Here is a 121,896-nt window from a genome sequence, read left to right as displayed (position 1 = left end):
GCAGATGTAATCAAGTTAGGGATGAGATGAGATAATCCTGGATTACGTGATTGTGCCCTAAATCCAAAAACAAGTGTCCTTATAAAAGACAGAAGAAAAGACACACAGAGGAGAAAGCAATGTGAAGATGGAAGCAGAGATTAAAGTGATGTGGCCATAAGTCAAGGAAACTGGCATCCACAAGAAGCTGGAAGAGGCAAAGAATGGATTCTCCCCTAATATCCTTTGTAGGGAGCGCAGTCCTGACAATATCTTGATTTTGGACTTCTGGCCTGCAGACTGTGAGAGAACACATTTCTGTTGTTTTAAGCCACTAACTTTGTGATAATTTGTTATCGCAGCCACAGGACACTAATACAGGTGGGGTGAGGCTAGAATGTAATATTGTGGAATTTTACCCTATTTTGCACTTCCTCATCTCTGATACCTCAGTTTCCATCCATCCAACGTTTGCCTTTAGCTGAAACGATTTAAAAAAAGATCCCTGTACCTCCTTAACGAAGCATCCACTTAATTAAGGGAACCTCCTCCCGAATTCCCATTTGAAACAATAATAGGATTGAAAGCACTGTTTTTGGCAGCAGACTTCCATCTGCCACATCAGAGACCTAAAGGTACTTACGCTTGGGAGTCACTATCCCTAATTGCACTCTGCCTTAAAGACCCTTGTAAAATGGAAATGTAATGGAAAGTCAGATCCATAACAACTATTAGATTGTTCTTGGATGCACAGCTCCGTAAAGCCATCAGGGAAAAAAGTCTTGTGTTATAAATAATGACTAAGGTACACTGGCAATGGTAGTACTACTATATATACGTGTAGTGTTGTGTTAATACAGCAGTAATGCAGAGTAGGAGTTTCTACTCCGGATTTGAAAGGCCACGGAAACCTTTTTTCGCTGTTGCGGGTCCCATCTCCCCCTGGCTCTTGGAGGAGCTGCTAACTCCCCCTCAGGGTCCGCATCGCGCTCTAGAGGGAGCCCGCGGGCCGCGCGCCGCCTGGTCCGCGGGCTTCTTTCTAACACCTGCACTGCCCAGGGCGAAAGCCAATGGGGGCGACTCCGCAAACATGGCTCGATGTGCTCCCGGTATTCGTGAGACCCTGCCCCTTACAAACACTTAAGCCAGATACACCTCGCAGCCCTCCCATCTCGTCCCTGTGTGACCCAGCCGGGACACCCCCGGCCTGGGGAAGCCTGGTTGCCGGGCTCCCGCAGCTCCCCGCCCAGACTCCGTCCCGCCCGCTGGCTCGGGCCGGGGACGCCTGCCGTCCCCGCTGCCGCCCCCGCCCTGCCGGGTTCCAGGCAAAACCCGGAGCGCCGGCCGCTCGGCGGCTCCCGGGAAGCGGCGCGGCGCGGCGGACTGAGCATGCGCAGTGGGCAGGGCCGGCTCCCGGCGCCAGAAGGAAGCGTCCGCGGTGCTCCCGGCGGCTGCGCTGGGGTATGCGGTACCGGTTAGCGTGGCTGCTGCACTCCGCGCGGCCCAGCACCTTCCGCTCCGTCGTCGGCGCCCGCCTGCCGCCCCCGGAGCGCCTCTGTGGGTAAGCGGAGCGGAGCGACCGGGCCCCCGGGGCCCGCGGGTCACGGTGGTTTGGAGCTCGGGTTGCAAAGTGGTGATTCAGCACTTAAAGCCGCCGCCGCCGCCCCTCACGCCGCCAGTCCCGCCGGCCTGGGGCCCGGACGCCCGCGCAGAGGCCGCTCCGGGGCCCGGAAGGGCGGCCGGCCGGGCGGGAGCGAGGGGCCTTGCCGGGAGAGGAGGGCGCCCCTGGGGCGGGTGAGGGCGGACGGGGGCTGTGACCCGGGGTCACGGGGCGTGTGTCACAAGTGCGGGGGGCGCGGGGCGCGGACGGAGTCACCCCGGCCCGCTCCCGGAGCCGTGCGGTGCCGCGCCACTCTCCGGGGAGTCTGCCTGTGAGAGGCAGGAAGCCGAGTCCGACTGCCCCTGGCCATGGGGTAAAGGAATCCGAGTCCAGGGAGACCGCTTCTTACCCTCCTCTCAGCCCTGCTTTTTTTCCGTGAGAACGGAGTTTCCACTACTATATGGAAATGCCTGCGTCGGGCACCGTAAAAGTTTGCCTGCCTGCGCCTTAGTGAGTAGATGGGTGTTGGATTTTCAGTCCCGGGGAATTCGGGAGCCGAAGGATACCTAGGGATCCATCAAAACAGCTCCATTGTTTTACACCTGAGACAACCGAGGCCCAGAGAGATTGTGTGATTTCCCAATTGCAGGGCTTGTGGCAAAAACCAGGATGGGGACGCGGGTGTTTTTTTGCCATCCGGTGGCGTGCTCTCTCCACTTCGCTGCTCCGTGTATACTAGAAATACATAGCCCTGTCGCGAACGCTGAATCCCTTTTACTGTGAACAGAGGGGAATCGGCAAAGATGGGCAGTATTGTCTTGCCCTACTTAGATGTATCATTTGAGCTCCTCTGTTTTTTTTTTTTTTAATATCTAGGACCTACTAAGTGCGAGGCACTGTGATAGACCTGTGTAAGTATGTAGTCTGCTTTCCAAGGAACTTTGACTTCGTTTGAGCGGATTGAGATGCCAAGAGAATATATAGCCAGCTAAAAAGCATATGTTTGGCTAGGGTCAGAAGATGGGCAATACGGACAGTGCGTGCTTTGGGAGCGTAGTGCAGGGCAGAGATAGAGGAGGGGGTCTGGCCTTTGAAGGAAAAGCAGAAAGTGTGGAGGGTGGACGGTGGTGGGTGTAATCAGCCTAGGCGTGCAGGGGTTAGGGGTGGGGGATGGACAGTGAGCAGATTAGGCTAGTTGGAGCCTCAGAGAATTTCTGTGGGGCAATTAGGAGACAAGTCTTGTATTATAAAAGTGGGATAATGCTAGCCTGGGCTTTGAATTTTAGTTGGGCTTTTTCAGTGCATAGTTTAGGGAGCCGCTAAGAGTTTTTGAGGTGGGGAGTGATCTAATGAAACTGCTAATTTAGGAAATTAGTTTGGTGGCTGTGTGCAGGCTGTAAGTGAGTGGAGACACCTGAAGCAGAGAAACTGGTTGGGACTTAGTCTTTCCCTACTGAAGTAGGATGGTAGTAATGGTGCCTGATGCAAATGAAAAATCTGTGAAATCTGTTTTCCCTCCTCTTTTCCCCCACTATTTGCAAAATCCACTACAACAAGCATAAATTAGATCCCTGAGTTTAGAGAAAGAAGTGGGAGTGGTGAACAGTGGCAGAGTACTTCCACAGGCTTTCTTCAGGTCAGGATTTTTTTTTTTTTTTTTATTTTTTTTTATTTTTTTTTTTTTTTTTTTTTTTTTTTAAATTTTTTTTTCAACGCTTATTTATTTTTGGGACAGAGAGAGACAGAGCATGAACGGGGGAGGGGCAGAGAGAGAGGGAGACACAGAATCGGAAACAGGCTCCAGGCTCCGAGCCATCAGCCCAGAGCCTGATGCGGGGCTCGAACCCACGGACCGCGAGATCGTGACCTGGCTGAAGTCGGACGCTTAGCCGACTGCGCCACCCAGGCGCCCCCCATTGATCTGTGTGTCTGTTTTGTGCTGGTACCATGCTGTTTGGATTACAATAGCTTTGTAGTATATCTTAAAACCTGGAATTGTGATAACTCCAGCTTTGTTCTTCTTTCTCAAGATTGCTTTGGCTGTTTGGGGTCTTCTGTGCTTCCATACAAATTTTAATATTATTTGTTCTGATTCTGTGAAAAATACCATTGATATTTTCATAGGGACTGCATCATTGAATTTATGGATTGTTTCTCTTTGTTATTTCATTATTAATGTTGCTGTGGCTAGGTCTTCCAGTACTATGTTGGATAAAAGAGGCAAGAGTGGACACCTTAGTCTTGTTCCTGCCCTTAGAAGAAACGCTTTCAGTTTTTCACCATTGTGTATGATGTTAACTGTGGGTTTTTCATATATGACCTTTATTATGTTGATGTATATTCCTGCTAAACCCACTTTGTTGAGAGTTTTTATCATAAACAGGTGTTGGATCTTTGTCCAGTGCTTTTTCTGCATCTGTTGATTGCGATGATTGTATGGTTTTTATTCTTTGCTTTGTTGATGTGTATCACGGTGATTGATTTGCAAATATCAAACCATCCTTGCATTCCTGGAATAAATCCCACTTGATCATGGTGAATGATCCTTTTAATGTATTGTTGAAAGCAATTTGCTAAAATTTTGTTGAAGATTTTTCATCTGTATACATCAGGGATATTGGCCTGTAAGTTGCTTTTTTTTTTTTTGTAGTGTCTTTGGGTTTGGTATCAGGGTAACCTCTGGCTTCATAGAATGTATTTTGAGGCTTTTCTTTCTCTTCTATTCTTTGGAATAGTTTGAGGAGAATAGGTATTAACCCTTTTATTTTATTTTTAAGTTTATTTAGTGCACATATACGACTGGGGGAAGGACCGAGACGGAGGGAGAACCTCAAGGAGGCTCCCTGCTGTCAGAGCAGAGCCCAATGTAGGGCTTGATCTCACCAACTGTGATATCATGACCTGAGCCAAAATCAAGAGTCAGACACTCAACCAACTGAGCCACCCAGGTGCCCCTTCTTTAAATGTTTGGTAGAATTCACCTGTGAATCCATCTGGTCCTGGACTTTTGTTTGCTGGGAGTCTTTTGATTACTGGTTCAGATTGATCACTAGTAACTGGTCTGTTCAGATTTTCTATTTCTTTCTGATTCAGTTTTGGAAGATTGTATGTTTTTAGGAATCTGTCTATTTATTCCAGGTTGTCAGATTTGTTGGCATGTAATTTTTCATGGAATTCTTTCTAAATCCTTTATAGTTTTGTGGTGTTGGTTGTTATTTCTTCCCTTTTGTTTTTGTCTTGGTTTTGCTGTTAGTTGTGGGTGCTGGGCCTGATCATCTTTAAATTTTCTACTACCTCCATGAATCTGAGACTTTGTTTTTAAAAACTCTAATTTCTTTTGGAACCGCAAAAGGAATTTCACCTTGTTCTTAGTTGTGTCGTGGCTTCGAAAATAGGCAGTTTCTTGTAATCAGTTAAGGTCATGATACTAGTATAATTGAGTTTCTGACAATAGAGATCATTTAATTGTTTTGTGAAATGATGTATAATAAAGAATATTCTTTTGATTGCTCATCTAATACATGTCAGTGTTTATAAATCAGTTGGTGCTCTTAACAGTTTTAATTTTTTAAATAGTGTAGTTTCTTTTGTAGTGTAACAACAGTCTCAGTCAAGATAAGTTTATGAAGATGATAATACTGCTTATTGTGGAGCTTTTTGTCATGAAGGATCCAAATTCTTGCAATAATAACTGGTTAAAAAATACCTAACGATTCAGTGACTAACAGAATGAACCTTGCAACTCATAATTTTTTTCCCCTTCTATCTGCAAAAGAAAATGGTTGTGGGGCAAACTTAAGTCATAATTGACTTTCTTAAGGAATGAGATTCTGAATTCAGTAATTGTGCTCTTTAATTTTTTTTTGGAAGAAAAAATAACTTATCACATATTCACTAGAAATCAAACATCCTGCCCCTTAAGGAAACTGAAATGAATTTATTTAATATATGCTTGATTTTTAAAATTAATTTTTAATATCAAAGTAATACAGGGAGGGTTTTAAGAGTCAAATAGTACTAAAAGGTTTATAGCAAAAAAAATAGCAGTTCCCTACCCTTACTCCATCCTTACTTCCTGCTCCATAGAGGCAAGCACATTTGAGTCTTTAAGCTATTTATTTTGAAATTTATTTTAATATTTCCAAGTAATATACTGCTATTCCTTGATTTCTTAATTTTTGGAGTTTTCATGCTGACTTGCTTTTATAGTAGGTAAAGATGTAACTCTTTCCTTATCCTTCCTTCTTTCCCCATCTTACCAAAATAGTTGTGTCATATTTTTTTCTTAGAGACATTTTTTCTGGACAATTGCCCTCCCCACCCCAGCTGTAGTCTGGACTTGTTTTGCTCCAGGTCTGCTGCAAAGTGGTTGCCTGGAATTTCTCTTTACTTCTCTACTGGATCTATATCCTGGATCTCATATTTTGTTCTGTCTGGGTTTGTCCCTTCATTCAAGAGATACATGTCCTCCAGTAGCTTCTTGAGAAAGAACACATGAGAAATAACTTTTTTTTTTTTAAGTTTATTTTATATATATTTGAGAAAGAGAGCATTCTAGGCAGGCTCTGCACTGTCAGCACAGAGCCCAGTGCTGGGCTCGAACTCATGAATCAGGAGATCATAACCTGAGCTGAAGTCAAGAGTTGGACACTTAACCAACTGAGCCACCCAGGCGCCCTGGGAGATAGCTTTTTAAACTTTTTAAAAGATCTTATAATGATTTCCTAAACAGAAAAGTATAGATCTGAGTTTTAGTGTGAATCTACACATTTGTAGAATAAGTCTACAGAATTGAGAGAGATGACCTACATGGCTTCCAATCTTCCATCCAGCTATAGAATTCTAGGGTTCTGAATGCTTGAGAATTAAATGATTTTACAGATAATCCAGCAAATGGTTAAAGCCACAGACTTTCAAAGGGACTCTTTGTAGGACTTTGACAAAAAAAAAAACAAACAAAAAAACACAAGACCTATGGCCTCTCTTTTCTTTCTTTCCTTTGTTCTTAATTGTGTCTAAAGATTTGCTTTTATGGAAGAAGTCTATTTGAAAATGAAGAGAAACATTAGCTCTGTTTTCTTCCTTCTTTCTTCAGTTGGTGAAAATTCCTATCTTCCCTTTTTCCCTTAGGCTACTCTGTTTTTGTGTGCTCTGCTGATGCCTAATACAAATCGCCATGTATAAATCATTAGCCACCATCTGAAGAGGTTGGGAATATCATGCATCATGGAGTCCCAGGGTGACATTCGCAAGCTCAGAATCTGTCCTGGGAAGGACAGTCAGGATCAGTGAGCTTGACTCCTGGTTCGGAGTTTGTATTCCATCCTGCCATCCGGTGACAGAATGTCTTATTTGCTCTATAATTCTGTTCTCTTGGGAGCTAGTGTGATGTAGTGGAAAAGTCACTCTGTCTGGTGGTCAAAAGATTTGAGTTCAAGCCCTCTTTGGCACACACTGGCTTTGTTATCTTGAATGGGTTACTTTGCATGGGCTTCTTTTTACTAGACATCAAATTAAGTAGCTTCAAAATCCCTGTTCTAATAAGTTTTGATTTCTGAGCAACATTGACTTCTACTAGTGTACAGTTCCTTTTCTTTCCTTGTGCTAAAATGTCAATACCTTCTCACTTTGTGTTGTTTTTATTGTAGAGTCTGGTCACCTCACCTGCAAAGCAGGTGTCTTTGGATCAGTAGGCTGAGATGTGGCATGCACATATTTTTGCAGTTGTCTTTTAAATGTGTATCAACACTTAAAAATCCTGAGAGTTCAGTTCCTTTAGGGAAAATGAGGAGACCTGGTGACACTTGGGCCCACATTGCTGCCTGGCAGCACTTGGCCTGAGCTGAGATTTGCTTCCTTTCTGATGGGGCTAGTATTCCTTCTCATCACAATTCCACTTCTCTTGCTTTGCTCACTTATGTTACCTTTTTGGCCTTGTAAGCATTTAAATTTGTGACTCTTGCTATAAAGTGACTGGAGGAAATCAGTCTTATTAGTTTTTAGTCATACTGGAGGTTTTTGGTTGTAGTGGAAATGAGGAGGGGAAAAATATATATACATACACACACACACACACACATATATATACATATGGGGTGAGAGTGGGTGGGTATAGAAGAGCATGTTAAATTTGCTTCTAGGAAAGTGAAAACTGTTGGCCTGAACTAGGTGGACACGCGTAAGAGATGTAGCAGGTCACTTCTCCCGCCTTTGAGGTGTCTCTACAGATGCCCAACAAGAAGAGAGCAGGAAAGGAGAAAAATTAGTGTACAGTCTTTCAAGAAGATGATGAGTTTAACAGTGCGAGGAAGACTGAGAAGCAAGAAGACGGCATTATATGCATATACTTATTATATATGTACATATGTGTATATATGTATATATATGTATTATATGTATATGTGTGTGTATATATATACATATACATATATATATATATATATATATTTTTTTTTTTTTATATTACCTGTAGGTCAGGTCATATAAATAAGGCAGATGGGGACCCTTACACTGGGAAGATTCCATTCCTAGAAGCTGAATAGATAAGACTATCTGGCCAGTTAGATACATGGTTAAAACAGACTTTTTTTTTAAGGTAAAATGAATATTTGTGCTTAAAACCAGCAGGCCAAACTAGTGTTAACATTATCACGATTCAGCAAAATAGAAAACATCTTTCTGTGAATATTAGAGTAATGAATAAGCCAGGGGTTGTAGTAACGTATATAATATTTTATATATATATATATATATATATATACATACAAATGTGTATATACGTAAATGTTTTTTATATATATATGCATATAATATGTGAATACCACACATACATACACACACACATAATTTGTAACAGCTTTATTGATACTGAACAATTCATCCTCTTAAAGTACGCCATTCAGGAGTGTGGTAGGGTCACACACACACAAAAAATAATAAAGTATACCACTTGGTGGTTTTCACTATATTCAAAAATCTGTGCAGCTGTCACCACAAACAATTTTAAACATTTTCATCACCTCAGAAAGAAATCTTGTATCCCTTAGCAGGGACTCCCTATTTTCCTCTTTTTCCAGCCCCAAGCAACCATCTTTTTGTCTCTATGGATTTACATACTTTTTGTCTCTATGGATTTACATATTCTGGATATTTCATATAAATAGAATGATACTGGGGCGTCTGGGTGGCTCAGTCAGTTAAATGTCCAGCTTCAGCTCAGGTCATGATCTCGTGGTTCATGAGTTTGAGCCCTGCGTCGGGCTCTGTGCTGACAGCTTGGAGCCTGGAGCCTGCTTCAGGTTCTGTGTCTCCCTCTCTCTCCGCCCCTCCCCAGCTTGCACTCCGTCTCTCTCTCAAAAATAAATAAACATTAAAAAAAATTTTTTTAATAAAAAATTTTAAAAATAAATATAATGATACAGTATGTGTTCTTTGGTCTGCTTTTGCTTGGTATAGTGTTTTCAGAGTTTATCCATGTTGTAGCATATACCATTGCTTATTTGTCCGTATCTTAGGAAAACCTTTAATAAACATTTAGTTTTTTTCTAGCTTTGGCCTTCTAGTAGCATAGAATCCTGGCTCTAACATCTTCTCTAATCTAATGTAGAAATCCTTCTGCATTAATTTTTTTTTGAGGAGGTAGTGGGTAGGTGCAGATATATCTGGATACAGATATATTTTTATTAATTTAAAAAAACTTTAAATTTTGAACTAATTTAGACTTACAGAAAAGTTGCAAAAATAATACACTTACCCTATATATCATCATAGTATAATTATCAAGAATAAGAAAATAGTGTCTTTACCTTTGTAGTTAATAAATATCTTGAGGGAGATACTTTGGGACTATGCAAATCCTTTTTTACCTCAAACCTTTTAGCATCCACTTGTAGGTAGATCTTGTCTGTGCATTTATTACTGCACCTACTGATTATTTCCCTCTTTCCTTCTTTATTACTAATTGAAATTCTGTGAGGTAGACTTTTTCTGTCTCGTTTATTATTTGTAGCAATACGGACTCAGTATTTATTTTATTCTGTGGATTAAAATTCATTGCTGTCATTTTATCACTCAAAGTGTTCTAGCTTTGGTCATTAGGAGCTCCTTTGGGTGAGCCCCCTCTTTTTTAGAGAATATCTTTACTTTTGACATTATATGGTGTTTCAGGCTTAACTTGTATTTTCTTTGCCCTAGCTCTAGAGTCAACCACTTGATTCCTCTTATTGGAAAATGATGTTTAGGGACCGAGATCTGGGCCCTAGATGTACTCACTGTGACTGAGGTGTCATTGCTTTTAGTGGGCAGTGTAGCTACTCGTACACATACACATATTTATATTTCTGTATCTGTATATATTCACAGTCAGGAGTTTGTATTAATACTGCTGATTGAAATTTGGTACTACAAAATTTATTTGAGTCTTTTTCCTTTAAAACTTTTTTCTCTAACCATGAGTACACTGGATTTCATCACCCATAATTTATTTGATTGATTCTAGCATACATACACATATTTATTAATTCTAATTTCATGATTGTTAACCTAAACCTCTGTAAGGAACACTTTTGATAACTAAATTATAACATTTATGTACAGTTCTTTTTGTCCTTAGCCTAGAAACTGTATCCATTCAGAATACTATTTTCCACAGTTAGGTTAGTTCATTTCTTTCTTAGCTCCTTTAGTATGATTATATTCGTTTATAATACAGTTAGGTTTGTTTGTTAGTGTTTTTGTTTTTGAGAGAGAAAGAGGCAGTGGGGGGAGAGGGGCAGAAGGGAGAGGGAGAGAGAATCTTAAGCAGGCTCCACACCCAGCACAGAGCCCAACATGGGGGCTCAGTCTCACGACCATGAGATTATGACCTGAGCCGACCTTAAGAATCGATGCTTAACTGACTGAGCCACCCAGGTGCCCCTCTCAGTGTTTTTATTTTATTTTGCACACTCCTCATCCTGATTGATTTTAAATGTATAGTTCAGTGGTACTGAGTACATCACATTTTGGGGCAGCTATCACCACCATCCATCTCCAGAACTTTATTATTTTCCGAAACTGAAACTCTGTACCCAGCAAACAGTAACTCCCCAGTCTCCTCTCTCAGCCCCTGGCAACTATCGTTTTACTTTGTCTCTGAATCTGACTACTAAGGTACCACATATAAGTGGACTTTACAGTCTTTGTCCCCTTGTTATTGGCTTAGTGTAATGTCTTCATGGTTAATCCATATTGTAGCATGTATCAGAATTTCCTTTTTAAAGCTGAATAATATTCCATTGTATGTACCACATTTTGTTTTCATCCATCAATAGATTCTTGGGCTTCTTCCATCTTTTGGCTATTATAAATAATGCTGCCGTTAACATGGTACAGATATCTGTTTGAGTCCTTTCATTTCTCGGGGCATATACCCAGAAGTGGAGTTGCTGGATTATATAGTAGTTTTAATTTTCTGAGGCACTGCCATACTGTTTTCCATATTGCTGCAGCATTTTACATTCTAAAAGTGCACAAGGGTTTCATTTCTTCCACATTCTTTTTCTAATATATATATATATATTTTTAATTTTTTTTAACGTTTATTTATTTTTGAGACAGAAAGAGACAGAGCACGAACGGGGGAGGGGCAGAGAGAGAGGGAGACACAGAATTGGAAGCAGGCTCCAGGCTCTGAGCCATCAGCCCAGAGCCCGACGCGGGGCTCGAACTCGCAGACCGCGAGATCGTGACCTGAGCCAAAGTCGGACGCCCAACCGACTGAGCCACCCAGGCGCCCTCTAATATATATATTTTTAAATTATTCTTTTAGGTAATCTCTACACCCAGTGTGGGACTCACACCCACAACCTTGAGATCAGGAGTTGCACACCTTACTGGCTCAGCCAGCCAAGCACTCCCATTTGTTCTACATTCTTGCCAATACTTAAATTCTGATAATAGTCATCCATTGGTAATTCTTTGTGGTTTTGATTTGTGTATCTCTAATGATGAGCGATGTTGTTACGTATATTTTCTTTGGAGAAATGTTCATTTAACTCCTTTTGCCCTCCCCCCCCTTTTAAGTTTATTCATTCTGAGAGAGAGAGAGAGAGAGAGAGGAAGGCAGCACAAGTGGGGGAGGGGCAGGGGGGAAGAAGAAAGAGAGAATCCCAAAGGGAGAGAGAGAGAGAGAGAGAGCGAGCGAGCATCCCAAGCTGGCTCCACACTGTCAGCACAGAGCCCTGTGTAGGGCTCGAACTCACAAACTGTGAGATTGTGATCTGAGCTGAAACCAAGAGTCAGAAGCTCAACCGACTAAGCCACTCAGGTGCTCCCCCACCTCTCTCTTTCTTTTAAGATTTTATTTTTTAGTAATCTCTACACCCAATGTGGGGCTCAAACCCACCACACTGAGCTCAAGAGTCCCACGATTCACCAACTGAGCCAGCCAGATGCCTCAACCTTTGCCCAGTTGTTGCATTATAGGAGTTCTTTGTATATTCTGGATATTAACTCTTATCAATATGATTTGCAAATATTTTTTTTTTCCCATCCACAGGTTGCCTTTTGCTCTGTTGCTTATGGTTGGTACTTTTTTTTTTTTTTTGATGGCCATTTTTTTCTTTTATTGCCTGTGCTTTTGGTATATCCAGAGAATCATTGCCAGATCCAGTGTTGTGAAGCTCTGTGTTCTCTTCAGAGTTTTTAGTTTTATCTATGAGATCTTTAGTTTATATCTGTTTTTTTTAATGTTTATTTTTGAGAGACAGAGAGAGACAGAGCATGAATGGGGGAGGGGCAGAGAGGGAGGAAGACACCGAATCCAGACTCTGAACTCACAGACCTTGATATCATGACCTGAGCCAAAGTCAGATGCTTAACTGACTGAGCCACCCAGGCACCCCTCTGTAGTTTATATCTTTAATTCATACCCTTGGAATTTTTTAATCAGAAAGTTAGAAGGCCTTGGGGCGCCTGGGGGGTTCAGTTGGTAAGGCCTTAGACCCTTGATTTCGTGTCGGGTCATGATCTCATGGGTTTGTGAGTTCAAGCCCTGCTCCCGGCTCTGCAATGTTGGTGCAGAGCCTGCTTGGGATTCTCTCTCTCTCTGCCTCTCCCCTGCTCCTGCTCTATCTCAAAAAAAAAAAAAAAGAAAAAAAAAGAGAAAGCCTTTCCCTATACCAAGGTTAAAGAAGAATTCCACTATTTTTTCTCCTAGTACTTAAACAGTTTCATTTTTTGTATTTAGTTTCCTTATCCATTGGGAATTTAATTTTGAGTGGTGTTAGATATGGATCTTTTATTTTTTTCCAAAGGCTACTCAGTGTTCTAAACACCATTTGTTAAAGAGTTTGTTTTTTTACCCACTTGAAATGCTACTTTTGTCAAATACTAAATTTCTATATATATTTGGGCCTACTTCTGTTCTTTCTAGTCTTTGCTACTAATTTGTCTTTGTGATGAGCCAGTACCGTACTGTTTTCATAGAGACTTTATAGTATATTTTAATGTCTGGAAAGTCTAGTATCCCACTTAAAGTTATTCTTCTCAGTGTTTTCCTAGCTATTCTTCTTCTTCTTCAGTGTTTATTTTTGAGAGAGAGAGAGAGACAGAGTGTGAACCAGGGAGGGGCAGAAAGGGAGACAGAATCTGAACCAGGCTCAGGCTCTGAGCTGTCAGCATGAGCCAGATGTGGGGCTCAAACCCACGAACTGCAAGGTCATGATCTGAGCTGAAGTGGGACACTTAACTGACTGAACCACCCAGACGCCCCTTATTATTATTATTTTTAATGTTTGTTTATTTTTGAGAGAGAGAAAGAGAGAGAGAGAACGCGGAGGGGGGGGCAGAGAGAGAGGGAGACACAGAATCCAAAGTAGCTCTAGGCTCTGAGTTGTCAGCACAGGGCCCCATTCGGGGGCTTGAACCCACCAGCCGTGAGATCACGACCTGAGCTAAAGTCGGATGCTTACCTGACTGAGCCACCCAGGTGGTATTCTTAATATTTGTTTTCTGTATAAAGTTTAGGGGCGCCTGGGTGGCGTAGTCGGTTGAGCGTCCGACATCAGCCAGGTCACGATCTCGCGGTCCGTGGTTTCGAGCCCCGCGTCGGGCTCTGGGCTGATGGCTCAGAGCCTGGAGCCTGTTCCCGATTCTGTGTCTCCCTCTCTCTCTGCCCCTCCCCCATTCACGCTCTGTCTCTCTCTGTCCCAAAAATAAATAAAAATATAAAAAAAAAAAAAATAAAGTTTAATGTTGGGGGACACCTGGGTGGCTCAGTGGGTTAAATGTCCAACTTCAGCCCAGGTCATGATCTTGCAGTTCGTGGGTTCAAGTCCTGCATCATGCTCTCTGCCATCAGCACAGAGATGGTTGGGATCCTCTGTCTCCCTCTCTCCCTGCTCCTCCCACATGTATTCTCTCTCTCTCTCTCTCTCTCTCTCTCTCTAAAAAATAAATGAACATTAAAATTTTTTTTTAAAAGTTTAATATCAGGGCGCCTGGGTGGCTAAGTCAGTTAAGCATTAGACTCTTGGTTTCGGCTCAGGTCATGATCTCATTATTTGTGGGATTGAGCCCCTTGTTGGGCTCTGTGCTGACAGCACAGAGTCTATTTACTTTTGAGAGAGAGAGAGAGAGCGAGCGAGCGAGTGGGGGAGGGGCAGAGAGAACAGGAGACACAGAATCTGAAGCAGGCTCCAGGCTCCAAGCTGTCAGCACACACAGCCCAACGTGAGGCTCGAACCCACGAACTATGAGATCGTGACCTGAGCTCAACCAGCTGAACCACCCACATGCCCCAGGGGGGTGAGTTTTCTTAAATCAAAGTCTGTATCGAAATAAATAAATAACATCTGGGGTTTAAAAAAAAAAGTGGGGTGCCTTGGTAGCTCAGTCAGTTGAGCGTCTGACTCTTCATTTCATCTCAGGTCATGATCTCACCGGTAGTGAGTTCAAGCCCCGAGCAGAGCTCAAGCCCCGAGCAGAGCCTGCTTAGGATTCTCTCTCTCTGTCCCTCCCCCACATACATGCATACGCATTCTCTCTTGCTCTCTCTCTCTCTCTCAAAATAAATAAAACTTTTTAAAACATTTGTTAAAAATTAAAATGAAAAAACGAGACAGTCTAGGCTGTTACTTTCTAAATTCCCTGAAATTCTTAACCTACGTGTAGAAAGAAAGAAAATGAAGCCTCAGATTGACAGCAACATTAGGCCAGACCACATTAGGTCAGCAATTGAGTGAAAAGTAGATTCTGGAATTAGGCTGTGGGTTCTGTTCCATTGTCTGCTTAAAGCCTTCACCTCTCATCACAAACTGTTTAAAAAATTCTTTTGGAAATTGTTCCAGTTGTGAGCCAACAAACTAGTTTCTTAAGGGAACTAATTTGTCAGCAATGACAATGAATGGATATGGGGTCCAGATTTTTTCCTTATTAATTAGTCCTGTTATATTGTGATGTAGCTGTTCCAAGTAACAACAAAAAGTTCACTTTGGGTTATATACTTAGTAAACACAGCCTAGCGCATTCAAGATCATTAAGTTTTATCTTTTCAAGGATTCTTCCTGTACTGTTCTGAAAAGTACAAATAATAAAGATCAGCTAATAGTCTACTATCTATAGCTAACCATACTCAACAATTCTGTGAGTATCCTTTCAGAGTGTAATCTCGGTACAGAAGATACATTTTTTAATTTGGTAGAAGTAAAGAGCATGGTTCCTTGGTGTCTAAAGACTTGGGTTTGAATCCTAGTTCTTTGATGCCTGTGTGGCCCTAACCAAATTACTTTTATGAGGTTTAATTTCCCCCTTCAGGAAAAATGGGCATAGGATGATAGATCCTGAGATAACCTCTGAGATATCGGGTTCATTGAGAGTATAATCCCTATAAAGAGCGTGTGCTGTGTAAAATGCTAACTGAGCATTTAGTAAGGATCTGTCTCTGTGCCCTTGCTATGCTCCTTTTTTGAGGCAGATGCCTTTATGCACAAGATTGCTTACTCAGAGGGTTTCTGCAAACCTTTCCTCTCTCTCCTTCCTTATCAGTTTTTCCCTGTCTTTAATCCTTTTCTGGTTTAGATTTTTATTTTTTTATTTAAAAATTTTTTCTTAATACTTATTTTTTGAGAGAGAGAGACTGCACGAGCAGGGAAGGGGCAGAGAGGAGACACAGAATCCAAAGTAGGCTCCAGACTCCAAGCTATCAGCACAGAGCCTGATGCAGGGCTTGAACCCATGAACTGTGAGATCATGACCTGAGCCAAAGTCGGATGCTCAACTGACTGAGCCACCCAGGTGGCCCCTGGTTTAGATTTTTAAAATAAAGAAACCAGTAGATGGGAGTTTAATACAGATAGCTTTCTTTGTTTTGATGAGGCTATCTCCTGGTTTTATTTTAAGTGGATTAAATTGGTCGCAGTGATTCTCATCCATTATTTTTGGATGACAATGTTAGAACTATAAACTAGGGTCTTCTACCCTTTACCCTACTGCCTTTTTGGGCCAGATAATTCTTTGTTGTGGGGTAGGGACTATTCTGTGCATTGTAACATGCTTAGCAGCATCCCTGGCCTCTACTCACTAGTTACCAGTTTGACCTTTTAGTTGCAGCAATTCAATTGGGACACACTGTCAAAGGTCCCACAAAATTGTCACCTGTTGAGAACCACTGACAAAAACAGTGGCTTGCCTATGGCATCTATAAAGGGATAATTATATACCTGTTTTTCTGATAATCTTATAAAGTACCATGCTATTACCAGCCTGTCCAGTGAATGTTTTTGACCTCTAGAGATGACAACATACAACTGGAATTTGCATGAGTATGTGATAAGAACGCTAGTAATAATATGGTGGTTGTTGAGCTGGTTCTATTTGCATCTCATCCCTGTGGGACCGTCTTAATGATGATTATAATATAAGGTTACATTTGTGGGTGCCTACTATGTACCAGACACTGTGCCTTGATGAAGTTTTTTTTTCTTGATTTTTTTTTTATACCTATTTTAGAGGAGAAATGCTGTAAAGGCTGTTCAAGTCTGATGCAATTTTTGTTACCTCTGTCAGTTTAACAGACTCATATGAACACTGCACATGACTCTTGATTGGCAAGACTAGATGAGACCCCTCTGCCTGGGTGGCTCGGTTGAATGTCCGATTCTTGATTTTGGCTCAGGTTGTTATCTCATGATTCGTGAGTTCAAGCCCCTCATCGGGCTCTGTGCTAATAGTACAGGAGGGCCTACTTGGGATACTCTCCCTCTGTCTCTGTCTCTCTCTCTGTCTCTCACATACACACATACACACACACACACACACACACACACACGTGTGTGTGTTTGCTCTCTCTCAAAATAAATAAACATTAAAAAGGATTAAAATAAAGAACCTAATTCAAATCCTGGGTTAGAAGTTGTTTGATGTAGGGGCGCTTGGGTGGCTCAGTTGGCGTGGCTCAGGTCATGATCTTGTGGTTCGTGAGTTTAAGCCCCACACCAGGCTTGCTGCTCAGCACAGAGCCTGATTTGGATCCTCTGTCCCTCTGTCTGTACCTCTCCTGCTCATGCTCTCTCTCAAAAATAAACAAAAAAGCTGTTTGATGTAAATGTTGAAAATTGTTGAGGGGAGAATTTAAAGTTTGATCATTTTGCCTTTATTTGGGTTGCATTTATTGTCACTCTTGGTTGCTGTGCTTTATTTTTTATTTTAATATATATATATATATATATAGGGTTTTCAAATCATACATAATGAGTAAAGACTTGGGTTAAAATATTTAACATCATAATTTATTATTGACTTAGTTAAATTGACTCATGCTGTACTTATATGGGCCTCCTATTTCTTGTGGCTAAGATGACATCAACAGAAATAATTGTCTCAGGACACACCTGAGAAGGGTTAGATAATCATGTTAATTGGACTATTGTTTCTTAGCCTTCCTGGTTTAGCACTTGTTAGATTTAGACAGCTACTTCTCAGGATCTTTGTGGCACCATTTCCAAGATGACTTTTTTGTGCATGATAATTATAGCCTTGAGTAATTCATGTATCCCCTTCCTCCTTTATTTTACTGTATTTGTGGTATTTTCAAAAATTCTATTAAAGAACTTAAAATATATCATAAGTGTTCAGGTTGATGACTTTTCACAAACTGAGTATATCTCTATAATGGTGTGTGACCAGCATCCTAGAAGCCTCCCTCATACTTCCTTCTGATGATTGCTCCCTGCCCCCAAGGGTAACCAGTATCTTGATAAAAGTCTTGTTAGCTTGATTTTACCTGTTCTTGCACTTTATGTAAATGGAAGTATACAGTAGTCTTTGCATACAGCTTCTTTCACTCTGCCTTATGTTAGTGAGATTTATCCTCTTTGTGCCTTGTTCTAGGCTTTTCATTTTCACTGTTGCATACTATTCCATTGTGTGACTATATCACAGTCTATCTTTTCACTGTTAATTGACATTTGATCATTTCTAGTTTGGGCTATTATGAATAGTATTGCTATGAACATATAAATGCATTTGTTTCAGGTATATATCTAATGTATGAATTGTTATGTCATACTGTCTGCTTTAATATAGACTGCCAGTTTTTAAAAAATGGTTTTACCAGTTTGCATTCTCACTACCAGTGTATGAGAGTTTGGGTTACCCTATAACTTCTCTATCACTTGGTGTTTTCCATCGTTTTCATTTTAGCCATTCTGGTGGGTATGTAGTGATAGCTCAGAAAATGTCCTGTGGCAAAAATCAGCTGTGGATTTGGGGCATCTTGGGCCTTTAATCTGTCACACCAAACTCATGCATCCCCCAAAGCCTCTATCTTCTCTGAGTAGAGTTCTTCTGCTTGGGCCTAGTGTGATCTTCAGTCTACATTCAAAATTGGCAAATAGCCCCAGAGAAGAAGACAGGTGATGATCATCAGCTCATCTCAGAGGGCTCTCCCATCTGGGATTTGTACTTCATCCAATTTTCATTTCTTCCACAGCTCTCCAACATCTTTGAAAATACGATTTTCTAATTTATCGTGGCTTTTCCTATTTATTGAAGGTGAATCTGGTTATGACCTGTTATTATCCTATCCAAAAATGGAAGCTGTTAGTATATTCTTGAGGTTTTCTATTGACATAGGGAGGAAAAGTTTTCCTCTACCATCAAAGGTTCTTTTGGCTGGTCTAAGATTTAAATTGACATGAGAAAATCCAGTTTAATTTTGTGAGTTCTGCATCCTGCATGGATGAGAGGTTCAAAGACAGAAAGGTAAAATGAGGTATATATGCCATCCTGAGCTAGGGAATGGAATAGGGTCTGGGGCCTTAAAGAGGAGGAGGGAAGTTCACAGGGCAGGAGAAAGAACAGATATTTGATAATTAGATGTTTGCCCCCTATATACATGAGTCACTCAGATAAAATTTATCTCTGATAATAACTCTACTTCTGGGAAGGAACTCCAATTTAGATTCTTGTAGGTACATGAGGGGCCAAAGTTTCTCTTGAGCCTTCAGCTCAAAATAGTCCACATGCCAAAGTGCCACATTTTGGGGAGACTTGCTCTGAACCCCTTCATACATAGTCGTGTCATCTATGAATAATGTTGTTTTTCCCCTTTATCATCTTTATGTGTTTTCTTTTTCTTGTATTATTGGACTGGTCAGAATTGGTAGTCCATTGTTGAATAGAAGAGGATAGTGACCTCCTGTTTGTGAGGAAGGGGGTTGGGGGTATCTGCATTATGTTACCACTGAGTATGATAATTGCTGTAGTTTTTGTGGATATTTTTTCAGATGAGGGAATTTTCTCCCTCCTATTTCTAGTTTGCAGACTTTTTTTTAGTTTTAATTTTTAAATTTATTTTAGAGAGTGTGTGCAAGCAGGGAGAGGGGCAGAGGGAGAGAGAGAGAGAATCCTAAGCAGGGACTTCATTCCACGGCCTTGGGATCATGACCTGAGCTGAAATCAAGAGTCGGATACACAACCAACTGAGCCACCTAGGTACCCCATTTTGCAGACTTTTTAAAAAAGACACGTTGTTGAATTTTGTTAAATGCTTTTTCTGCATCTACCAAGATGATTATGATTTTTCTCCTTTTTTCCATTCCCGTGGCTTAATGTATGCTTCTGAAAAATAGCTTTAACCCCACCATATCTACTGTAGTAACTATTATCATATCTCCTTTCATGCTTGAGACAATTATACACAGTCTTCTTTCTCTTTAAACCTGCTATACATTTAATCCTGCCATACCTTTTCCTATTTATTTTTTATTATCAAAGTATCATGAGGTAATACGGTTCTCAGTACAGGGACTCCTTTGGCAGATTAGAAGCATTCTTCCAGGCTCCTTCCACTACCTATCTCTGTTTTCTATGGGGAGAAAAAAGTAAAAGAACTGAAGACTCTCCTGGGAGCATTTATTTTGACCTATTTTAATTTTTGTTTCCTTGTTTTTGTTATTTGGGATTGTCAGGGAGGGGAATGGGGTCAGGGCAGGGCTGTGGGGGTGGTAATTGGGAGCTGAGGAAGAAAGCCAGATATATGTTTCCTTAAGTACCACCTTCAGCTCCTCCTTCCCACGCTTCCTCTTTCTATAGTTCCAGCTGTGCCACAAATCAATTATGTAAATGCCCTTGGGCAAGTCACTTAATCACTGAGCTTTTGTTTCCTCTTCTGAGGTTGAGGAGGATGACCATCAACAGCCCTGTGGCCTGTCACTTAGGGAGACTGGGAAAATTAAATGACCAGTTTATTAAGCATATGCCACTTTAAAAAATGAGAGTAATCGCTAGTTTGGGTTTTGTACTGTGGCATCTTAAAGTTTTTGACAGCCTAAAGGCTACCTATGGAAGAAGGAAGAAGGTGTGAGACACCCTAGTCCCCATACTACAACTGTAAGAAACCTGTAGTTAAGTAGCTATGGTAAGAGGTATAAAATGGAGGTTTTGTTCATTTGCTTCAACCTCCATAAAGCCTCTATAAAGTGTTCCATGTTAAGCTTGTGACTTTAAAAAAAATTTTTTTTTAATGTTTATTTTTGAGAGAGAGAGACAGAGTGCAAGCTGGGGAGAGGTGGAGAGAGAGGGAGACACAATACCCCAAGCAGGCTCCAGGCTCTGAGCTATCAGCACAGAGCCCGATGCAGGGCTCGAACCCACGAACTGTGAGATCATGACCTGAGCCGAAGTCGGACGCTTAACCAACTGAGCCACCAAGGTGCCCCAAGTTTGTCACTTTTAAAATGAACAGCCATTGATATGGATGCATCAAAACTAAAAATTTGCGAAAGACTTATCTCTAAAATGATGCTGCTGTAGGATTCCTTTCAATTGCAACCACCCTTAATCCATTTAAGGGTTTATTTCTTCATAGCAAACTTCTTTCCAGAGGGCAGAGTTAGAACAGATGACATTCTGCCTGGAACAAAGGCAAAGCATCTCATCACAGGAAAGTAAGATTTAATTGACAGGATTTTAGTTTATACCAACCTTTATGATCTAGCTGGTATATGATTTAGGTATACTGGTCTCTATAACTGGAGAGCCATAGGTACATGCTTCCCTGAGATATGTTGTGATTTTTTAGGTCAAGTATCATGATAGTATTTGAGAATATATGGTCTTATATGGAAGCATTCTAGGGCTCATACCATCACTACTTTGATATTCTGTCTTACCTCTGCCCTTCTCAGGGAAGAAAGGATGTTTATGGTATAGTTTTGATTTCAGGCATTTTCTCTCTGGGTGCCTTCTCCCCATTGAGAAGCACCATAGGCAACTCCACTTCTGCTTATGATTTTGGGAGTGGGTGCATGGATTCCACAGAAGGGAGGTTTTGATTCATAATTTTGCTATTAGCCTGGTCACTCACCTGTTTGGTTTTATAGGTCATCCGTTTAGAAATTAGAAATAGATGAGATCTAACTTTAAATATGTCTGGGGCTGTGGAAGTGGGTAGAGAGCAAAAGGCACAGTAAACATTTTCAGTCTCCTGTTAAATAGGCTGTGAAACCCTTAAAGAGATGTGAGAAAAAAGATTGCAAAAGGTCATTGGAGTAAAAGATTATTTGCATTAAAAATTTCCTCTTGGTATGGGAATTTGGAAATGACCTGTTTGGGAATTTGATTTTGCAAACATGCAGTTTAGGTCTTTACACGGCTAGATAAAAATCCATACTCTTTCAGGGGAAGTTCTGGTTGTAGTTCTTTAACACCAACTGCTTGTTTTTCTGCTCTGTGCCTGTTTTTTTTCTCACTATGCATCCTTTGCTCAGGTGTGTCCTTCCTTTTATTTGGCATGCTTCCACTTACCTCCTCTCTTTTCCCTTCTCCCCTCCTAGATAGACTTGGGTGCCCATTTCTTGGCTCCCATAGTACCCCAGGAACAACCTTGTCACCACACTTTAAAGCTGATGACCTGTTTTCTTATGACTAGTCTGGGTTCCTTCAGAAAGCCCTTGGGCTTTGGGGTACTGGTTGTTAGAGCTAACATACATGATGTAGTGTCTGCACCTAAATAGGCCTCCTTAAATGTTCGTGTGGCTGTGGGGGAGCTGGGGTGGACACAGGACTGGGAGAGTTGAGTTTTAATTGTAACTTTTTGCTGTATGATCTTGGACAAGTGATTTAAGTTCCCTGAGCTTCAGTTTCCTTTTAAGTAAGATGAGGGGACTGGTCCACCTAGGGATCTTGTTCAAATACCGATTCTGGCTCAGTGGGTCTCTGGTGGTTTCTGATGTTTTGCATTAACAAGCTCTCAGGAAGAACCGGTGCTGCTAGGCCATGAACTACAAAGGACCAGATAACATGTAATGGTTCTTCCAGCTTTTACCTATTGTGATTTTAGTCATTGTTTTAAATTCTGAGCAAAATTACAAAAGATGCTGTAGTTATTAAATCTCTCTCCAGTTTATTAGAATGCTGCACACTGACAATGTTGTGCCTTATGAAGTTTCCAATGTATGATAATGTCACTAAAATTGAAAGTAATTTTATTGCTCCTAAGATTTTGACTTAGGTTAAAAATATCAAGTGTCTGGGAAAGCATTTGAGTTAGCACTAGCCTGTCATCTGAAAGTCAGAATTACTCGTGAAGGCTTTATGCTAATGAGGGAGCTGGGATGTGATCTCATGAGTATAAATACAGAGACAGGCAAGCTGTTGATGAATTCATCATCAGAGGAGTTCCCGATCATTTCCTTCAGTTCTCCAGAAGGTGAGAATCAAATTGTTGTGGGACGTGCCGATAGATATGCTGTAGGAGTCCAGACTATGCCTACTGAATATGGGTTGCTGGGGATGGATCTTGTTTGAAAATGTTGCTACTGTTTCTTTTGGCTTTTACTTCCTCAAAAAATCATGATATTTGATTGGGTAACAGTGCCAGCATAGAAATTTATAGTTGTCTTTGATCTCTTGTTCAATGTCTAAAAGTAGTTGGAGTAATTTTTATATTTGACCTAGAGAATAAATCCATCTCTTTGCTCTCAACCATACTAGGGATATCAATCAGGCATGGCTTCAGTATCTAAATAAGTTCTGTACATGCCTGTGAGGAACTCGATGGTACATACTTTTTTCCTCAAAAAAAAAAAAAAAGGAAATCTGAACAAGGGAAATTGAGCCCTGAAAAAAGGTACAGAATGTAGCCTGTAGTCGAGGGTGGTTATCTTACTTCTGATGGATTTTTCACCTCCCACAGAAAAAGACAACTTGTCCTACCAAAGTGAGATGTATTTCATCTCCCCATCACAGCTGTGGGTTGGACAGACTTTTTAGAGCTCCATCATCATCATCATCACATTTTAGTCATATGTGGCCCTAGCTTCCCCTAGGTCAGACTAACTGGGGCAAGCACTGGAGGGGAAGCTAGGTGAACACAATGGCAATGGAATCAATAAATAGCCTTTGGGTTTTGCTCCCACTTAGTGAAATCCCAAACCCTCCCTCCCTCTAGTAGATAGAGCCTTACGGGAGGGAGCAGAGGCTATTCTCTGTGGTGCACACTAAGCTTTCTTACTGTCTGCTGCTCTTCTTGGGAGTCTTAATGGAGGCTGTCTCATGCCTTATTTAATCTTAACCCAAATTAAAGTCTTCGAAATCAGCTCTGTACTAAGACGTTTGTTGCAGTTCAAACATATTGTCCTTTGGGAAGTACCTTAACCAGGATTATTATTCTCGTGTCCCTCTTTGAAGGCTTAGGTGGAACATTTTCTGTTACCCTGAGATTCTTTTAACCATAAAACACCTTTTTTAATACTTAGCACTCAGATATTTTCATCTGTCTTTGACATAAGTGGCTTATGGCTAATGAAGTAGAAAAGAGTAGTTAATAATACTTTATAGTGTCCAGATTACTCTTAAAATTTCCAGTTAGTGACCTTATATCCCCAAAAATGTTAGTATTATTTTTATGCTCTGTTTTTCAAGAACTTTTTTTTTTACTGTAAATAAAGCAAGACTGTTAGCACTATCTGTGTAAAGTACTATGTGATTATTATTATTTTTTAAAGTAATCTCTACACCCAACGTGGGGCTCAAACTTACAACCCTGAAATCAAGGGTTGGTAGGGGTGCCTGGGTGGCTCAGTCGGTTGAGCGTCCGACGTCGGCTCAGGTCATGATCTTGCGATCCGTGGGTTCGAGCCCCGCATCGGGCTGTGTGCTGACAGCTCAGAGCCTGGAGCCTGCTTTGGATTTTGTGTCTCCCTCTCTCTCTGCCCCTCCCCACTTATTCTCTCTCTCTCTCTGTCAAAAATAAATGTTAAAAAAAATTAAAATTAAAAAGAAAAAGTTGGTATGCTCTTCTGAGCCAGCCATAGTACCCAAGTACTATGTGATTTTTAACCAGTATTATACATTTAGTATGGCCTATAGTATTGATTTTTAAAATTTCAAATAGTCTTCTTAAAGGGGATCTAGGGGACAATCTTAATAGGAACAAACCTCTTTGGTTTATCAATTGTTACCCAGGAGAATAGTTAGATAATTTCAGAGAGGAAGGTATTCTGCTAAAAGCAAACTGGATTTTTCCCTTCCTTAGTTTCCAGATATTTTAATGCGCAAAAAAATTCTTGAAAATAATTGAATGCCTACTTATGCCCCTTCTGATTTACCTTTAAATCTGGATGTCTATCTGTCTTTAAGAAGCAGTCAGATCTACTTCTTTTGTCTTCCAGGTAAAAAGAAAATATGCTAGCATAGGGTCATTTTTCCTCTGTAGTCTCGGATGTTTGGGGCTTTACCCGATTAGTTTATTGGCCTACCGATAATAACAGGATGATTTTTGTCTCTTAAATGATCCCCAACATAGACACAAATAGCATCTACTCTTAGTCTCAAAAACATGCGTATTTCAGATTCTGGAAAATCCCTTCTACACTAATACCAAACACTCCCACAGAATTCTGTGTGCTAATAGCACATCCTGTAACTCAGCTTTCCTAGAGAGGGAAGGAGAGGACTATCAGAGGATGGGAAGTCCTTTGTAAGAGAACTTATCTTGCATTGTTAAGATCACTGGACTGCAGGGGCACCTGGGTGGCGCAGTCAGTTAAGCGTCCGACTTCAGCCAGGTCACGATCTCGCGGTCCGGGAGTTTGAGCCCCGCGTCGGGCTCTGGGCTGATGGCTCGGAGCCTGGAGCCTGTTTCCGATTCTGTGTCTCCCTCTCTCTCTGCCCCTCGCCCGTTCATGTTCTGTCTCTCTCTGTCCCAAAAATAAATAAACGTTGAAAAAAAAAATTAAAAGAAAAGATCACTGGACTGTTGTTGCTCTGGCATTCAATTCTTCACCATATTATAAAAATTACTTGGGTCCTTCCCACTTTTTGTTTGTAGTTTTGTTTTTTCTCTGCTTTCTTTTTTTAAAAACAATTTTTTATTGTTTATCTTAGAGCATGCGCTGCCAGTGGGGGAGGGGCAGAGAGAGAGGGAGATCCAGAATCCGAAGCAGGCTCCAGGCTCTAAGCTGTCAGCACAGAGCCTGATGCGGAGCTCTGACTCAAAAACCACAAGATCATGACCTGAGCTGAAGTCGGATGCTTAACCAACTGAGCCACCCGGGTGCCCCTTTTTTGCCATCTTCATAGTGAAGCCCATATCTCTTATTTTGTATAGGACTTTACAGGACTTTTTTTTCTCATTGGGGATTGCCCCCTATGTTCTGAGCATGTGCATATCAGACCCATGAATTCTAGATCTGCCGTATCTTTGAATGTCATCAGGTTGAGCAATGTTTTTGGTTGATCCAGTAATAATCCTTACACAACCTCTCATCTTACTTTAGCAAATATTTCCAAAACATGTGGGAAAGCAGTTATTGGTAATTAAAACTCTGTTCTAGGTCAGCATACTGACCAGCTCATCGCCCAACCTATCCTGTCTCAAATCCCCATCCAAGTGCTCTCCTAGATCAAATATGACTCCACAAAAACAATATTGTTAATATTTCTCTAACAAAACAATGAGGGGTAAAAGGGAGGAGAGGAATGATTATCCCCAGTAGATAAGCTATAAAAAAAAGTTTCCTCCAGATATATTTTTTTTTATCTGATGATGTATTATATGGGTTTGCTTGATATTATTCTGTATTCTTTTTTTTAACCTTTTTTTAAAAATGTTTACTTATTTTGAGAGTGCATGCATGCGCATGCAACTGGGGAAGGGGCAGAGAGAAAGAGAGAATCCCAAGCAGGCTTCATGCTATGAAGCACAGAGCTTGTTGTGGGGCTTGATCCCACGAACCGTGAGATCATGACCTTAGCCAAAATCAAGAATGGGATGCTTAAACCAACTGAGCCACCCAGGTGCCCCTATTCTTTATTCTTAAAAAAAGAAAAAGCTACAATGCAACAATTACTAATGTTTTATTTTCAGCTTCCAAGAAAAGACTTACAGCAAGATGAATAATCCAGCTATCAAGAGACTAGGAAATCACATTATCAAATCTCCTGAAGACAAGCGAGAATACCGTGGATTAGAGCTGGCCAATGGTATCAAAGTACTTCTTATCAGTGATCCGACCACGGATAAGTCATCGGCAGCACTTGATGTACACATAGGTACAATTTAAAATTGTGAATTAAGCTTTGTTCTGTTTTCTTGATCTAATGTTGACATTTATTAGAACTTGCCATGTGTGTGCAAATAAAGACCTCATGATTATCAGTTTGATGTACCTTACCTTGTACAATAGTCCAATTAGCAATCTACATTTGCCAAAATCAAATAATCTTACATTTATTTACCAAGTCATTTTGTTAGGTTCTCAGCTAAGGTGACTTAGCAGCAGGCAAATTAATTCCCATCCTTTACAGTAACAGTGATGATGCTTTTACTTTTGTACAGTTTTGGTATACTAGGAAATACCATATTTTCTAGATTCTTGTGTGGATATTTCCTCCATGTTTAATGTGGCCTTAATCAAGTAGATTCTTGTCTATACGTACATAAGTATTTTTCTTATTTTCCTCTCTGAAAAACTTTAATTCAATGACATTTTAAAATTGAGGAAATAAGGTAATAACCATCGAGTGTTGAACAAATAATTATTGCCAAGTACAACGTAGTGTGGTTTGCAAATATCATCTAATTTGTGTTCACACAACTCCCTAGATCATATATACGTATGTGTGTATATATATATAAAGTGAGTCAAGATAAAGTATTGTGCTCAGAATTTCACAGTCAGCAGAGCTGGTAACCCTAAATCTATGTTCTTACCACTACATTGTATTATCTCCTGCAATAAAATGTAAGAACTAGGAGCTCTTGCTCTTATAAAACAATGAATTCAAGTCTTACCTTCCCTCCATTGTGATGTGTGAGAAAGGTAATGTCCAGAGAGGCTAAGTAATCTGCCCAAAGTTGCTAACTAATTAATATCACAAGCTGAGGCTGTAACCTAAACAGTACCATTTTAGAGCAGCCTGTGCTTAACTTTCTCTCATTGTATGGTTGGAGTTGTCATGTTAACAGAACTTGCAGATCATCTGCAAAACAAAAACAAAAAAAAACTTTTGTTGTATGTGTTTTTCTCTTGTCTTTCAGGTTCATTGTCAGATCCTCCAAATATTGCTGGCTTAAGTCATTTTTGTGAACATATGCTATTTTTGGGAACAAAGAAATACCCTAAAGAAAATGAATACAGCCAGTTTCTTAGTGAGCATGCAGGAAGTTCAAATGCCTTTACTAGTGGAGAACATACCAATTACTATTTTGATGTTTCCCATGAACATCTAGAAGGTGCCCTAGACAGGTAATGCTGATATCTTATAGATTATTCAACTTTGTGCACTTTATTACACTAATAGTAGTAATAATTATTATTTTTACAAAGATGTCTTCACAGCTTTGTAGCTTAACAAAAAGTATTTTAACCAGTATTTTTCAACGCGTTTATAAAAAATAAAGAAAAGAAAATGAGTGATACTATTTATTTTGTGGTAGAGGAAAAATAATGGCATGACTTTAAACCAGTCTTCAGCCCTACACAGTATTTTATGGACTTATAAAATTCTCCCCAGCCCTTCCCATTCTAATTGGTATTATATCTGAAGCACGTGATGAAGAATAAACTGTTACAGTGTCATGGATTTCTTTTCAAATATGCTCCTATTCCAGAATGTAGAACTTAAACATTCTGTTCTCCTTTAGTTACTCTAGTCTATGCTTAGTGGATATAGAATTTTTTTTTAATTGAAGTATAATTGACATTATATCAGTTTCAGATGTATACCATGATGATTTAGTATTTGTATACATTGCAAAATGATCCCCACTGTGTAAGTCTAGTTACCATATGTCATCATACAAAGTTACAAAAATTTTTTTCTCTTACTATGAAAACTTTTAACATTTACTCTTTTGCAACTTTTGAGTATGCAATACAATATTATTCGCTATAGTTACCATGGTGTACATTATATTCCTGTGACTTAATATTTTATAACTGGAAGTGTGTATCTTTTGACTCCTTTCACCGAACCCCCAAACCTCCTTTCTTCTGACAACCATCAGTCTGTTCTCTGTGTCTGTGACTTTTGTTTCTTACATTCCACATATATGTGAGATCATACGGTATTTGTCTTTCTCTGACTTATTTCACTTAGTATAATAGCCCCTAGGTCCATCCATCTTGTTGTAAATGGTAAGATTTCATTTTTTTTTTAATGACTGAGTAGTATTCCATTGCATATATGTACTATATCTTCTTTATCCATTTATCCATCCATGGACATTTAGGTTGTTTCCATATCTTGGCTATTATAAATAATGCCACAGTGAACATAAGGATGCGTAAATCTTTTCAAATTAGTGTTTTTTGTTTCTTGGTTTTTTGGGGGTAAATACCCAGAAGTGGGATTGCTGAATCACATGGTCATTCTATTGTTAACTTTTTGAGAAACCTCCATACTGTTTTCCACAGTGGCTACACTAGTTTACATTCCCACCGACACAAGGGCTCCCTTCTCTCCACATCCTTGGTCAACACTTGTTATTTCTTGCCTTTTTGATAATAGCCATTCTGACTGGTGTGAGGTGATGTCTCATTGTGGTGACACAAAATGTTTTGACCTGCTGTTTTCAACCCTGGGGACATTTTGTGAAAGTATTTCCTGGAGCAAGCTCCATTAGGTCAATTTAATTTCTTAGTTTTCTACACAGCTAACAGTTTCTAATTTTTTGTCATAGTAGTGATTTCATTAATTATCCAAAGTAATTTTTCCTTGGTAACTTTTTACAGTTTTCTATATTGCCAAGAAGGTGTAATTCTGCAGCTTTTTTATGGGTCTATAATTAACGTTGACTTAGCAGTTTTAGTAATAGCTTTATTTGCTTATATTGATAATCGTCATTACATATTTTTTGAAAACCTAATAGTTTGAATTTATTCCTTAGTGCAAAGAACATTAACAAGGCAGAGGCATGGGTTCAGGATACATGGCTAGGTCATAGTGGTCTGTTTCTTACTTATTCTAGATTATGTTTCGGTCTTTAGGCAGCAGCTTTGAAGTGTAATCATCTTTTATATGTATTCCCAGAAGACTACCATTAATGAGTTCCCTGGGATCATACACTGAATTTAATTTCCTGCTTTACAAATGCTACAGCAGATGTTCATATAATCTCTGTATGATGGAGGATGTCTGTTACTTGACTCAGAGGGGGGAAAAAAAAACCTCTTACATAAGAGCATGTTTTTAAAATATTGATTCTACTGTGTCATTATCATGACCCTTTACGTGGACCTATCCAGCTATGGTATGTAGCTATTAGGCGCTTTTATCAGCTTAAATGTATTGAGATAGGTAAAAGAGGTTACCTATCCATAAATAGCTGTTCCCGCGTACAGAGAGGTGGAGTTTCCCTTTGGATTGGTTTGTGTGAAGTGCTTAGCACAGTATCGTATTTACTGTGTGCATAAAATAAATATCAGGTAGTGATAACAGTCTCTTTGACAGCTGAACTGTGAAATACAGTTGCTGAGATGTCCATAGACTCAGGAGTCTCTTAAGACCCCATTCAGACTCTGCTTGTGGCTTCATCTGAATTCTGGATCTTAATTTTTATAAAATGGAATCTAAAGTTTAAGATTTATTATATGAAATCATGCTTTAAATTGTAACCTGATATAGGAGAGTTAACTTATAACTAAAGTCATTTTAGTTAAACTTTAGTACTACTACTACTAAAGAATAACCTCAAGAAAAGCATTTGGTTACTTACGCCAGAGTTACATGACATGTTATTTGTTGAATCACTGCTTATTAAAATTTTAAAATTCTTTTAATATTTTATAAAAGCTCATAATTGTGTCTTAGTCAAACTACTGTGTCATAGATTTTTTTATTCCATCATTTTTTCCCCACTAATAAAGTTTGTTTGTTTTTCTCTAGAGGAAGAAAAAATATTCAAATAGAGCCTTTAAAAAGTAGGTCACTTAGTTTGTCCTAAAATGTCTGAGTCTTAAGTGCAGTTGCACCTCAGACTGTAAGTTTAAGATTTTTTTGCCCAAGAACTGTCACCTGCCTTTTCCTTTTTTGGAGAATTAGCAATATATAACAGGGATTTTCATGACTTGCCAAATTGCAAATCTTAAATAGATTGCTACTGTCTTTATAAGTCTGCCTTGACTTTTTGCTGTTGTGGTATTTTGATTTATAATAAGAAATCTATATTTGGTTTTTCTTCCTGTTCCTGGCCCATAGCTCCTAAAACCCATGGAATTTCCTAAGTGATGAGAGTATTAAAGGTGTCTTTTGGCATGTTAATAAGGTGACTTTGGGGAAGCCGGTAGGTAACCTGACAGTTTGTTTCCAGGGCAACCAGCCCTGCTATAGAAAGGTTGGAACTTTGTCTCCAAATCCCAGACCTTCCAAGTGGGGCTAGAGATTGAGTTCAGTTACCAGTAGCTTATGATTTAATCAATCATGCTTATGTAATGAAGTGTTCATAAAAACCCAAAAGGACAGGGTTTGTACAACTTCCAGGTTGGTGAAAGCATGGAGGTTTGGGGAGAGTAGCTTCTGTGCCTCTTCCCATGTACATCCCTGTGCATCCTTTCTATCTGGCCCTTCCTGAATTATTTCCTTTTATAATAAACTGGTGATCTAGTGAGTAAAATGTTTCTGTGAGTCAGGTGAGCTGTTGTAGCAAATTTATTGAACCAGAGGAGGTGATGGGAACCTCTGATCTGTAGCCACTTAGAAGCCCAAGTCCAGCCTCTGAAGTGTGTGTTGGGGTCGGGGGCAGTCTGGTAGATCTGAGTATATTTTCACTAATATCTCTGGGGTAGATCGACTTCTCTGAATTTATACATGTCCAATATTTTTCTTTTGTTACTTTTTTAAAACTTATTTTGCATTTCTTTTTCTTGGTTGCAATGGTAGTGTTTTTGGTTCTGTAGAATTCATACTTCCTGTCTGTTGAGTTTCAAATATATTTTTAAAGGCTACTCTTTTAAAATAACAGCTTTCAAATTGTTAATTGTGTTTCCTACCCTTAGGTTTGCACAGTTTTTCCTGTGCCCCTTGTTTGATGAGAGTTGCAAAGACAGAGAGGTGAATGCAGTTGATTCAGAACATGAGAAGAATGTGATGAACGATGCCTGGAGACTCTTTCAGTTGGAAAAAGCTACGGGGAATCCCAAACACCCCTTCAGCAAATTTGGGACAGGTTTGTCAACGGCGGCTTTCATGCATTAGTTCTCTCTGACCTCATTTAAACCCCTGGCCTCTTTTTACAGTATTGTATTTTATAGTTCAGGTTAGAGGATTTTGGAACTCCCATTCCTATCTATGCTGTTCTTTATAAACTCCCAATCCTGAGGAAAGGTTGTTACATCATTGCTACTCCCTGTTATTTCTTACCATACCAGTACACTTAGGTCGTCTGCTTGGTCTCTGTGTCAGCATTTATATTTGTGACTTGTGATCTGAGATGAGGCTGAAGCTTAGGTATGTGAGTTTCATGGAAAAAGTGATGGGTTATTAAGAAGAGTGATCAAATATGAAGCAAGTTTGTTGGATAACAAGGTATAGGATGGAATTCAGAGTTCAGAAACAGTAAGAATGAAGTGGTTATAATCCCTTTAACAGGTGACTAGCATTTTGGCTAGTAGTTCAAAAAGAAAGATGTCAAATAGGCTCTTGACAGTGGACTTCATACATAAAACTTGGGATGATATTCTTAAAATTGCAGTAGTAGTGACCTAAGCAATTATTTAGCCCTCCAGAGGGGTTACTCTGGCCCTCATTTAAAAAAAAATTATTTTTTATTTTTTAATGTTTATTTACTTTTGAGAGAGAGACAAGAGACAGAGTGCAAGTGGGGGAGGGGCAGAGAGAAAGGGAGACAGAATACGAAGCAGCTCCAGGCTCTGAGCTGTCAGCACAGAACCTGATGCGGGGCTTGAACTCACAAGCTGTGAGATCATGACCTAAGCTGAAGTTGGTCGCTTAAGGGATTGAACCACCCAGGTGCCCCGGCCCTCATTTAAACAGGGGTCTAAATGTTTAAGGAATAGAGCTGTTAAAGGTGTGAATAGATGTTAACTAGCATTTCAAAGAGAGAAGAGAATAGATCCTTGTATTCTGAAATCTACCTTCCAAAGAGAAGTGCTTTTTAAGTGCTCATTTCTAGGCTCCTTGAATCCTCTGGCTCCCATGACCTCTGCTTGTACTCCCTACACATGCCTACTGTCCTTCATGGGCTGGCTGTGTGGGAGCTGGAAAGTTGGAGTTCTACATAGAGTGCTACAGTCTCCTGGAAGGAGACTAGGGGTGGGATGACAGGGAGTAGAATAAAATAAATGTGGAGATTCTTGACTTCATAATTGTACCCTTTTTCGTTATTCAGATTTTAATTAAAAAATACATATTTCGGGGTGTCTGGGTGACTCAGTTGGTTAAGTGTCCAACTCCAGGTTTTTGGCTCAGGTCATGATCTCACCGTTCATGGGTTCGAGTCCAGTGGCAGGCTCTGTGCTGACAGTGTGGAGCCTGCTTGGGATCCTCTCTCCTTCTCTCTCTGTCCCTCCCCCCCCCCCCACCACACACACACACATTCTCTCTCTCAAAATAAATAAATAAACATTAGGAAAGAAGTACATGTTTAATTTAAATATTTAAATAGTGCAAAAGTATTCAAGAAGCAAACACAAAAACTCTCTCTTTTCCTCATCTCCTGCCAATCCCACTCACCAGATGTAATCGTTGTTAACAGGTTGCTATGATTAAAATACTGCTTTGGGGATTATAAAATGGCATAAAAATAATAGATTGCTTAGTGTACTTACAAATTTATGCATATTATATAACTTAATTTGGAGAACGTTTTTTAAGACTATAAAGACAGCTTTCTTTCAGTTTGGATACCATTCCAATATATCCAACAGCAGCCAGGAAATTAGCATAGCATTGCAGAATTAAAAGGAGTTTTTTGTTTTTGTTTTTGTTTCTTTTTTTCAGTTTATTTATCTTTTTTTTTTTTTTTTTTTTTTTACTAGTCTCTGCACCCTATGTGGGGCTCAGACTCATGACCCCAATATCAAGGGTCACATGCTCTTCCGACTGGGCCAGCCAGATGCCCCAAATTAGGAGTTTTTATACATTGTGATTAGAAACAATGATATTCTTTAGACTTCTAGTACTTGGCACTCAATATCGATGTCATTGTTAAGATGAATACTGTGGTCCCTAAAATGTCTATGTAATGCTGAGTTGTTTGAAAGGTAGCCTTTGTGGAGAACATCAGCATGCATGGCATGTCAAAAAGGGGAGGTGAGATTTATTTTTTAAAGTTTATTTATTTACTTTGGGAGGGTGAAAAGAGAGAGAATCCCAAGCAGGCCCCACACTGTTAGCGTGGAGCCCTGCGCAGGGCGCGAACCCATGAACCGTGAGATCATGACCTGGGTGGAAACCATGAGTCAGACTCTTAACACCCACTGAGCCACCCAGGCACCCTAAGAAGGGGATGTGAGTTTAAAAAAAACAAATTTCAAAATCATTACATCCAAATGGTAGTTGTCCTTTAAGTAGTCCCTCTGGTAGGTTAGATTACTTACACCAACAATGCTGCTATTGTGTAGAACGTGTTGGAGCTCCTCTTTGGGAGTTGCTTTCTTTTAAACAGCCTAACTGGTGACAAATTGTAATCAGCATAATCAGGAAGCAGCCACAGATCTTCCAAAAATAAATACAGTGAATAAGGTGGGTAATATTACTTCTGGTCACAAACAAGGAACAGCCTTAAAGTGTTCTAGAGGAAGGTTTTGGGAGGCATGGGCAAAGAGAAACATTGAATGGTCATATATGTATGGATGGATTCTGAGGGCAGGCTTGTTTTTATAAACCACTGACAAGGCCAACCAGTTAGTCAGCAAAGTATGAGGTAATAATATAAACAGCTAAAAGATGACTGAGCCAGACTCCATAGAAAAGTATAGAAAATGTGCAAATGCCAGGTTACCTTCTGATTTTAGAAGTATAAACTAACTTTAAACTTTTTGGAGGAGAGGTTCTGTCTGTTTTTAAGGTCACAGATATGTTTGAAAATATGATGGAAGCTGTATACCCTCACCCTGGAAATTATACATATAACATTTTACAGAAATCATCCTTGAAGAAGAATCCTTGTCAAAAATTCATACTTAATTTACTTCTGTTACTTTTGAGTGACTTAAGATGTTTCTGTGAATGTGGGTCATTTTCTCCATCAAGAGAGTATGACTTATGTTAATAATAATAATATTTAAAATATTAAAAATATATTTAAAACATTTTAAAAATAAAACTATCAGGAAAAGCTGGGTATTTTTATTTTATTTATTATTTTATTATTTTTTAATGTTTATTTATTTTTGAGAGAGAGAACACGAGCAGGGAAGGGGCAGAGAGAGAGGAAGACACAGAATCTGAAGCAGGCTCCAGGCTCTGAGCTCTCAGCACAGAGCCTGAATTGGGGCTCAAACTCAGAAACTGCAAGATCATGACCTGAGCCAAAGTCGGATGCTTAACCAACTGAGCCACCCAGGTGCCCCTATTTTTATTTTTTTTAATGTTTTTATTATTATTTTTTTTTTTTTGAGAGAGAGACAGAATGTGAGCTGGGGAGGGGCAGAGAGAAAGGGAGACACAGAATCTGAAGCAGGCTCCAGGCTCTGAGCTGTCAGCACAAAGCCCAAGGCAGGCCTCGAACCCACAAACTGTGAGATCATGACCTGAGCCAAAGTCGGATTCTTAACTGACTGAGCCACCCAGGCGCCCAAGCTGGCTGTTTTTAAATGAACAAAAGCCAAGCATTATTTATTTTTAAGAAAACCTTGCGATAAGATGTTTGTCCTTTCTAGTGGGTTTTTCATGCTTCAAAATAGTATAGATCAGTTGCTTTCAAACTTTTGTATACAACCCACTGTAAGAAGCACGTTTCACTTAGCAACTCAGAGCACATATACGTGTGTTTGTGTAAGCAGCTAAAACAAACATTTTTACCAAACAGTATCTGCCTAATATCTTGGTATACCTTGTTATATTCTGTTTCTTTAAAAAAATAAAATAAAATTCTGGTCTTTCAATACATTAAATTTATTTCATTACAATCAAATGGGTTCCAACCCACAGTGTAAATAGTCCATAGTGTTATGCAGTCATTTTAGTAGGCTCAGAAAAGACATTTGATAAAACTCAGCACTCGTTCATGAACAAAAACAACAAAAAACTCTGGAGCTGATAAAAACCTGCATCAAACATGAAAATTATTGATGAGGTTTCAAAAGGATTTCCATTGAAAGGTGAAAACAAAACAGGAATACCCTGTAATAACTTTTTTATTCAGCTGTATCATTGCAGTAAAACAAGAGAAGGCAATGTGCTATATAAGAGGTAGAAAGGAAGCAAAAGAAAAAAAAAGAAAAAGAGGTAGAAAAGGAAGCAAAACTTATTCCTGAACACTGAGATAATTCACCCAGGTTGCCTAAAGACAAGAAACACCAAAATTGTATTTTTGTATCCATAGTAATTAATTTAGAAAAACATTACAGGAAAAAAAATTTCATTTACAGTATAAAAGTAGCTTTAAGGTGTTTAGAAATGAATCTAACAAGAGGTGTGAGAAATATATAGTGGATATAAAAGAATACCTGAGTAAATGGGGAGATAAACCATGTTCATGAATGGGTAACCTCAGTATCACACAAATGTAAGTTCACCCCAAATTTATCTAAATTCAATGCAGTGCCGATTGAAAGCCCTAGTTTTGTTTTGTTTGTTTGAAGAACCTGATAATCTGATTATAAAATTAATAAGAAAGAGTAAAGGGCCAAGAATAACTAAGATACTAAGAACAACAAAGAAGGGACTAATTCTTCCAGATACCAAGACTTCCTGTTCTAGTTGTTACAGTAGCGGAACTATTGCAAGAATACAGGAAGATAAGAGATTATGGACCCTAGAAACATAGCACACATACATAGAAATTTGACCTAAGACAGAGGTACATTACAAATAGGTGAGGAGAGGAGAAACTAGTTATCTGTGTAGAAATAAGTAAAATTAGATGCTTATGTCATACCATGCATAAAAATAAATTCCAGGTCAATTAGACCTAATTATGGGAAGGAAACTTTACAACTTGTAGAAGAAAATACAGAATTTTTTCATCTTAAGGAAAGCATTCTTAAAAGAAAAAAAGAGATAAACTAAAAATCAGACTCTTAACTATAGAGGACAAACTGAAACTGATGGTTACCAAAAGAGAGGTGGGTAGAGGGATGGGTGAAATAGGTGAAGGGGATTAAGAGTACACTTACACGAACACTGAGTAAAGTATAGAATTGTTGAGTCACTGGATTGTACATCTGATACTAATATCACAAACCGTATCTTTTAGAGATAAAGATAAATCATAGGTTTAAAGATAAATTTGATTTCATCAAAATTTAAAATTTCTGTTCAATAGACATAAAAGCAAAAGATAATCCATACACTCATTGAAGGTATTTGCAAAGCATGTAACATAAAAAGTTGTATAAGTAAATAAGTAAAAGATAAAACAGCTCGTTAGAAAAAATAGGCAAAGGATATGAATATGGAGTTTACAGAAGAGGGTATTTGGGTAAACATAAAAAAGATGCTCAAGTCATTAAAATCAGGGGGAAATTAAAATAAATAATTAAAAAATAAAAACACTGAGATACCATCTCACACCTATCCAGTTGGCGGCAGCAAAGTCAGGCGGAACTGAGGATTATGGTGAGGATGCAGGAAAACAGAAACTCATATGCTGTTGATGGGAAAATAAATTGGTTCATCCACCTTGTAAAACAATTTGGCAATATCTAATAAAGTGACGCCTACTCCCTTTGACCCAAGGAATTCATTTCTTCACAAGTACTCTAAAGAGAAACAACTTTAGTTATTGTGCACAGGGAACATACACAAGAATTCTCATGAAGCATTTTTTGAACTAGTGAAAAGTAGGAAATGACTTAAATGTCCAGCAACAGTTGAATAAATTAATACATTTTGGTCTATGCATACAGTAGAGTATTCTATAAAAGTTAAAATGAGTGAGCTAGAACTCATGTATGAAACCAGGTAAAGAGCAAAATATTTTGAGCAAAATGCAAGTTGCAGAATGTGTTTTGTGTGATAGCTTTCTATAAAATTTGAAGACAGGCAAACCAATACTGCATCTCGTAATGTCTGTATGTGTATATGATCTAGTATAAAATGTGCATGAGAGGGGCGCCTGGGTGGCGCAGTCGGTTAAGCGTCCGACTTCAGCCAGGTCACGATCTCGCGCTCCGTGAGTTCGAGCCCCGCGTCGGGCTCTGGGCTGATGGCTCAGAGCCTGGAGCCTGTTTCCGATTCTGTGTCTCCCTCTCTCTCTGCCCCTCCCCCGTTCATGCTCTGTCTCTCTCTGTCCCAAAAATAAATAAATGTTGAAAAAAAAAAATTTAAAATAAAAAAAATAAAATAAATAAAATGTGCATGAGAATGCTTAAACACCAACTTCCCTTTAGTATGTCTGCGAGTGGGGAGACAGAGACAGGCAGGAGAGACTGTATCTCTAGGAGGAGAAAGATTTGTAACAAAATGTGGCAAAATGTGAAGCGTGGTAAAACTGGGTGGTGAGTACATAGGTGTACATGGTGTAAGTCTGTATGTTTAAACATTTATAAATATTCCACAGTTTTAAATTTTAAGGATAAATGTGAAATATTTCTTTTACCCATTTATCACAAATGGAAAAACGAAAGGCTGAGAGGGTGACACTTTTCAGGATGAGCAGAAGAAGGCCTCCTTTTGTGTGTGGGGACTGTTTGTATGTTTACTACATAAGCACATCTGTGTCAAAAGATAGCTGCAGGTTACCTGTCTTGTTCTGGTAAGCGTTTGGTTTTGCAAACCTTTGTCTAACCAAGTGGGACAAGCCCTTAAATTACTATTCTTTTTCTTGTATCTTGGTTCGCATGCTGAGAGTTCTCACATTCTCAAACTGACATCTGGCAAGTATTTTTCTGTTTCAAGTTAGTTACTCTGTTTGAAAGTTGTTTTCCTAGATATTGTGTGTTAAATCTGTCTCCACACATGTCTTCATTGAATCCCTTTATGGCTCTCCTACCCTCAAACTTCAGCCAGGATTCCCACCTCTAACTAGTATATTCTAGGTGATTTAAAGTTTGGCCTCCTAAGTTGGGCAGCACTCTATTTAAATATTTGCTCTACCACTGGCTAGCTCAGGGACACTGGGCAAGTTGCTTAACTTCTGTAGGCCTCAGTTTCCTCCCATATCAGGTTGACATGAGAATTAAGTGAGGTTGTCCGTGTGAAGTGGTTGGAGAAAAGTCTGGGGTCTATAATAATGTTTAATAAGTTGGATTTTAAAAAATACTTTGCAAAAGGAAAAAGAAAAGAGAAAATCTTAGTTCTGGTTATTTTTTAGTGATCTGTTTCTCTAACCTAACACCACAGACATGATGGGAGCAGCTGGAAAGAAAATAAAAGAAGGAAGTCAAGTAGGTAGGGGAAACAACAGGCACTCCTTTATAAGTGGAATGAAAGGTGAAGTGGAAGGGCGTGTGGAAGAAGGGGGGTTTGTTACTTATTTACTCTACTATGTTTTGTAGTTTGTACTATAGGATAAGAATTTGAGCAGGGTCTTACAAGGTGGCCCAGATGAGTCTTTCTCTCTTAGTTGACAAGTAATTCTTCTTTTAACCCCCCTACATGTAAAGTACATTAGAATATGCAAAGAAATGTAACCAGGATCTTTACATTCAAAGTGCTTATAGTTGTGTTGGAAAGTTAAGACACACCCAGGATTTCACTGGAGTATAACCTTGGGTTTAGTTTTCTGGGATCATTATCTCTTCTTTGTCCTCCTCCTCCTCACTAATTTTTATTGACTGCTGTGCTAAGTAATTTACCTGGATTGTTTAATTTAATTCTTACAGTATTCCCAGTAGGTATATACCCTTATTATTTCCATTTTATAGATGAGTAAACTAAGACTTGAGAGAAGATAAATTGCTTGTGATCACTCAGCTTTAAGTGCTGGGGCATGCTCTAAACCCAGATCTGTTACTTTTAATCACTATTCTATTCTGCCTGCTTAGGGTTGCCTGGAATTGAATTCTCCAGGACCTTAGAGGATATGCAAACTGAATTCTTCTGAAGGGTAGGTAGGATTTTCTTAAGCAGAAGAAAGGAAGAGCCGTTTAAGAGGAAAAGGAACTAATATTTATTGTATGAGTATTAAATGCCACACACTGAGTAGGTATTCTACCTAATATGATTTCACTTAATGTTTACCACAGTACTGAAATTTCATCATGCCCTGTGACAGATGTCGAAATGAATACTGAGAGAGAATGGCCTTGAGGGGCATTGCAGGGAGAGGGAGGTGGGGTGGTGGTGGAACTTTCTTTGTGGGTTCGGGGATTTGATATCACGTCAGTCTGAACTCAAAGCCTGTGTTCTTTACCATAATGTTAGGTTGGCCCCCAGAACTATGACAAAAAGAAAGGACCAAGGAGTGAGCCCAGTGTCTTTTGGAGAAAACAAGTTAGAATAGTTATAACAAAGGACACTTTGCATAGGAAAAGGAAGGAACAGAGCAGGAAAATGGACTGGAAATGAAAAATAGGAAATACAAACAAGATAACTGAAGGACTCCTGATCTTGAGATGATGGTAATGATACAAAATCAGATCCTGATAAAAGTTAATCATTTACTTTTCCTCCCTTACCTTCTTCTCTTTGTCTCCCTCCTTTTATTTTTTTTTAATTTTTTTTAATGTTTATTTTTTAGAGATAGAGCATGAGTGGGGGCAGGGCAGAGAGCAAGAGGGAGACCCAAAATCTGAAGCAGGCTCCAGGCTCTGAGCTGTCAGCACAGAGCCTGACTTGTGGCTTGAACTCACAAACCATGAGGTCAGGACCTGAGCCAAAGTTGGACGCTTAACCGACTGAGCCACCCAGGTGCCCCCTCCCCCTTCTTAAATGAAGAATTTAAAACATACAAAAATAAGCAAATACTGTAATGAATCTCATGTATGCATCGCCCTGCTTCTGGCCCGTCCAGACTGATCCACATTCCCATTCACCCCCTTGTATTGTTTTGAAGAAATCCTAGATAGCATATCCCTTCACTCACAAAGATTTCAGTATATACCTCTCAAAGATGAGGACTCTTTTAAAAACAATATTATCACTAATAGCCAATCTAGTTTTCATATTTCTAGTTGTCTCATAAAAACCTGTAATTTTAAAAGTTTATTTGGATTAGGGTCCACATAATGTTCAAATGTTAGTGAGTGATAGGTCCTTAAATATCTTTTACTCTGTAGGTATAGGTTCATCCTTATCTCTCTCCCCTCCCCACCCTGGAATTTATTTATTGAAGGATGAGGTTGGTTGCTGCATAGAGCTTTTCATAGCCTAGATTTTCCTGCTTGCATCCCCAACAATATATTTTAACATATTCCTATCTCTGACCTCTGTATTTCCACAAATTGGCAGGTGAGTATAGAGGTTTGATCAGATTCATGGGGTTTTTGGACAAGACTTCCTAGGTGGTGATGTGGTCTTCTGTCAGGGTCATATAATGTCTAGTGTTGCAACCATTCATCCTCAGTGCGTCACTTCCCTAATTCTAATTCTGTTATTTCTCCTACTATTTGACCACCCAGTGGTACAGTTGTTATAGGAAAAGCAAGACAAATGCTTGATTCGTTCCCTTCATTTACAGTTTTCAAAATAATGAATTGGTTCCCTAGCATCCTTGAATGATGACTCATTTGTTTGGTTATACAAATATTTGAATTGTTTCAGCCCACTTACTCATTTAATATTCCCTAAGTTTTTCCACGGATACTGTTTTTCATTGTTACTGTCTTTTTTTTTTCCTTGCTAGCGTATGTGTCTATGGAAAATTAGAAATTTACAGAAACCTAGAACTGGATTAACCAAGTATACAGGTGCTTTATTAAGGCATTTATGAGGTTTTCATTTCTAGTCCCATCTCATAACTTACATCTTATCCTTGCATGTCCTAACCCAGGTGCAGGAGAATTGCCCTTTAGAATTTTATGGGAAAATTTGTATGTCTCAAAAGGCTTTAGTCCCTTCCAGGATTTTTAGAAGAATGCCTTAGCAGGAACAAAGAGCTTTTTAATTTTTGTTTATTTTTAATTTTTTTGTGTTTGTTTATTTTTGGGAGAGAGAAAGACAGTGTGTGAATTGGGGGATAGGGGATAGAGAGAGGGAGACAGAATCCGAAGCAGGCTCCAGACTCTGAGCTCTAAGTGCAGAGCCCAGTGTGGGGCTTGAATCCACAAACTGCGAGATCATGACCTGAGCCAAAGTCAGACACGCAACCGATGGAGTCACCCAGGTGTCCCTAATTTTTATTTATTTATTTTTACTTATTGAGAGAGAGAGAAAGAGAGAGACAGAGACAGAGAATCCCAAGCAGGCTTGTGCTGATAGTGTGGGGCTCCATCTCACGAACTTGAGATCATGACTTGAGCAGAAATCAAGAGTCAGACACTTAACTGACTAAGCCAACCAGGAGCCCCAAGAAAGAGCTTTTTTTTTTTAAAAAAAATGTATAATACAATTGACCCTTGAATAGTGTGGGAGTTAAGAGTGCTGACTCTTCCCATAGCTGAAAATCCATGTGTAACTTTTTTTCTCTAAGTTTATTTTTAAGTAATCTGTACACCCAACATAGGACTCAAACTCATGACCCTGAGATCAAGAATTACACACTCCCATGACTGAGCCAGCCAGGCGCCCCCCCCCATGTATAACTTTTGAATCCCCCCAAAACTTGACTACTAATAGCTTATGTTGACCAGAAGCCTTACCAATAATGTAAACAACCCATATTTTGTATGTTTTATGTATTGTATACTGTATTCTTACAATAAAGTAAGCTAGAGAAAAGAAATGTTAAAATCATAAGAGAAAATACATTTATAGTATTTATTGAATTGTATTTACTTATACAAGTACTGTATTTATTGGAAAAAATCCACAGGTGAGTGGACCCATGAATTCAAACCCATGTTCAAGGGTCAACTGTACTTCCAAGTAATTAGCTATAGATATATTAACATGACTTTTAGAATCTTGGGTTTTCAGAAAACACTTAAGATTTTCATGGTTTTAACTAGCAAGTTGACCTTCCATGAGAGCCTTATCACACATACAGTTGGAGATGGCTCTAGTTTCTACTTAAAAATTTTTTTTAATGTTTATTTACTTTGAGAGAGACAGAGACAGAACGTGAGTGGGTTAGGGGCAGAGAGAAAGGGAGACACAGATCTGAAGCAGGATCCAGGCTCTGAGCTGTCAGCACAGAGCCCGACGCGGGGCTAGAACTGATGAGCTGTGAGATCATGACCTGAGCCGAAGTCAGACGCTCAACTGACTGAGCCACCCAGGCGCTCCAAGACGGCTCTAGTTTCTAAAACAGATTTCTAAAACTTCAAACTCAGTCTTTCGTACATGATAAGATATATATGCTTGGCTTCAGAATTTTCCAGGAAAATAAATTCTTTTTCTTGAAATTTGGTATTTGTATACATTAGTACTGAGTTTGTAAGCTTTTTTCTTTTTAATAGTATTTAAAGTAGTTGTTGCAATGAAAATGTAGGCTAGCATTTACTGCGCTTTATAATTTACAAAACCTTTTTCATATCCATTATCACTTTTCATAAGCTTCATAACAACCCAAGTTAATATTAAATAATTATTGTCTGACAGGCACTATGCTGAGCCTTTATTATTCAAATAATCCTCCTAGCAACCCTCTGAGGTTGGTGCTTTTATTATTCTATGTTACAAATAAGGAAATTGGGGCCTAGCAAGGTTGAGAAACTTGCCTGTATCTCACAGCTAGGAAATGCAGGGGGCGGTGGGGGTGGGGTGGGGGGTGTTGAGCCCTAGCTCTTAACAACTGGGCCTGTATCCATGTTGGCCCTATTTTGCCGACCAAATAAATGACCCCTTGGAGATGTTGGGAGACTTTTCCAAGGTTGTTTAATTGATATGTGATGGAGTCAGGACAAGAAACCCTGAATCTTCCAGCTGCCAAGCCAGTGCTCTCTCCAGCAGGCCCAGAGTAGAAGGGTTCCAGTCAGCAACCCTGATATCCTCAGTCCACTGCTGGAGCTCACTGTAATGGTAACAGAGCCAGAAAGGTAAGATTCAGGATTTTGGTAGCAGCATTTCAGTTTGATACAAATGACCTAGCTGAGTTAGCGCTAAATTAGGACAGTATGTGTCTAGAGACTGAACTGGTATTTGTTTTCCCAGCCATATTCACAGTGTTCTCCACCATGGATTCTTAGGTAGAAGAAAGTTATCTAGACCATTTACTGAGCTTTCTTCTCTACTTCGGTGCCACCATTTCTGTGATATTCTCAGAAGCCAGGAGTCTCTCCTACAATTCACATCATAACAGCAGTAGCTGTTGTTTATTGTGTGTTTATTTTGTTATACATGAAGTATTAAGTACTTTAAACTTTTTACAGATTCATTAACTGTCATAAAAGAGGTAGGTTCAAAACCATTTACCAGATCATTCCTACATACTGCTTAAAGACGCAGAGTGTTACACATACAGTTTGGGCATGTGATGTGCCCTTCATTTGCATTTCCCCCCCTGCTTCTGGGAGGTAACTATTGTCTTAAGTTTGTTTGGTGACTACTATTACCATGTTTGTTTGTTTTTTTAATATCTCTAGTCATGTATTTATCTCTAAGCAATATGTTGTATAGTTTTTAGTTTTACAAAAATGGCATTTTATTGTGAGTAATCTCTGCCACTTGTATTTTTTCATTCACCATTATATTTGTAAGAGTTCTCCATATTGGTGAATGTGCCTCTGGTTAAGTTTTTAAATTTTTATTGCTGCTATTTGAAAAATTCACTGAATATATCACTCTTTTATCTATCTTCCTGTTAATGGAATAGTGCTGCTATAAGCATTCTTGTACATATGTCCTTGCACACAGTTCTTTAGGGTACACGTGTCCAGCAGTGGAATTACTGTGTAGTAGGATATGTACATCTTCACATTCAATAAATATTGTCAAGTTGTTGCTTATAGTGGTTGATTTAAAATACACTTTCTCTTGTAGTGGCTGAGTTCTCATTTCTCCACATCCCTAAACAGCACTTGACATCATCAGGCTTTCATATTTTTGCTATTTATTGAATGTGAAATATTACTCTTAAGCTTGTCTACATGCATTTTTTTTTTTTTTCTAATTTGGTGTAAACCTACCAATGTCAGAATTGATACTGAACCTAAGAGAAGTAAAGTGACTTGTTTAAGGTCATGCAACCAGAAGATGGCTGAAGCTGGATTAGATGAGAGCTCTGTGAACACCAAAGCCAGTGCCTGTTCCTCCCTACCTAAGAGTCATGGCCCCAACACCGACAGAGTTCACCTGGTGATTCAAGGACTGATTCCGAAGTTCTGTACATTATGCCCTGCTTTTCCTGTCATTTCGTCGTCTATTTCTTGAGAAATTCTACCAGCTAGCCTTCCTGTTTTTAGTTAACTCTTTTAAAGGATTTGTTATAAAAGGGTTAATAAACTTAATAGCAAGATGGAGTCTTTGGCCCATTTGTTTTTGAGGTGTGTGTGTGTGTGTGTGTGTGTGTGTGTTTAAACAGCGCCCATTTATTAGCTCACAGTTTTGTAGGTCAGAAGTCTGACATGGCATGGGATTCCCTGCTCAGGGCATCACAAGGCTGTAACCAAGATACTGACCACATAAAGTTTCCTTCTGAAGGCTCTGGGGAAAAACATCTTTCAACATCATTCTTAACCATTGGCAAAATTCAGTTCCTTTTGGCCATAAGACTGAGATCACCATTTCCATGCTCAGCTGCTCCGAGCTCCTAAATATCACCTGCATTCCCTGCTATGTAGTCCCCTCTCTCTTCAAGCCAGTGATGGTATGCCAGTCAGTTCTTTCTTATGCTTTGAATCTTTGACATCTTCTTCAGCCACTTGCCAAATAAAATGCTTTGTATGTATGTATTTATTCTTAAAAATTATTAAGAAAATTTTTTGGTTGGCTCATGTGTACCTGGTATCCATGTTTCTCTGTCAATGGATTGAGAGCTGATTATCCTGATCCCAAGAGAGTCATAGTGGAGAACCTCTTCCTGTTTCTAATTCAGGTACCTCTAAGGATATGAAACAGCCATCTGGGCTGTGTTCCCAAATGGACCATAATTTCCTACTGTCATCACATATTAGAAAAACTGAAAACGTGTAGGCAGCAAAGAAATGAGTATGTAGATTCATAGAATGGTATCTCTTTATAGCAAATAGATTGAGCAAATGTGATTGAGCTTCTGTTTAGCAGTTTGGTCAGAGATCCTGTATCATTAAGATTTTGGACCTCAGGTGAGCTAGACTGTTGTTGATAATGGCTTCTTTGGCTCTTTTTTTTTCTTTTAACCTTTTGTTGAAGTAAATTTGCAGGAAAGTGTGTGTGGTTCTGATAAATTATTGCTGTTTTTACCTTTGCTGCTATTTGAAGAATCTGTTAAATTAATGTACTGCTATTACTTATGTATGAACCCTTGAATTTTCAAAAACTGAGCACAATATGGAACCAGCAGGCAGTGAAGAAACAGAACATTAACTGCACCTCACTGGCCGTCTTTCTGCCTCTTTGTAGTCACTGTCCATCTCTTAAGGGTAACCTCTGTCTGGCTTCTCATAACCCAGATTAGTTTTGTCTGTTTTTTTGCTTTGTATAAATGAAATGAAAAAGTGTATCCTCTTTGTGTCTGGCTTCTTTCATTCAACCTTAAGGTTGTGAACTTAATCCATACTGTTGTGTATAAACAGTAGATTGTTCATTCTCTTTGCTGTCTAGTATTCTGTCGTGGTTCTTTGGCTCGTTTTAATATAGCATTGCCAGTGTTTTGCCATGATCTGTGTTTTATTATGTTTGGGGTATGTTCCTACTTTACCTCTATTTTTAAACTGGGTCTAAAGATAAAGGATAGGAACTAGAATGGTAGGATATTCAGGTACATTAAAATCCAAGCAGAATGTGTTAAAGCTGGTCAACCTGAAGGAACTTTTCAGTTCTAAATGGGGCCATGATCTTGGTCTTCATAAGCTTTGATTTGAGGGTTTTTTGTTTTGTTTTGTTTTTTTAACCCAGAATATTGACCTGATTGTGAATAGGCAAATCAGATCACATTTAGACAAAAATCTGGTTTTGGTCTCACACTATCACATTTATAGCCTGTTAAAATAAAACTAAATTTCTCCAGATTTGAGTCTCTCAGTTTGTCATTCTTAGTTCACATATTGTAGGAATCTGAGCTTGGCAGAGTAAATGACTAAAGAAGCTGTATGGAGTAGTCCCTCTGGAATTGAGGCTGTTGGAATCTTAGTATAAAAGAAAGGCACCATCTAGTTTTATCTTAATATGAGAGAACTTCAAACCATTACCCAGGAAAAAGTGCTTTTTCTTCTGAATACTTTTAAAAACACCTGAATCCCTCAGGTAAAGTGAAGGGATGTCTCAGGACCCCAAGTAGAACACATCTTTAGTGTGAACTTGAGAGGATTTGTTAAGAACCTGAAAACTTGACTAGCAAGCTACTGCTAGTGAATATGAGCATATCTGATCCTTTTGTGACTAGAAAAAGGTTAATGAGCTCTTGCTAGGCTGTTGTTTGCACACACTCTCCACTAGATCTGTTGATTCAAGCATTCAGGCATGAATCTTGGCTCAGGACTATGCAGCTGTACAGTGCTAAACAAAGGATTTAGGAACGCCATCTGGTGGCTCTCTCTAGATACCCAGATTCAGGAGGAGAGGGACTCTTCAGATGCCAATTCAGCAGCCATTCTAATGACCCAGTTGGGGGGAGGGGACGTATAAAGAATGTGTTCTGCCATAGTTTCATCTCTGCAGATGAAAATAAATAAAAGCTATTTAGGATTTTTAGGGTATTTTAGGATTTGAGGATATTTCTAGTCAAGGTGCCATTTTGGGGGAGACAGCAGTCATTGGAATTCTGTCTCTCTGTCCCTGAATTGCAAGATTTTTATTAGAAAGGTAGTGCTTACAGATTGTGACCATTTGCTTTTGACTTGCATGCTTCACCCTAATTGAGTTATTAAATTTCATGAGATCTCATAGTGGTACACTATATACATTGCTTGAGACTTACAAAAATAGCATTGCATCCTATTTTTACCAGTCTAGATCAAATCCATGAGAATTCGCATCACAAATTTAATGCTTCAGCCAAGAATAGTACATTTCTTTCCACAAGTAACTTGGTAAGTTCCGAAAAGATCCCTCAAGGACTCTCTTCAATTAATTATGGAGTACATAGGGAATTGAAAATTAAAGTAAGTGTGAATGGAGGCCATGTAGATCTCATTTTGTCTTATGAGTGCTCATAATATCTGCTATCTCATAGGGATTTTAAGGTGTATAATTTTCATAAAGCACTTTAAGTTCCTGAGGGAAAACTCTATATAGTTTAAAATGTTACTAATTTGTACTATTCTATCCTGTTTATCCAGCTTACCTTCAGGCATATTAACTAATCATTATGTCTGTTAGTTTGAACTCTTGTTTTTTAAGTTTACTTTACAGCAATGTGAGTAATATAACTTTAAAGTCCATGTATTTTTCTTTTTCTAAGAAATGTTTTTCTTCCTTTTCAGGAAACAAATATACTTTGGAGACTAGACCAAACCAAGAAGGCATTGATGTAAGGCAAGAACTACTGAAATTCCATTCTACTTATTATTCATCAAACTTGATGGCAATTTGTGTGTTAGGTCGAGGTAAGAATCCTTGAAATTTTTCATAGAATTGGATAATCTAAGTTTTCCATTTGTATATAAGAATATACTTTGGGGGCACCTGGGTGGCTCAGTCGGTTAAGCGTCCGACTTCAGCTCAGGTCACGATCTTGCGGTGCGCGAGTTCGAGCCCCGCGTCGGGCTCTGGGCTGATGGCTCAGAGCCTGGAGCCTGCTTCCGATTCTGTGTCTCCCTCTCTCTCTGCCCCTCCCCCGTTCATGCTGTGTCTCTCTCTGTCTCAAAAATAAATAAACGTTAAAAAAAAAAGAATATACTTTGAAAGGATATAAGATATGGCCTTTTATCTGCTGAGAGGCTTTAGAAAATGATCTCCTTGTTGGAGAATATGTGGAGAGGAATTTTGTTTTTAACTCTATATTCTAAGAAGAAGTACAGATGATTTAAAATGGAGACCTGAGGGAAATATAAATCACATATAAAAGCAAAGAAAGGTAGCATAAAGGAAAAGATGAACAGATTTGATCTTATAACAATTCAGAAAACTAGAAACGAGATTAAAAGCCAGATGGGAAAAAAAAGAGGCAGATGATGGTACACTGGGAAAACAATTTGAAATATGTACAACAAAGGTTTGACTTTATATTTACTTAATTATTTTTTAATTTTATTTTTTAAAGTTATTTACTTATTAAAAAATTTTTCTTAATGTTTATTTATTTTTGAGACAGAGACAGAGCATGAACGGGAGGGGCAGAGAGAGAGGGAGACACAGAATCTGAAACAGGCTCCAGGCTCTGAGCCATGGGCATAGAGCCCAACGTGGGGCTCGAACCCACGAACTGTGAGATCGTGACCGAACCGAAGTTGGACGTTTAACCGACTGAGCCACCTGGGCACCCCTAAAGTTTTTTTTTTTTAAGTTTTTATTTTAATTCCAGTTGGTTAATATATAGTATTAATTTCAGGTGTACAATACAGTGACTTAACAGTTCCATATATCACATGGTGTTCATCACAACAAAAGTACACTCCTTCATCCCTATCACCTGTTTCACCCATTTCTCACCCCACCCCCCACCTCCCTAGCTCCATCAGTGTGGTCTCTATAGTTAAAAGTCTTTTTCTTGATTTGTGTCTCTCTCTCTACCTTTTTCTCCCCCCTTTACTTGTTTGTTTTATTTCTTAAATTCTACATATGAGTGAAATCATACGGCATTTGTCTTTCTCTGACTGACTTATTTCACTTAGCATAATACTCTCTAGCTCAACCCATGTTGCAAATTGCAAGATTTCACTCTCTTTTATGGCTGAGTAATCCGTTGTATATTTGTACTGTATTTTCTTTATCTGTTCATCTGTCGATGGACACTTGGGCTGCGTCCATATATAGGTTTGACTTTTTTTTTTAATTTTTTTATGTTTTTATTTATTTTTGAATGAGAGAGAGAAAGACAGAACATGAGTGGGGAGGGGCAGAGAGAGAGGGATATACAGAATCCAAAGCAGGTTTTAGACTCTGAGCTGTCAGCACAGAGTCCAACGCGGGCTCGAACTCACAAACTGCGAGATCATGACCTGAGCTAAAGTTGGACGCTTAACTGACTGAGTCACTCAGGCACCCCAAAGATTTGACTTTTTAAATGCAGATTAACTAGGGGTGCCTGGGTGGCTCATTCAGTTGAGCATCTGACTTCAGCTCAGGTTATGATCTCACAGTTTGTGAGTTTGAGCCCTGCGTAAAGCTCTGTGCTGACAGCTGAGCCTGGAGCCTGCCTTGAATTCTGTGTCTCCCTCTCTCTCTGACACTCCCCCATTCACACTCTGTCTCCCTCTCTCTCAAAAATAAATAAACATTAAAAAAATTTTAATGCAGATTAACTAAAGATAATAAAGTGTTTCTTTCTGTTAAATTACCATAATTTTGTTTTTGTTTTCAAGTAATACTCATTATGGAGGAGCCCTTTTGTATTGGTGGTAGTGTATACAATTTATGCAGTTCCTCTAGACTTTCTGGAGGACAGTTTAACAAGATGCATCATCCTTAAAAAGTTAATTTTTACTTCTAGAAATGCAATCTGAGGAAATAACTAGAGTTGTCCAAAAAGGTGATGCACTAGGATGTTTCTGTCAGTATAGTGTTTATTAGCAAAAAGTTAGAAACAGTCTGATTGTTCATTAATTGAAGATAGGTTAAATAATGATGTTATAGCTATGTAATAGGTCATCTTATAGAAAATAGCATCTCTTTTCCCACTTTCTCTTCTCCTACCTGCTTTATTTTTCTTTACAACATTTATTACCACCTGAAATACTATTCATTTTCATTGCCCACCGCACTAGAAAGTAATTTACTTGAGAATAGAAACTGTTTTGTTCACTCTTTGCCACCAGTGCCTGAGTTAGTGTTTGACACATCATATGCACATGGTAAATATGTATGTCCAGTAGAAAACGAAAACACTGTATAAAAACTATGTGCTATATGATCCCATTTGGGGATTTATTTAAAATTTTTTTTTTTTTTTCAACGTTTATTTATTTTTGGGACAGAGAGAGACAGAGCATGAACGGGGGAGGGGCAGAGAGAGAGGGAGACACAGAATCGGAAACAGGCTCCAGGCTCCGAGCCATCAGCCCAGAGCCCGACGCGGGGCTCGAACTCACGGACCGCGAGATCGTGACCTGGCTGAAGTCGGACGCTTACCCGACTGCGCCACCCAGGCGCCCCCCATTTGGGGATTTATAAAAAATTATTTTTAATAGACATGTGGTATATACATAAGACAAAATAGAAAAACATATACTAGAAATTTAATGTGATATCGCAGTTTAGAACTGACACTCTAGACTCTGACAACTTGGGTTTGATTCCAGATATACCACCTACTTAGCCATGTGGCTGTGAGCTAACAAAGTTACCTCAGATCTCCGACCTTTAGTTTTTGCTTTTTTAAAATGGAGTTGTGCTACCTCATACCTGTTGTGAGGTTTAATCAAGATAATGCAGAAAATGTGTTTAGCATAATGCTTGGCACAGCAAATGCTCCATAAATGGTAGCTATTTTTAGCTTCCCATAATCATGAGATTATGAGCGACTTTTGTTTTATTCTTTTTGTATTTGTGGTAAGTTTTCTACTTTTGGCAAATGTGACTTTTTGTAGGTAGGAAATAAACAACCAAATACACTTTAAGTTGGTAATAAGAACCAAGATATAAAATGGGTCCAAGAAGTAAAGCCAATTAAAAAAAAAAGTATATCTATAATTCTGTGTGCTTGCTAACGGTAACTAGGTCTAGAGTGTAAAATATCACTTGGTATTTAGAGCCTAGTCCTGGGAGTATTTTTGTCTATGTTGTATTGAGACAAAAAGCACTTGATTTCAGTAAGCACTTAATTGGACAAGTAATAATGACAACAGATGAATCAGGCAGGAAGCCTGCCTTCAGTGTTCTCTGTTTAGTGAAAGTGAGAGTGTCTAAGAGAAACAGACATTTCAGTTCCTCGACTGCACACACATCACTCTCCTAGAGTGACTAACTTGTGCTCAGTTCAGTGGACTTGATCAGGGGCCCTGGGAGAAGTGTCCTTGCAGTGTAAAAAGTTTGAGGAGGAAACGGGATCTCTCAGAGGATTAATAGAAAATCCGCTCCTTCTTCTAGGATGAGGGGAGAGAAAGAGTAACCATGTGGAAGGATCTCTGTCACAAAGGGACAAAAAAGTTTTTCTCTGTTCTCCCATGGGACCATCCCTCTAGTTGTGGCAGCACTAATTACCTGGAAACTTGGCAAATAGGTAACTATCAAGAACAAACACTGGGATTGCCAAGTCCCCATGATGTAAAGACAAAAGGGACTCTGTTCCCTGTCTGGTAGCTCACTGCTTAGTGGAGAAGACAGACTGCAGTATTGTATGGCTGCTTTACCTTTATAAAGCTACATTGTGAACTTATGCTTTTAGGGTAGAAATACTTCAAGGGCACACCTGGTAGGACCTTGTTGTAAAGGGCCTTGCTGTTCTCAGCACTTCAGGTTGATAAACCTTTGCTTACTGCCTACCCTGTTTCAAGTCCCATGTTCCATCTGTGGATAAAGAGATCTCTTAGATCTCTTGCCCTAAATATATGCATTCCATTCTTGACTTCACATGTCAAGTAACAAGCAGCCACTGGTCTGCCTTTTATTTGGCTCTGGACATTTCGAGGTCCTGCATACATGTCAAAAATTTTAAAGCAAAAATATGTACATTTTATAAATAAAGTGCAAATGCCCGCATTCATAAGTTTCAAAGAGAATTTTGTACTATAGAAAGGCAAATCTCAAATAGTGGTTAAGTGCTCTCTAAAGAGTTCATGGAAAAAGTTCAAAATGGGTCATAGAATATCAAGGGAAATTTCTTACTTGATCCAAATGCTTCCTGACAGTAACAAGTGATGAATGTTTATACCATTTATAAATAACCTGTTCTTGAGGAGACAGAATCAAGGTGAGTAGTTGGTTATCTTGTTTATAAAAAGATAACCTTTTTTCACGTTTTGATTTTTTTTTTTTTTAAGATTTTATCTTTATAGCCAACGTGGGGCTCAAACTCACAACCCTGAGATCAAGAGCCTCTTATTCAATGGACTGAGCCAGTCAGGTGCCCTTTAATTTTCTGAATAATAGAAATAAGTGTACAGGGGAAAAATTTTATCCCACATGGGTATAAAATGGAAATCAGGGTTTTTTTTCCCTCCCGTCCTGTGATGACAATATCCTCTCCTCAAAGATCTCACCTTAAGTCATTTCTTGTTAGACTTTCAAAAGTGGAATTTTGTTAAGATACTTACATATATATATGCCTGTTAAAAAAATAACTGAGGGCCGCCTGGCTCACTCAGTTGGTAGAGCATGTGACTCTTGATCTCAGGGTTGTGAGCTTGAGCCCCACGTTGGGTATAGAGATTACTTAAAGATAAAATCTTAAAAAAAAAAAAAAACGAGATTGCCTGCAGTTTTCACTTAATAGAGATTTGAGATATTTTCATATGAGTGCATAGACTTCTCTCTCTTATTAATGATCCCATAAAATTCTAATGTATAGACATGTCATAACATTCACATGCTCAGGGATGTTTAGGTCATTTCCAGTTTTCGTTATAAACAGTCCTGCAGTGAACATATTATACATACAGCTTTATAAGCCTTTCAGTCATGACTCTTTATAAAAGAATATAGGTAGCTGATAAAGAATAACTTAAGTAGCCATGGAATTTTACCGACAGTTAGCAAGTGTTTGAGTGAATTTGGCACATTATGATACAGAATCATGTAATGTTAGACCTTGGAAGAGACTTGTGATCCTCTTACCCAGTGTTCTCATTTTACAGAACCTGAAATAGTTAACCAGTTTGTCCGAGTAGTTCGTTGACATGGTTGGTGAAGCTGGGGTCAGGATCCAAGTCCTCTAATCTCCCCACCCAGGATTCTTTTCACCATTTTATACTCTTTCCCCACAAAATCACTTACATTTGACTGTTAACAATGGGCTTAGATTGTGTCTATTTATGAAGTAAATGTTATAATCTTATCAGCTGATGGTTTAGTATGTGCCTTTTGGCAATTGTAGATCAAATAGTTTTCCAAATGTAACCAATTATTATCGTTTTTAATACTTGTTTTAAATTTATTCCAAGATAACATTTGTGAAGCAGTTTTTTTAAACTGTAAAGAGCTATTAGACATGTGTGAGATATTATCCATATTACTTAGCTTTAGAAGTTATATAGGCTCTGGCAAGATTTAACAGAGTGCTTTAACTTTATCAGATGCAGTTTTAAAAAAAAATGTAGGTTTTCTTCTTAATAGTCCTAAAGATTTTTCAGGAGGTCTTAGGGTTTTGTTCTGTTTCTCCCCCCAGGTTCATTGAGATGTAATTGACATATAACATTGTGTAAGTTTAAAGTATTTTGATGTAGTGATTTTATGTATGTATATATGATCTTAAGGTTTTAAATACTACCTGTCAAGTTATGATTAGTTGAAGTTCTATTTTCATTGTCTGTTTTCTTATAGAATCTTTAGACGACCTGACTAATCTGGTGGTAAAGTTATTTTCTGAAGTAGAGAACAAAAATGTCCCATTGCCAGAATTTCCTGAACACCCTTTCCAAGAAGAACATCTTAAAGTAAGTGAATGTATTTTTGATATATATATGAATGTATCAGAATGTATTTGTGATATATATATAGAATATATATATTCTGATATATATATATAGAGAGAATATATATATTCTGATATATATATATATAAATTAATGTATTTCTGATATATATATATATACATATATATATATATAGTTTTACTTTATGGACATAATATATGCCTAGTTTACCAAACAGTAGATGAATAATTTTGAAAGTTTTATTTATATAGTTTATTTAACATCTGTTTGGATAATCAAATCAATTTCACATTTACAGGGATATGAATCACCAAAAAGATAACCAATATATATCTGATCTTTGCATGCTAAAAATAATTTTGGTAGTTATAGCTTTGACAAACTGTAGAAACTGTTATCCACGGTCAGAAGGCAAGCATATTGAGCTGCATGGTGTAGGGGACTGGACATGGGCTGCACACCAACTGTAATGAAATTCCACTTAGAAGGAACCTAGGCCAGGGGCGCCTGGGTGGCTCAGTCATTAAGCATACGACTCTTGGTTTTGTCTCAGGTCATGATCTCATGGTTTGTGAGTTCGAGCCCTACATCAAGCTCTTCACTGACAGCGCGGAGCCTATGTGGGAGTCTCTCTCTTCCCCTCTGTCTCTCCTCCTCTCTCTCTCTCTCTCTCTCTCAAAATAAATAAATAAATTTTAAAAATTAAAATTTATATTAAAAAAAGAAGAAGAAGAAGGGGCCCAGGCCATTTATTTCTTTGTGGTCAATACAGTTTACTCTGGCAATTGATTCTCTTTTGGATTTGGGATTCTTCCATGAAAATCTGTATTCTTATAGTTTGTAAATATTTTATTCAGTGGGAGTTGTGTATAGCTAATCTTTTGTGGTCTTTTTTTTCTAGCAACTTTACAAAATAGTACCCATTAAGGATATTAGGAATCTTTATGTGACATTTCCCATACCTGACCTTCAGAAATACTACAAGTCAAATCCTGGCCATTATCTTGGTCATCTCATTGGGCATGAAGGTCCTGGAAGTCTGTTATCAGAACTTAAATCAAAGGGTAAGTCTTTGGCCACTGATGTACTGCTCCACATCTTTTTACTATGGCTCTCATTTTCTCCTAAATATTTTTGTGTGAAAGAACGTTTTTGGATGAGACTGTTTTGGGTTTATGGGAGAGTGAGATGGTGGTTGTTAGTGTGCTTTTGTTTTTTTGCTTTTATTTTTATTTTTTAACTTATTTTTAGTTTTGACAGAGCACACGTGTGTGCATGCACGCAAGTGGAAGTGGGGCAGAGAGAGAAGGAGAGCGGGAATCTTTTTTTTTTTTTTTTATAATTTTTTAATGTTTATTTATTTTTGAGACAGAGACAGAATGCAAGTGGGTTGGGGCAGAGAGAGAGGGAGGCACAGAATCTGAAGCAGGCTCCAGGCTCCGAGCTGTCAGAGCCTGACGCGGGGCTCGAACTCACGAGCTGTGAGATCATGACCTGAGCCGAAGTCGGACGCTCAACCGATTGAGCCACCCAGCCGCCCCTAGGAGAGGGGGAATCTTAAGCAGATTCCGTGCCAGCGCAGAGTCCAATGCTGGGCTCAATCTCAGCACCGTGAGATCATCACCTGAGCCGAAATCAGGAGTCAGATGCTTAACCGACAGAGCCACCCAGGCACTCCTGGGTTTTTTTCCCCCCCGCTGAATTTGTTTTACCCTTCAGTATTGAGCAGTGAAAGTTAGATATTTGAAAAGATATTGTGGTACATGTTTTAAAGAACAGAGGGGTTAAAAAGTAAAAGCTCAGTTTGGATATTCTTTACCATCTATGTGAAGTGACAGTACACATTATTTACTTGCCTGCTCTTATCCATCACACCAGAGGGTGTACTGAAATTTAGTCATTAGATGATTTCCAAGACCCCTCTCAACTCAGGCTCTGATTTTACATAACACTTAAGCACAATAGTCTACTCTTGCCTGGAGAACTGATTTGAAGAGTCCTGAGGAAAGCTCCCAACCCAAAAAATCCCTTGAGTCTTTACAGTGCCTGAAACGGGTTTTCTAAAGTAAGTTTTTCTGATCTTTTCTGAAGTGGTCCATTCTGATATCTTGCAGACATATAGTATAGACTAAAAATAACATTCTTTGCCTTAAAAGAACCCACACATACAATCCTGTTTTGATTTCCTTTGAATGTTACAGGCTGGGTAAATACTCTTGTTGGTGGGCAAAAGGAAGGAGCCCGAGGTTTTATGTTTTTTATCATTAATGTGGACTTGACTGAGGAAGGATTATGTAAGTATTGACCTTTTTGATTTTGAATGAAAATTGACTTCTTATTATATATATATTTTTTAACTTCTGTATGCTGTGGATCTGTTTTATGTTGTAAAGCCATGGAACCTTTAATTCATGCAATTCATCCTTTGTATTTTTCATGTGCAACTTGGCCTTCATTTCATGGATGATTTTTCCTCCTTAACAACTGATCATTATGTTGCACTTGTGAAATGTGTACTTGGCTTTTCATTGGCTCATTAACTTCCCCAAAGTTCCTTCTGTCATATACCCTGGAGTCTGAAGGGCCATGTGTCTGGCACCCTAAAATCAGTCTCAGGGAAGTGAGGATTCCATTTCTACTTACCTGACTGTACCTTAGGAGTGAGCTCAGTACTTTGAAGCATTCAAGGACTGAATGATTTTTAAGTGTGCCCCTTTTTTTCAGTACATGTTGAAGATATAATTTTGCACATGTTTCAATACATTCAGAAGTTACGTGCAGAAGGACCTCAAGAATGGGTTTTCCAAGAGTGCAAGGTAATTTTGTTTCACCAAAATTTTTCTTAAGGAAAAATTTCAGAAAACATAGATATGTGAATTAAGTTTAAAGCCTAGTGAAACTTGTAAAGTTTTGGGGGGTTTTGTTGTTATTTAAACTCTAAAAAATCTGGCAGTGCATAGTAGCTTTAGTTAATGCTTATACTACACTGATTGGCTACCTGGGGCACAATTAAGGGCTAAGGCATCACATAACCTTTCTTTGCAGGAGAAAAGAAACTGCCTTTCTATCCCTCAGAAGAAAGCCAGCCGTTTCTTGAGCTTGTATCTGTAAGGGCTTACATTACTGTTTGCCTGAAGCTTCATGAGCCTCTGTCGTTTTCAGATCTGGTGACAAAAATCTCTAGCATACTTTCAAAAAAATAGTGAATTGTGGGCGCCTGGATGGTTGGCTCAGTCATTTGAGCGTCCAACTCTCAATTTCAGCTTAGGTCATGATCCCAGGGTTACCAGATCAAGCCCCACATTGGGCTCCCTGCTGAGCATGGAGTCAGCTTGGGATTCTCTTCGTCTTCCCTCCCCCTTCCCCTTCTCCCTTCCTGTCTCTCTCTCCCTCCCTCTCTCTCCCTCTCTCTCCCTTCCATCCCCCTTCTCTCTCTCTCTCAAAATATATAAACTTAAAAAGGAAATAGTGAATTGTTTTATGTATGATTATGTTTTTTTTTTGTTGTTTATTTTTGAGAGCGCACAAGCAGGGGAGGGGCAGAGAGAGGGGGACACACGATACGAAGTGGGCCACCCAGGTGCCCCTGTGTAATTGTGTTCTTAAAAGTGATTTTATTGTTGTATGTATGGAAAGGCCTCGCTGTCTTTTATTTATTTTTAAAAATATGTACTTTATATTTAAGACCTATTGAGATTCTGAAATGTATTTTAGGATAAGAGAAATCCTTTTTACTTAGATAAAAGTTTAAAGGAATACTTGCTGCTTGGACAGTAACTTCTAACCTGGATGCATTTCTCTGAATGGATCAACAAAATCATCATCTGTGCAACTGTTGATCTTGCAAGGTTCTTCCACAGTTTTCCTAATTCTCTAATAGTTTAACAATTTAGGTTAAAGAAATCATAGTCTGTATTGGTTATTTTTAAATTACTTTTTTATTTTTTATTTATTTAAAAAAAATTTTTTTAAGTTTATTTTGAAAGAAAGAAAGCGCATGTGCAAGCGGGAGGAGGGGCAGAGAGAGAGGAGAGAGAATTCCAAGCAGGTTCCAAGTGCTGTCAGCCTAAAGCCTGATGTGGGGCTTGAACCCACAAACCACGAGATCGTAACCTGAGATGGAATCACGAGTCGGACACTTAACCAACTGAGCCACCCAGGTGCCCCCTCTCCTTTTTCTAATGTTGGTTTATTTTTGAGAGAAAGAGTGCATGTGTGCACACCAGTGGGGGAGGGCAGAGCGGGAGGTAGGACAGGATCCTAAGCAGTCTTTGTGCTGACAGCAGTGAGCCCAATGCAGAGCTTGAACCCACAAACTGTGAGAGCATGACCTGAGCTGCGGTTGGACGCTCAACTGTTGAGCCACCCAGACACCTCTATATTGCTTATTTTCATTCATATTCTATACATTTCTAAATCAAGCATAGCCAGTTTTTCAGAAACTATGATAAAGTTAAATATGGAGTAGAAAGTCTATAGTGCAAACTAAACACTAAAGAATTTTTTTTTTTAAGAAAGTATTTCTAAATGATGGGTGACTTATGTGTAATTGGGTTAATTTTTGTTTTTAGGACTTGAATGCTGTTGCATTCCGGTTTAAAGATAAAGAGAGGCCACGGGGCTATACCTCTAAGATTGCAGGAATATTGCATGTAAGTTTGTTATTTTACATATACATTGGTATGTAGAGTATTCTTGTGATCCTGCATATATTATCTTCAGTACTACATGAATGATAAAAATTGAAGCTGCAGGATAAAACTTTAGACTTTGTAGCAACCAGGCAAACTTTGATGTCAAAACATGCTTAAAATCATGATTTTCATCATCCTAAAAATTATCTATAGTATTTTTCATTACATAGGCATTCTGCTTATTGGATTTAAATATTTTTCAGTTCTACAATGTGTCAGTTGCTAATTATGTGAAAGTTGTATAGATCATCTGCTTTTCTCCATTTCCATTGTTACCACCTAGTCTGAGCTACCGTCGTGTCTTGGCCTTGACTGTATCATGGTCTCTTACCTGGGATCTCTATCTCTGTTTTCCCGCTTGTCCCCCTCCACAGTTTATTTTTCCAGTCCCAATAATCTTTTGAAAACCAAAATCAGATTGTTTCACCTCTCTGTGTCAAGTCCTTCAGTAGTTTCCCATCAGAATTGGAATAAAATCTAAAATGTCACCTTGGCCTACAAGGTGATTTGGCCCCAGCCTGTCTCTCCGACCATATTCTGTATCACTCCCCAACTCACCTTTCCCCATTCACAATCCTCTCTGGCTGTACTGGCTGCCTGCCTTCCTGCCTAATCTTCAAGCATTCAGTTTATTATTCCCTTTTGGGGTCTTGTGTATTTGCCATTTTCTCTACCTGGAACACTCTTGTCTCTTGTCTTTGCATGGCTGGGTTCTTATCATTTGGGTAGGTGTCTCTTCCTCACAGAGACCTTCCCTGACCTCCCAGTCATGGCTCTGCCCCTTTCTTATTCATAGTCCCTATCACTATAATGATAGTATTCATTTATTGTCTTTCTCCCTCCCAATCAGAATATAAGCTCCTTGGCTAAAATAGGTGAAGGAGATTAAGAGTGCACTTATCTTGATGAGCACTGAGAAATCTACAGAATTGTTGAATCATTACATTGTCCACCTGAAACTAATAGAACATTGTATGTTAACCATACTGGAATTAAAAAACAAAACTTTAAAACTCTGTTCACTCCCTCTCCTGACTTACATGTTAATTGTTGTTTTGTATTTTAGTTCAAACTTGAGTCTTAATCCCCAAATGAATTATTATTGTTATTATTGAACTTATTATTGTATGCAAAAAAAAAAAAAAAGAATATAAACTCCTTAGGGAACAGGGACATCATCTGTCTTACCTGGCACAGAGTAGATGTTTGTTAAATACTTGTTGAATGAATGAAACAGGCTGTCTCAGTATATTGGAAGTTGCTCTTACTAAAAAAAGCATCTTCTACATTATTTTTCTTCACTAGCCGAAAGTATAAGCCATTTCCCCCCCACAAAAACTTTATAAATGTTTTTCTGATTTCATTCATAGAAATTTGAGAGGAAATTCTGTTCATAGAAATGTACTTTATATTAAGAATCCTATAGATGTCAGCATTTCACTGTCAAATTTTCTTCATTAACAAGTATTCAATTTTTAGCCAGAAATACTACATTTCTCCCTGAAAAAAAAATGTGATTTTGCTCTCTATAATGTAAATCTATTTGGGGATTAACTACAAAATCCTCCTACAACAGGAAACTGCTTCAGGTGTGGTAAGAGAAAAATGTTTCTAGTGGAGTAAAATTTAATTAAAGGAGGATGTGAGGGGTATAAAATAGTGGATTTAATGTGTTAGAGATATGTTTGCTTTAATAAATTAGACTCTATAGTTGCCTTGCACATTTAACTTATCTGTTTGTTTTCCTTTTAATAAGTATTATCCCCTAGAAGAAGTGCTTACAGCTGAGTATTTACTGGAAGAATTTAGACCTGACTTAATAGAGATGGTTCTTGATAAACTCAGACCAGAAAATGTCCGGTGAGTCACTGTACATATTTTACTGTTGCATACTAAGTTTTCAATAATGATTAGAACCTGAAAATTTGGAAATGTGAATAAAATGATTTTAGACTTTTTATGAAGCATGATTAGAGTAGAAAGAATAGTATAATGAAGGGGCGCTTGAGTGGCTCAGTCATTTGGGCATCCGACTTCGGCTCAGGTCATAATCTAATGGTTCATGATTTCAAGTCTTGCTTTGAGCTCTGTGCTGACAGCTCAGAGCCTGGAGCCTGCTTTGGATTCTGTGTTTCCCTCCCTCCCTCTCTCCCTCTTCCTCCCCTGCTCACACACTGTCTCTCTCTCTCTGTCTCTCAAAAATGAGTAAATGTTTTTTTAAAAAAAAAAAAAGAATAGTACATTGAAGCAATACTAAACTTGAGCGAGTCACTACATGACCAACCTTTGTTATCTTTACTCACCCCCTTCACTCATCCTCTCTCCACTCTAGATGGTTTTGAGGTGGTATCTCTAAAATATGAAGACCTTTAGTTTTTGGTTTTTTGGGTTTTTTTTTTAATGTTTATTCATGTTTGAGAGAGAGAGACAGAGAGAGACAGAATGCAAGTCAGGGAGGGGCAGAGAGAGAAGGAGACACAGAATCTGAAGCAGGCTCCAGACTCCAAGCTGCCAGCACAGAACCTGACACGGGGCTCAAAGCCACGAACCGCAAGATCACGACCTGAGCCAAAGTCAGATGTTCAACAGACTGAGCCGCCCAGGCGCCCCAACATGAAGACCTTTAAAAAAAAAAAATGTAGTCATAATGTCGTTATCGTGAATGAAATATAATAATAGATCATCTTAACCTGGTTTCATCCTAACTCAGATGCCCAGAGTATCAGCTTACATGTCTGGCTTCATAAACAAATGAGTACACCCTCCTTTTTTTTTTTTTAATTTTTCATGTTTATATTAGAGAGAGAGAGACAGAGCATGAATGGGGGAGGGGCAGAGAGAGAGGGAGACACAGAATCCGAAGCAGGCTCAAGGGTCCAGGCTGTCAGCACAGAGTCCAACACGGGGCTCGAACTCACAAACCATGAGATCATGACCTGAGCTGAAGTCAGCCGTTGAACCAACTGAGCCACCCAGGCTAGGACACCCTCTTTTTTAAGTGGAGGGAAGCATTACAATCTCAGAATCCTCTCACTGACCAGTGATTAACCAGGAGGTCAAAAATTGGAGGAGCTTTTACAGTAACAAAGATATTCTTTCTAGAGGAGGCTCAGCCCTAAAGAGCTTATGAACTATCCCATGATATTTCTGCCTCAAAATTGAATTTCACCCGTGTTTTCCAAAGTCAAATAATACAAAGAATATACTTAACTGACACAAATTTTGCGTTTTTAATTTTTCCCTGGTGTCAAGCACATATTTCTAAAATTCTCCTGAAGATCTGGAGATTGAGTATGTTTTTTGCAACAGTCATTTTATTAATAAAATCAACAATCTGGTAGAACTTTTTGAAGAAGAAAAATCCTTCTGACAGAACTATTCCATCAGTCTTTCCTAGTTACCGTGGTTTGCACTTTTCTGACATGTGCTAATAGCAAACGATGAGAAAATTAAAAATATTACTGGTAGTTACACAGTTTGATAAATGTGATAAAATGATATAGAACTAACAATACACACACATTCTATCAATATCAACTTCCTTATTTGGATATTGTACTATAATTAAGATATAACCACTGAAGATCTGGGTGAAGAGTACATGGGATCTCCCTATACTATTTTTGCATTTTTCTATGGATTTGTAATTATTTCAAAATAAAAAATATTTACAATAACAACAAAAATATAAAATAATTAGGAGTGAATTTAAAGATAAGCAACACATCCATATATAAAACTACAAAACAGTGCCAAAAGAAATTAAAGACCTTGTTTGTAGATTAGGAGACTTGCTATTAAATTTTTTCCTGTCTGGGGCACCTGGGTGGCTCAGTTGGTTACGCTTCCGACTTTGGCTCAGGTTACGATCTCGAGGTTCACGAGTGTGAGCCCTGAGTCATGCTCTGTTCTGACAGCTCGGAGCCTGCATCCTGCTTCAGATTCTGTGTCACCCTTGCTGTCTGCCTCTCTCTCTCTCTCTCATAAACATTTAAAAAAATAAAATAACACAGACTGCATGTAATCACAATTAAAGTCCTAATAGCCTTTTTTTCTTTTAGAAATTGGTAAGCTGATTTCAAAATACATATGGGTATACAAAGGACCTAGATTAGCTATAATACTCTTGAACATAAAAACAAAAGTTGGGGGGCGCCTGGGTGGCGCAGTCGGTTAAGCGTCCGACTTCAGCCAGGTCACGATCTCGCGGTCCGGGAGTTCGAGCCCCGCGTCAGGCTCTGGGCTGATGGCTCAGAGCCTGGAGCCTGTTTCCGATTCTGTGGCTCCCTCTCTCTCTGCCCCTCCCCCGTTCATGCTCTGTCTCTCTCTGTCCCAAAAATAAATAAACGTTGAAAAAAAAAAAAAAAATTAAAAAAAAAAAAAAAACAAAAGTTGGAGGACTTGAACTACCAGATTTGAAGACTAACTAAAGCTACATTAGTTAAGACATTGTGCATTGGCCTAAGGATCCAAGAGAAATCATTAGAATAAAACAGAGTCCAGAAATAGAACCACACATATATGTTCAGTGGACATCTATTTATATGGTAAACACATAACATAAAATTTATAGTCTTAACCATTTTTAAGTGTCCAATTCTGTAGTATATTCATAGTGTGGTAAAAGAGATTTCCAGAACTTTTTTACCTTGTAAAACTGAAACTGTACCCATTAAACAACTCCTCTTTTCTCCCTCCTACCATCCCCTGGTAACCCCCGTTCCACTTTCTGTTTCAATGAATTTGACTGCTAACATACCTAGAATAAGTGGAATCATACAACGTATCTTTATTTCACTTAGCATAATGCCTAAGGTTCATCTATGTGGTAGTGTGAGATGGGATTTCCACTTTGCCGTATTAAACCTACAAATAAAGCTATAGTCTTTGCCACATGCCTTGCTTAAGTCATAAATAAGTCTTTGGGAGGAGTTGTTCTTTCTGAATGTATGCAGGTCCTAGTGATAACTGTCTTCTTGTCTAATGTTTGGTAGACTGACAGGTGACTAGAATCTAAACCACTGGCCTAGGCTTTTTTTAGGCTCCACTCCTTTCCCTTTCTGAAAGTCAGAGCATTTATCCATCTCCATCTTTTCTGCCTTTTCTCCTGTCCTCCAGTATTTCTAAAGGGTGTTGGGCATTGATCCTACTGGGATTTATTAGTTGCCTAAGCATCAGAGAGTATGATCTGCATTGGAGATGTGAATTCATTTGAGCCACTTTGGCTGCTTCACTCACTAACCCTCGCCTGGGTTTCAGCCAGGGGATTGGTCCACCTTTGCAGTTTAAAGACCCATAAATTCTAAATCAGTATTCAAATTCTAATTCAGTAGTCTTGTCATCTGCTATCCTGAGACCAGTGTATCGCATTTTGCTTTAGGTCATTTTGCTTTATGAGTTCTTCCCAGGTAAAAACTGTGTTTTTCTTGGAGTGCCTGGGTGGCTCAGTCGGGTAAGCATCCAACTTCAGCTCAGGTCATAGTCTCGGGGTTCATGAGTTCCAGCCCTGTGTCAGGCTCCGTGCTAACAGCTCAGCCTGGAGCCTGCTTCGTACTCTGTGTCTCTTTGCCCCTCTCCTGGTAGCACACACGCGTGGACTCTGTCTCTCTCTCTCTGTCTCTCTCTCTCTCTCTCTGTCTCTCTCTCTCTCTCTGTCTAAAAAATAAATAAACATTTTTTTAAAAAACCTGTTTTTCTCGGATTCAGGCTGTCAGGGCTCAATAAAGGTTGAATTCTCTAAGCATTTAGCCTAAACTTTCTTTGATTCCTTCTTTCTTAAGAAACCTTTTTAAAAAGTGTCTTTTAGCATTTTTCATGAACCTCAATTTCTTCAGCACTTTGGCCTTCCTGTCGCTATTCTTTTGGGGTTTTTTTTAAGTTTTATTTTTATTTGTTTTTGAGAAAGATACCAAGAGCAGATTGGGGAGGGGCAGAGAGAGGAGACAGAATCCCAAGCAGAGCCGGACAGAATCTGTCAGCACAGAGCTTGATGCCGGGCTTGAACTCACGAACTGTGAAATCATGACCTGAGCTGAAATCAAGGGTCAGACACTTAACTAACTGAGCCACCCAGGGCGCCCCCCCCCACCTTTTTTTTAAGTTTTATTTTTATTTACTTCCTGACACTGTTCTTTAAGTTTGACTTTGAGTTTCATCAATGGATTTTTTTTGGTACTGTCTTTCTTCTTTGGGGTGTATTTTTTGAAAATATGATTTGATATCACGATATTGTAGAATTCTGGTGGAAGGATAGAGTTCATCTATTTAGAATCCTTATTTAAAAGGTAATGGAACTGAAGCCCAGAGACTTGCCTAATTTAGATCTTAACTGTGATTTTGGCAAGATCTCAAAGAAAGTGAGTCAGAGTATCAGCCAGATTCCAAGTTTCTGATGGCCAGATCTGTGCCCTCTCTACTAATTCTGTTTGAAGTCATCACAACTGCCTGTGAAGCTTCTCCTCGTTCTTGGATGTCATTCCACTTCTCTCTCAGGGATTATTTGCAAAAGTATCATGAGAATTCATACCCTGGGAACCATATTGCCTTTTAATGTCTATGGTCAGGATACTTACTGTTTCTGAATGGGTACTGTCCAGTTTCAATAGCCATTCATTTCCTCTCAACATTTCTAAATGGCTGACTTGAAGTCAGTGGTGAGCATTCATGCTAGGCCACTCTTTCCTTCCAACTGTTATAATTTTCAGTGTGAAAAGAAAAGTTCATTTCTCTCCTATTTCTAAGGACCATGTCAGTACCGTATCAGCAACCAGCTCTCGGTGGATAGAGTTAAAGAATAGCATTGCTCCCACCACCACAGACACACACTTAAAAAACTCAAGACTATTTTTTAGTATAATTAGATTTCCAGCAGATAGTCTAAGGATGCTATAGTATCTGTGCTAGTTTTTCTGAATTGTCTGCAGCTAAATATATTGCAGCTGTCCGTGGCATTCTTAGATTATTGTAACTTCTCTCTTTTTCCCATAACTCAAGTGTTCTTGTGCTTCAACACTCTGCATTTCTAAGTAGATTTGATGTGTATGTACTCTGTCTCTGCTATCATTCCCCTTGCCTACCTCTTATAATTTATTTTTAGATACATAGCCTTTCACTGTATATTTCAGTTTTAAATTCCTCAGTGGCACACCAATTCTTGTTTTGCAAAGGTATCTCTATCAGGCCAGTATTTGAAGTTTGCCTTGTTTGGGGAACTGTGTTTATCTATTTCATATTTGCTTCCTTGTAACATTTCAAATGTTACCCATACGCTTTACCTGGGTATGCAGCTGTCTCAGTCCCTTAGGATTGCAGCTGACCAATCTCCCTTCTTCTCCCCCTTTTAACTTGCCTGTTGCTAAGCAGTGTCCAGCCTCTGCTGCTCTCTATGTCACATAGTCATCCTCCAAAGCATATGGCAGCTTTACCTGAACCTTTTCACTTTCTCTCTCAGAACAGAGTTTACAGTTTTCCTGTTTCAGGGGGCATGTCCACTACCAAATGAATGCTTCAGTGTTGACAAGTTATAATCAGTTACTTCATTATTCTGATGCATGGGCTGCCATTCAGGGAAACCAAAGCCATCTATGTAACAAGCTTTTCCAGAATCAAGCATCTCATGGAAGAGAAGATGGTAACACCACCTCGCTACCAGGTTATTTAACTTCCTAACACAATTTTCAGAAGTCTCCTTTAGAATCAGTCCATTTATTCTCTAGGAAGTGAGCAAGAGTGGAAGCATTTTCTAGGACTGAGTCTTAGCAGACCCTGTCATGTATTGAATGAATGTCCTTAAGAAACATTACATACCCTTCATGTGGCCCTATGAGGAGGAGGAGGAGGAGTTGTTGTTGTTGTTGTTGTTGTTGTTGTTGTTGTTGTTGTTCTTCTTCTTCTTCTTCTTCTTCTTCTTCTTCCTTTTCCTCCTCCTCCTCCTCTTCTTCTTCTTCTTCTTCTTTTAATGGTTTCTGCCTGCATTTTTTTCCTTTTTTTAAATTTATTTTTAAATTTACATCCAAATTAGGTAGCATATAGTGCTATAATGATTTCAGGAGTAGATTCCAGTGATTCATCCCCTATGTATGACACCCCAACAATTGTCCTCCTTAATGCCCCTTACCCATTTAGACCATCCCCCCACCCATAACCCCTCCAGCAACCCTGTTTGTTCTCTGTATTTAAGAGTCTCTTATGTTTTATCCCCCTCCCTGTTTTTATATTATTTTTGCTTCCCTTCCCTTAGGTTCATCTGTTTTGTATCTTAAATTCCTCATATGAGTGAAGTCATATGGTATTTGTCTTTCTCTTACAGGCTAATTTTGCTTAGATACCTTCTAGTTTCTAATTTCTTCTAATTTCACTCAGATACCTTCTAGTTCCATCCACGTAGTTGCTAATTGTGGCCTTGTGAGTTCTATATACACTCTACATATACCCTGAAAGAGGAATTCTCAAACTGCCAAACATGGATCATTTCTTCTGGACATGATAACAGAACTCTTTCATCCATTAAACCCTATGATTTCTCACTTGTTTCTGTGGAATATATTCTTATTTAGCATGTTTTCTAGAACTGGCAGTGGTCAATGGCAGCTTGAATACCTTCAGCTGGTAGATTAGTCAGTCATGCTAACAGGTTAGTCGGATTGCTTATATCTACCCTAAAGCAGGTGATAAAGACCAAGTCTAGCTAGCCAGGTAGAGTATTTCATCTAGAATAAATAAGAAGTTGACAGTAATTCAGACAGTCAGGCATTGAAGTTGGGAAGGTATGATGAGGGACAGGAACACAAAGATTTGGAAGATGGTTGGGTATTCAGTAGAGAGGAGTTTTCATTGCAAGTACTGGGCTTTCAGCTGTGAGGCAGACATTCAGAGGCTGGAACCAGACCTCTGAGAGGATGGGTGAGAACAAGTAGGAGCATACCTAGACCTTGTTATTGAAATTGGGACGTAAAGGAGAAGTGGGACCAGTAACAGGACTGACTTAGCTCTACCTTTTTTCCCTGAACTTTTTTTTTTTCCCTTCTGACTTCTGGGCTGCTTCTATTTTCCCATCAATGAAAGCTTTTAACAAACCAGACGATAGAGAGGTGTTTCTTGGTCTCGTTTCCTTCACCTCTAGCAATAGGAAGGGCAATGTATATGTATTAAATGCATATGATGGTAGTATGTGGTAGGGAAAAAACATAGAGCACAAACTTAGCAAATAATAATATGAGTGTGTTTTTGGTTTTTTGGATATCTGGATGAGCCAACAAGGGTTTTGGGGGGTTTTTTTGTTTGTTTTTGTGGGTTTTTGGGTTTGGTTTGGTGGGGGTTTTTTTGTTTTTTTGTTTTGTTTTGTTTTTTTGCCATTTTTGTTAACACTGGGCCTCAGCTGTTCCTGGGAAGGAATACTTTGTTTTGCTTTTTTTAAGACTATTTTCCAACTGAGTTTGTTCAGTATTTTTCCCTAGCTACTCTTCTTTTAAAATTTTAGTTGGGGGGCGCCTGGGTGGCTCAGTCGGTTAAGCGGCCGACTTCGGCTCAGGTCACGATCTCGCGGTCCGTGAGTTCGAGCCCCGCATCGGGCTCTATGCTGACAGCTCAGAGCCTGGAGCCTGCTTCGGATTCTGTGTCTCCCTCTCTCTCTGACCCTCCCCCGTTCATGCTCTCTCTCTGTCTCAAAAATAAATAAACATTAAAAAAAAAAAATTAAAAAAAAAATTTTAGTTGGTAGCATACCCACAAGACTCCTGCACACAGTTTTTCACATTAAAAATGATGGGCTCTGGGGCACTTGGGTGGCGCAGTCGGTTAAGCGTCCGACTTCAGCCAGGTCACGATCTCGCGGTCCGGGAGTTCGAGCCCCGCGTCGGGCTCTGGGCTGATGGCTCAGGGCCTGGAGCCTGTTTCCGATTCTGTGTCTCCTTCTCTCTCTGCCCCTCCCCCGTTCATGCTCTGTCTCTCTCTGTCCCAAAAATAAATAAACGTTGAAAAAAAAAATTTATAAAAATGATGGGCTCTAACCAAAGGATAACAGAGACTATGGCCAGAAACCTCTATACTTCATTCCTTGTTTTGACTAAACATTATAGGACTTACTGGGTCTTAGAGGCCCACCATATTCTTGGATATTATTTACATTTTCATGGCACTTGGGTGGTTCAGTCAGTTGAGTGTCTGACTCTTGATTTTGGCTCAGGTCATGATCTCAGGGTTGTGGGATCAAGCCCTGTGTCAGGTTCCACAATGAGCTTGATGCCTGCTTAAGATTCTCTCTCTCCCTGTGCCCCTCTCTCCCACTTAGGCGTGCTCTTTCTCTCTCTCTAAGATAAAAATTAAAAAAACATTTTCAGGAGTCAGGCTCTAGAAATGCATATATACAACATGAGTTTATAAGGTTTTTTTATTTGTTTTTTCCATTTATCTTTAGGGTTGCGATAGTTTCCAAGTCTTTTGAAGGAAAAACTGATCGCACGGAAGAGTGGTATGGAACCCAGTACAAGCAAGAAGCTGTACCAGACGAAGTCATTAAGGTAGGGTTCAGTCATCTGTGAATAAACTTGGCATTGTGAGGGGCACCCAAGAATATGAGCTCCCTAGATCAACTCATGGGCCAGTGTGGAGAGTGACGGCCCACAGCTGTCTGTGCTGTTCTGAGCAGTGTGGACAAGGAGATGGAGAGCTAGAGCTTAGGTTTTTGTGTGAAGAAATGGCACTATGGCCACCTTCTCATGTGTCTGTTAGACCATCAGGCCTGAAAGCAGACCCTCAGCCTCATGCAGTCAAAGATCATTGAAGTCCAAAGTACACAGAGAAGCAAAGGCACCAAAACAGGCAAGAAGAGATGGAAGTAGCATGAAAAACAGATACAAGGGCTCCAGAGGGCTCACCGTCGTGCTGGGTGTACAGCTGGGAATAGTCTCTGGGATTCGCACAGTCTTCACTTTAGGAGGTGCCATATTGTATGCCTCATATTGTGTCATTGCTCTTTTTGTCAATGTAAGGGAATTAGAATTTGTTTCAAAACAGCTGTGTTTAGGTAGTATGTTACCCCATTCATAAGTAGTGAAGCTTTTGTTTATGAGTCTTAACCTACTTGTCTAGTACTTTTTAGTTTTCATTGTTATTGTAGCTTTGATTTTGTCCTTTATTTGTGGGAAAACACCAGAAAGCCTTGCTCTGACTAGGTTCTAGTTAAACTTGAATAATGGACATTTCTTAAATGTACTTGTATAATGACAATACAGAAAAAAAGGATAGTTTAAGAAAACCATCGCTCTGACCTATTCACAATACAGAAGGAAATGACTGGAGCCCCTTAGTATATGAAAATATCCATCTAGCTAAACTGAGGAATGCTGATCTCCCATGAATTAATTGTAAAGCAAAAGAGAACCCCTATTCAGCAAGCTCTGTTCATAACAAACCTGCCCCAAATGGGAATTTTTTTAAAATAAATTTATCTGGGAGACATCTGGCTGGCTCAGTTGGTAGAGCATGCAACTCTTGATCCCAGAGTTGTGAGTTCAAGCCCCACCTTGGGTGTAGAGCTTACTTAATTAAAAACAGAAGGAAAAACAACAACAACAAAACCCAAAACAACCCAAATTTATCTGGGAGTTTAGCAGCGAAATTATTTACTACGTGTTTCCCAGCCCCTATCTTCAGCCATTCGGGAAACTTGCTACTCATAATACGGCCAACATTCCCACCATTCCAGTGCCAAAAAACATAAATGTAGAAACCAAAACAGAATAGAATTGCAGAAGCTGCAAGGCTGTGCTGGATCATTTGAAGACCAAATCGCTGAACCCAGCATCACTGGCAGTGGTGGCCCTTTTTTTTTTTTTTTTTTTTTTTTTAACATAATGAGAAGTCTTATAAATTAGAGTCCAACAATCATTGACCTGTGATCTGTCCCACTTAGCTTTTGGAACTAGCCCATGGAGCACAATCAACATGTTGTATCAACCCTGTCCTACAATCCAGACTTAAGTATCCACTTTGTCCTTAACTTTGTGCGTGAATTACTGGTTCACTTAGAAGTTCACATGATCGTTGGGAGAGTGGTGGAGCAGGCCTTAGGAAGCAGTACTAAAGTGAAAGAAACCCCCCTTTTTTTTTTATTTAATATTTGCTCATTAGATTTATTTATTTATTCATTTATTTTTTATTATATGAAATTTATTGTCAAATTAGTTTCCATACAACACCCAGTGCTCATCCCAAAAGATGCCCTCTTTAATACCCATCACCTCCTCTCCCCTCCCTCCCACCCGCCATCAACCCTCAGTTCTCAGTTTTTAAGAGTCTCTTATGCTTTGGCTCTCTCTCCCACTCTAACCTCTTTTTTTTTCTTTTTTTTTCCTCCCCCCCCCCCGCCCCCCCATGGTTTTCTGTTAAGTTTCTCAGGATCCACATAAGAGTGAAAACATATGGTATCTGTCTTTCTCTGTATGGCTTGTTTCACTTAGCATAACACTCTCCGGTTCCATCCACGTTGCTACAAAGGGCCATATTTCATTCTTTCTCATTTGCACGTAGTACTCCATTGTGTATATAAACCACAATTTCTTTATCCATTCATCAGTTGATGGACATTTAGGCTCTGAAAGAAACCCTTTAATCTAGTTTTCAAGCCATACATGCAAGTAACTTAGTGCAGCTGAAAGTTTAATTCTTTTATAAATGACCTATTATCTATCAATTGCAAGAATATATCCTTTTCGAGATTATTCTCCATTCTTTAGGGAGCTAGAGCAAACGTGATCTTCATATGGACCAGGTAGTCTCTCAGTGTTCTGAAGTCTCAGATTGCCCCTTAATCTCAGCTAGTCATTTTGGAAATATGTAAAGAGGAAAGACAGGTAAGTGTAAAATCTTGACTAGTAAAAGAGAGACCAACTCAAGTTTCACGAAAAGCCATCAGTGGATTTGGAAATGGAAAAGGAAAGCTGTGTGACGTATCCCCTTAATATTTGCCTAGACATTAAGCAAAGGGACTATTTTACACTCTTCAGTGCAACTCTAATTGCTTTTGTGTGTGTGTGTTTTTCATTATTCATCCAGAAATGGCAAAATGCTGACCTGAATGGAAAATTTAAACTTCCAACGAAGAATGAATTTATTCCTACGAATTTTGAGATTTTATCATTAGAAAAAGAAGCAACACCATACCCTTCTCTTATTAAGGTAACATGTTAGAACTGGTGATTTTTTTTTTTAATGCTTATTTATTTTGAGAGAAGGGGTCGTAGAAAGAGAGTGTAGGAGAGGGGCAGAGAGAGGTAGAGAGAGAGAGAATCCCAAGCATGCTCTGCACTGTCACTGCAGAGCCCAATCCAGTGCTTAAACTCATGAACCGTGAGATCATGATCTGAGCCGAAACCAAGAGTCGGATGCTTAATCGACTAAGCCACCCAAACACCCTTAGAATCAGTGATTTTTAAATTTAGGAGATGCACCTATTACACGGAAGGGATAGAGAGATGATTTCTTGCATTTGGTACTAGGTTGTTTTGGGGAGCTCACATCCTAAGAGCTAACGGAAAGTTGTAGAGAATAACTGTTAAGAAATATTAAAAGGCTAGAAATGTTAAAGCAAACAAACTACTAAAGAATTTAGAATCTAGGGGTATTGTTTTCTTTGCAGAAAAAAAAAGATAAATCTAGGCTACAACCACAAATCTACTGAAAGTTATCGGCCTCCTTTCCATAGTCACTGAAGACCCAGTAGGAAGTGGAAGTTAGAGAACTGCATCGTGAAAGTTAGAGATAAAGAAAATCTCTAAATCCTGGAGTAGAGCATATCCAAGGGTAGCTGTTGGATTTCCTGCCCTTGAAAATAATTCTCATTTTGGTAGAATGGCTCTAGGAAATTGATGAGAACAAGGAATATAGGAAGTTAATAAGCCAGTGAAAAGGGTGATTGAGAAATGGGGCGCTTTTTTCTCCCCTTTTTCAGAATGTTCTTTTTGTGTCATTATTTCACACCTTGAGCAAATTGTGTGGAAAAATGGATCAAATTATTAATACACATCCTCTTTCCTAAATTCTCTTTCTAAACTCACCACCGTAGACACACATCTTTCTTCTTATTTTCTTCAAAGGACCTAACATTTAGATGAACTCAATGAGACAAGAGTGTTTAGAAACTTGAAATTTAATTTATCTCATGCAACTAGATTATTAACTAGACAACCATTTTTCTTTAAAAATGATGTTTGAATGAGTTATAGTTTGTGTTATTCAAAGAGAAAGCTTTTTTACCTCTCCTATTATTTGTTGTTTTATTTTTTCTTAAAATTTTTTTTTTAACATTTATTTTTTGAGAGACAGAAACAGAGTGTGAGTGGGGGAGGGGCAGAGAGAGACAGAGACACAGAATCTGAAGCAGGCTCCAGGCTTTGAGCCCGATGTGGAGCTCGAACTCACGAACTATGAGATCATGACCTGAGCCGAAGTTGGACACTTAACCGGCTGAGCCACCCAGGCGCTTTGTTTTAAATAGGTCTTCTCAGAGTAAACTACGGAGAACCTTTACATCTCTCATCAGAGTTTCAGGAGTTTTTAATACCGTATGAGTGAAGTAGAGAGTTAAGGTAGTGGGTTATTTGTTCATTCTTGACTGTGTTAGTTATCCACTACTGCATCATAACAAATTCCTCCAAATTTTAGCAACTTAATGTTTATTTTTATCTGCATGCAATTTCTGAGGATCAGAAATCTGGAAGTGGCTTAGTTGGGTGGTTCTGGCTCAGGGTCTCTCATTAGGTTATAGTCCAGCTGTTGAGTGAGGCTTCAGTCATCTGATGGCTCAATTAGGGCTGAAGGATTTTCTTCTAAATTCAGTTGTGTGGTTGTTGGAAGGCCTTAGTTCTTCACATGGGCCTCTCCATAGAGTTGTTTGACTTGGAAGCTGGCTTCCTCCAAAGTGAGTGATTCAAGAGAGAAAGTGGGTGATCAAGATGGAAACTACAATGTCTTTTAGGATCTAATCTCAGAGCTACCCTGCCATCACTTCTGTCATAGTCTGTTGGTCACGTAGACCAATCCTGGTTCATTGTGGGAGAGAGGACTATATAAGATGTAAATGCCAGCAGGCAAGGATTGCTGTAGCTCACCTTGGAGGCTGGCTGCTATACCCCCCTAAGGACCCCTGCATCTGCCTCCCAATGTTCAAAAATACAGGGACAGGACAGTCGGAATTGGCTTCTCCAGCCTATCCCTTCCTCTACTGTGTCCCCATCCCCCCAGCCCCGCACCCGGGGAGACAGAAGGGTGATTTCTCTCTGCTACCAGGATCAGCAGTTTTCTCTTTTCACCTTCTGACCTGGTGACCCTCTGAGTTTGTTTCAAGGCCATAAGACAGCAGCCTCTGCAGAACAAAATTCTCAGCAGTGCCTCTGTCCTACTCCTCTTGAAGTATGATTTGATTGAGCTTTTTGCAGAATGTGCCCGTATTTCCCTAACCAAATTGTTTCTCCATCACAGGATACAGCTATGAGCAAACTCTGGTTCAAACAAGACGATAAGTTTTTCTTGCCAAAGGCTTGTCTCAACTTTGAATTTTTCAGGTATGTAAAATGAATCTAGCTACAGAGTTTCTTATAAAAATCAACAGTCGCATTCCTAAAAGTTTTCTTCATGTCAACGGACCCATGTATAGAAGTAAAAGAAACTAGAGTTCTGTGGCTGGGGCCAGGGAAGGCTGCTGCTGGTAAGGGATATCGTGAAAAGCCAAGGTTGTCAATTCTTCCTTTGCATTGATGAACACACCCTTTAACTGACATGATTTATGCTAGCCACTAGAAGGGCCTTCCTAACTTTGAGGACTTTGGAGCCTGGGGAGGCTGTAGACTCACCCAGAAATTTCGTTGAGAAATTTCACATTTGGGTGTGTTCTGTTGTAGTTTTGGTTTTGTATTCCTGAAATTTCCCCAGAGGAAGAGGTAGTAGTTCCTAAATGACTTTGAGTCTTTTCCAGCCCTTTAAACGTCAGAAGCCCTTAGATACTGCTTTCTCTATTCCTGGCTTTGTTACTTAAAAACAATTTAATTAAAAAGGAATGTTTTTTACTAAACATTAAAAAAATGTTTAGTAACATTTATGAATACTACTGTTGGAATGATTTCTCAGTATAAATCTGGAGTTCATCTCTGTCTCCTTTTATTTATTTGTAAAGTGTATCACCCAGTTCAAATTTTACTTTGTGAGTTTACACTTCATAATTTTTTATTTAAAATTCAGTGGTGTGTGTTTATGAAATAAACCTATCATCATGTCCATTTCTTCACTGGATTATTTGTTTTTTGGGTGTTGAGTTTGTTAAGTTCTTTATAGATTTTAGATACTAACCCTTTATCTGATACGTCGTTTACCAATATCTTCTCCCATTCCATCGGTTGCCTTTTAGTTTTGCTGATTGTTTCCTTCGCCGTGCAGAGGCTTTTTATTTTGATAAAGTCCCAATAGTTCATTTTTGAAACCTATCATCATGTAATAATGTTCACTAAATTTTATTTGGAAGACTTGACATGAAATTAAAACGCAATGCGTTTTAAATGTTTTGGAAAAGGGGGCGAGAATCTCTGAATAGAAAGTTGGTATTTTGCCAGCATGAACTGCTGAGATTGCAGGGATGTAAACATTGAAGAAGCTGGAGATTTGTAGACTTGTCTGGAGCTGCACTGAGATTGTTTATTTTTTATACTGAACATGAACTGTCAAGCTATGGCTTATTGTTGGTAAAGCTCGTTTATTTTTTGATACTCATAGTGATGTTTGTAACATCCCAAGCAGCTTGTCGCCACTGTGCCATTTGACTTCTGTGATTATGAATTTCTTTACGGTACATTTTGAGAAACTATTTGATATTTTTGCATTCTCTAACTGGCCCATACTGTTGTTAGAATTAAAAATGTCTGCTTCCCAAAAGACCCTCTCTCTGTGTTCTGGTCTTCCTAGAGGTCACACTGCTAGGTTTCTTGACATTTTCTATGTGTGTGTACTTTTTAATCTTTTCAGAAATTGGATTATGTTATGCATACTTAGTTACAGTTTTAAAAACTCTGATCCATATTTAAGCATATAGCACCTGAATACAATATAATATTTATTAAAAATGTTTTTAAATGTTTGTTTATTTTTGATGGAGTGTGAGAGGGGGAGGGGCAGATAGAGAGGGAGACACAAAATTCGAAGCAGGCTCCAGGCTCTGAGCTGTCAGCACAGAGCTTGATACAGGGCTCGAACCCACAAACCTGAGCTGAAGTCGGACGCTTAACTGACTGAGCCACCCAGGTGCCCCCAAAACCATATTTTTTAAATGAACAAATGAACCAGAATTTAAGCGTTGCAGTTGAATCATGTTCTCTTTTACACCTCACCAGCACAGCTGCTGCGCACGTAGCATTTTAGGATATGTCTTGGAATTACATTCAGAGCTTGAGCCATATGGCTTTGAGCTCCCAGATTTGGCTTTTTCTGGCTTTTCACTTCTACCTAAGATTGCCATATAGGTGCCTGTGGGCCTAAGCCCTTTCTAGAGTCCCTTTTATTTGATAATTTTGCTTTTCAGAGTTGTGCTGTGTGTTTCTGAGCTGCTGTTTGCCTAAAGAAGGAAGTGTGTCATCATATAGAATACAGTACTTAAAAAAGTTCAGTGACAGGACATCCATTTAGATTTCCCAGATGGAGAAAGTTTATATAGTTACAGAGTTTTCTCTTTGATTTTTAAAATAATTTTTTCTAGTGTTTATTTATTTTTGAGAGAGAGAGACAGACAGAGTGTGAGTGGAGGAGGGGCAGAGAGAGGGAGATACGGAATCCAAAGCAGGCTCCAGGCTCCAAACTGTCAGCATAGAGCCGGACGCAGGGCTCAAACCCATGAACTATGAGATCATGTCCTGAGCCGAGTCAGACACTTAACTGACTGAGCCACCCAGGCACCCATCTCTTTGGTTTTTAATTTTCTAAGCGGCTAAGCCTCTTTCTCCTATTTTTGCTTCATTATCAGCTTTGATAAAATTATTGGCTTTGCTAGCAGTACATTGGTTATATTTACTGTGCTACAGATAGAGTGAAACTAATTTGCCGCCAAACAAGCCAAGCAGGCACCTGGCCTCGGGTCCTTTGCACTGGCTGTTTTCTCAACTTGCCCACCCAGATGTCCCCAGAGCTCGCTCCTTTGCTTTCTTCAGGTCTAGGCCCACATGTCACCTTATGAGAGAGGCATTGATTAACTATCGTATGTAAATTAGCAATCTTCCTATCCTACCATCATCACCCTTCATTCCTGTTTCTCTTACTCTCCTTAATTTTTCTTCACAGCACTATCCCCACTTGACATATTAAAATTTATTCTCTCCTCCAATTAGACTGTTAAACTCTGTGAGGTCAGAGACTTTGCCTGATTTGTTTCTTCTTTAGTACCTAGAGAAGAGCCTAGCACTGGGCTCTTCTGATCTATACGTGCTTATATGTATTATAATAGTAAGTGTGTGATACATATTTGTTGAGTGAATGACTCTTGCTTGCTTGTCATAAAGGTGAGCAGTGTCCTATAATCAAATGAGTAGATCACTTGACTTGGATTTGAATCCTAACTCTGCCACTACCAGTCCAGGTGACAACATAAGGAAAACTGTTTCTTATTTGGGAAATGATTTAAGTTAGGTGGATCTCTGTGGCCCTGTTTAGCTCTTGCACTCTCTTATTGTTTCCTCTTTTTGGTTGTTCTTCTTCACCTAAGTTGGGTTTTTTTGTTTTTTGTTTTTTGTTTTAAATTTTAATATTTTTTCCTAGCTCGGGCTGCAGTTATATAGTGGGAATTATCAATTATTTTACTGACAGTGCTCTAGCTTTATTGGTTTTGGTAGAAACTCAGATAAGCTAACATTTCACAGGTGTCCATAAACTTTCTCTTTTAAGTTCAGAAACTTCACAGCATACAAACTTCTCAGTCTCATACTTCTGTCCACCAAGGGTATGGCTTTCTTGGAGGAGGACATGAAAATGCCAGATGAGCTCTGTCCGGCCATGCCTTCCTTCTTTTTATTTTTATTTATTCATTTTAAGTAACCTCTTCGCCCAGCGTGAGGCTTGACCTCACAACCCCACGATCATGAGTCGCATGTTCCACCAGCTGAGCCAGCCAGGGGCCCCACCATGCCTTCTTCTATGAGCCTCAACACAGGCATGCCTCGTGGCCTGTTCCCACTCCTTACCTGCCCTGCATTTCTGACTCATCAGTCTGGCCACACCATCTGGGGTCAACAGTTGCTTCTCCCTCCTCACCACCACCAGCACACTTGGCATATTTCAGGCTTCTTTTTCAGACATCTTGTTTTTTTCCCCCTCCTGAGAAGAACAGACTCAAGAATTCAAACCATATCTTCAGGAAATTATATTAACCGATAATTCAGTTTCTTGATCCATCTCGAAAGGCCACATCACATTGGGAAGTAATAAATCAGCTATTTTACTGTCAACATTTTCTTCCAGCCCATTTGCTTATGTGGACCCCTTGCACTGTAACATGGCCTATTTGTACCTTGAGCTCCTCAAAGACTCCCTCAACGAGTATGCATATGCAGCAGAGCTAGCAGGCTTGAGCTATGACCTCCAAAATACCATCTATGGGATGTATGTAAGTACCCACGTCTTAGAGCCTTCCACTCATCAACATTTTTTTATATTGATTTGATGGAAGCGTTTTTGATTGAGGGTATGAGTTTAATTTCTTTTTAAAAATATTTATGGCTAATCATATTTTCTCATTTAATTTTTAAGTTCACTCTTATTCTAAGTATTCAGCATTACATTCACATTATGCAAATTCTCCTTGATTTCTGTTCTGTTTTTTTGTTTTTTTTTTTTAACATCTTTCATCAGATTGTCACATTTTTCTCCTCAAACAAAATTGGACCCTGACTTAGGTTTAGATCTCATCCATTCTCTATGTGAAATCTTGGTCTTTGACAACAGAATGAAGTCTTCCTGCCATTGTTAAAACATAAGGTTGGCCTATTCTGTTTCCCTAGAAATTCAGATCATGAGGCTGCATATCCATACTCTTCGGTCATGTTTCTTCATTACCATGCCACTGCTTGAGGTATCAAAGCATTTCTTTTGTTTTTCTTTTTGTTAGTCGCTACATTTATGCTGATCCTCTCCATTGCAACATGACATACCTGTTTATCAGGTTATTGAAGGATGATTTAAAAGAGTATACATATGCAGCACGCCTCTCAGGTTTGAGCTATGGCATTGCATCAGGAATGAATGCAATACTTGTAAGTAAAATGAAAACCAAAGAAAAGGCACCACACCATTTAAGCATTATGTTGAGCTTGGGAAAACTATTAACTTCTGCATTTTTAAACAAGAAGGTTGATGGTTTTTTCCTTGCACCTTTTTAGTGATTGAAGAACTGAAATTAGTATTGCTTTCACTAATGAATGACTTAGTAGCGTTTAGTGCAACTTGTGAACATGTATGTGTGCTACATTTATTTGCATGTTCCTCTGCTTGAAATGTTTAACCTATTAATTCTGAAAGCATGTTGTCCTTTCCATGTGCTTGAGTGTATTAACATCTGTAAGTGAAAAATATCTGTAGTTATTGTTGTGGTGCTTGAATTTTACTCAAATATAAGCTTCCTTTATTTTTGCTGACAGCAGTAGAAAGCTCCTGTGTCCAAGTACATTTGATGTTTTCATTTAGTTTATTTTGTAGCATGCACCATTAACTACTTTTAAGTGTGTTTTAAAATAAGCATTATTAAAAACATCCCAAGAAATAACTAGATCCTTGCTCCTGAAACTATTTCTGATGTGTTTCCAAACCTTTATCTCATTTTCAAATTAACATCCCTTGTATGGCACACATTCATCTTCACTTTTCTTGAAAAAATACTGTATGTTTTAGTAACAACTGCAGTGAGAGCATGTGCTGTGTACTCCTCTTTATAAATTCTTATACAAAAGGTTTTAGGGTTTTAAAATTGTATTTTGCAGTGCTTTTCTTTCTTTACACAAGTAAATTTTCTGGTGGCTTTTATTTAACGTATAAGAGTGTATGTAACCATTTTCGGAGTCTAGGGAAATTTGAAGCTCAGAGATCAAAATAAACTCCAAATAGAAAAGTAATAATCTGTTTATTTTTTGCTCTTGACCTTTAGTAGCATATTACCATTAAAATAAATAATTTTTAATTTATGACAAAATGAGCTTTCTACTAGTTGTCAGTCTATTTCCCATGGTACGTGATGTGCTCACCATGGCCGTGATGACCTTCTCTCCTGCTGAGGTTCTTGCCTGTCATTCTGTATAAGGCAGAGGCTTTCATAGACCTTCCACATGCAGTGCGCCCTCTATTGCTGTGGATGCCACCATGTGGAAATTAAATAATAGGCCTCCCCTGCTTTTCGAATGCAGTGCTTTCGGAGATCATTAGAGTATATTGTCCCACGGTAAAATCCTGATAGTACAGTGTGTCCTCACTGTGCATCATTGGCTTTTGATACATCAGCAGAATTCATCAAACAAGCATCTGTATGGATCCTGTTTGGGCAACATTGAATGACAAAAATGGCAAAATGCCACAAGAATGTATACACATGCACAAAATTAGGGCTGCCTGATTTCTCCAGAAATGATTTTTAAAATATTAAAATATTTTAATATAAACAATTTGGGGACATACCTAACAGTTGGCTAGATAATACTACCTGTGATTTTTAACCTTCTTATCACATCTACAAAAACCTTAAGCCTGCTATTCCTTAGAAATTATTTTTGAAGATTAAACTTGAAACACATTCTGTAATTTTGATTTAATGGGAGCTTGAATGTCAATGATGTGATATGTTCTGCGTTAGTTTGGCATCAGGTGAGTTTTCCTACTGTTGACTTTGGTTAGGAACAGCAAAATTAGGCTTTTAGGTTATTAGTAAATAAAGATGGTTAATGTTCTCTTCCTAAGTGTTAAACTATTTGAGAAGATCAATTAGTCGACTTTATTTCATTTTTATTTTAATATGCTGGGCTTTGGGGTTTTCTAAATGTTTAAAAATCAAGCTTATGGTGTTTATTTGGAAGTTTTTTTGGTGATGTTTTTAGACTTCTAATACCCTGAACTCTTTTTGTAGCTCTCGGTGAAAGGTTACAATGACAAGCAGCCGATTTTGCTAAAGAAGATTATTGAGAAAATGGCTACCTTTGAGATTGATGAAAAAAGATTTGAAATTATCAAAGAGGCGGTAAGTGTTCTGAACTCACTTTTGTAATTTTGCCACATAATGAACATTTTAAGAAAAATGAGGGGATGGCTGGATGGTTTAGTAGGCTGAGTGTCAGACTCTTGATTTCAACTCAGGTCATGATCCCAGGGTTGTGGGATCAAGCCCTGTGTCAAGCTCTGCACTGAGCATGGAGCCTGCTTAAGATTCTCTCTGTCTCTCTTTCTTTCCCTCTCTGTCTCTCTCCCCCTCTTTCCCTCCCTACCCCTCCCCCCCCTCCATCTGCCCCTCTCCCCTACTTGAGTGTGCTCTCTTCCTCTAAAAAAAAGAAAAGAGGAGGAAAAGCCCTATTAACCATGTGCCAGTCCTCTCACCCTGTCTTTGTTAAAGCCTGTGCTCTATCCAGAAAGAAAGCCTGGGAGACTCAGGAACACCTGACCCCCAAGAGCTGGGGAGGTTGCAGCACTGACTTTCAGAGAGAAGCCTGAGGGCTGTGAAGGACCCCTTGAAAGTTTTATCCAGCCTTTACTTTAGAAGAACACATGGTTCTGCTGGCTAAGGTCTGCCTGCCATGAGAACCTTGTCACATTAGGGCAGACTGTTTAGGCTTGATGTGTCTTCCACTTAAACTCAACTCACAGTAAGCCTGATAATGGAAATAAGGGATGGATAGCTATTTTAAAAGCCAAACTGTGACTTTAATTGTACATCCTCCAAAAAATTAACGTTTTCAAATGTAGTTTTCGGATGAAGATCCAATATTTTATGTATGTAAGTGGACATGTTGCTTGCTTATGGAGACTTTTGGAATGGCCTTAGGTACAGAATCAAAGGATACCAAAAGCTGGAAGCCCTGAATACTAGGGATGACTCTCTGAGAGAGAAAAAATGTCCCATAGTGAAGACACTTAGGACACAAGTCAGATGCTGGGGATAAAGCAGCAGCCTGGAGAAAGGAAAACATGCCCTTTAATTTAAGGATCAGAGAGGAGTAAGCCCCATTCTAAATTACCTCACTTCAAGGGGAGCCTGGGTAGCTCGGTCGGTTGGGTGTCTTCGGCTCAGGTCGTGATCTGGCAGGTCATGGGTTCGAGCTCCGCATGGGGCTCTGTGGCTGTCAGCGTGGAGCCTGCTTCGGATCCTCTCCCTCTCTCTGCCCCTCCCCTGCTCTCTCACTCTCTTTCAAAAATAAATATTAAAAAATAAAAAATAAATTACCTCACTTCAAAAGGAGAAAGCAGCAGATACTCGTGCATCCCAGTAACACATGATTTATGCAAAATGAAGTTTGATTATAGTTGATCTTTTTAAATGATTGTAAAAGGACTTCTAAAATGAATGGACCCGTGTCTCTCTTGACTAGTACATGCGATCTCTTAACAATTTCCGAGCTGAGCAGCCTCACCAGCATGCCATGTACTACCTCCGCTTGCTGATGACTGAAGTGGCCTGGACTAAAGATGAATTAAAAGAAGCCCTGGATGGTGAGACTATTTTTGTACTTATAACCCTGTACATTTTTTCCTAAAATCATTTTGATCTATCTCGATATCTAGTGTTTATGCTTTCTAATATTTCTAATAACTTGTAGTTTTATTAAAGCCAGCTGTGCATCCTTTTTATCGAAATGAAAACAGTGGTGGCCTTTGAAGTGGCTTTCGTGTTCAGGCTGCTTTCAGCCTGGATCCATAGCAGTTAGTTATTCCTGTTCATAGATTTCTGCAGATGACTGAAGGTTTTGACCAGAACACTTATCTTGTTAATATTGAAGTTTTCAGAAGAAGAAAAAAGGGCTGAGCTTGAAAGCCTTGTCACACAGGAAGAGTACTCAGGCATCTTTAGATCTGTTCAGTTAAAAACTGGAAAATGTGGGGCGCCTGGGTGGCTAAGTGGGTTAAGTGTCCGACTTCGGCTCAGGTCATGATCTGACAGTTTGTGGCTTCAAGCCCCTCATCAGGCTCTGTGCTGACAGCTCAGAGCCTGGAGCCTGCTTGGGATTCTGTTCTCCCTCTCTCTCTGCCTCTCCCCGTCTCATGCTCTGTCTCTCTCAAAAATAAACATTAAAAAAAAATAAAAAAACCTGGAAAATGTGTGAAGCCTAAAGAATCATCCTTTGTTGCCTTTTTTCTAAAACCGTAAATCTAGTTTTCAGAGGCTTTGTTTCAATGCCCTAAATTCCTTGAAGGCATGGTTATGCCTTCTTTTTATCCTCTTTATTTGATATCTAGTGCAATACTATGTCCTCAACAGGTGTCTAATGAATGCCTATTGAATGGAATGAAATTACCTCAGGATTGTTTTATTAGAAAGAATATAGACTGATAGTACCCTTTATTGTTTTATCTTTTTCACTTCTCAGCATTACTTTCCAACTAATCTTTTTTCCCAAATACTCAACAATAAGAGAAAAGAATACTGTTGAATTTTTAATGACCTTTTATGACAAGTTCTTACTCATACTTACTATGTAAGTATCATACTTTTGATTTCTTCAGTGACAAATCAAGAGCAAAGTATTGACAATCATTATTTTATTAGTTGCCTCAGGTATTGGATAGGCATATAGGTTATAAAATTCATTAACTAGAACTGATGCATTTTTAATCTGGACAGTTAATATGCTTTTTTTTGCAAAATGTTTGAGTCATGTCTAGTTAATGGGGAGAATTTTACCTTTAAAAAAAAAAGCCCACATAATTGATTTAAAATCTGTTTTAAAAAACCTGAACCTGCGGGGCGCCTGGGTGGCTCAGTCGGTTAAGCGGCCGACTTCGGCTCAGGTCATGATCTTGCGGTCCGTGAGTTCGAGCCCCATGTCGGGCTCTGTGCTGACAGCTCAGAGCCTGGAGCCTGTTTCACATTTTGTGTCTCCCTCTCTCTGACCCTCCCCCGTTCATGCTCTGTCTCTCTGTCTCTCAAAAATAAACATTAAAAAAAATGAAAAAAAAATAATAAAATAAAAAATAAAAATTAAAAAAACCTGAACCTGCATTTAGCATAATCAAAAAGCAAAAGTTCTTAGTTTTTTCCCCCCTTTGTCAGATTGTGGGTCAGATAGTAGGTAAACTGTAAGCAGAATAATCTCTAAAATATATCCTAGGGATGTGAAACCTAAGATACGTTTTATAAAGGGAAAGCACTGGGACCCCTGGGTGGCTCAATCGGTTAAGCATCCGACTTCAGCTCAAGTCATGATCTCATGGTCTGTGAGTTCGAGCCCTGCGTCGGGCTCTGTGCTGACAGCTCAGAGCCTGGAGCCTGCTTCGGATTCTGTGTCTCCCTCTCTCTCTGCCCCTCCCCCATTCATGCTCTGTCTCTCTCTGTCTCAAAGATAAAATAAGACATTAAAAATTTTTTTTATATAAAGAGAAAGCACTGTTTTGGTTGACAGTCTCTGCTCAAATAAGCCATCATTCTGTTTTGGAACATGTATACTCTTACGGTGATTCAGTACCCCCAATGTGGCTTAATGTGGAGACATTCGTTGACACTCCGTCAACTCTCCAGGTGCCAGAGTAGCAGGAACCTCAGAGTTCAGTGGGTCCAGCAGCTTTTACTGACTGCCTGCTACACACCAGGCTCTAGACTTCAGGGGCTTGAGATAAAAAATGATCAATTAGATGGGCTTTCTTGGATCAAGGAGTTACAGTCTAGTGGCAAAGCATAAATGTGTTCAGCTCATTTCAGTGTAGGCAGAGAGAGTAAGTGTTGTGGCCGAGGTCTGCAGAGAGTGGTCAAGGGGTCTGGAGAACAAATATGCACTTTAGAATTAGACCACTGGTCAAATGCAGCTGTACAACGTACTAGCATGATGCCTTTGGGCAAGAAATTTCAATGTTCTTCACTTCAGTTTTCTCACCTTTAAAACAGGGATAAGTAGTACATACTTTATAAGATAACATGTTTGAAATGATACACCCAGAGTAACCACTTGTTAATTCCCTTCCTGTGTCTCTCTTTGAATTTCAGTCTCTATTTTTAGCAGCCATTGCAGCAGTTATTAGTATGATGTCCTAATGGAGAAGGAACAGCTCTTTCTTATTAAAGAATTGAATCAATACATGTAAAAGGAATGAGGGGAGTAGGAAATCAGTATTGTGATACCATAATTGATACAGGCAATATGCACTGTTGGATGCTAAAATTAATGAGTAAGGGAAAACAGGATATGTGTATAGTCTCAAAGTATATTTCCCTGAAAATAAATATTTATTAATTACAGTGGGGAAAATAGGCATTGATGGGCAAGTGGCATTACCTAATTGCTTGTAGAACATACATGAGTTACTCTATTATAACTGAAAGATGAAAATAGTCCTTTTACAGTAAACACATCTGGCAGACCACCTTAACCACGTGATTAGTGTTCACTAGTACGACAGCATATCAACATCATGTACTGCTGATGTGATGCATTGATAAGGGCACATTACCTCTGTGGTATTCTTCCTAGTAGTTGGGTAGTTAAGCTTAGTTTAGTCACGGAAAAACACTGGAAAAACTCAAATGGCACTCTGTAAAGTAATTGAACAGTATTCTTCAAAAATCTTAAGATTATAGGGGCACTCAGCTCAGGTCATGATCTCATGGTTTGTGAGTTCAAGCCCTGCAGTGGGTTCTGTGCTGTCTGTGCAGAGCCTGCTTCAGATCCTCTGTCCCCACCCCCCCACCCCCCCACCCCCGCCGCACCTTCTCTGCTCATGCTCCCTCTCTTTCTGTCTCTCAAAAATAAAAATAAATAAAAATTTAAAAATGTTGTTTTTGAAATCTTAAGATCTTAAAAGATAAGGAAAGACAGGAACTGGCACAGACTAGAGGAAACATAGGCACTGAGGACACATAACTAAATGCAAAGTGGAATCATGGATTATATCATGGAACAGAAAAAGAGTATTAGGAGAAACTGAAATCAAATAAAGACTGCATTAGTTAATAGTATTAAAGCAGTGCTAATTTCTTAGTTTTGATCAACATATGGTGGTTATGAGAGATACTAACATTAAGGGAAACGGTAAAAAGGTATATCGGAACTCTCTGTACTGTTTTTCTAACTGTTCTGTAAGTATTAAATTAGCTCAGAGTGTTGTTTGTTTTAGCCTCATAGGGAGAGCTCACTATTTTTTACACCTCTACAGATGTCACCCTTCCTCGCCTTAAGGCCTTCATACCTCAGCTCCTGTCACGGCTGCACATTGAAGCCCTTCTCCATGGAAACATAACAAAGCAGGTAGGTGGTTGAGGGTTTAGTGGTCTTTTATGGAGCAGTGTAAGAGATTTTTTTTTACCCTGGCTTCAGAGTATTCACCACCGCAGTGTGATTATAAGCACATTAGTGTTGACTCAACCTTCTCTGCTCTGTGGAGGAAAACAGGAGAGGGTATAAGGGAAGAGAATGATGGTGGTTAACTATGAGCCTATTTTCATGATTGCCTGCTCTGCTCTCGCCTGCCTTGTGCACTCACAGGAGGAAATGGAAATAATTATCCCTACTCTGTGCAGGACAGCAGGACTGTGAAGTTGATAAGAGCACGTGGTGTAGAATCAGCCTGGGTTTAAATCCTGACTCTGCCACAAACTAGCTGCTTATTCTTCTGAAAAGGTGTTAACCTCTCAGTACTCAGTTTCTTTATCTGTACATTAGAGTTTAAAGATTAAATGAAATGGTGCATGCCAAATGTGTAGCCCATAGAAGACTCTCTAGAATTCCCATTCTGGAACTCTGACAGCCTCTCTCAAGACCCCACACTTCTCTGCTACTCTGCTATCCTGCCTCCAAAACAGTATGCCCAAGGTCAGATGCTAGTAACTGGCAGAGACAGGATTTTTCACTAAAGTCAGTTTTATTTATTAAAAAGCCTATACTCACTTCTTTTGCTTTGCTGCAACCCCAAGTATCTGTGGTCAGGGTCAGTTACTTGGGACCAACTTTCCATCCCCAGTGCCTCTCCAACTTTGGCAGTACCTTTTCCCACAGCATCAAGATCATTGTTGATGCTGGTCTTGGTCTCTCTTTCTCCACCTCTCCCATACCGAGTGTATTGCCAATTGACGAATTCAGTTTTTTCCATTTGAATAAGATCAAATGTGTTTAGGGTTTAAGAATCCATCTTTATGATAAACTAGCTTATTTCACAAGTGTGTTGTTTTCACACTGCATTGGCCACCATCCAATATGCTATTTTTATTTTCACAAACAAGATACATTTGTGGTTTTGTATGGTGCTATTCCGTGTCCTTTTCCACAGGCTGCACTAGGAATCATGCAGATGGTTGAAGACACCCTTATTGAACATGCTCATACGAAACCTCTCCTTCCAAGTCAGCTGGTTCGGTATAGAGAAGTTCAGCTTCCTGACAGTAAGTTGGAATGTTGTAACTTTGGTAATGGACTACTTTGACATAATGTTATGGGTGATTATAGGTGGATTGAAGTCACCTGGATGAGAACACAATTTTACAGTCAAGATCTACTGGGATCCTTTACTGTTTATATAAGTATGGTTAAAGGTAGGTAATTCTGCCAAAAATTTTTCTGTAGGAAGGTCAAAAAGGTGAAATTGGAGGTAGGTGATTATTTTGATGAGAATGACATTAGAATTGACTGGTAATTGGATGTAGAAGAGTTAGGAGGTAAGAAAAATTACAAAGCTAAAGAGATGTTGACTCTGAAGCATGAAATAAAATCTGTTTATGAAAATTGGAAACTAGAATCATAATACTGATGAGAAGTCCATAGGAGTCTTTGGCAGAAATAGTTTTAGGAAACTCACAGGTGCAAATAACAGCATGTATTTGTGACATGCATATTTTATAAGGAATTAGCATAAAATAATGGATAATAATTAATATATTGGAGTTTGCAGTGTTGGATTGCCTTTGTATTAACCATGGTTTCTTTTGATTAAGCATTGTTTTCAGTTATTGTTCAAAATTATGTAGTGGGTAGTAAATTAGACTTGGGATGAAAAGCATTGATTTTTTTGTGTGTGTTCTTTTGTTTTTGTTTGTAGCTAAACTTGATTGCTGGCTGTTCCCCACACATGCGTGGTCTGTGCCCCCACTACCACTATGTATCCTCCTGAAATAGTGCTCCCTTTCCTTCACTCTCTCCCTTATGGACATCTGTCCCCCTCCATCTCCATTGTTAGACTGTACATTTGTTAAGGTTGGGGCTGTGTCTGGTTCCTTTGAGAAGCTGTTAAAGGTGCTTGAGCATGGTGTTACCTCAGAATATTGTTGTTGAATGCTCAAACATACCTTGAGCACAGCTCTCTTCTTCACAGCCAGTCATCACAGACCTGGTAACGTTTCATTTCAAACTTCTGCTAGTTTGTTCCTCTCTCACCACAGCATGGAAGAGAAGCACAGTCAGAATCTGCCATTCAGAAACCATAGCACTTGGGCGTTGGGCAAAGTGAGGCCAGTCCAGAGACAGAATTTCAAAGTGAAATCTGTCTTTCCTACTTTTTTTTTTTTAAGTTTTTGGTTTTTTTTTTTTTTTTTTTTTTTTTTTCATTTTGAGAGAGAGAGAGCATGAGCAGGGGAGGGACAGAAGGAGGGAGGGAGGGAGGGAGGGAGGGAGAGAGAGAGAGAGAGAGAGAGAGAGAGAGAATGAATGAGAATCTCAGGCAGGCTCTGCACTGTCAGTACAGAGCCCTCTGCAGGGCTCGAACTCACCAGCTGTGAGGTCATGACCTGAGCCAAAATCAGGAGTAGGATGCTTAACTGATGCGCCACCCAGGTGCCTTTCACACCTCTTTTTATTACACTTCCTGCTTCCTCTCTCCTCTTTTAGGGCCTTACCTCTTTTGCCTTCCAAGTGCCTCACAAATTGTCCCGTGCTCAAAAATAACTCTGTTCAATAAGAGACTCTCTAAATATGGAAAACAAACAGAGGGTTACTGGAGGGGTTTTGGGAAGGGGGACGGGCTAAATGGTTAAGGGGCATTAAGGAATCTACTCCTGAAATCATTGTTGCACTGTATGCTAACTAACTTGGATATGAATTTTAAAAAATAAATTAAGTAAAAATTAAAAAAAGAAAAAAAACCTCCGTTCACATCCCATTCTCCAAATGTTAGGTGTTAGGAAATCATTCTAAGCCAGATGTGAATGTCTCACACAGTCCTTCACTTAACTCTCCATGAGATAATATTTACAGTTTAAAAAGACAATGTTTAGGCATTGTGAAGGAGACATTTGGGGATAGACATGAAAAAGCTAGAAGTTGGGAGGGGGTGGTTGCAGTAGCTTTATAGACCGTATTCCCCTTCCTCTTCTGATAAGAAATAACATAGTGCTGCCAGTATATGATTAGAAAGTTTGACTGTTGGTCAGATTTATCTCCTCAGAAAAATAATATAGGTGAAATACGACTCCAGACTTGTCTACCACCCTTCGCAGTTGATGTCTAAATTATCATCTATGAGGGTGAACAAACACATCATTACTATTCTGAGAAACCCTTATTTGTGAGCCTTACACTAAATACTAAACACAATATATGCTTGGTCGCATTTATTCCTCATGAAGTGAAGTTATCAAATCATAAAGCATGATCATCTGGTCATAACTCTGATGAGATATTTGATCAACACATCTGAGTTTTAGTCTTGGGTCTTCACCATTCCAATTTGGTGTCCTTAGACAAGTCACCCCCTTCTCAGGTGCGTAGCTTCTTCATCTCTAAAGTGAGGTGTTAGACTAAGTTACCTCTAAGTGTTGAACACATGTGTGTAAATTTGTGAAATGACCTTTAGTGTGGGTGTTGGTAAACGGTGTTCAGAATAAAATGCTAAATGAAAATGCAAGATAATAAAGACACAACTAGTAATTTAAAAAACGGTTTTGTATGGTATTGAAACATAAGTGGTGGTGCCATTAAGGTTCTTATATGTATTAGCTGGTTCTGATGTAGTATATACACTAACTTGTACATTGTATTAACTGTGGATCTTAGCATTAATACTTAGCTATAAAATGGGTCTTTTGTAAGTTCTTTGCCCTTTAAATTCAGTGAATGTTTATTGAGGGCCTGCCAAGTTTAGATTGCTGCATTAGGATTCCCTTAGGTAAGTTAACAGAATTTCGCATTCTTAATAATTTAATTGCAGTTTGGAATTGCTGAAAAACACTAACTAAATTGGACAGCTTTAAAAAGCCAGATAAAACATTGACTTTGTTAAACCCTAAATAAGTTTTTTTCTCTTTTTAAAACTTCCTAGGAGGATGGTTTGTGTATCAGCAGAGGAATGAAGTTCACAATAACTGTGGCATCGAGATATACTATCAGACAGACATGCAGAGCACCTCAGAGAATATGTTTCTAGAGCTCTTCTGTCAGATCATCTCTGAGCCTTGCTTCAACACCCTGCGCACCAAGGAGCAGCTGGGTGAGAGGGAGGTGGGGACTGGCCCAGTACCATAGACCTTGAGCAACTGTTGTCCTCAGAAAATATGCTCCACGTGGATAGTCCTCTTGCATGGTGGTGCAGGCTTGCTGTATTGACAAAGGCTTGTGAAAACCTTGTTTGTGGGGAATCCACTTCTAAAAGATAAGCACTTAACATGTCATGGACATTATGGACATTAAAGCAGTTCTTAAGGCGAAGACAGTGTGTTTACAGAATGTACATGTCATAAAGAAGACATTTTGGGTAAGGGAAGATGCTTAGGGCAGACTATTTATTAGGGGTGGCAAGATGGGAAGCAAGCCATCCAGAGAAGCTTAGATTTGGGAAACTTTGGGTTCCCAGAGGGCAGGTATTATCTCTTAATCATCTTTGTATCCCAAGCCTGGTCCCATAGAAGGTACTCAGTAAGTGTTTGTTGAGAAAGTGTTTCTGGCACAGTTTTAGGCACTGTTAAAAGTCCTCGAGATCCTGGCAGGTTTAATCAATGAGAAAATAAAGAAACCCCAGCAATGACTGGGAGGAACCAATGAAAAAGGATTTGGGTGAGTCTTTCCAAGTATTTTCATTTTTTAAGTAACCACCATGGTAGATGCTGGACATGGAAATGGATAAGTTAGAGATGGTCCTTCCCTTCAAGGAGCTCACGGTCTAATCAGGAGGGCAGACCTATAAAGGAATAGTTACAGTGCAGTGTGGCAAATATTACTGAGAGTCTTCAGATTCTAAAGGTCATGCCGAAGATAGTGACTTCCTCAGAAGTGGGGTGGGACCCCAAGGCTCCACAGGTCTGAGGATGTGGTTCAGGACAGAGCAGCTGAAGGAGGCAAGCCACGAGCTCAGTTTAGGAAAGATGTCAAAGGGTGGTAATGCGTGAGCTCACAAGATGACAATGGAAACGTGACCTTCTGTTGGTCTTCAGAGGTTTTTAGTCTGAATGCAGTTGGTCCAGGAATGAATTCACATAAGGAACTTGGATATGAAAGGGAACAGAGCTGGAACAATGGTTAGAGGATGAAAATGAGTTCATTTTATACTAGGGATGGGAATAACTTTCACACAGAGAGAAGATGATTAACCAGCAGACAGTGAGGAGTTATGGGATGGGAGATTGAGTGATGAATAAGATTTTTTCCTTCCCACCCCCCCCCCCCAAGAGAAAGAATTCTCTCCCAACTTTCTAACTATTCTTCAGAGAGCCCTTTTGCTCTACCCTTAGGAACTTATGATATCCTAATTGTTTATGTTTCTTCAGAGGTGAATAACATAGAGCCCAAAAGTAGATTTTATTGCTCTGACAGGATAAGTTTTGAAGGATTAAAAGTGACCGGAGTCTCAAACGCCAGGGTCCTGACTGGCCGGTGTTTGTGTTTCAGGCTATATCGTCTTCAGCGGGCCTCGTCGAGCCAACGGCATACAGGGCTTACGATTCATCATCCAGTCAGAAAAGCCTCCTCACTACCTAGAAAGCCGAGTGGAAGCTTTCTTAATCACCATGGAGAAGTCCATAGAGGACATGACAGAAGAGGCTTTTCAAAAACACATTCAAGCATTAGCAATTCGTCGACTAGACAAACCAAAGAAACTGTCCGCAGAGTGTGCTAAATATTGGGGGGAAATCATCTCCCAGCAATACAATTTCGACAGAGGTAAGGCACAATTAGGGCCCCAACATTTATGGCATATAAGTGTAACATTTGAGGTCACCAAGGCTATTCTACAAAACGGTGGTTGTTTTGTAGGTGATGTTCCGGTTATTAATTTGGTGGTGTGGAGTGTCATACTTCTAAAGAACCATCGCTTTAACATAAGAGCAGTTTTTATTAGAAACTTTATCTTTTTTTCTTCTCCAAAATTGGAGCTGGATCTTCCTGTATCATAATAATACAGTAAGAATAAATCTAATTTCACTTTTTGTGTTTAGTCAGTATGCCCCTGAGGCTCTGAGCACAGGCTTGCGGTTATCTATTTCCCATAACACCGAAAAAAGAAAAAGGAAAATTTGCAGAGATAAGTGCTGCCCTGGAGGCACAGGGCTTCAAACAGATGCCTGTAGGGATTACCAAAAATGTGTCGGGGCTTTTACACTGGGGACAGCTGTGCTTCCTAAAGTCTCCTGCTTACTGACTTCCTTGGCGTTTCTTCTAGAGCAGAAATCAACAATGCAGAGCGCTAAGCCGCACCAGAAGTTGGGGGTTCGGGGTGGGGGGGTTGGGTTGTGTTCTCATTCCGACACCAACAGCCTGAAGATCTTTGGCCAAGACACCTTTTTGAGGGCCTCGGTTTTCTTACCTGTAATTTTTTTAGCAGTTGGAGTCACTGTTAATGGTAATTGTACTGACCATCTATTGAACATTTGCCGTAAGTGCAGCATCGTGTTACTGTCATTCATCATTTTCCTTAGTTCTCACTACAGATCCATTAAGTAGTTATTATCCCCAATTTCCGGAGGAGGAAACAGAGGCTCAGAAAAATTGACACAACTAGCCTAAAGATCCAGTAGTTCAGAAGTAGAGAGCCAGGCTGTCTTCTTACTCCTTACTTGATATTTATTCCCTGACTACTTGCAAGAACAGATGATCACTTAAAAATACAGAGACCTAAGAACATTGGAGTGAAATGTATTGTCATTTAATGTAGTATTCTGGGCTACTTAAGATGGAAATATTAGTAAATTATTGTTTGATTGCTTTTTCAGATAACACAGAAGTTGCATATTTAAAGACACTTACCAAGGAAGATATCATCAAATTCTACAAGGTAAGTTGAATTTGTATGTTTAGATTTTGACTCATAAGCAAATATTATATATGCTGTGTGGTTTGTTACTGCTTTGAACTTAGTGCCCTGCTTAGAGCTGCAGCCTTAGGTCACCTTCTCCAAAGGTTCTTTTACATATGAGGCAGCAGTGGGAGCATGTGTGGCTTCTGAATGCAGACCCAGGGCTCATCGCTGGCGAGATAGCCCTGTGACCTCAGCCAGGGGGCTTAAGCTTCTAAGTCTCAGTTTCCTCACTTACAAAATAGAGATGAGTAGGAGTATTAATTGAAATGAGGTGCATAAAGTGATTGGCACTTAGCAGAATTTAATAAATGGTCTCCATTACTGTGGTCTCTTCATTAGTAATTCTCAGCCTCAGTTTTTACATGTTTTAATCAGAATACTATAATGTTTTCCTCATTGATATTATAAGTTTTAGTTGTGTTTATTTATTGCTTAAGACTATTTGCTTTGTGAGGTTAGGTATCTGTTCTCAGTTGCTTGCAAGAAAGGGTGATCATATTAGCTCTTTTTGGTTTCTGAGGGATTCATTTTAAGGCATTCTTAGTTGTGGGTGTTTAAAAAGAGTGATGTCCTGATATAACTTACTCTAGGGTTTCCAGAAGCAGTGAAGATTTTTTCTTTCCCTCCACAACGTCTATTATTCATTGGAATTACAAGTAGTACCTAATTATTGAATTTGTAAGAATAGTTATAAGACTGAGTCGATTTTGTCTTAAAAATGAGAGTTTTGTTACCAAGCTTAAACTAAGTCTAGAACATCATTTCCCTTGCTGTATTCCATGGTACACTAGTTTTCTACAAGATATTAGTAGGGACACATACAAAAAAGGGTTTCATGACCATGTAAGTGTGGGAAAGACTACACTCTTTATTCCTGTTTTTGGAGAATTACAGAGCATGTTAACATTTAAAAGTTCTAAGAAGCCCCATACTAAAGATTTCTTTAGCCCAGCATTTAATTTTGTTAACAAAACTCCCTAAAGAGATTCATCATGGACCTGTTTGTTTTTCCCCCACAGAATACCTATTAAGTGTTTCCTGGGACTCCAGTGTTCCTTAGAATATAGCTTGCAAGAAAAATGCAGTTTGCTTATTGGCTGGTTTGTGTTTAGAAAGATGGAGATTGTCCAGAATTGTTCAGGAAATTGAGAATAGTCTGAAACTGAAGAAGGTGTTACACTCTTCTACTGATAAAGGTTGATAAGAGGGCAATGAAGGCTTGGGTGAAAAGGGATCCTGAATAGACCTTTGGAAGCAAACTTTTTACTCAATAAGACAGACAATCTCAGATGAGCTGCTATATATTACTGGAGGCGGACCTGTGCTGAGCTCCTGAAAGGGGCTGGAGAGGCCAGGGCAGGCCTGTGGGAGAATCTGGGCTGTCCTGCCAGCTGGAGGGAGCCATGGTCAGGTTTGTTGTCCAACCTCATCAGGATTTCCATCGCGGCTGCACAGGACCAGGCTTGTAATAACTGCTCCATAAACCATTATTGACCTGATTTGGCTTTGCTAATGATCTCTCCGTCTGAGGGTATGACCAGGGGAAGTTTCATCACACCTTGTGTTTTCCCTTTGGAAAAGACAGATAATGGTCTAGCATTAAGGAAAAGGTTGAGAGACACATTTCCATGGGATCTGCCAACTCACCACTCCTGATATTCATGGTATGACCTAGGGAACTCCTTCAGAGCAGCCTGCTGGAGCAGAGAGAGAAAAAGCAGGCCTTGCTTTCTGATGCCATCACTGTGAACTACGTGACTTGAGCAAGTCGTCATACTTCCCTGTGTCTCAGAGTTCCGTATCTCTAAAACAGGATCCTCACAACACTTAGCTTATAGAGGGTCAAGTGAGCTAATGCAGGAGAGTGCCTGACGCAAGATAGGACTCAATAAATGTTAGCTTCCTTTCTCTTCTGTTAGATGAAGATCCATAGAAGTGCCCTGGTGCAGAATCTAAGAAGGTGTGGGACACCTCGGTGGCTCAGTCTGTTAGGCGTCTGACTGCGGCTCAGGTCATGATCTCACTGCTCATGAGTTTGAGCCCCTCGTTGGGCTCTGTATTCACAGCTCAGAGCCTGGAGCCTGCTTCAGATTCTGACTCCCATCTCTCTGCCCCTCTCCTGCTTGCATGTACGCTCTGTCTCTCAAATATAAAAAAAATAAAAATTTTTTTAATAAAAAAAAAAGAATCTAAGAAGGTTCTAGAGGAGCAGGCATTGTGCTTGTCCCTTGACTGAGCTCAGGCCTTCGCCTCTGTAGTCATTAGCGATCTCTGGATGTGGCCCTGCATCACACCCTGATGAGTATTAGGCTAGGTTTTTAATCCCAGCCCAGCTACCTCTTAACTGTAGGAGTTTGAATGCATCACGTAATATCCTTGGACTCCATTTTATCATTTGTAAAATGGGGCTAATAGTAATTCTTGCCTACCTAACCTAATTTTCGTAGAGTTTAAATGAAATACTCTAAGTGAGGGGAAACATCTTTTCTGTTTCTGGCTATGTGAGAGCTGATTCTTCATAGTGGTAAAAGAGTACTTCATTTTAGGTTCCTTAGTGGGGCAGAAGGGTGACCTTGCTGTTCTTTCTTCCTAGGAAATGTTGGCAGTAGATGCCCCAAGGAGACATAAAGTATCCGTCCATGTTCTTGCCAGGGAAATGGATTCCTGTAAGTATTGAATATGGACTTTTTGTAAAGTATGTTTTTGGGCACACGATGGCTGTCCCTTGCCATAGACACATCCCTTAAAGAGCACCAGAAAGTAAATAGGTAGAGAAGGGGACCAACTGGAGACAGGGTCTACTCTATCAAAGCAAAAATATGGGGAAAAGGGAAATGAGGCAGTGAAGGAAACAGCCAGCGTTAGGTGGCACAATGCCATCCTGGCCCTGGCTTTATAAGAAAACACAGCTAGTTGCTGGTAGGACGTCTTCACAGAAGCTGTGTGGAACCACTGCATGTGAGGAGGAAGAGCAAATAGTGCATTCGCTCAGTCTTTCCATCTTCTATCTCTGAATGGCCAAGGTTTACTCCACAGTCATATCTCACCTGGCCTTCTGGGTTGTTTTACTGGATCCTTCCTGGTGGTCAGAGCCTCAGAGACCAGTGAGTGCAGACGTGGGCACTAAAGTTGCTGTGGGCGAGGCTTCATAGCCACGGTAACGTGATGAGCCATCGTTGGGGAGAGTCTGGATAAGACGTAGAGCCAGCAGTCAAGGTCTTGGGGAGCAGGCAGCCTGGGAGGACATGGGCCTGGTACAGTTTCTTAATGAGCTGAGTCCGGTTTCAGTTTGTTGTTGTTGTTGTTGTTGTTGTTGTTTTCAATTGCTCTTGTATGCTAGTATTTATTAGGTAAGAAGTAAACCTTTCATTTTCTCACAGGTCCTGTCGTTGGAGAGTTCCCATGTCAAAATGATATAAATTTGTCACAAGCACCAGCCTTGCCACAAGTAAGACATGCAAATGTCATTTTAGATTGCATGGTTAGAGGACTTCCCACATAGAAGGAGCTTGTTCAGCAGGACACGTAAGACTAGAAGTATCAGGTCACCACGTGTTTGAGCCTCTACTTTATATTCCTCCCTAAATGTGAGGTCGCCATCTGACAGCTCCCAGGGGAGGAGAGTGGGGGGCGGGGGGTCACGCCTTTGTCATCTACGGAAAGACTCACACTCTGACCTGGTTTGCTTTTGCTTCTAGTTTGAGCAGTTATGTTACTCTGCAGCGAGTCCGCTCCAGCCACGCCTGTACCTTGCCCTTTCCCCAGTGCCTGCATGTCTTTAATCTGGAGAGGTTGGCATTTACTGGCAGTGTCACCAGGCCCTGCTGAGTGGGCACGTCAGCCTCTGCCGTTCTGCTGAGGTCTTGGTGTGTGCCAGCTCTGGCGTCCCAGCCCTTGTGTGCCCAGAGAAGAGCCAGGGATCTTCTTTCTGGTCCTGGGTCCCACTGGGGACACTCCCCATAGGTTTGCATAGACCCTCTGGCCCTGATGATCCAGGAAGATCAGATCATAATATGTGGGGTAGAAACCAGTGTGTATGTAAAAAAAAAAAAAAAAAAAAAGTTGATGTCTTATTCCGTCTGCTTTTTTAGGCCATAAGCACTGAGAGAAACCTTTTTCTTCTTTGCAGCCTGAAGTGATTCAGAACATGACCGAGTTCAAGCGTGGTTTGCCACTGTTTCCCCTTGTGAAACCACATATTAACTTCATGGCTGCAAAACTCTGAAGATTCCCCAAGGGTGGGAGAGTGCAAGTGGATGCATCCCTGGGTCTTCCTGGGGCCAGGGAAACAACCTTGGCCACTTTCATAGTTTCTGGTTCACTATCAGACAGACAAACAGAAAAAAAAAAGATGTTGTCAAATGTCATTATGTAGAATATTAAAAATCCAAAGTAATTAAATTACAGAATCTTATAGATGTAGAATATTTTTTAAATACATGCCTCTTAAATATTTTAAAATTTTTCTTTTCATTACTGAGAGAAATTTCCCTTATATAACAGTACTTAAAATGATGAATGATATTCCTATAGAATCTTCCTTCCATATTCTGTAAAATAGTCACTTGTCAGAAGAAAATATGTTAGTTTTTGGTTGTGTTTTTCTAAAAGCCTCCTAGGTTGACAGAAAAGGCTTTAAAACCTTTAGAAAGGTAATACCTTTTTAAAAACTGATTCTCAAATTTGCTTTCTACTTGGTGGTTTCATGTAAATCAATGGAGAACATTAACATTTGGCAGATAATGAAAAAAGCAAAATGATTTTCTTTTATTAGTGAAATTGCTGATTATATAAGGCATGGTTTTAATCTTTTTATAAAATTTGAACATGTTTTTTATTCAAACTAGTAAAATGCTGGAAAACCCTAGAACGCCCTACTTATTTACAATGCTAGAAATAGACTTACCCTACATCAGTTTTGTCCCAAACGGAATTTCTCAGGATTACTGTGATTTGTTTCTTTCTGATTGAATTATATTGACATTCTTGTTCATAGTTGGTTTGCAGTGTTCCCTCAGTTTTACCTTTTCCCCTCAACAACATTTGTTGTATTTATTTAATACATAGGGTCAACTTCAGATCCCACTGAGTGTGTGACATGCTTTTCCAACATCAGCTACTCTAAACACTTGTAACTTTTTACTACCATGATATTGCAATCAGTATATGAACCAAAATATTTGCCCCATTATGAATTTAAAAGACAAGTACCAAGCCACCTTTTTGAAGGTATTAAAAATAAAGCCTTGATTCTTAAATAGTGTGATCTCCAGAAGACTCTCAAATCCCTTTTTGCTACCAGTCTAATATTGCCTTAAGTGTTAAGTTATTTTTTGAATATATAAATATAAACATAACAAACACAGATAACGACTGGAGTGGACTTTTAAAAAATATTTTTTTCATGAGATACTATTTTAGATGAAATTGTTACTGTAGATTTAACAGCTGTTTTGAAATATTTACTGTTGTTAAAAGTTGCTTCAAGAGAAATTGTGAATATACTTCCACATACAGGCACTGGTACCCGTAAGTGGCCCTGTTCACTAACTCAGGCAAAGTAAAGAATGGCATTTTCAAATGACATTTTACCTCGCTAGGAGTTGATTTGCCAGGACTTTTTTCTGTAGAGTCATGTCTTACAACATCTTAAGTTTTCACTTTTGCCATTTTCCAAATAATCTACATTTGGGGCAAGAATGATATAATCACAACTGTGGAGGCTGCTTTCAAAAGCAGGGCTCCATTTCTACTGTCAGATAAATGTGGTGCTGTAACTGTCTTTTTATCCCTACCTTCAGGAGCTTCCTTGTGATGAAGCCTGTCTTTGTCCATCAGAAGGTGCGTGAGTCATCGCTTCCTTCTGGTTTTATGCATTTGTAGACTATGCAGCTTTTCATCAAACTGCAAAAATAAACAAGAGGGATCTACAATTAGCCCTGAGTGTTTAAATCCACCACTGTAAGAGTAAATAAGCCACCTACCTTCTCTGTGGGAAATTATGTGCTATTGAGTAATTTTTAGCTCTTTTTTAAAAAATGGGTGAAATGTAACTGTCATTTTTATGAGAAAGTCACATGAAGAAATCTGAACAGAATCTCATATAGTCTTCCAGGAACCTGTGATTGGGGTTCAGTGTGTTCCAGCATTGTCTGGTGTCCAAATTGGATCTAGAGCTACTGTTGGATCACTCAGGCATACTAATGGATTCACTGAAATGGGTCCAGGCTGCAATCCATGAGCAGTAACAGACTACCCCGGATACTGCGTTTTTCTCAGTGCTTAGCAAATGAGATTTGTGGAAAACAAACTAAGTTATTAGTTACTTGTGACTTTAAAAAAAAAAAAAAGTCTTCTTTTCAACTAGTTGATGTGGAAGAGAGAGCATGTGACACAGCCAGTATGGTGGAGTGCTAGGGTAATCCTGTTTACAATAAATTGCCTGAATTGAACCTCTGGAGTTTGCATTTGTGTTATTTTTACAATTTTAGTGTCTAGCCTACCTCTCAGCATCCTGATTTGACAACATTTTTTGCTTTCAGTATTCCTAAGGCAGAAAGCAATGAATTAGTTTTTTGAAAAAAAAATCTTTTGAGTGCATCTGGGTGACAGTGATTTAATCAAATAAATGGGTCAATTTCACACTCATAAGGGTGGATCGCTTTTGTCAAAGGAATCTTGGTGTGAGAGGCTGAGTTCATTGCTGTGCATATTGTCACTGACCCCAAACCCAGAAAGATTTGTCCTTTGCTTTACAGGGAAAAGAGTAAAAAGGGTAGAAAAACAAAATATTTCCTCTACTGCTAGTGTTTCATCTTCTTGCCACATCTCCAGCAGCAGGCTAGCCAGTTATCTTGTCCAACCCCTGGCCCCTGACACCCTGTTAAGATAATCTTTCTACTAATGTGGTTGCCAGCTGGCCCAGATGGGCATTTCAAGAGGAAATGTGCTCCTTCCTCAGTTTGCAGCCTAGGACCTTGGTGCAGCCCACACAGGCAGCATTGTGCTTGGGGATGACGCAGCGGCCCTAATGAGAGGCCCAGAGCAGCACCCGCTTTTATGGCGTGGGGCAGTTTTCCCCTCGCTCACAGTGCATAGGGGAGTCATCTGAGCTCCTCACCATATACTCTAACATAGCTTCGCAGAATGTTTAGATTTATGGTGAAAACCAAGGATTCTCACTCTCATCCCCATTGTAAGGGTGGTTCCTGCCCTCCTAATCCTTCCCTGGCAGGGCTTCAGACCGGTCTGCCCCTGGACCCCCGTTATTCTGTGCTGTCTACCAAATGAACTTAATTGTCCTTGTCAACCTGAACATCATACACCCCAAGGTTTCTTGTGGCAGTGCCTGTTGGTAGTCCTGAATTATTTCTGTTCCCACCCGCGTCCAGCTCTTCAGAGATATTACAGCATTTTGGACCACTCATGCCCTAAATGAACATTAACCTTATAAAGCACTTTACAGATTTCAGACCATCCTGACAGACATCTTCCACAATAATCTTTTGACACAGGACAGTGATTAAAATTGTCTTCGTCATCCCAGGTTTTCAGAGATGGGTATAGTAGACTCAGAAAGGCCAAACAGTTGGCCCAGGACCATTCAGGAAGCACAGATTCAAATCTCCACTCTGATCTTTAAACTCTAGACCTCATTGTTCCATTTCCTGTAATAACAGCTACCAAGTCCATTAACATACTGTGGGACAGAGTACAAAGGCATTTGCTTTTTTTTTTTTTTTTTTTTTTTTTTAAGGGCATTGGCTTTTGCATTTATATGAAACCTCACCATTTTCACATGCACCCTCTTACTTACTATCCCAACCTTTGCCTGTTTTGGAGAGACTGAGACCAGACCGCACAGTTGAGGCCCCAGTCCAGTCCACCATGGTTTCCACTCTGCTGGGCCACCTTGTGGCCAATATTAACTACTGCCTGCAGGGTCTACCTATCAGGGTTGATCCAGACCCATGCCTCCTGGCCTGCTAAACCCTGAAATCATTTCAGGCTCTCCTGGTGTCCCTGGAGTGATGAGAGTATCTGGAATTCTTCAAGAAATTCAGAAAAGGGGTGTGAAGAGTAGTAGTCAAGTTCACCTGTGGCCCCACCACATTTAGATCATTTTTTGCAGTCTTTTTTCTGTGCGTAGAGGAGGGGGTCATATATTCAGTGTCACAACTTTTTCCTTCAATAGTCTATAATGAAATTGTTCCACATAGATACTCCTGAGGGAAAAATGTGATCTTGGTTTTTTTGTTGAGTGTTTGGTGTCCTGTACTGTAGTTTATTAAATCCTCTTTGTAGGATGTTGAAGGTGTTTTCAAACTTTGATCCATGATCCTTGTGCTGAATATGTGTGTGATTTCCTGGTTATTTCTTTAAATTGCTGGGTTAAAGAATATGAATATTAACCTTTTTCAAAAATTTTTTATCTATAGGAAAAGTTGTGAAAATAATACAATAAATTCTCATGTATCGTTACCCCATATTCACCAGTTTTATGCCTGCTATGTATTGCTCCCTCCCTCTTTTAAGTAGGTTGCAGACATCACGACTCCTTACCCCTCAGTTTGTTGCCAAGTATATAACAAAGTCAGTGTGTAGTAAGGAATTTGGCCTGACCCAAAGGAAGCCCCGGCCTTTGTCCCCTTTGTATTTGTTTAGATACAGTATGCTGGTAAACTTGACAAATGAGATAGATAAATTTCTTGAAAGACACAAATTACCAAAACAGACATGAAAAGAAATAGAAAGTTTGACTATCCCCGTATCTGTTTAAGAAATTGAATTACTGTTCTTCCCACACAGAAAATTCTAGGCTCAGATGTCTTCATTAGTGAATTCTATCAAACATTTTAGTATAAAATTATACCATCTTAGTAACATTTTAGAAAACAGGAAGAAACCCTATTAACAAAATATTAACAATTTGAATCCAGCAATGTATAAAAAGGAATTTTTATACAGTTGATTTTCAAATATACAAACCTTATTTGATGACAAAGTGAGGTTTTCTCAGGAATGCAAGGTAAGTATAATATTTGAAAATCAATTAGTATTATTTACCATAGTAACAAAATTGAAGGAAAAAACATTTAAAAAGTTCAGTAAAAGCATTTTGCAAGGTTCATCATAAAAGCTCTCAGCAAATGAATAGAAGGGAACTTTTTCAATGTAATAAAGGAAACTTATAGAATACCTACTGGTAACATCATATTTAAGGATATAATATTGAACACTCCCCACCCCACCCCAAGACCTGCACCAAGATGAGGGTGTATGCTTTTACTACTATTCATACTTGTATTTGAGGTTTTAGTTGGTGAAGTAGATTGGAAAGGATGCGGTACAACTGTCTAGTCACAGATTAGCACATACAAAAAAAAAAATTCCTAAGGGCCAAAAAAAAAAAAAAAGCTACTACTACTAATTTAAAAGGTTGCAGGAGATAAATCAACATTAAATCAATTGCGTATCAGGGCACCGGGGTGGTTCAGTCGGTTAAGTGTCTGACTCTTGATCTCAGCGCAGTTCATCATCTCATAGTTTATGAGTTCAAGCCCCGCATTGGGCTCTGCGTTGGTGGCACAGTGGACCATGCTTGGGATTCTCTCTCCTCTCTGCCCCTCCCCAGCTGTGTGCTTGCTCTCTCTCAAATAAACTTAAAAATTTTTTTTTGAGGGGCGCCTGGGTGGCGCAGTCGGTTAAGCGTCCGACTTCAGCCAGGTCACGATCTCGCGGTCCGTGAGTTCGAGCCCCACGTCGGGCTCTGGGCTGATGGCTCAGAGCCTGGAGCCTGTTTCCGATTCTGTGTCTCCCTCTCTCTCTGCCCTTCCCCCGTTCATGCTCTGTCTCTCTCTGTCCCAAAAATAAATAAATGTTGAAAAAAAAAAATTTAAAAAAAAATTTTTTTTTGAAAAAAATCATTAGGAGTAAATTTATTCATTTATTTTTAAGAAAGTTTTTTTTTTTAATTGTTTAACGTTTATTACTTCTTAGAGACAGAGCATGAGTGGGTGAGGGGCAGAGAGAGAAAAAGGGAGACACAGAATAGGAAGCAGGCTCCAAGCTCTGAGCTGTCAGCACAGAGCCTGATTCAGGGCTTGAACTCGCAAACTGGTGACCTGAGCCAAAGTTGGACACTTAACCAACTGAACCACCCAGATGCCCAGGGGTAAATTTTTTTAAATATGAAAACCTGTACACTGAAAACTTCAAAACATTACTGCAAGAAATGTTTAAAAGACTTAAAGAATATATGTGTCACATCCAAGGATTGGAAGACAGTATATATATTTTTAAGTTTGTTTATTTTGAAAGAGGGAGAGAGAGAATCCCAAGTAGGCTCCATGCTGTCAGCTCAGAGCCCAACATGGGGCTCAATACCATGAACCAAAATCAAGAATCAAACACTTAATCGACTGAGCCATCCAGGAGCCCCTGGATGGCCTCTCTCTCATTTTGAGAGAGAGAGCACAGCCAGGGAGAAGCAGAGGGAAAGGTAAAGAAAGAATCCCAAGCATGGTCCACGCTGTCCTGTGGAGCCTAATGCTGGGCTCAAACTCACTAACCCAAGATCATGATCTGAGCTGAAACCAAGAGTTGGACACTTAACTGAGTCATCCAGGTGCCCCCAGTAAGACTGCTTTGTTTTGTTTTGTGTATTTTTGAGACAGAGAGTGTGTGAGCAGGGGAGGGCAGAGAGAGAGGGAGACACAGAATACAAAACAAAATCCTCAGGCTCCAGGCTCTGAGCTGTCAGCACAGAGTCCAACGCAGGGCTCAAACTCAATGGACCACAAGACCATGACCTGAGCTGAAGTCAGACACTTAACCGACTGAGCCACCCAGATACCCCTCTAAGACAGTATTTTTAAGGTATCTGTTCTCCCCCATTGATTCTAAGCAATGCTTACCAAAATCCCAGCAGGCTTTTTGGGCAGATATTTATGAATTGCTTTTGAAGTTTACATGGACATAGCAAAGAATCTTGAATAGCTAAAATAATTCTGGAAAAGAAGAACAAAGTTTTTCTCTCTGATAGCAAATCTTACATAAAACTATAGTAATCAAGATAGTGTGGTATTTGGCTAAGGATAGACCTAGATATCAATGGAGGAGAATAGAGAGTGTACAAGTAGATCCCCAGGTTGATTTCAAATGATTTGACAAAAATGCCATGGAAATTCAATGGGAGAAAAACTCTTTTCAACAATGGTTGAACAATTAGATATCTTTATGGGGGAAAAAATTGAACCTCAAATGTTACCCCACAGTATATACAAAATTAACTCAAAAAAGATTTAAACAAAAACTAAAAATATAAAACTTCTATGGGGCAACATAGAAGAAAATATTTTTGAAGTTTGGTAGACAAAACTTTCTTAGAGTGCAAAAGGCACTAACCATCAAAGAAAAAATGGACAAATCAAAGCTTTTCAAGTTTGAAAACGTCTTCTGTTTAAAAGATACACATAGGGGCGCCTGGGTGGCGCAGTCGGTTAAGCGTCCGACTTCAGCCAGGTCACGATCTCGCGGTCCGTGAGTTCGAGCCCCGCGTCGGGCTCTGGGCTGATGGCTCAGAGCCTGGAGCCTGTTTCCGATTCTGTGTCTCCCTCTCTCTCTGCCCCTCCCCCGTTCATGCTCTGTCTCTCTCTGTCCCAAAAATAAATAAACGTTGAAAAAAAAAAAATTAAAAGATACACATAAAGAAAATAAAAAGCGACTGACTGGGAGGAAGTATTTGCAACACTTGAAGTCAGACAAAGTACTTATATATAGTACTTATATATAAGAATACATAAGGGGCGCCTGGGTGGCGCAGTCGGTTAAGCGTCCGACTTCAGCCAGGTCACGATCTCGCGGTCCGTGAGTTCGAGCCCCGCGTCGGGCTCTGGGCTGATGGCTCAGAGCCTGGAGCCTGTTTCCCATTCTGTGTCTCCCTCTCTCTCTGCCCCTCCCCCGTTCATGCTCTGTCTCTCTCTGTCCCCAAAAAAATAAATAAACGTTGAAAAAAAAATTAAAAAAAAAAAAAAAAAAAAAAGAATACATAAGAAGAGCGCCTGGCTGGCTCAATCAGTGGAGCCTATGACTCTTGATATCCAGGTTGTGAGTTCAAGACCCACACGGGGTGTACTGATTACCTAAAAATAGAATCTTAAAAAAAAAAGACTACATAAGAAACTGTTAAAATCAGAAGATAAAATTCTGGTAAAAGAGTCAAATAGATTCTTCACTAAAGGAGATGTAGTCAATGGTCAATTTGTACATGAAAAGACACCCAACACCATTAGTCCTCAGGGAAATGCAAATTAATACTGATAGGCGAAGCAAAACTACAGAGAGAAGATCAGTGAGTGCCTGAAGGCTGTAATTAGGAGGTAAGATCAAAGGACATAAAACTTTTAAGAGAAATGGAAATGTTCTATATCAATAAAAAGCTGGAAGACATATTTTTGAAACAACCAAAATGAGATACAATTCCATGCAGACTAGAAGAACTAAAATGAGAAATACTGACAATACCAAGTGAGGGCTTCTAGTGTGTTTGTTTCGTTGTTTGCTTTTGGTGTGTGTGTGTGTGTGTGTGTGTGTGTGTGTGTGTGTGTGTTTAGAGAGAGCACAAGTGGGGGAGAAGAGCAGAGGGAGAATCTTAAGCAGGCTCCATACTCAGTGCAGAGCCTGCCGTGGGCTCAATCCCACGACCCTGGAATCACGACCTAAGCCAAAATCAAGAGTCAGATGCTCAACCGACTGAGCCACCCAGATGCCCCTCTACTGCATATTTTTAAAAAACAACAAAATATTTATTTTCCTGCTATGGAGTAGATGCACTTGTTCTTGTAGCAAAAGGTCATATTTTGGAGAATATTTTGGAGCAGCTTTTGACAAATGTAAGGTATGGTGAGTTAGAGTTGATAATGGAAATATTTTATTAAAGTTAACATTAGAAACCAAGTGTTAATAGTTCCACTTGATGAAATGGCTGATAGGAAGAGATTTTAGGGACAACTTGAAATTCTGTAAGTAGTACTCAAAATGGTTTGTAAGGCAAGTGTGTTACAATTATTCTAAATACCCTATAGGAGATTATTAGCCAAAGAAATCCTGCTGTGAAGTCTTTTTTGTAAAGGGAATGATATGTTTCAATACTTAGAATAATCACTTTCAGTCTATTTTACAAGTTTAAAAATTTTTTTATCACAGAAGGCTATATCTGTATGTGCTAGAAGTCATTTAGCAAGTACTTAAATACTATTTATTTATTTTTAACGTTTATTTATTTTTGAGAAAGAGCAGGAGCAGAGGAGGGCAGAGAGGGAGATGGACAGAGAATCCGGAGCGAACTCCACACTGACAGCAGTGAACCCGATATGCGGCTTGATCTCATGAACCATGAGATCATGACCTGAGCTGAAGTCAGACGCTCAAACAACGGAGCCACCCAGGTGCCCCAAGGCTGTTAAAATCGAGCTTTCTGGGCTCAGACCTTGTTTGCAGCAACATGGCTAAACCCACCAAGAAGGTCAGAATTGTCCGTAAATACAGGACCCATTACGGTGCCTCCCTCAGGAAAATGGTGAAGAAGATGGAAAAAAGCCAGCACACCAAGTACATTTGCTTCTTCTGTGCAAAACCAAGATGAAAAGATGAGCTGTGGGGATCTGGCATTGTGGTTCCTGCATGAAAACCATAGCTGGTAGTTCCTGGACCTACATTGTCATTTCTGCCATCATCAGCTCTTTCCCTAGCTCTCAGTAGTGAACAAAATCTGTCTTCATCACTTTAAAGCCCGGCTTCATTTATCTTTGACAGCCTCATGGTATGGACTTCGATCTTCAGCCAATCATGGGAATCTAAATTCAGATACATTATTTCTATGCAGTTTATACACCAACTCAGTAGTATAACGATTGATGGTTGCCAGTCCTGAGAAAATGTAGGGCAGTTTGGCTAGTGGCCTAGGAAGTGTGTGGCTCAAGAATGCAATTTTATACTCAGACTTAACTCCCTGGTATTATGACTCCCCATATCATTTGAGGACTCTCTTTGTCCTTGGATGATCATTCTTAAACGTATTTGATTATGAGTGACCATTCACAACACTAAAAATCATTCTTGAGATACCATATGCACATGGATTATTTCTTTTAAAAAGTTACAACTCATCTTTGAAATTTTAATAGGAAATAGAGATTTTAAAATCTAGTCTAAGATAAAATATGTGGGAGTTTCAAGACATACATACCATTGATTGAGGAAGATTCAGTAGACCAGAGGTTGGAAACTGGCCTGTCGCCTGTTTTGTCAATGAAGTTTTGTGAACCACAGTCATGCCCGAGATTTACACTGATATTTATTTACATTATGCCCATTTATTTATGATGACTTTCAGGTTATGATGGCAGAGCCTAGCAGTTGTGACAGAAACCCTATGGTCTGCAAAGCCTAGATACCATGTGGCTTTTTACAGAAAAAGTTAGCCAGCCCCTGCGATAGACCAGCCATCATAGAGATGCCAGTTGCTAAGTGCCGTGTATACACGCGGTGCCAAATGTGTGTGTTCATCATCAGGTGGTCTTTCCTGCCACTTCCTGGCGTATTCTTCTGGATTAAATGAGGTAGCACCACAGCGTCAGGCACACAGGTATGTTTATTGAGCTTTATTGTTTATTGAGTTTACTATTCTCAGGTGTGGCACACATTTTTAAAGGCAAATTATGACAAAGTGAGAGGAATGACCTAAAAGTATAATATTTTAAAAGGAAATTTCGATTAAATGTTAGCAGTGCTAACAACATCTGTTAATTCAAAACATCACTATCTGTGGGAAATGTTTTGGGAAGCACTGCCCTAGGTCCTTGCTACTCAAAGTATGGGCATCACCTGGGAACTTGCTAAAAATGTAAGGATTTGGGCCCTACCCCAGAATACTTTTATTAACAATAATTAATAATTATTAGTCTGCATTTTAAAAAGCCCAGGGGATGGGGTGCCTGGGTGGCTCAGTCTGCTGAGCATCCGACTTTCAGCTCAGGTCATGATCTCACCATTTGTGGGTTCGGGCCCCGTGTCGGGCTCTGTGCTGACAGCTCAGAGCCTGAAGCCTGTTTCGGATTCTGTGTCTCCCTCACTCTCTGCCCCTCCCTCGTTTGCACTCTGTGACTCTCTCTCTTGAAAATAAATAAAAACATTAAAAAAAAATTTTTAAAACGAACAAGAAACCCAGGTGAGTCATCTGTACAATGAAGTTGGAGGAGAACTACCAGGTTTGTGTCATCCATGAAAACTCTCCCACTGAGGCAAAAAACACAAGGAAGACTTAATTTTCATAAAACTATTTTTTTAATATCCTATTTTGGTTTTTTTAGCTTTTTTATTGAATTGCGTAAAAATGGTATATAGCTCAATGAATTATCACAAAGTGAACACACCTAGGTAATGATAATGCAGGGCAAGAAATATATCATCCTTTCTTTCCCCTTTGCAGTCACTCTCTCTCTCTCTCTCTCTCTCTCTCTCTCTCTCTCTCTCTATTACCTAGAGTAGCAACCATTTTTGTCTTCTTATGGCCTAGATTAGTTTTGCCTCATTTGGGCTTAATATAAACAAAAAAATTTTTAAATACGCGTCTGATTTTGTACAACATTGCATTGGTCACATTTACACATCTATTGTGTGTAGCCATAGTTTTTCCACTTTTATTGTTATATAGTATTCCATCGTATGACTATATCATAATTTACTTATCCATTCTACTGAAGGACATTTAGGTTTCCAGTTTAGGGTTACTTATAAATAACAGTGCTATAAACATTTTTTTTGAGAGAGAGAGAGAAAGTGCACGCACATGCGAGCAAGCCAGCAGAGGAGGGGCAGAGAGAGAGGGGGAGAAAGAGAATCCCAAGCAGTCCATGCCCATCGTGGAGGCTGACCAGGGCTCATCCTGTGAGATCATGATCGGAGCTGAAATCACGAGTCGGACACTTAACAGACTGAGCCACCCAGGAGCCCCTGCTATAAACACTCTTCAACATGTCTTTGGGTACACAGGGGTGCATTTCTGTGGGTGTCTCTAGGAGTGAAATTGCTACGTTGTGTATGCATATTCGACTTTAAGAGACGCTGCCAAACCATTTTCCAAAGTGGTTGCACCAATTTACACTCTTACCAGCCGGGTGTGAGAGTTGCAGCTCTTTGCCATCGCTTGGTATCGTCAGTCTTTCCAATTTGGGCCATTGTGTTGGGTGTGGAAGGTGTGCCCACTGCGGCTTGAGTTTTTATTTCTTTGAATATTAATGAGGTTGAGTCTTTTCATATGTTTACTATTTCAAGAATCCCTTTTGTGAAGTCTCTTGCCAATTTATTATCACGTTGTCAGTCTTTTTCTCCGTGAGTTACAGGAGTTGTATATATTCTGGTTATGAACTCTTTTGTCTGTTAGATGCCTTGCAAGTATTATTTCTTACCTGTGGCTTCCCTTTCACTCTTTTCATAGTATTTCTATTTCTAATTGTTTTCAGTCAGAGTCAGAACCACCAGTCAACCACTGCCAGAAGCAAACTTGATCTTTTTTGTTTTTAGGTTTATTTATTTATTTTTAGTAATCTCTACACCCAATGTAGGGCTTGAACTCATGACCCCGAGATCAAGAGTTGCATGCTCTTCCAAATCAGCCAGCCAGATGGCTCAGAACTTGATCTTTTTAATAACTGAATTTTTTATCAGTAATGCATGTAGCATGATGAAGGCTGAGCTGCTATCCTTGGGAATTAGTTTGAGAAGATTTTTAAAAAAATAGCAAGCTGAAAAGGAAGATGATTCTGGTAATGTAAGATTTAAGCAAAAAGATGAAAGGAGGGGTGCCTGGGTGGCTTGATTTCAGCTTGGGTCATGATCTTGTGGTTTGTGAGTTCAAGCCCCAAGTCGGGCTCCACACTAACAGTGTGGATGGAGCCTGCTTGGGATTCTCTCTTTCTCTCCTTCTCTCTCTGCCCCTCCCTCATCCCAATCTCTCTCTCTCTCTGTCTCAAAAATAAGTAAACATTAAAAAAAAAATGAAAGGAAAAGCAGGGTCTGAGGGGGCAACTACGATATTCTAGGACTTTGTGTTCTTAGGGGAGTATTATCACTCACGGGAAGAAAAAATGCTCATTTAAATTTTTATTTTATTTTATTTTAGAGAGAGAGGGAGAGAAAGCCAGCAAGCGTGAATGGGGGAGAGGGGCAAAGAGAGAGAGAAGAGAGAATCTCCACACTGAGTTTGGAGCCTGACATGGGGGCTTGATCCCACAACCCTGGGATCATGACCTGAGCTGAAATCAAGAGTCGGACCTCAACCAACTGATCCACCCAGGTGCCCAAGAAAAAAATACTCATTTTAACAAGTTCTTGAGAGAATTAAATGAGAAAATATGTAAGAAAGTTTTCAGCAAATACCTAACATCAAAATCAGATTGAAACTACCAGGGACCAATCTGATTTTGTGTGTGTGCACATGTGTCTTTTCTCAGCACATTCAGCCTCTTACACAGAGTAACACAGGAAGTAATTTAGACTTCTTATATTCTTGGCAACACTTGCCACTTTCCCCTCTGGAAGGTGGGAAAAGGTCTCTGGAAGAGTACAGAATAGATTACCTGAATAGATTACTCTTTTTCCTTTATGGAAATTTTATAGGAGGAATGTCCAGTATTTACCAATTTACAGCTTCTCTTCCTCCGTGGTTCTTAACTTTAGTTGCACATTAAAAGTACCTACATATCTTTTTTTTTTTTTTTTTTTAGATTTTACTTTTAGGTAATCTTTATACTCAACATGGGGCTTGAACTCATGACCCCAAGATCAAGAGTCACATGCTCTACCAACTGAGCCAACCAGACACCCCATCTACATACCTTTAAGAAATACTGAAGGGACACCTGGGTCCGACTCTTGATTTCAGCTCAGGTCATGATCCCAGGGTCATGGGCTCAAGCCCCATGACAGCCTCTGTGCTGAGCATGGAGCCTGCTTGAGATTTTCTCTTTCTTTCTCTCTTTCTCCCTCTCCTTCTGCCCTTCTCCCCCACTCAGACTAGTTAGCTCTCTCTCTGTCTAAAATTAAAAAAAAAAAAAAATTCTGAAGCCTGGTCCTTTCCCAGACCGGACTGAATTGGTCTGGGGAGGAGCCTGGTATCCTGATTGTTTATAAGCCCCACTGGTGATCCTGAAGTGCAGCAGGCTTGAGAACCATGGCTGACGTTGCAAAGATGGGTTTGTCCGCCAGATGGAGACAAAGCACTTCTCTGTGCAAAAGGCTCCACACATAAAACCCATTCTCTGACTTTACATGTGTACCAGCTCCAATTTATGTAATGTACCAAGCAGGGCAAACATGTGGGAAGATAGGTAAAATTATCCATGGTACCGTTGCTTGCCAACCAAAGATATTCTTGCCACCACTGGGGAAAATTCCAGGAACCAATTTAAAAAATAACATGTGGCTAAAAATATATTCTATTCCCCCAATTACCTGAGCTAGCATCTAGAAATATTTTCTATCCTTTCTGTGTTCATTTTAATAAAATAGACCATATGAGCCGACACCAAGACTGAAAATAAAAAAGGATAGGAATACAATAATAGAGTGGAAATTTTTGAAATATGACCACCCCCAAAATTACACAAATAGAAATTGACATCCGTATGAGTAAATTAGCTTAAGGTATGCTCACAGGATTTTAAGAAATATGTAGATATAATAATGTAACTTACATTTATTCCTAAGTCTGAAATACTTGATTGGCAAGTCTTGGCTTTCATTTCTCCCATTTCTAAGCTCTATCATAGAAGCTTGAAAAGCTACAGGCTTGATTGCTGTCCTCTTGTAGCTGCAGATGGTCAGTGAGATGTAGGTAAAAACCAATGAGGAGGGCTTCCCTTCCAGAATAAAATGACAAAGACATAATCCAAGAAATTTCTTTTCTCCCTTATTCCTCCTTGTTCCTGCCCCCATCTTCTTGGGGATACAAAACTTGTAGGTGAAACAATTATCACTGTCCGTGAGATGACAAGTATGAAGACAAAGCCAAGATAACTACAGAAGACAGGCAGGAGGAGCCTGTATCCTTCCTTGATGAACATTATCTGAGCCAAAATGCATAATTGAATGTATTACCTGACTATAGAGTAAATGTTTTCAACAGAATGATGCTAGAAAGTCTAGGAAATCCCCCCACCCCACTTGGCATAGCCTGAGATTTCTTCAGGGTACCACAAGGTCAAAGCACACAGAGCCCTGCTGTAACTGAACACACAATCAACAGAATAGAAAAAATAAACCAAAGAGTAATAGACAACAGGTGTTTATATCAACACAGGCCTCCTAAGTTGGTCTTAAGGATAGATGACTAACAACAGTATCTAGTTGGGAAAAGAACTGGGAAGGAGTAAGATTTCTACATTTGATTGAGCAGAATGACATTTTGCTATTTGATGGCCAGGATATTCAGGACAATTATTCTTCGGCCCAGAATGGGAGGATTTCATGGAGGAGAATTTCACAGAATTCAGGGGCTGTTTAGAGAACCCTCAGGCAAAATAGGGGGAAAGACATTATAGGCATATAATGTTGCCTTGGGAAGGTCATTAAGGCATAGGTGGGCCCTCCCTGGGGCACAACCTAGAAATGTGTCCCTGTGCTGTGTCATATGCCAGCTCTGTGAGCAGCCCAGGGGGCAGTGACAGTGTATGTCTAGAAGACAAAGGTAACTGACTAGGAAGGAGGAGGAAATAAATCCCTTTAAATGTGTAACAGTCAAGGGGCGCCTGGGTGGCGCAGTCGGTTGAGCGTCCGACTTCAGCCAGGTCACGATCTCACGGTCCGTGAGTTTGAGCCCCGCGTCAGGCTCTGGGCTGATGGCTCGGAGCCTGGAGCCTGTTTCCGATTCTGTGTCTCCCTCTCTCTCTGCCCCTCCCCCATTCATGCTCTGTCTCTGTCTGTCCCAAAAATAAATAAAAAAACGTTGAAGAAAAAAAAAATTAAAAAAAAAAATGTGTAACAGTCATGAGGGTTGGTCCCTGAGGCTCTTCTCACTTTCATACTTTATTACTTGCTAGAAACTCACATCTTTATATCCAAACCTATTCTGACCCCAAGATTCAAACTCATTTCCTGCTGCCTCTGATTATCCACACCAGGATCATTTCAGACTGGCCATGTCCAGAAGGGAACTCATTCAATCGGTGTCTTTTTTCCTGTATGCTCCCATTCTCATTATATATATAGATAGATACTATCTATCTATCATCTATCTATCTATCTATCTATCTACCACTATTTAATTACTACTTACTGTGTGCTGACTCTGTGCCACCCCCAGAGCCAGTGCTGGTGACGCTAGGGCCTGCAGACCTCACGTGGTTCTGCCCCTACATTTTCAGTCCAAGAGGTAGGCTGCTACTGAACAAGTAAGCACACAATATTGACATATTTCAATCTGTGATGACAAAGGAAGGCGCACAGGATGCGGTCTGAGATTAGGGGAACTTTATGTCTCTTTCGGCAAAAATTTCACTCACCTGGTCACCCAAGCTAGAAAACCAGGCTTCATTCTTACCCTTCCCTCTTACCATTCATACACAACCAACCACATCTCTCCTATTTGATCTTGTAAATATTTCTCAAACCCCAAACCTCTTTCCCTTCCTGATTACTCTTGGCAAGACTGTCTCTGTCTTCTGTATGGACCATGCACCGCTGATGCCAGACTTTGTACACTTTTCCCCTTGCCCTGTACTCCACCCCCATCCCTTCCCAGACTGCTCCAGACAGCATTATCCAAAACCTACATCTGACCGTGCTGTATTTCTGCCTAAAGCTTTTCTAGAGGTTTCCCATTTTATGTCAAAAATCAACCTACTTTTTAAAAATTAATAGATTTTATTTTGGGAGGAGTAGTTTTAGGTTCATAGAAAAATTGGGCAGGAAGTACAGATTCCAGAATATTCCATTCTCCCCCATTCCACCCCCAACATGATTTAGTTTATTATTAACTTCTCACATTAGTGTGGACATTTGTTATAACTGATGAATCAGTAGTGATTCATTATTATTAATTAAAGTCCAGAGTTAACATTAAGGCTCACTCGTTTGTGTTGGATATCCTTTGTACAAAGAGTTTTTGTACAAACACGTGTCCATCATTACAGAACCCAACAGAATAGTTTCACTACCCTAAAAATCCCGTGTTCTACCTATTCATCTACCCCTCCCCCAGAACCTCTGTCAACCACTGATCATTTTCTATCTCTAAAGTTTTGCCTTTTCCAGAGTGTCATAGTTAGGATAATACAGTATGTAGTCTTCAGAATGGCTTCTTTCACCGAACAATATACATTTACGTTTCTTCCAAGTCTTTTTTTGGCTCAATTTCTTTTTGGTTCATTTCTTTTTATTGCTGAATAATAGTCCATTATTGGATGTACCACAGTTTATCCATTCACCTGTTAAAGGACATCTTGGCTGCTCCTAACTTTGGGAAATTATGACTAAGACTGCTGTAAACATGCATGTGCAGCTCTTTGTGTGGAATGAGTTTTCATCTGGGGAACTACCAAAGAGCATGACTGCAGAATCATACAGTAAAACTATGTTTAGCTTTGTAAGCAACTATCGATCTAGCTTCCAAAGTGGCCATCCTCTTTCACTCTTCCCACCAGCAATAATAGAGCTCTCGTGGCTCTATTTTCAGGCCAGCATTTGGTGTTCTCAGTGTTTGGATTTTAGCCATCCTAATAGATGTATAGCAGTATCTCATTGTTTTAATTTGCAGTTTCCTAATGACATTTGATGTTGAGCACATTTTGATCTGCTATTTGCCTTTTTTGGTAAGGTATCTGCTCAAATGTTTTGTCCACTTTCTTTTCTATTTTTAATGTTTATTTTTGAGAGAGGGGACAGACTGCAAGCCGGGGAGGAGCAGAGAGAGAGGGAGACACAGAATCTGAAGCAGGCTCCAGGCTCTGAGCTGTCAGCACAGAGCCCGATGTAGGGCTGGAACCCATGAATTGTGAGATCATGACCTGAGCCGAAGTCTGATGCTCAACTGACTGAGCCACCCAAGCGCCCCAAGGATTGCTTGTTTTCTTATTACTGAGTTTTAAGAGTGGTTTGTACATTTTGGTTATAAATCCTTTACCAGATATGTGTTTTGCCAGATATTTGCCAGATATTATTACCAGATATTTTCTCCCTGCCTGTAGGTCGTCATTTCATTCTCTTAATGGTTTCTTTCACAGAACAGACATTTTTAATTTTAATGCAGTCCAACTTATCAATTTTTTCTTTCATGAATCTTGCTTTGGATTTTGTATCTAAAAAACTTATTGGGGTGCCTGGGTATCTTAGTTGGTTGAGCGTCCAACTTTGGCTCAGGTCATGATCTCGCGGTCTGTGAGTTCAAGCCCCACATCGGGCTCTGTGCTGACAGCTCAGAGCCTGGAGCCTGCTTCAGATTCTGTGTCTCCCTCTTTCTCTGCCCTCCCCTACTCATGCTCTGTCTCTCTGTCTGCCAAAAATAAATAAAACATTCAAAAAAATTAAAAATAAAATAAAATAAAATAAAAAATAAAAAACTTATTGCCAGCCAAGGTCACTTCAATTTTCTCTTATACTATCATCTAGAAATTTCTATATTTTACAGTTAGAAGTATGGTTCATTTTTAAATTTACTTATTTTTTAGTAATCTCACCAACATTGGGCTCAAACTCATTACTCTGAGATTAAGAGCCACATGATTTTTGACTGAGCTAGCCAGGTGCCCAGTATGGTTCATTTTTAGCTAAATTTTGTCAAAAGTCTAAGGTTTGTGTCTAGATTCAGATTTTTTGGCATGTGAATGTTCATTTGTTCCAGGACCATTTGTTGAAAAGACTATCCTTCTCCATTGTATTGCCTTTGCCCCTCTGTCAAATATGAGTTGACTATATTAGTGTGGCTCTGTTTCTGGGCTCTCTATTCTGCTGCATTCATCTATTTGTCTATTCTTTCACCAATACCACACTGTCTTGATTACTGTAGCTTTGTAACCTCTTGAAATCAGTAGTGTCAATCTTCCAACTTTATTCTTTAATATTGTTGGGGGAAGCGCCTTAGTGGCTCAGTCAGTTAAGCGCCTGACTTTGGCTCAGGTCATGATCTCAGAGTTCATGAGTTCGAGCCCCACGTCAGGCTCTGTGTTGACAGCTCAGGGCCTGGAGCCTGCTTCAGATTCTGTGTCTTTCTCTATGCTCCTTCTCGGCTCTCTCTCTCTCTCTCAAAAATAAATAAAATGTTAAAAAGAAATTAAAAAAAATTTTTTTTGGATTCTGGATCTTTTACCTTTTTGTATAATCTTTAGAATCAGTTTGTTGTTATTCACAAAGTAACTTGCTAGGATTTTGATTGGGATTGTGATGGATCTATTGATGAAATTGAGAAGAAGTGATATCTTAACAATATAAGTCTTCTTATCCATGAATATGGACTATCTTCTGCTTATTTAGAACTTCTTTGATTTCTTTCATCAAAAGTACAGAACACTTCACCCAACAATAGCAGAATATACATTCATCTTAAGTACAAATAGAACGTTCTTCAGAATAGATCATATGTTAGTTCACAGATCAAATACCAATAGATTTTAAAAGACTGACATCATACAGAGTATCTTTTCTGATCACAAGGGAATAAAACTGAAAATCACTAACAGAAGAAGAAGTGGAAAACTCTCAAACGTTGAGGAAGAAATCACACTGGGAAATTAGGAAATATTATGAGACAAATGAAAATACAATATACCAAAAATTATGGGATACAGCACAACAATGCTAAGGGGGAAAATGATAGCTATAAATACACATATTTGCAAAGAAGAAAGACTCAAATCAATCACCTAAATATACACCTTAAACAATTAGAAAAAGAAGAGCAAATTAAGCCCAAAGATAACAGAAGGAAGGAAATAATAAAGATAAGAGAGGAGATAAATGAGAATAGAAAAACCATGGGGCGGGGGGGTGGAGAGAAAGAAATGGAGAAAATTAACAAATCCAAAATTTGGTCCTTTAAAAAGATCAACAAAATTTGTGGGCATAGAGTTGTTCATAATATTCCTCTGTTATCCTTTTAGTGTCTGTGGGGTCAGTAGCAATAGCCTCTTTTTCCTTTCTATTAGTAATTTGTGTCCTCTCTCTTTCTTGGAAAGGAGCCAGTAGCTTGGCTAGGTTTATTGATTTTACTGATCTTTTCAAAGAACCAGCTTTTGGGGGCGCCTGGGTGGCGCAGTCGGTTAAGCGTCCGACTTCAGCCAGGTCACGATCTCGCGGTCCGTGAGTTCGAGCCCCGCATCAGGCTCTGGGCTGATGGCTCGGAGCCTGGAGCCTGTTTCCGATTCTGTGTCTCCCTCTCTCTCTGCCCCTCCCCCGTTCATGCTCTGTCTCTCTCTGTCCCAAAAATAAATAAACGTTTAAAAAAAAAAAAAAAAAAGAACCAGCTTTTGGTTTTCTTAATTTTCTCTATTAATTTCCTGTCTTCAATTTCATTGATTTCTGCTCCAATTTTTTTTTCTGCTTCAATTTTTAAAAATTTATTTTCTTCCATTTACTTTGGATTTAATTTGCACTTCGTTTCTAGTTTATTAAGGTGGGACTTAGATGATAGATTTTAGATCTTTCTTCCTTTCTAATATATGCATTCAGTGCTATAAATGTCCCTCTAAGCACTGCTTTTGCTGCATCCCACAGATGTTAGTAAGTTGTATTTTAATTTTCATTGAGTTCAAAAAATTTTTTAAATTTCTTTTAAGACTTCTTTGACCCATGTGTTATTTAGAAGTGTGTTGTTAACCTTCTACTATTTAGGGATTTTCCAACTATCTTTCTGTTATTAGTTTCCAGTTTAATTCCATTGTGTTCTGAGAGCATGCTTTGTTTGATTTCTATTCTTTCAAATTTGTTAACATGTGTTTTATGCCCAAGAATATGGTCTATCTTGGTGACTGTTCCACATGAGCTTGAGAAAAATGTTATTCTTGCCCTGGTTGAAGTAGTCTATAAATGTCAATAGACCCCATTGATTGATGGTGCTGTTCAGTTCCTTCAACTATAGGCTTACTGCTTTTCTGCCTGCTGGATCTGTCCATTTCTGATAGAGGGGTGACGGAGTCTCCAACTTTAACAGTGGATTGGTTTATTTCTCCTCGCATCTCTACCAAATCTTGGCTCAGCTATTTTGATGCTCTATTGTTAGGTTCAACCACAGTAAAGGTTGTTATGTCTTCGTGGTGAATTGGCCCCCTTTTCATTATGCAATGCCTCTCTTTATCCCTGGTAATTTTCCTTGCACTGTCTCGGTCCCGGAAGCCCTGCACTTGGCCACTGCAGAGTCTGGCCTCGGAAGGCTCTTCATCCCTTTTCAAAGGAATGGATTGTCCCTCTTTGTCTGAGGTTGTTTTAGATGACCTGCTGTCATCCACAGAGGAACAGCCAGGAACCAGTCATGAAATGTCAAGAATCAGTGTCAGAATTCCAGGCCTTAATCGCATCCACGTCCACTCCCAGAGGGGTCTTTCCCCTTGGCTTACACTCTCCACGTTCTGCAACCACCGCTTGCAGTTCGGCCCAGAGTCTTTTTACCTTCAGTGGGCAACTTGCAAATGAATTTTTCGTTGTGCAAGGTGTCTCCTGGCGCTTCAACGCCTTCTGCAACTCCGCCAAACTCCGCGGCCCCGAGTTCCCAGTCCGAGAGCTGAAGCTGCCGCCAAGAGGACATCTTCATCTGGGCGTAAGGCGGGCGGGCGGGCAGGAGGGCGGCGGGACCGGGCCTCGCGCCCCTAGCGGCGGTTAAGGATATTGATACGTTATGAAACCGCCATTGAGAAAGCCAGTCACCCTGTGGATGTCCACCAGAAACCATTCAATTATCGCAGAAGGACTGGATCTTATTTTGGGTACCTCGCTGGCAATCTATTTAACATTGGAGAAAGAGGTTGAATTTTTTTAATATACTCTTTACCAAAAAAGTGAGAATAACTAATTTCTAGCAATGAGGCTGCAAGTCCAGATTTGTGGGTGGCATTTTGACGTGATTTACTGAGGCACTGAGGTTTTAAGGTGCTGGGACGTGGGCTTAGACTTTGGAGCCAGACAGATGGGTTTGAATTCTGGTCAGACATTTATTATTTGTGCTACCTTAATGCCAATTTCTTTATCTTAAAGGATGGCTCAATTATGTCTATGCAAAGGGCAGATCGATCTTGGTGAATAATAGTGGACTATTATCAAATTAATCAGATGGCCACCCCAATATAGCTGCTGTTTCAGATGTCTTTTCACTGTTGAAGCAAACTGACACATTATTTGGTGCCTAGTAATATCTAAGTTGGAAATAATTTACCTCCTGAATGTTTGCTTATATATATAAATAATACATGTCATTGTAAAGAATTCAAAACATATAAATATAATCAGAAAGAAGAAAGTAAAGGTAGCCTGAAAACTAGATCCTAAATTACCCACCAGTATTCGGGGAGCCTAGTGGACAAGAGGGCCAGGGGGTCAAACTGTCTGGTGTGCAGATGCTCACTTGTTGCTGTTCTCAGCTCAGCTTGCTAACTGCATGGAAAGCCTTGGGCCCTGAAGTCCAGAGTTTCATTTGTTTGATGAACATCTCCAGAGAGTAAACCTCCAATCTTCTGCCAGTGGGGAGTGAATATGGGCCTCTAACCACTCTGTATTCATACTTCCAGGGACTCCCCTGATTTTTTACCCACCTGTTCTCTCCCACCACCTCCACCCTACCCCCACCCCATCCAGGGTCCCTGGTGCCTCCAGTTCCGAGCTTGAGAGGGGCCGGCCGCTGCTGTCTTGGGCTTTGGTTTCCTCACGTTTGCTAAAAAGTCACTACTCCTACCTCTTGTTTCCAAAATGTTATTGCTGTTGTCTCCTTGTCACTTCTATTTACCCTTGTGGTTTGACCTTTTAATCTAAGTTATAGGCGGGAGTAGAGGTAAATGTTCATGTCCATTTTTTGATGATTAGAGGGAAGTGTTTCAAAATTCGTACGTTTTACTTCATTATTTAAGTGTAATCCAGTGCCCTAGATCCCTTAGAGCAGAGTAACCATTTTACTGTGTGTGTGTATTGAGGATAAGAAGGCATCAGTGCTAGACTTGGATGCTTAGCGGAACCTTAATTTTATACTATTACTTAATGACAGTTTTAATCTCCCTTACTCCTTTCCCCTCATATTTTATACATAGTTAACTTTTGAAATCCATTCTTTCACATATTGACATAAAATCTATGTCAAAGTTTTCTTCTTTCCAGGAACAAATAGAACCTGCTTTGCCTCGAATGTAAAATTTTTTCAACATACAGTAAGACCTTTTTCTTAAACATGTTTTTGTCCTACTTACATTAAGAAAAACTAAACCTTAGGGCTCAGTCAGTTAAGTGTCAGACTAACCAGCTCTTGGTTTTGGCTCAGGTCATGATCTCATGGTTCGTGAGTTCAAGCCCCACATCAGGCTCCATATTGGTGGCACAGGGCCTGCTTGGGATTCCCTCTCTCTCCTTTTCTCTGCCCCTCCCCTGCTTGCTCTTTGATCTCTCTCAAAATAAAAAAAGAAAAACTAAACCTTAAAAGCTAAGAAAAAAATTGTAAAGAAAATAAAATTTATCAAAGCTCTCACAGATGGAGAGTTATAAAAATAAATCTATAATCATTTCCATTTTTATTCCCCATTTCCTTCTGATAGAATGTAAAAGTGCTTATGTCCATTTATGTCCGTAGTCCAAACAAATAGAACCAACCAATGTTAAGTGCCAATTTAATTCAAATATAGTTGTTTGTTTATCCCAGATTCTCTTAGGTACAAATAATAGAAATGTCCCTCAAACTAACTGGTATTAAAAAGTAATTTGTGGGGAGCCTGGGTGGCTCAGTTGGTTGAGCTTCCAATTTTGGCTCAGGTCATGATCTCACCACGGCTTGTGAGTTCAAGCCTCGCATCAGGATCTGTGCTGACAGCTCAGAGCCTGGAGCCTCTTCAGATTCTGTGTCTTTCTCTCTCTCTCTCTCTCTTTCTCTCTCTCTCAGCCCCAACCCCACTCACACTCTGTCTCTCAAAAATAAATAAACATTAAAAAAAATTTTTTTTTAAAAAAGGTAATTTGCTGGAATACCTGGGAATTCCAAGGGTTT

At 39.5% G+C, this 121,896-nt stretch overlaps 1 protein-coding gene across 1 annotated transcript; it reads left to right on the top strand.

The window, feature by feature from the left end:
• The first annotated feature begins 1,407 nt into the window (after positions 1-1,407).
• Positions 1,408-100,123, top strand: IDE (insulin degrading enzyme). Its single transcript, XM_047073170.1, has 25 exons — positions 1,408-1,540; positions 26,430-26,614; positions 27,603-27,810; positions 31,561-31,730; positions 48,292-48,414; positions 54,446-54,558; positions 55,460-55,622; positions 56,760-56,852; positions 57,283-57,374; positions 59,130-59,210; positions 61,009-61,112; positions 69,667-69,769; positions 72,306-72,428; positions 74,730-74,812; positions 78,741-78,885; positions 81,388-81,498; positions 82,841-82,961; positions 86,613-86,704; positions 87,723-87,834; positions 90,702-90,869; positions 92,264-92,536; positions 93,586-93,647; positions 96,265-96,337; positions 97,052-97,119; positions 97,801-100,123. Exons 1-25 carry the CDS (start codon positions 1,443-1,445, stop codon positions 97,894-97,896), a joined length of 3,060 nt encoding a protein of 1,019 aa, XP_046929126.1. The 5' UTR covers positions 1,408-1,442; the 3' UTR covers positions 97,897-100,123.
• Positions 100,124-121,896: the final 21,773 nt, after the last annotated feature.

The sequence above is a fragment of the Lynx rufus genome, unplaced genomic scaffold (assembly GCF_022079265.1).
Source record: "Lynx rufus isolate CCGP_SWC_20201006 ecotype Redwood Valley unplaced genomic scaffold, mLynRuf1.p SCAF_11, whole genome shotgun sequence".
Taxonomy (NCBI): domain Eukaryota; kingdom Metazoa; phylum Chordata; class Mammalia; order Carnivora; family Felidae; genus Lynx; species Lynx rufus.
Note: the sequence above shows the minus strand (reverse complement) of the source record. Positions and strands in the feature narration are given on the sequence as shown.

Coding starts and splice junctions, on each gene's coding strand:
- IDE (XM_047073170.1), top strand. CDS start 1,443: ATGCGGTACCGGTTAGCGTGGCTGCTGCACTCCGCGCGGCCCAGCACC. Junction 48,415..54,445: donor AATTTGTGTGTTAGGTCGAG/GTAAGAATCCTT, acceptor GTTTTCTTATAG/AATCTTTAGACGACCTGACT. Junction 87,835..90,701: donor AGAAGTTCAGCTTCCTGACA/GTAAGTTGGAAT, acceptor AAAACTTCCTAG/GAGGATGGTTTGTGTATCAG.